Consider the following 144179-nt stretch of genomic DNA (forward strand, 5'->3'; position numbering starts at 1 on the left):
AACTGTGACAAAAGATGGGATAAAACAGATCACCTTATTAATAATTTCAACTTTCCATTTTTGACTATCAGGTGAAATTGGTCGCTGCAAAATGACTTCCTTGGTTTGTGGAAATTAAATGAAAACCAGAACGAAAAGAAAGACGCATTAAGTAGATTGAAGTCTCTAGTTATTCAGCGAAAATAAAGGTAAAAAGGAAAAAGAAAGTAACAGCATATTATTTCCTTAAGTTTTCATCAGTAAATATGAAGTGGGAGTGATGACTGTGACCGCGAGAAGCACCTCTTTATTTGTGGATATGGTTGGTTATTATGCTCTTGTACGTTACTTATGCTGAGTATAGTGATGTGTGAGGGATTTATATAACACAGAATAAGACAGTAAGGCGTAATAAGCAAAATAAATCGCTTAGGAAAAGATGTTGGGGAGCATCCTTACCCGATGAAGATACGACTTGATTTTCCTGTCGATGAGTGAGACGTGGAAGGGGTGATCGAGAAGCGGAAAAAGAGAAGCGTTACAATACTTTTAATTTTGCATGTGTGAGGATGAGCTAAAACTGGTAACTGTAACACCGAAGAAGAAGAGGAAGAAGAAGGAGACGACGACGACGATGATTGATGATGATGATGATGATGAAGATGAAGAAGAAAAAAAGAAAAAGAAGAAAAGTGCAAGAAGAACAGAAACGAGATGAAACAGAAAGAAAGATCAGCATGTCACTTTGAACTGTGCATATTTGAATGGTAGTTGGAAGAGATGACCTTTTACATGTTATGGTAGAGACAAAAATAAAATAAACAGAAATGAACGCAGCCCTCCTTCTAATGTCTCATATGTGACGCGTAGCCGGGGGTGGTGATGGCAGGGACGCATCCGGGTGTCATCTGTCACATACGCGGCAATCAAAGGACGCTTCATTAGCCTCGTCAATACCTGTTCCAGCCCGGTAATGAGCCGCACCTGCCCAATTAGTCAAGGCTTGTGTCAACGATTATGCCTTTCCCTGCCCTCTCCTGCCCTCCACTGCCCTATTTTGTGTCGTCGTTTCCTGATTTGTCTCCCTTGGTCCTCCTCTGCCTTTCCTTGTGCTGTTCTGCCCTGCCCTGCCCTGCTCTGCCTTGCCCTGCCTTGCCTTGCCCTACTCCCCCTCGTCCTGCTCTACCCTGCCTTGTCTCTTCCTGCTGTCGTGTCCTGCCTTGCAGTCTCGTCTTCTCTGATCTCTGTCTATCTGTTTACTTATTCATCCATCTATCTGTCTATTTATTTATTTCTGTCATCTGTCTACCTATCGATCTGTCTGTGTATCTGTATCTATCGACCTATCTATTTATCCATCCACTCATCAGTTCCTCTCTCTCTCTCTCTCTCTCTCTCTCTCTCTCTCTCTCTCTCTCCTCCTCCTCTTCCTCCTTCTCCGTCTTCGCCCTCCACTCCCCTCCCGTGTCCAACATCTTACACACCATGTCCTTCCCTTTACCCTTGTTTTCTATCCAGCCTTCTCTCATGTCCTCTTGCCCTGCCCTGTACCATACCTTCCCTTGTCCTACCAGGCACGGATTTGAAGGGGTGGGGGGCGTGAGGGGTGTACGCTCCCTATTTTTGGAAGACCAATGAATATCTGTAATAAAAGAAAACTGTTAGCCAAAAAAATATGCAATAGATATCTTACATGTGTATTATCTTAAATTTATTGATATAAAAAGCGGGATTCGGTAATAAATTTGAAAGATTTTGGTAATAAAACAACATGAATTCAAACCTGTGTTAATTCCATCAGGGATCATACCCCTCCCCCCCCTTTTTTTTTTTTTTCAAAGTGCTGGATCCGGCCCTGCCTACCTTGTCCTTTCTTTGTCCTGTCTCGTATCCTGCCCTTACCCGGTCATCCCCTTCTGTGTGTGTGTGTGTGTGTGTGTGTGTGTGTGTGTGTGTGTGTGTGTGTTTGTGTGTGTGCGTGTGTGTCTACCCTTCACTGTACTTGAAATTTCATTTTTCTTTCTACTTCCTTTTGTCCATCCTTCCTTTCCTTCTTTGTGTGTTTTCTTGTTCAGTCATCTCATTCGTAGTTTTAGGCTACAACTCATGGATTTGGTACATCATCATCATCAACAACAAGAAGGGCTAAAGGCAAATAATGGCGTTTGACTATTCATGGAGAGAGAGAGAGAGAGAGAGAGAGAGAGAGAGAGAGAGAGAGAGAGAGAGAGAGAGAGAGAGAGTTTATTTGATAGCTGTTGAAGTGATCTGCCGGACCTCAGCCCGTAATTAGTAAAAGTGGCAGAGAACGGGACAAGAGAATGAGCCTGAGAGAAAGAGGGAGAGAGATAGAGATAGATAGATACAGAGAGAGAGAGAGAGAGAGAGAGAGAGAGAGAGAGAGAGAGAGAGAGAGAGAGAGAGAGAGAGAGAGAGAGAGAGAGAGGGGGGGGAGCTACCTTGAGAAAAACCTCATACTGAAGGGGCTAACGAAGGCTGTATGTAACCTCTCAACCTCTCCAGTTCGAAAATTTTCTCCTAAACAGAATAAAATCGTCAGGAAATAGCAAGAAAATATAAAATGCGTCATCCAGCTGAAAGGGTAAATGCAAAGAGGAGGAGGGGAGAGGGATTGAAAGAGAATGCATGATGAAGAAAGATAATACGGTAGCTAAGAAGGATGGGAAGGTAAGAGGATAATGGATGAGAAGTAAAGAGGGAAGCAGAAGTGAGCAGGAGGAGAGGAAGAAGAGGGAAGAGGGATAAGAGAAAAGAAGAGATCGAAAAGAGAGAGAAAGGAGAAAGGAGGCGGGATGTAAAATTATGGAGAGAGAGGAAAGAGAAGGAAGAGAGGGGAGATAAACCAGAGAGGAGAGAGAAATGAGAAAAGAGAAGAGAAAAGAAAAAAAAAAGAGAAAAAAGAGCACGGAAACATGGGATCCGACATATATGTTATCTTATTCTTCCATCCCCCTGATCAGATTTCATTTTTTTTTTTTTTTCAGCAGACATTTCAGTCATGGTACAAAATTATTGGAATTCGACCATCCCTTTTGCTGTCCCAAGTTAGTGATTCTGCCGTTAACCTTTGAAAAGCTGATTTAGCAAAAGAAGTAACGTGATATTTCAAAGACTGATCATATATCGTGTTTCTTACAGAGGAAAATATACCTGGACTGTATTTTGTTCCGTTATCGAGTCATTTTTAACTCTTGTACCTCCAGTTGTACCTCCAGAAGCAAGTAATAAATCCGTGCTGTATTTGGTTTATATGATGTACCCTTTTTACCTTAGCTTGGCCCAGAATTTCGTCCTTTTGTAGTTTATTTCACGTAAGTTAGTGGCGTAAGAAGACATTACTGTGTCTCTACTTCCTTTCCATGGCACTTCTTCATGACTAGCATTGTATTGAATCCATTTTTACAACTCAGCATTTAAGATAAGAGATGGCAATTGTAGGCGTGGTTAAAATAAAGACAGTATACTATAATTTTTTTAACTCTTGTACTCCCCCTAACTAATGCAAGCAATATAGACTTGCTGTATTTCTGTTCCATTACCTGGTCATTTATCACTCTTGCACTTCCCTCACCAGTCTCCCCTCTTCCTGCTTCCTCTCTCCAACTTCCCTCTTCACGCTTTCATTCTCCTCCCCTTCTTCCCTTCGCATATTCTATTTCCTCTTCTCTCCTCTTTCCCTTTCCTTGGCTTTCCTTTCCCTTACCATGTTCTCCCACTCCCCTATTCTTACTCTCTTTGCTTCCACGCAGTTGTCAACTGCTGACTATCAACACTCCATGCCACCTTCAGAATTATACAAAGCTTCCATGCAGTGTTGAAATTTCCCTGCCAGCTTTACAATGTCCCTGCCAGATTTACAATATCCTTACCAGCTTTACAATGTCCCTGCCAGATTTACAATATCCTTACCAGCTTTACAATGTCCCTGCCAGATTTACAATATCCTTACCAGCTTTACAATGTCCCTGCCAGATTTACAATATCCTTACCAGCTTTACAATATCCCTATCAGCTTTACAATCCCTGCCAGCTTTACAATATCCCTGCTAGTGTCCAAAATTTCTATCAACTCCCATATTTATGTCTTTTTCCATATCTCCTTCTTCACTTCTACCGTCTACTTTTACTTTTTTTCCCCCCCTGATGTTTACGTACCTTTTCTCTCCCTTTACAGTATGACCTTTCCAGCATCTCTCGTCTCAAAACTCTCAAGCTGCCCACGTCTCTCAGTCTTATGTCTTTCAAGTCTGTCTAATCTCTCAAGCCTCAGTGTTCAAGTTTCACGTTTCAAGTTTCAAGTCTAAAGTCTCTCTCTCTCTCTCTCTCTCTCTCTCTCTCTTTCTAATTCCAGCCTTTTAATTCACCAGTCGTTAGTCTCACCCCTCTCTCCCTCTCTTTATTTTTCACCCTCACCTTCTCCCTCCGTTCTCCTCTCCCCCTTCACTACATCCCACAGTTTTTGCCTTCACTCTACAACACTATTGTCCATTTTAGTCTCCTTCCTCAAGTGGCCTAGTGGTTGGAAAGCCCCTGTCGGAGTGACGGCCTTGCATGTAGGTTTGATCCCCAAGAATATACCTCATTTTCGATTACATAATGCCATCAAGGGAATAAGCTGGTCATCTACCCTTAAGGTAACAAAAGTATAACTCTCTCTCTCTCTCTCTCTCTCTCTCTCTCTCTCTCTCTCTCTCTCTCTCTCTCTCTCAGGCATAATTTTTCGAGCCATGGATATACTGTCCACTCTACTCTCCTCGTGTTTCCCGCAAAACCAAGTCATGTTTACAATAAAGGATGAGTTGTAAGTTTTAGTATCTCATGGCTGGATCGTATTCCCGTAGGCATGGGAGAATTCATAACGCCGCATCCTTTGAGATTTTGGCGTACACATCTCACTTAGATCCTTATATATGCTTACACCATACCCACATTGCCACAGTGGATGATCCTACTTGACACCTCTCACATATCTTACTGTATAATCGGTTTGTTTTCATCTGACAAAGAGTCGTAACCCCTTTCAGCTCAGTTGATGGCCAAGCATTGTCAGATTGGAGGATACACTTGACTAATAATCAGGGAATTGTATTTCTTTCTCATAACTAAGATTCACCAGTTTCCTGCAACAACGACTTGACATTCAGGTTAAGGAGTGACCTAATTCTGTCATACGAAAATAAACAGACTGTAATTCTCCCACGCTTTCACTAGCCCAATCCATGTCATCCTTTCACTCATTCCTTAAGTACCTCACGTTCATTCGCACGTATCTTCACTCGACCTTGATTCACATATTCTCATCCAAGTGGGTGGCTAAAAGTGTGCCTTCCAGATTGATGAACCCAGGGTAACTGTCTCTCTTGCCCGTCGAATAAGACGGCCCTGCGACTGTTTAGTAAGAGTCTCCAAAGGAGGTGAAATGTGGGAGTGGAAGTTATGGTGCTGGTAAATGCGGATGTGATGAATTAAATTCTTGTTCACACCAGAAAAAGAGTCAAATTCTTCCAAACGCGGCTCGACAGTACATGAGCATGTTCTTGAACCAAGAATCATTTGCAAATATCAGGTGGATACAGGAGTGTTAAATTTCAAAACCAGTAAAACGATGTGATGGATAAGCAGTACTGTATTTAAAGAGGCACAAAGAACTCTCTTTTTGCCATAGTAACCCTTAGCCACATCTTTTTCCTTGTTTGCCTCAGAGAAAATTCTAATTTTCGTCGGTCTCTATAAGCTACGAGTAAAATCCTGTACATTAATCCTCGCTGGTGGCCCAAGGGTGGGGGGCGTCAACATCCCATTTATTCGAGCATTGTAACTGTTGTATAGTCTCTCTTTTCATGATTATCATGCCATCCCTCTCTCCCGTGTCTGCCCTGAAGAATTCCAGCCTCTAGAAGTAGTATGAAATCGACCGAGCCATACGTAAGGTATCAATCTCCACTGGCCCAGGTCTGCTAAAGTAAAGACAGTAGCATGGCCAGGTCTTCATAAATGGGGTCAAGGTAGGGCCAAGCTTCATTCTGGGAGGGCCCACTACTGCACAAGTCTGTACACATTAAATAATCTGGAATTTCAAATAGAGAGGCTATAGGGAATGGATCGAGGGCAAGGTTCTGACTGGAGGAGCTCCCCCCCCCCCTCCCCCGGCTATGTCGTCACTGCTCATTGAACTCGGTATGTCCCGTTGTTGATAGCATTAATATGCTCGGAATCTGCTTGACCACACATGGTCTGGCCACATTTCCGTTCCTTGCCCTATCCCTTTCGTCCCACCTCATGACTGATGATGATGCCATTCAACCTTTTCTTCCCTCTCGAGCTCTCGGGCAGTGCCAGTAATCGTGCTGACCTTGTACTTACACCCATGCACGATAACTCTGCCACCCATTTTTTTTTTTTTTTTTTTTTTTTTTTACGTGTCCGACTCTGGGCAAAGGTTTCAGGGCCTATTTCTCGGGGGCAGTGACCTATCCCAAGGCCCAGTAGTCCTCCTACACCTTCCACATGTCACCACTTCGGCGCTAACACCCACCGTCCATATTGAATACATGCTAGGGCTGTCTCATACAGGACTGGTGTATTGATAATAGCGGGGGTATTTTTACGACATGTCGGCGGGTCATCTGGTAGATCAGAAAAGTCTGCTTTTAGGAAATTCAAATCCTTAAACTGTTCCCTGCCCCAGCCGAGATTCAATTCTGGGTCCATTAGGACTGCAGGCCGCCTCTCGACCGATTCAGTCACCGCCTCCCCCAAACTCCAGCTATTCATTATACTGTACACCTATTCCCTCAATTCTCCGTTACTGAAACCCACAACTCCGTGGTCGAAGTAATTACGCTACTCGATCATTCCATTCACATTTATGCAGAAGGTTCTTTCCTTGCTAATAGCTAGGCGGGGGCTGCTTGTATTGCGTATAATACTAACTATAATACTACGTCTCTCGCATTCTCCACCTTCCACAGTCTCCCTATCTGGGCCAGCAGTTCTCAGTGTGTACTGTCAGCTTTTGTCTCTGTCCTTGAGTTCCTTCTCTTTCAAAACCTCTCAGGTTGGGGTTTTAGTAAACAAGACGGCTGTGAAAGTGACAGTGTTGTCTTAAGTAATTTATAACGTTTTGGGGAATTGATATATTATAGCGGGATGGGTGGAAAGGATGGTAAAAATGATATCACTGAATATAGGCAGTTTATTTTCAGTTGATGGAATTGTAGCCTACCACGCACAACTTGAATGTTAAGTGGTGGCTGCATGAAATTTGCTGAGCCTTAGCTTTGAAGCAGAAATGAGTTTCTTTGGTCACACGTTAAATCCACCCTCCAGTTTGACTACACTTGGCCATCAACCGAATCGAAGGGGGTCATGGAACTTTGTCAGGTTAGAACGAGTGATCAGTTGTGGGTGAGTTGAAGTGGAGGAGGCATATTAAGCCAGACTTGACATTTGCTTAGTGTGTGAGAAAATGAGGTATGGCAGTTTTTCTGTACTCAGGCTCATCTGCACGTGAATGCAGTAGACTGCAGGCTAAAGTTGCCCTTCTGCAGTCTCCCATCTTTCTTTCAAGGATAAGGAGGAAAATGGGTGGTTTGTATGGATAATCAGTAAGCGCAGTAACCTGGTTATGCTAGTCACTGATGTCACCAAATGAAGGCATCTAGCATAAGCACCAAACAAAATAGTTAAGGAAGGACCAGTCTAGCAACTGAAATGGCTGAAGGCGTGTTTGGATATTGCAGATGAAGTGCCCAATGGACTAACTCTACTGTACCCCTCAGATATCTGCAAAATGCATTTGATGGGAATAGTGCTAAGTAATATAAGCTGTGGTTTTTACTGTGTGGTGGAGTTATTTATGTTACTAAGTCTGCCTTTTTATTGAAATAATGAACAACAAGAGATGTCAAGTGAAGTGAGAGAGTACAATAGAAATGTGACTGTCCGTCATCAGCATCATTATCATCCCACTTGGAAATGGGCGAGGAAAGGTCCAGCGGCAAGGAAAAAGAAAGTACGAAACTGAATAACATTTATTCATACATCACAAGCTCCCATAACCCTGGCTCCACCCCACAAGCACGGGTGAAAATGGTTTTCCACTATTACACTTTGAATCGCGCGCGTCAAATACGTTGCTGCAGAAACGCAGCATCACTTTATCTGGAAATATTGGCTGTCGTTTTGCATGTTTGTGTTTTTACCGACTAGCGCTTTAATCGCAGTGGTATAATAGAGATTTTACAAAGCTGATATATAATAAGATCATAGGAATTATTACGATTTACTGGATGTTCTGTGTTTTGTTACTCTACATTCTAGCGAATTTTTTGGGAACAAGTTTAGCGCCTTAGGGGACTTTGCCATTTGGCGACTGGATGTGGGTGGGATGTAAACAGTCCGACAGAATTTCAGCCATCTCGTTATATGTAACGTATATGGTTATGTTCCATTTTATTGCCAGTGTAGCTTGAAAAGTAGTATGTATTTGGTTACGCAATTGTTTTGAACACATCTCGTGTGTTGTTTTCAAGTTGTCGCGTCAGCATTTTCCAACTGTGATAGCGACACGCAGAGGGGAGGGATTCTCGATTCGTTGAATAAATTTTTGCGGAGAAAACTTGGGTATGTACGGTTAGAACAACTTGTGTTGTATAACGATGTTAAGGAAGGTATTGAACCCGTATTCATGGGAACTTTCACACTGCTCTATTGTCACTGGATGAAATGTAGGTTAATGGACTACAGCTGAAAGTTGCACGTCAAGACGAGCAACCATCATTAAACTTAGCCGGTAAGGAGCATTAGGGATCTGCTTTACCCATTCTGATTATATTAATTCGCTAATATAGCCAAATTTTACATCTGAAGATAATTTGTTATTTAATACTGCCCTTTTTTGTGGTAGATGGTGGCGACCATCATCCACTCACTTGATGTAGTGCTGCCTACTTCCTTAGCTTTTATCATTCTTTTTCTGTGTCTGCCCTCCTCTCTTCCTGTTTCTCTTATCTTTCCTGTCACTTATTCCTTTTCTTTCCTCTACAGGTGGCTTTACATTGAGTGACAAGCCAAATGATTTCCTGTAAGCCAAGAAACCATTTACAACGCTGGGTGGTAACCATATAACTAAACCATACGTGCTCCCTACGTGTTAACAAGTGGGTTGGTGGAGGGTTGGTGCCCTTTCCTGTAAAACAACTAACTCAGTGTCAAATGGCCACCCTTTGCGGGATTATGGTGTCTGGCAATAGATAGATAGATAGATACTGCCCTTTTTTGTTTTCATGTGTTAAATTGGTTGTATGCCTGCCTCGGATGCCAACAGCAGAGCAGCTTAACATCAGTCTCACTGACTGGGTGTGCGAGTGCATCTTAACGTGGCTTGGACCCTCACCCCACAGACCCTCCTATAATTTTAACCACCTAGGATTGCCACTAAACCCAAACTTGAAAGTTCCCAATACTTACAGTATATCAATCTCTGTAAGACCACCTCCTAGCATCATGCCTGTTTTGCTGAGAACTGCTGTAGCCCACAATCATGAGAGATGCAGCAGTCTCTGCAAGGATCTCTCCTTGCCCTGCAGAGCCAGCCTGTATGGTCCATTGGTCCTAGCTCTAGGGATTCACACTTTTTTCAACACAGTTATGGTATGGTCTTAAAAAACCTTGTGTGCAAAATGAAGTTATTTTGAAAATGATCATTTGTAGGTACCCATAAAGGAAGAAATGTAGTAATCCCTCGATTATCCAACGTAATAGAGCCAAAGGTATGTCTGGTAAGTGGATTTGTCCGGATAATGGACTTCTCCCTGTCTTTGAAAGCCATTGCAAAAGGTCACTACAGTACAGGCATACCCCATTTTAACGATGTAATTGGTTACATAAAAACTCATTGCTGGGGGGGGAGGGTATTGTATCTCAGGGTAGATTTAACATGAAAAGAATAGGGATTTGTTTTGAGCCTGGGTTTCCTCCCCAACCTAGTCCTAAACCCACCCAAATGAGTCCAAAAACAAGTTTCTAGCCAAGCTAAACCCCCAGTATTTTTAAAAGAAACAAAACTAAGCCTAAAAGCAGTTTATTACTCACTAAACCCAAAAATAAAATCTGAAAATCATCAAAAATAAGTCTGGAAAAAATCAGACTTAGTAAATTGTACCCTTAAATGACAATGTTCACCCCACTTATGACTAAAACTCATTAAGTCTAAAAACACTTTATAAATCAACCTAAACACAAGATTTAAGCCTAAAGTATCATCAAAATCGGTTTTAAAAAGGACAAAACCTTTTTTTTTTTTTTTTTATGTGTCCGACTCTGGGCATAGGCTTCACAGCCTGCACTCAAGGCCCATGCACCTCTACATGTCACCACTTCGGCGTTAACACCCACAGTCCATATTGAATACATGCTAGGGCTGTCTCATACAGGACTGGTGTACTGGTATTAATGGGGGTATTTTTGCGACATGTCGGTGGGTCTTCTGGTAGATTGGTAAAGTCTGCTTTTGTGAAATTCAAATCCTTAAACTGTTCCCTGCCCCAGCGGGGAATTGAACCTGGGTCCGGTAGGACTGCAGGCCACCTCTCTACCGATTGAGCCACAGCCTCCCCTATTGTTATACAGTACAGTAATCACTATAATATCCGGACGCCCAATATCCGGACTATCCCAATATCCAGACATTATGATTCTGACTTTTTATCCCAAATTGCCCAAAAGACGCAAAAAATCGGAAAAATATCGGATTTTGTTTCCGCACTTTAATGGTGTGAATAGGGTCTTAAACAGGTGCTATGCATGTCCAGTTGAGAGTTCTGTACAGTTGGTAAATCATGTCCAGTTGGAGTCCATAAGTACAAGTCCATAAGGCTTGTGCCCATTATACTGACATCATCTCTGAAACCTCATGTCCGGTTAGAGTCCATAAGTACAAGTCCATAAGGCTGGTGGCCACTATACAGACCTCATCTCTGAAACCTCATTTTGTGTTTCCTTTGCATTGTATTTCACTCTTTTATGTCCCTTATTGGTGTGAATATGGTCTTAAACAGGTGCTATGCATGTGCGGTTGAGAGTTATGTACAGTAAGTCATGTCCAGTTGGAGTCCATAAGTACTAGTCCATAAGGCTGGTTCCCACTATAAAGACCTCATCTCTGAAACCTAATTTTGTGTTTCCTTTGCATTTATTTCACTCTTTTATGTCCCTTATTGGTGTGAATAGGGTCTTAAATAGGTGCTATGCATGTCCGGTAGGGAGGTATGTAGGTGTTTTTCTGATTCAGGGTAGGTTAGGGTCCATAAGTATAAGTCCATAGGCTGGGGACCAATATCCAGACAAAACCACTATCCAGACATGCCTTCGGCCCTATTACAATGGATATTGGAGGGATTACTGTATTAGAGTTCGGCCATTGTTCAGCGGGGTAGGGTGGTATTTCTACCCCCATTGCTATGCCGGGGTATCGTATCGTGGACTCTGCCTGTATAACGTACTTGTTCCTGTTGTTTAACACTACTCTGTCTGGTCAAGCTGACTTATAAACCACAGCCAAGCAATTACCATGGTCAAGCAGACACATCAACCACAGTCAAGCAATCACCACTGCAGGGCCATACCCTTTGAGATGCGGGAAGTTGACCATGCTGCATCAGTCTTACCCAGGATCTCCCACTTCTTCTCCAGAGTCAGCACTACCCACTTCCTTTTCCCTGGTGGAGGGGCCATCATCACACACCATAGGAAGAGACATGCAAGTTATAGCAAGGCCAGAAGCAGGTAGGGAACAACCACAAAAGCCACCATGCGTGTCGCCATAACTGTCCGAGAGGAACTGTTCACTATATGGTTGCCGGGCGGGAACTGGGAATGATCGAGGGGGTCTCTTGCAGACGCTGGGTGAACTACCAAGCCACAATGCCATTGGGATATTCCCACCCAGGTGGGCGACAATATTTGCACGGCCATAATTTCCACCCGGCCGCAAGCATTTTGTCTGGATGAAATAGAAAGGGATATGTTTAATGGTTTAATACAACCAGATCACAACGTCCAGGTAATGGATCATTCAGGTAATGGACGTGCGGAGAATCAAGGGATTACTGTACAGTGAAATGGTCAGCACAGAGCTGGCAAATTATTGACAATTTCCTATTTAAAAAAAAAAAAAAATGAGAACTTAATTCCCTGAGCTAGACCTTGATCAGTCATAGGCAGTAGCTTAGTCGGTACAGAGGTGGCCTGCAGTCCTACTGGACCCAGGTTCAAATCCCCATTGGGGCAGGGAACAGTTTAAGGATTTGAATTCAATTAAAGCAGACTTTACTGATCTACCAGAAGACCCACCAACACGTCGCAAAAATACCCCTGTTGATACCAATACACCAGTCCTGTATGAGACAGCCTAGCTTGTATTCAATGTGGACGGTGGGTGTTAGCGCTGAAGTGGTGACATGTAGGGGTGTATGGTATGTAGGAGGACTACTGGGCCGTGAGAGCAGGCTGTGAAGCCTATACCCAGAGTCGGACACATAAAAATACTGTATATATGTACTGTAAATACTGTACATATATATATATATATATATATATATATATATATATATACTGTATATATATATATATATATACTGTATATATATATATATATATATATATATATATAGCCTCGCTAGGTGACAGGAGAGCTCTGCCTTTCTTAGCAGGGCAGCTACCCAGGCGAGGTGTGAACTCTCGACCCTTCGGTCTTGAGTCAGGCACTTTACCACTAGCACTTGTGCTTGTAGGTTGTAACCATTGCCTCCCCTCCCTAGCAGGTTATTTTCCAGATAAAGATGGAAGTTCTGGAGTTCCAGAAGAGGATATGAAGGTCTAGGGATATCATGGGGTAAATACCTATTTTAACAACATAATTATGGTAAGCATACTGTAAGCTACGGTGAACCAAAGACATCAGTGCTATTGAAGCAGATTAGGAAACAGTGAAAAAAATTAAGTCTTTAAAATGGTTTCTTTTCCAGAGTCCAAATACTCATTTACCTCATCTTTTAACACTTACATGGCTGCTTCTTTGTCTGGTTATTACCACTGTAAATTGTATATACATTACCTCACAAGGCTTAACTCAGCCTGTGCAGACCTTCTTTGTGCCTCATACGAGGTCCGTAGCTTGGTAGAGGTTAATCTGTAACCAAATTCTTAACTTAATATTTTCATAATTGATTGAGGCGTCTGGCAATAGATAGATAGATAGATAGTTTGTAATTTTTGTGACCTAACTTTGATACTCAGTTTCACTCAAGTTATTTCACTCAGTCCAAAATGTCCCTGTTTATGATCAGTTCTTTTAAGTTGCCATGCTGTGTATAGGTAGTGATAGGCTATATAGTATTTACCAGATGCCATAACTGCTGCTCAGGTTATTTTACTATAAGTGTTCTCTGGTTATGTCTCACCATTTTCTTCCATGAAACTTGTGTTGCAAGTGGCCTCCTAGGAGATGTTTATAACCCCCCAGGTGGGATTAGTAATCCCAAAGGAGAAGAAGGAGTTAATGTGCGACAGAAGTGTTATATAAAAGTGTAAGCAGATGATAAGATAAACAGAAAACACTTCATGATACAGTACTTGAATCCAGCTGTGGCTTTTGCCAGATATGCTCTATAATATGGTTATAGTGAATAGTGCAAATGTTGCCCTTTTTTTTTTTTTTACTGTACATTGTAATGTTTACATAATGAAGAGTATTTTTTTGTTCTTTCAAACATTTGATAATCACGTCTACAATGAATGTATAGTTTCTGGGATACCCAGTGATACTGAAGTCAGCAAAAGTGGGGAGGGCCTTGAAAATCAGGGAAGAAATTCTGTCATTAAGTGACAAAATTAGGTGATTGGATAAAATTAAATGAAGGAAAAAAGATTGAAAGCCAAGCCAGTCTTACTGAAGCAGTTTAGATTTGCAAGAATTTCAAGGTAAATTACTGTTATATCAAATGTCAGAAAAAGAGAGTCAGGGGTTGAATAGAGATTTCTGCTGCCAGAGACTGTGTTGTGTGGAGAGCAAACAGTGGTGTTAGGAAGCCAGCCAGTAAAGGAATGAAGGCTTTCTGACTTAGGCTGCTCAAAGGGGTTGTCGTTGTTGTGGCCCCAGGTAGCCATTTATGAAATGAGAACTTTATAACTTAAGCCGCTCAAAAGGGTTGTCCCTGTGGTGGCTCCAGGCTTGTCTGGACATGAATCCAGCGAGCTGCAGGCTGAAGTTGGTCTCTAGCAGCACACTGTACCCCTTTTGGAGGAATGGGAGGGAGTTGAGGCATTTTTGTATTTCCACACAGCAGAGCTCCCAGGTTATATCTGAACCACCATAGGAAGACATCCCTCCTTGCTCCTTGAGGGGAATGTAGACTACAGTACAGTAGTTTTCATGACTGAAATAAACTCAGTTGTGAACACTACCCCATTCCTTGGGGGAGATGGTCAAGATAATGATTATATATGTGGATAGCGTACAGTTATGTACAGAAATGTATAAAGTGTAAATTGGGTTATCAGTTACAATAATTCTAATAATCATTCTGTAATTAGTATTTTATGTTATTAGATCATCTATGTCATCATCAGGTTGACTTTTATGTAATGTTGATACTGAACTGTACTATGGTATATGTATTTCAGTGCACAGTAAGCCAAAGGAATGTCAGGTTCTCTTGGAAAAGAGATGGCTTCAAGTAATGCCTCCACTGCAAGTGCCCAACTAACCACAGACCAGAAGAAGGTGACTGCAGTAGTTGTGGGTGCAGGTATGATAGTTGTGCTTTACTCTCAGAGGTGTGGCTAGTACCAGTAATATCAGCTAACTGTGATGTATTGTTTGTTGAGTCTTATTAAATTCTGTTTCACAGAATTACTAATAACTTTGAACTATTTATTGTATAAGTTGCTATTAGGTGACCAAGGCTGACGCATTCAAGCATGTTGGAGCCATTATAAACACTACAAAACAATTCAAAGCATCTCTCCCCAGGAAATCGAGGAAAGAATTATGCCAGATTTGCCCTTGAATGTCCCCACCTGTTCAGTGTGGTAGGAGTTGCAGAACCACGAAAATATGCTCGAGATCTTTTCCAGAAGACACACTCCATTCCCAGTGACAGGTTAGTTCCATCACTGAAGGGGTGTTTACTCTTTGCATATCACTTTTTTCTCTCATTCGTCACAATTCTTTCCTCTGCCCACTCATCCACTGTTTAATGTACAGTGCACCCACACACAATGCGAACTCACACGGTGCGAATCACCTACAATGCGATGTCAGCTCAGAATATGCTTATTTTTATTGAATGTGAAATCTGTGAATCAAACTTCCCAACATGCGTATCGGCTGTATGATTCCAAGCCAAAAATGGACTTCCCACCATTACTACGAGTGTCGGGCTGGACAGTGCGAGTCAGTCACTGAAAGGCAGGTGGCTGGCAACAAGCCAGATTCAAAATGGCGGATGGTGGCCAGCTATCTGCATGCCATCTACTGACTTTCCTGGGTAAACAGACACTTCTCCTCCACATTGCCACGAGAACACTCGTTGTCCCTCACATCCTATGGTCCAATTAGAAGTACTATTAGACAGAGTACAGTGGGCTCGCCTACTGTGTGAGCTCAGGGTGCGTGAATCTCATTGTGCACAAGTGACCAAAAATAATAAACAAAAAGCTTGATTGCGCGAGTTTATCTCACAAAACGCGAGGTAGAGGCAAGAAGTGGCTCAAAAATGCCATTTTACATGAGTGCATGACCCCCACCCCCACACAATGCACCAATAGTGACCTAGAGGCTCATGGGGAAGGTGCTCAAGAGGAGTCCACAGTAAGATCTCGCCAGTAACAACTTCAACAATAACATTTTTGGCAATAACAGTAAGTTAGAATAGATGCCCAGTTTCTATAATAATGACGGTTATTTCGTGAATACCAAGTTGTTATACTGCCAATACGTCCATAACAAGATGAGTAATGAAACAGACAAGCAAGAAGAGATGAAAGAAATTGCCGAAAATGTGAGCAGTAAGGAGAAGGAGAGGGAGGATCCTCCCCTCACCACCTCCCCTGACTCACCTGCTGCTGTCCCCTCCTCCTCCATTGCCCCACCTGACTCACCAGCCGCCTCCCCCTCCACCTCCACAGCCCCACCTGACTCACCTGCTTCACCTGGCATACCTGCAACCCCCACCATAATGACTGTTGCTGCATTCTGGAAGAAATGTAACATCGACAGGCTGTAAAATTCTTCGTCAAAACGTGGAATAATACAACATTGGCAGCCGTTAAACAAGCGTGGTGCAGCCGGGGTGGCAGCAGGGACACTCTAAGTGTGTTGCCACGCCTCAGAACCCCTGTTATTTAAGTCCATCAGGCTGTTGTCTACTGTTGTTAAGGTGACTGCCCATATTTTTGTTATTGTAGCTATATCTGTAGTACAGTGTCTGAAAAATTTGGCCTTTATTATGTCTCTAAGGGCCAAAAAATGTCCAGGTATGAGGGGGTACTGCTCATATGTTATTTTTCCCATAAGATTATGTATTCTCAGTGAGCAATTTCACACTGCACAAGGACCAGGACTGCCCAATCTCTCGTGCACTATGCAAGCCCACTATATTAGCAGGGTAAAGTAGGCTGGAAGGGGACCCAAAGACCAAGCCCTGGGTGGGCTGTTCACCACATACCATTTTTTCCGTTAGTTCTTTGGTTCACACAATGTGAAATCGTAGAATGCGAGGGTTTCTGCCGCCCATAAACTTGCATTGTGTGAGGGTGCACTGTAGCTACTGTATCTTTCCTCTCTGTCCACTTATTCCTTTCCTCTTGAACACCGTGAAATCAGTATTCCTTGTTACTGTCTTTGATTTCTTAGGCTACTGTATTCTTTTTTGCTCCTTTTCTTCCCCAGTTTTTTAAAATTCATGCTCATCCTAGTACACTCAGCCATCCTTATTTTTTTTATTTTTTTTTTTCATTCATTGCCAGATGCCATGTATCCCAAACGGGGTGGCCAAGGGCTCAGAGTTAATTGTTTTACAGGGAGGGGCACTAATCCTCCACCAACCCCACTTGATCCTTATATTTGATTTCAGTTATTCATGGGTTAAAACCATCTCAGACTACTCCTGCATAAAGTGTATTTTGAGATACACTGTTGTTAATTATTCTCAAAATAAAAGAGTTAGATATTAATATCTAATGTTTTTGGGTACACTGCAGTGTTCCTTTTTGGCAATCACATAAAGTTGCTAAATTACAACTGCATGTGCCAGCTTGTAGAAGTGCCAGTTATTTGCAGGATTTCACCATTTGTAAGCAAGTGTGTAATGTGTCCCGGTCAGTATGGAGGTCTGGCTATCATTTCATTCCACACATCCTGTTTTCCCCATTGAATCAGTTACTCTTCTCAGGCCAGTCACACTTAATTGTGATATAAATTCCTTTATTTTAGGTGGAATTTTATGTAATCATACTTGTATATCAACAGTTATGGCTTTGTTTATTGCAGGATTAGGATCACATACATTTATCTTGTATGTTTTTCTTAATACATTATGCAGTTTTTTGTTTTATCATCATCATCATCATATTTCTTACTCATACAAGTATACTAGAGTTAATTGAAGTAATTTGAAGTATGCTTACCATCCACTCAATGTAGTTCTGCTTTGGGTGTCCCCTTTCCTCTCTTCCTTCCTTCCTCTTCTTTCTTTCTTTCCTTCATTCTTTCCTCTTCCTTCTGCCTACCAGTGACTTTACATTCCCTTTTCTGTCTTTCTTTCTTTCCTCTTCCTTCTGCCTGTGGGTGACTCGACACTGAGTGACAAGCAAAATGGTTTCCTGTATACCAAGAAACCATTTACTATGCTTGGTGGTAACCATATAACCAAATTATGGTGCCTTGTAGTTTAGTGAGTAATTAAGGTGTTCCAATTGGTTTGAGCCTGTGCAGGTTTATATCCAAAAGGTGGTTGGGGTTCATTGCTCGTATAAAGCCACTCAGAGATGAGTGAGGCTGGTCACTCTCATCTTAAATGTTGGGACCAACTTGCATTGCCTTGGGCTCTCAAGCCCCTTATGGGACAACATAGGATTGGATGGTGGATGGTTGGATCACTGTACTTTGCAGCAGTAAACTGTAAGCTGAAATTTCATTTCCACAGTGTTATTCTAAATATGCTGGGTCTGTTAATATGAAGAGTATGGTTGGAAGACAAAGTTCTCCTGTAGACATGCATACAGTACTTTATTTATTTACTGTTCTAGTTGATATAGACTTGACTATTTATTACATGAATTTTTTATCATAAATACACCACTTTATAAAATATTCCATTTTCTGTGAAGCCTTTGGAATCAGCCACATTGGATTTGAAAATTTGTACTTTATTATTTACAAGGCATGGATGCCTGACCATCTGTGGTTGTTGTTTTGGCATAATCTTGTGGTGGCAGCTGCTGTTGTATTGTGTACTGTACAATGATTTCTCATCAGCTGTTAATTGAAATTTAGATTTTTGACGATATTTCACATGGATCTTGTAATTCCATTGTTGACCAGAGCTTAGTTTCATTTTGATTAAATGAATTATATTATACATAATTTTTATGTCTTTCTGGCTGGATGAGGCACCAGTAGTTTAGGTTGATGTACGAAGTTAGTATCAGTGTGGCCTGCACAGTATTTTAGGTGTTTTGTCCTGAACTGGGACAGTTTTCAAACGTATACCATACTTTGCTTTTCCATTGCCTTATCTGTGAATAAGCAAAACAGGATATTTTGTACTTTATTATGTGAACAGGTTTTAGCAAGAGACTTGTTCTAAATTATAAAAGATGTCAAATGGGATGGCCAACGTGATACTGTACTCATCCATCCGTCCATCATCCAATCCTCTGATGCCCCATGAGGAGCGTAGGAGCTCAGGGCTAGGCATGTTAGTTCTGACATTTAGGATGAGAATGACCAGCCTCACTCATCCCTGAGTGGCATTACTTTAGCAATAAACCCCAACCATCCCTTGGATATAAACCTGCACCGGCTCAATCTGATTGGAGAACTTTAATTACCCACTAAACCACCAGATGCCATAATTTGGTTAAATGGTTACCACCCAGTGTAGTAAATGGTTTCCTGGTGTATAGAAAACCATTTGGCTTGTCACTCAGTGTAGAGTCACCAACAGGCAAAAGGAAGAGGAAAGAATGAAGGAAAGAAAGGCAGAAGAGGAAGGAAGGAAGAGAGGAAAGGGCAGACACCCAAAGCAGCACAACATCGAGTGAGTGGATGGTGAATGCCCCTACCTACCACCAATACTGTACTTATAAATGTTGGAATAGGTGCTTCACTTCATGGGAGACTCTAGCAGCAGAAGAAAAATTTGCCGACTGTGCCATTGTTTCAACGCAAGACCAGCTACATCTGCAGCCTACTGTGGCTCTGGCCAAGAAAGGGTTTGTTTGTGCCAGTTTTGCTCACTATTATCTTGTCTGCTCTGCTCAGAAGGAATTATCGTTATTTAAGATAAGTGATTTATAAAACCTACAGTGTATTAATAACTTATCCTCTGGTCTCTTTCATTCTGAAAATTGTGTATTGGTAAATTTCTGTTGTACATCCCATAAAACTATGGTATTATTAGTTTGTTGTTCATTCTTTTTTTTTTTTTTTTTTTTTTTTTTTTTAATAGGTATCATATTCTTCTGGAGAAGCCAATGGCAGTAAGAGAGGAGGACTGTCGAACAATATATAAAGCATGCAAGGATGCTGGTGTTATACTGGCTGTATGTCATGTACTCAGGTAATGCCATTGTAATGTAAGATATCTCTTTGAACAGTACTGTATCGTATTCTTGATTTCTTGTTCAGTGAAATTGATGTCATGATAGCATTCAGTCCTGATTTTCTTTTGTTCTTGTAAAAATGGGCAGTCTACCTGGCTGTCTGTCTTTCTAGCCATTTAAAATCATAAACATTAATCCCAGACAGATTGGCCACAAATAATTCACCTCCCGGAGGAAATGTAAACAAAAAGTCATGATGAACTTAATGGTGATATTTGAATTCCACAAGTTTTGCCATTTACTTAATGTTATCTTCAGTGGTCTAAAATGATAAAAATGATTAAAATTACAAACTTGAAAATATTACTTTGTGTTCAAGATAAAATAATGGTATGTAAAAGAATTCAGCTGTGTTCAGGGGAATGATATATTGTTGGGACATATGCAGTTTAGTATGTAGAGGCTTTAGTGGTCTTATTCTATCACCAGAGCAGCTTTGCATACAGTAATTTTAAAATGTTCACCTTTATGATGAACATCACTGAGATCAGCATATTCACTCACAGAATAAGGTGGAGACTGCAGCACTGACTCATTCTGCCGGACTGACCCATTTGTTTTGCGGTGCGTATTTTGAAAGCACATAAAGTATTCCTAGTATGCCCTGTTTGGCAAGTAGGGCAAGTGAGTGAGTAAACAACCAGCAAGTTTTAAGTCGGCTTGCATTTGTTGGTGTTTTACTAATTTTCCTGCTCTAGTTGTCAGACAGGGTATGTTGAGAGTACCTTACATGCTTTCAAAACATGCATCACCAAACATATGGGTCAGTCTGACAGAACAGGTCATAGGCAACAGTCCCCACCTTATTCAGTCGTGAAGAACCCTGCTCATTTTTGTGATGCGCATCTTAAAGGTGGACATTTTAAAATTTTAAATATGGTAGTTGCTGTAGTGATAGTATAAGATTGTTAGAGTTTCTCAATATTAAACTGCATGAGCCCCAGCTTAACAGTAATGTACTTTATCATCCTTCCCACTGAACATGGCTTGATTCTCTTACATGCCATAATTTTTATCTTGAATGCACTCTAATGTTTTATGCTAGTAATTTTAATAATTTCTACCATTTTAGATCACTGAAGATGACATTAAGAAAATGTTGAAATGTATGGAATTAAATATCACAATTATTATGTTCATCTTAACATTGTGTTTACTTTTCCTGCTTGCAATCTGGTTCCCCAGGAATGAGCCATTATTAAATGTACTACTTCACCTTCAGTCTGTGCTATTCCTAACCTTAGGACAGTCTTCTCTATATTAAACTACTCGACATTGAGGTGGTGTGTGGGATGAAGAGAAGACGAAAGGGGGTGCAAGGAACAGCATGGTGGACTGAAGAGGTGAGACAGGCTGTGGCACAAAAGAAAGCATATAGTGAGTGGATGAGAAACAAGGGTGTGGAGGAAGGTGAGAGACTTATATGTAGAGAGGAAGAGAGAGGTGAAAAGATTAGTAAGAGAGAGTAAGAAGATAGTGGATGAGGAATTTGAGTGTAAAGTGGAGGGAATGTAAGAAAATGTTCTGGAAAGAGGTAAAGAGAGTTAGACAGGGTGTTAAAGAAGTTAGTCGGAGAATGAAAGATGAAATGGTAGATAACTGGTGGAGAAGGGAGAAAAAGTGAGCAGATGGAGAGAACACTTTAAGAAATTGTTGAACATAGAGAATGAAAGTAATGCAAGTATATGTGGCTGGGGAATGGCTGGGAGAAGGAGGGATGTGAAAAGAGAGGAAGAAATCTGCAGGATGGAAGTTGTGGAAGCAATGAAGAAAGTCAGAATGGGGAAAGCCCCAGGAATTGATGGAGTGTGGTGAAATGCTGAAGCATGGGGAATAGTAGTAGAATGGATGTCGAAGATATGCAGATTGGCCTTGGGGGAAGGTAAAGTCCCAGAGGGTTGGAAGTCAGGTATAATTATTCCCCTGTACAAAGGAAAAGGGGAAAAAGAAGTGTGTGGTAATCATAGGGGCATTTGTCTTCTTAGTGTAATAGGAAAAGTATATGGTAGGATACTTATTGACAGAGTTAGGGAAATAACAGAGGAATTAGTTGGAGAAGAACATGGAGGTTTTCGGAAGGGAAAAGGTTGTGTAGATCAAATATTCATTCTTAGATCTTTAGTGGAAAAGTTTCTAGAGAAGGGAAAGAAGGTGTATGCATCCTTCATGGATTTGGCGAAAGTATATGACAGAGTGGATAGACAAGGATTATGGAAAGTATTAAGAATATATGGAGTAGATAGGAAGTTGTTGAATGCCGTGAAGAGTATGTATGAGGATGCTAGGCTGCAGCGCATGTGGACAGTGAACTGAGTGACTTTTTCTATTTGAAGGTTGGAGTGAAACAGGGATGTGTCATGTCTCCATGGTTGTTCAATCTGTATTTGGATTGGGTTATGAAAGAGATACAAGGTAGGGCAGTGGATGTTGGAGCAGCCCTAATGAGGGAGGGCAGCATTTGGAAACTTCCTGTACTGTTATTTTCAGATGATACTAAGTGAAGATGAAGAGGAGCTGCAAGGCTTGCTGAATGAGTTCGGGAGAGTGTGTAAGAAACGGAATCTAAAGGTGAATATAGGGAAGAGTAAAGTTATGGTCTTTGAGAAAAATGAAGTTACTGAATGTACGATGAGGTTGGATGAGGAGGAAATGGAAAACGTGAGTGCGTTAAAATACTTGGGTCGTGTGATGAGTAAGGATTGTAAACTTTAGAGGTGAAGTGCTTGAAAGGTTACAGCAGGGAAGAAAGGTTGCAGGTTGTTTGGAAGCAGTGATAAGAGACAGGGAAGTGAGCATGGAAGTGAAAAAGTCACTGCATGACAGTACTGTGATAGTTACAACTCTGACTTATGGAAGTGAAGTTTGGACCTTGTTGGAGGGACATAAGGCAAGAGCGAGAGCAGTGGAAATGAATTGTTTGAGAGGAGCATGTGTAGTCACACGGAGAGACAGACTGACAAATGAGGAAGTGAAGGAGCGTTGTGGTGTGGATGTGGATGTGATATGAAGTGTTAGGAGAAACACATTGAGGTGGTTTGGCCATAGGGAGAGGATGGAGAGCGAGAGACTGATGAGGAGAATGTATGTGGGTGAGGTGGAGGTGGGGAGAGGGAGGGGGAGGCCAAGGATGAGATGGAGGGATGGAGTGGAGAGGTATATGAGAGAGGGGGATGTGACCTGGGAGCAGGGCCGTGAAATGGTGGGGGACTGGACAACATGGAGGCGATTTGTTTGTGGCCATTCCATATGGGATTAAGGTGTCTGTCAGTAGATAGATAGATAGACATTGCCCATATGTACGGATGTTGAAGGATTTAATTGATCATGGAAAAAGAAACAGTGGACTCATTATTTCATTTGCCTCGTGCAAAGAAAGAGTGAAATTCTCTCACAATCGGCATGATAGTGGGAATATTGCATTGTCTGGTGGCAGGAGAAAAGGTAAACAAACACACTGGGGTATGGTTTTGGACTGTTTTGGTATTATTATTTAGTGAAAACACCAGTGGACTCTGGCACTGAACTGTTTCAGTATTTTTCTTGAGTGGATAATGTTAGAAAAGTACTGTATTATTATTATTTTTTTCCTCTGGAAGGTAGCAGATGCCATTTCCTTCAGGGTCTAAATGCTTGAAACAATTAAACCACTTGTCTTTTCTTTGGAGGTTAAATACTTTGCAGCTGGCAAGGTGTTTACAATTGAATTTTTAAAAATTTTTATCAAGATGTATATGGTCACTGATAATTATATTAATGATATACTGTATTTGATAATGATGGTACTGTAGGTACAGTTCATTTGTCTGATGAAGTTACTGGTATAATGACAATGATATGTGAATCTATAGTGATAGTGAAACAGTATTATATATCAGCACTGTTCTACATGTCAGGTGATTTGTTAAACTGTGGTAAATGCTAAAAATCCCTTCATCACCAAACAGGGCAGTATGGGAAATATCCTACTGAAGTATTTGAAGCCTAATTGGAAATGTATTTTTACCTTTTTAACGTGACAGCATCCGGATTGACCCCATCGGATACATTTATGTGAAGCTACAGAACATGGTGAAAGTTTTTGGCATTATCAGATAGAGCCAGGATTCCGGGGGCATGAATGGTGAGCGAATGGAAGCATGGCCCATTGGATTGGACATATTTTGGCTGTCTGGACATAGCTGCTCCTCGCCCTGCCCTAAGGTGGGAAAGGAGGTCCGGATGATGATGATGATGATGATGATGATGATTTCAGTGTACTGAAATGGGTGTTGGTCATCTATTTGATAAAAATGAAATTTTACTGCAAAGACATACACATTTAATGTGAGCACTAACACCTCCATGAAGTTGTCTTTTATTCTATACTCAAACCTTTGTTTTAACCTCAGAGACCTTTTCTTCTTTCTGCTTCCTTTATATTTACTTCTGAAAGTAGAGGCAACTGTTAGGTGCGAAGCTAAGGACAAATAGGTTGGTATGGAGTATAGTTAAATGTTGCACATATGTAGGCTGAATTGTTTTGAATACGAGGAAAGCATGTGTAAAAGTAAATGGGTGAAGCATTTCCCAACCCTGAATGTGGAATGGATGTCTCTTGTGGGCAGACCAAGGATCACTGTCAAGGACCTGAGAGTAAGAGGACTGACAGAGATGCTCCAGGAGACTCTGCAGCTTTGAAATAAGAAAAGAAATGAACATGGCTGACTCATACAAGCATGAAACAGTGTTCAAAATATAATTCCTTCATTTTAGTTGCTCTAGCTGCAGTCTCGTTTATATTTTCAGATATCATCCTCCTGTGAGAAAACTGAAAGAATTGATAGATTCAGGTGTCATTGGAGAAGTTGTCAACATCAACCACACAGAACCTGTTGGATTTTGGCATTTTGCACATTCATTTGTCAGAGGTAATGATATTCTTCTAGTATGTTGAGACTTGTATTTTTTCATTAAATGTCATGATTTTTAGATTTTCATAAGGAAGCATATTGTACTATATTTTACTTGTAGAAAAAATAGCAGATGTGGTGTAAACTGTGCATTATTTAACCTATTCAGCCTCCAAAAGTATTTTGTCCTTTACTCTGGTCAATGTCAGATGGTTTATTTTGCTTTAGGAAAGATCTGTTGAATTGAATGCATCAGAAACATGCTTCAATTCCATTTTAGTCAGGGAACATCCCTTATATTTCATTCTGATGAACATTAGATACAGGGTAAGTATATTCAACTGAGGAGAAACCATTTAGGTTGAAATACAGGTACTTAAATTTTACCATCACCCCATAACTACAGTATTTTGATCGAGAAATTCACACAAGTTTGCAAACGTGATGACTCATGAAAGAGACTGCAACTCTTGGTGTGATGACCTGGTGAATGGAGAGAGATTTGAATTGGTGAGGGAGTTTAAGCTCCTCATTGCACTAAGAGAAAAGAGATAATTGTGCAAAGGAATTGGAAAGTAAGAATGTCACAGGGATGGAAGATGGCTGTTGTTAATGAAAGGATCTTAATGTGAAACAAAACTGAGTGTTGAAGGCTATGTGAAGATTGCATGGTGTGTTGGTCCCCACATTAACCCTATCAGGTTTCTGGGCAGGACAGATTATGTCAGTGCTAGAGTCAGCCGCTCACGTGCAGGCCTGCATCTTGGTGTCACAATATTATTCTTTGATTGCTCTTTGTAAATACACTTTTCATGATAGAAAGTTGGTTTTGGTGTCATTTTAAAGCTGAATAATTGTATTTTATCAATATATGTTCAAAAAAGGAAAACAAAAAAAATAAAAAGTCAAAATGATGAGTTGAAATTAAGTGAAAGCCAAAAATTTTATACCTTGCCATACGAAGATATTCGGCAAAAATAAAATAATAAAGATATATATAAATGACTGGTTTAAATCATGCAGAACTACAGTAAATTACCTTTACAGTGATACAATAGATTTTGGTTATTTCAGCATTTTATTGTGTGGTATAGCAAAAGGAAGAAGATGCACAATTTTTTATGTCGGCTGCATATTCACTTCGCAGTCCTTTTTTTTGATCGGTCATTGTAAATACAGTACACTTTTTATGATATGATGTTGATTGTGGTGTCATTTTGAAGCTGAATAGTTGTACTTTATTGCAGTATGTTCAAAAAATGAAAAGAAAGAAAAGAAGAAGTCAAAATGACGAGTTGAAGTAAGACAAAAACCAAAACTTTTATTCCTTGCCAAAGAAAAATATTCGGCAAAAAAATCTAATAAAGATAAATAAACCTGGTTTAAACCATGCTAAACTACAATAAGTTTTCATTATTTTACAGTGATATATAGATTATGGTTATTTCTGCATTTTATTGCGTGGTAAAGCGAAAGGAAAAAGATACACAATTTTTTATGAGTTTCGGCAGCATGTATGCTTTGTGATCTTTTTCTTTGATCAGTCAGAGTAAGTACATTTCTATGATAGGATGCTGGTTATGGTGTTATTTTGAAGCTGAATAGTTTTACTTTATTGCATTATTTTCAAGAAAGGAAAACAAAGAAAATAAAAAGTCAAAATGACAAGTTAAAGTTAGGCAGAAACCAAAAATTTTATACCTTGCCATAGAAGATATTCAGCAAGAAAAAAAGATACATGAATGTGGTTTAAACCATGCAAAAGTACAAAACTGCTTCCTGCCACGCACAGCACAAGCATTCCACAACATCATGTCCGAGTCTCTTTGTTATGACGCATAAACGTGATTTATAGTGGATATTATACAAAAGTATTTTAAAATGACGCATGAACAAGCCATCGGAATCTCTGAGGTTGGGTTTGAAGTGATTCTAAAATGCGTCATTGGAATCTCATAGGGTTAATATTTGGTGTGATTTTTTGGTGTGGCAAGAGAATGAAATGGGATGATTGAGGAGCACTTAGAAAAAAATTTAATGTGATTTGTGAATGACATGGAGTAAGGAAATCTGTTGATAATAGGGCTATTGAGAATTAATGTAGATTACACAGTCACATGTTGAGCATGGATGTATATAGAGTATTGTATACTGTATGTGAGTGAGTTTGATGGTGGGAGGAGACATAGTAGGCCAAGAAGAAGTGAATGGATATGGTAAATGAGTATAAGGAAGTGAGTTATGGGAGTTGATGAAGCAAGAGAACTGACAGGGGATGATTGGATGAATTTTATATAGAGGGACAACCCTTTTTTAACTTGACAGTCAGTAGATTGATTCTATCAAGCAGGTAGTTTAAAGTTCTGGTTGGATATGGTAAATGAGTGAGTATGAAAATGAGGTATGAAAGTTGGAGAGGCTAGGGAACTTGCCAAATATCGAGTTTGTTGAATGAGTTAAGCGCGCAGGAGCACTTGACGTGGTTTGGCAGCCCCTTTTAACTTGATGTTCAGTGGATTGTCTATATCTTGCAGGTAATGCAAAATGCATCTATGATGAGACATAGCCAGGAATCTTAGGAGTTTGTGTGGTGAACGAGTGAGTATGAACCATATCACTGATAATGCTGTAGGTAATTATTCCTTTCTGATGCTTTCTGGACTCAATTTCATCCCGTACTTAGATGGGAAAAGAGTTCAGAATATGGATGATGATATGTGGCATCATTTCAGTCTCAGGCTGCTCTGAGGTATTAGAATGTGAGGATGTCATGGGTCTTTTTAGATCTCCATCACAACTCCTATGTCCCCCTGAAGTACTTAGAATGTTTTATCACTTTTATGTGGACAGTAGCTAACTGTATTCTTGCCAAGAAGGAAATAAGTAAATCTCAAATTATGAAACTTATTCTCAACTATAGATTTCTTGTAGTACTACAAATAGGGAACTCTTATGTCAGTTGTGTTACAGGTAACTGGCACAACACCACACAGAGCACTTTCTCACTGCTGGCGAAGTGTTGTCATGATGTGGATCTTATTGCCTACTGGATGGGGAACAAACAGTGCACTCAGCTCTCCTCCTTTGGCTCTCTTCATCATTTTAGGTAGTATGCAAGTTTCCAGTGGCCACTATCCTAGTGATAATACACAATTGATAACTGTCCTAAAAATATTAAGAATGCACTAACTGCATCTAAGTGTTCATCTAGAATCCCATCACTTGGTGTGACACCTATATTCAGAATTAGAAGCTGTGGTGTGTTCTTTTACAAATTGTCTCCCAGAAAAGAGAGTTTCTCCATAAGTGCAGATGTGTACTGAGTGCCTCCTGGTTCATTAGCTGTGAATAAGATGGGATTTTGACCTGGCAAAACTTTGTATTACACTGGCACATCTTTGGAGGCATCATTGAGAAGAATCCCTAAGCAGTTGTTGGAGGCATCTGTACATGCAGTACTTTGAGAATGAGGGATGGCTGTGTCCATGAGACGGCCTGTTCTTTGTCCATCTCATTGGTACACCATTGGAGGAGATTTTTGATCTGAGGAGTGGGACATTGTTTATTTTGTGGTAGGTTGAAGACCACTTTGCTTCAAGAGTTAGTCATTTGCGATGGAGGCAGTTGTGCGGTTTGCAGTAAAGTTTAGGAGTCCCACAAGGTCACAAGAGCCTCCCACTGATGGTTGGAACTTGTGGGTCTTTTTGTTAATGCTGTGATCATGTCTGAGAGATTGACGGCTTGCAGGAGCTGAACTATCTATAGGTACAGGAGGTATTCTAGAGGTATTTGAGTCACTCAGAATCTTGTGACAGTTGGAGATGTAGCTTGTTTTTTTGAGTAGGGGCCTCTTGTCTTCTCAGGCACTTTGGTCAGCTGTGGGGGCAGTGATGTGATAATCCTATGAGGTAACATAAGAGTCGTACATTGGTTTGTGTTCATTCCATGTTGATCACTTTGGGTAACATTGTGAAGACTCTTAGGGTGATGCTAAATCTCAAAGGCATGAGAAGGAATTGGTATTTTTGACCTGCTGTGATTGGTGGGTATTTTTGTAAACAGCTGTGGATTGGAATTTGCCAGAAGGTTTTCATAGAAGTCAGTAGTACTGAGTTATGCACGTTAATAAAGATACATTGATATATTTTAATGTTAACACAAGTATTCTCATAGTACTTTGGGTAGATGATAAATTGATTGAGCTTGGAGAGATGAAGATTATTATTTTTTTCCTTAGTTACAGTATTTATATTGACGAGGAATACGTGAGGTGGGAAGTAGGGAAATGATGGCAGTGTTTGCCTGATAACTTGTTCTATTTGTAGGTCTTTTACATGTTCCTGAAGCTGTGGCATTAAGAGCTGGGAGGTTCTGTGAAGCATGGTTGTTGCCTACCCATATCAGTCCCACAGTTTGGAAATTCAGGCTATTTAAAGAAACTGTATTGGTAGTTTTATAGTGTAACATGTTTATTTGTTAAAATTTGTATGGTATGAGATACAGTTTTAATAGTGGTGTTGCATATACATCAGGAAGGAGAAGAAGCCTGCAGGTGGGGGCATGCGATGCATGGAGTGTGAGGTGGAGATATCTTGCCCATACTCTGCGAAGAAAATATACCTGGACCCAGCACCTGAGGCCCCACGCTGGCCAATGAGCGTTGTGTGTGACATAGAAGATGCTCCAGAAGGATACCTGTACCACTTAGCACACGCCCTCAAGACTGGTAAGTACAGTGACAAGCAAGTTTAGAGAAATTATGAGCATAATTTTGCTTAAGTTGCATGGCACAGATACTCACTGTTTTGCTCGGCTTTACTTGTAAGCATCTGGTCAGATATAGAATTGAATTGGCAGATCAGTAGAATATACTGCATTATGCAGGTCAATCAACAGCATGATTGAATGAGGAAGTAAAATTAGTTGTTAAGTAATAGTAGTAGTAGTAGTAGTAGTAATAGCACGGTAGTAGTTGAGATGTACAGTAGTAGTAGTGGTGGTGGTGATGGAATCAGCAATAATTCTTGTCTCATCTGAATGTGAACCCAGTGGACTGCTGGCCAAACTGACATTCATTGCAGTCCACCATCCTCCTTTCAGGAGATTTGGACGGAATTGAGGGACTTTTGTATAACCATACAGTTCCTTTATGCAGTCATATCAGTGCTACCATGTGAAGGCAGCCCTCTCCTGCACCACAAGTTGTCTAGGTAAAAGGCATGTAGTGACTGGATGAGAAACAGGAAATGAGTGTGTGGAGATATGAAAGAGAGAGTTGTACGTTGATAACAGGAGAGATGTGAGGAGACTAGTGGGAGCGAGTAAATAATAGAAAGGATGAGGACTGTGGAAGAAGTCTGAGTGTAAAGTTGAGGAACTGTAATAAAATGGTTTTGAAGAAGGTCAGGACAAGAAAAGAAGGTGGCAGGAGAGGTAGTAAAGGGATGAAAGATAAAAAGGTTGCAGAATATTCGTGAAGAAGAGATAGAAAGTGAGCTGATGGAGAGAGCATTTTCATGGGTTATTGAATGTTGCGAACAAAAGTGGTGCTAGTATAACTGAATGTGGAATGAATGAGAGAAGAGAGTAAGAAGAGAGGATGGTGGATGGGATTGTTAGGTTAGAAATATATAAGGCATTGAAGAAAGTAAGAATGGGAAAAGCCCCAGAGACTGATGGAGTGTGAGGCAGAGTGATAAAATATTAGGGATATTTAGCAATTAAATGGATCTGGAAAATGCAGATTGGCCCGGGAGAATGATACAGTACCAGAAGACTAGAAGTTTGGTACAATGCTTCCCTTGTACAAGGGAAAAAGAGAGAGAGAGGAGTATGTTGCGGTCACAGGGGAATTTGTCTTCTTAGCAAAATGGGCAAGAGATATTGTAGGATGATTGGCTATTGACAGAATGAGGGAGAGAACCAAGGGATTGATAGGAATGGGAGGAGTTGTGTACATCAGATTACAGTCAGATGTTCGTTCATGTCATATTTTTTTTTTTATAAAGGCTCCAACATGCTTACGTACATTGGCCTTGGTCACCTAATGACGGCCTTCCATGCTGCTCAGTATCTGGCAGCCTCCGTATTCAACCTTTATCCCTGAGGTCACACTCGTATGACCTCGTCCCAGATCTTTTTTGGTCTGCCTCTTGCAGCCCTACCCCAGGTGTTCACACTTCTCACTTTCCTCACCCAGTTTTCATCCTCCGTCCTCTCCACATGCCCAGAACATCTCAGTCTACTCCTCCTCATCACATCACTAATACACTCTACTTCCATCCTTCCTTTGAACTCTTTGGTTGTAAACCTAGCGCCCCTAGGCCTCGCATTCAAGGGCACACAGCACATCCCTCAAATCATTGTCATTTCTGTATCTTTGAGCCTACGAATGTCCTCTGCCTTTACTGCCCAGGTCTCATTACCATTACAACTTTACACTCCAACCACAGGCTGCATACAAAGATCCTTTAGCATGGAGAGAGAGCCCTTTCAGTGTCAGGAGAGGTAACAGCTTCCTTGACTTCCTCCAACCACTCCATACCCTAGCCACCTCCAGCACATAACATGTCCCCCCAAATAGCAGAACTCTTCCACACACTCAACAGACTTGGCAACAAGATCATTCCTTTCATGCCAGACAATTTCTACCTGCTGTCCCATCACACTGTATGCATGCAGTAAGCATTACCTTGCAGTCTACCTCTAATACCACTACATCTCTTATGCACACACTTATCACAACTACTGCACAAGATGGAGTTACTTCCCACACACTTGTGTCAAACTGCACATGTCCACTCTCCCTTACCTTTGACAGTACTACCACCAACCCTAGATATCATCACTTTTCTTTTATCCCAGTTTATTCTTAAACCCATGTGCCCCATTCTGTCTCTACATTTCCTCAAACTTTCCTCCATGCCCCTTTCATTGGCCACAAACAACACCAAGTCATCAGCATACATCTCAATTGGAGTCCATTTCTGAAGTCACATGAGTAAGCTTCAAGTAGCATGACAAACAATAAGGGGTTCAATACTGACCCCTGATGCACACCAACATTCATGAAAAACTCATTACTTAAATCTCCATTTACTCTCACGTGGATGCGAGCACCCCCAGATGTAGCCATAACCACTCTGACCAGCCGTTCCTTGACCCCAAGCTTTATCATTGACCCATTCACCACCTCCCTAGGGACTTTGTCAAAGGCCATCTCGAAATAAAAAAAATCAATAAATAAAGCTTCCATTTCTTTCCTATTTATTTTCCCCAAAGCTGTCAGACAGTGAATATGGCATCAGTGGTCCCTTTGCCTGGCATAAACTCAAACTGCATCTCATCAATATTCACTCTTTCCCTAATCATACCATCTAGGATTCTCTCCAATACCATCATTATCTGGTACAAAACTTTTACCTTTATCATCATCATCATGCAGACCTCCTTTCCCACCCTAGGAGCAGGGTGAGGAGTAGCAGTGTCCAGACAGCCCAAGTTTGCCCAATCCAGTGGGCCACACGTCCATTCACTCATCATTCAAGCCCCTGGAAAACTGGCTCTATCTGATACGTCAAAAACTTTTACGACATTCTGTAGTATCACATAAACGTATCCAATAGAGTCAGTCCAAACGCTGTCATGTTAACATGCTGTGTCCCGACCAATTTTTCACCAGACCCTCCCCCCCCTCCCATCCCGGCAGATTTTCAAAAAAAATTTTTTGGGCTAAAACCTCCGCTTTTTATAAGAAACATTGGAAAATGCCCCCAAAAGTGCTCACCTAAGCTTAGAGGTGGTCTAAACAGGTGACCCTTTAACCCCTAGGCTGCTGAGAGCTCTGAGCAAAGTCATGCCCTGGTGCGGCTATTTTCCGTTAACATTCGTTAAGAGAGGTTTGTAGCACTCTGTCAACCAGTCCTTCTCAGATGCTTGCAGTAGCCAAGGGGTTAAACACCTGATATTGTGTTCTCTGGGGCTGCGCTGTGGGTGTCGCGTTTTCTATGGTAGTGGTAAATTGCAAACCACTCAGAATAGGTAGATATTTGTTCATTTGGTACGAATTTATATGTAGTACAAGAATATATTGGTTTTCACACAGTAATATAGGTGATATAAGTGTTGTTTCACTCACTGAACACATCAACATACTGCACCTTCCTTGGTAACGCTACCTCCTCATCACTTCTGCTCATTTCTTCCTCTGGCGTCACGTAATCTTTGTCCTCCACATTGTCATTGATTGGGAAATCACTCTCGCCTTGAATTTCATACCGTGGCACGACTTGTCTTAACTGGCCAGGTCACTGGTAACAGGTGAGTTGCCAAGACAGTGGCTTGGGGGGGGAGGTCCCATGGGGTAAGGCAGTGTCCTCACCTGGTAGCGGTTAGAGGAAGGTCTCCTGCGTATACATACCAAAAATCACGCACAAAATTTGAAAAATGTGCAAATGACGGACCTCGCAGTTGCAAAACATATGGGTATGTTATTGGGACTGAGTGTGACAAAACGTTGCAACGTATTCATACGTTACTGTGACGCAGCGGGTTAAAAAGGGGTGCCAAATCCCTGATCATGCACTTCTTCTCACAACATTCATCCAGCCAGCTTGATCTCTTGTCAGTCCCCTAGCCTTACTGACTTCCATACCTCTCTTCCTCACCTACTCATCCACCATATCCCCCACAATCTCCTTGGCCTACCTCGCATCCTCCCTCCTTCAAATTCTCTCAGCTATACCTATTTCACCACTCTATTGTTATCCATTCTTCCCACATGACCATACCATCTCAGTACACTCTCTTCGATTCTGGTGCCCACAGACTTCCTCACTTCGCATCTTTCTCAAACCACATTATTTCGTATCCTATCCACTCTCTGTACTCCACATACATTCCTCAGCAATTCCATCTTCCCTGCTGTCACTTTTGACTTTTCATTTTCATACCACACCACAGTCTCACATCCATTTATTAAAGTTGACACTAACACTCCTTCATGTAAGCCTTGTGTAGCTGCAACACTCAAGCCTCTGTTTCTTATCAAGGCTTTCGTAGCACCAGCTACTTTCCTTCCTTGTGTCACTCTACTTTCTACTTCTGTTGCATATTTTCCTCTCTTTTCTATCACTGTACCCAGGTATTTGAACTCTCTCACCAATTCCAGTCTCTCTCCATTCACTATAACATCACACTGGGAGTCACCTTCTCTCTCGATTACCATCACTTTACTCTTTTCTGCATTTACCCTCAAGGCACGATGCTCACAGACATCAGGAAAACTCTGCACTAGTCTATCAAGCTCTTGTCCGGTATTTGCAAGTAGCACTGCATCATCAGTGTACAACAGATTTCCTGTCTCAGGGTCATCGCTCATTTCTCTGTACACATTTACATTCACACCCTTCAGCCAGTCATCTGGGACAGTACACTCATATAAAATCATATTTATAAATCAGTAACTAAACCCACTCCTGTATCTCCTGAGGCCTTCAGCATTTAAATGGTCAACTTAGACACCTGCTACCTTCCCCAGCTGTATCCTGCCTATTGTCCTGTTCACAGTTGCAGCATCAAGCAGAGACCAAGAGCCAAATGCTGGATCTGCTGACTCAGACCTTCCTTGTTAAAGTCAAACTCCTCATTCAGCAACTGGTCGTTTTGCTCTCTCCAGGTATCTTTAATATCGTCACTGTCCACCACTACCTTTCCCTTAACATTCTTCACACATTGCTCACATATAATATCCCTGTTTTCCCTTATCTGATTTGCCACCATAGGCGTCATATTCTTCCTTTCAGCACTATTAATATGATCCAGTAAAAGTCTCTGAGACTTAGATTTTGCCATACGGTTTATACCTCCTTTGTAACCCTATGAATGGCAGCCAAGTATTCCTCTCTGTTAACACTCCTTTTCCATTCCCGGAAAAGCCTCCTTTTCTCCTTAACTGTGGCTTCTACGCCCTTATCCTACCACCTTGTTACCATATATCTTGGAGGGCCTCTTGTCCATCCACATTCTGAATCAGTAACTCTCAGGAGATCGTTCTTGAGAGATCTGTACTGTTCATTAACACTTCTGTCAACAGCTCACTGTTCAGCCACCACTCTACTTATCTCGCTATGGAAGGCATCCCTTAGTGCGTGGTTTTTCAACTTCCATATTTACCTCCTAGGTGCGTAGGTCCTTTTCTTTATCACCTGCTCCTTAACAACTATGTCACACATCAGTAATTTGTATTGCTACACACACTCTTTGCTCCCAATAACTTTAACATCCCTCACCAGCCCTCTTGATCAGGAAATGTTGTTATTAAAACTTTTTTAGAGAAGGGAAGGAAGTGTATGCAGCCTTCCTCTGCTTGGAGAATGGATATGGCAGTATATGGACAGGGAATGTGGAAGGTGCTGAGAATATATGAAGTAAATGGGATATTGCTGAATGCAGTTAAGATTGTACTGTATATGAGGATGCAAGTGTGGCAGCACGTGAGGAAAATGATTTGAGTGAGATCTTTGCTTGAGATGAAAACCATATATCACCATTAACACACAGATGACTAGAGGGATAAAGGGAAGAAATCAGAAAAGCAGTAATTATAGTGATTATGAATGCAGGTGCAGGCATGATGCAAAGGCATCCACCATCAACTGAGCATGAAGAATATTACACTATAATGCCTGGAGTACCACTTGTCTTAAGTGGGCTGGGGATGAGGGTGAGGGCATTCCCTGAGATGGTGGGAAGGCATATCAGCTCTAACATTCACTTGCACATGAGAACCGAGAACCATTTCATGTACTGTACATTAGTTGCAGCACAAACTTCTCGGATTCCCCACATCTCGGTACAGTAGCTGAAATCCATCCTTGTACCTCATTGTGCTTGATGGTGGTAGCAACCATACTGGAGATACTGTGTACCTGTACTTATTATAGATGCCAACACTGCTAGGGTGTGTTAGCCTCAGTCATTAAATGTATGTAAAAGCATCATTGTTTTTTGGTAGGAAAAGAAGTTACAGAGTATCCAAAAAAAGGATGACTGGTAATTATTACAAAAAAAATGTTTATATATGAAGTCATAGATGGTATTGTATTTGATCCATGGTTGCACTTTCCAGGTCCTTATGGAAAGTGTGTGTATGACACAGACAATGATGTTTGCGACAACCAGGTAAACATACTAATTACAGTATACGGGTCCTCTTCCACTTACGAACGGTCGACTTACAAATTTTCCCACATACAAATTTTTACTTTCGGTAAAATATTCAGTAAATTACATGGAATCACATGAGATATTCAACACTTTATTATAAAATAGGCTTTGTGTTAATGATTTTGCCCAACTGTAGGTTAACGTAAGTGTTTTAAGCATATTTAAAAGGCTTTGTAGGCCTGGTTAGGCTATGATGTTGGGTTGATTAAGTGTATTAAATACATTTTCAACTTACAAAAAATTGACTTACAAGCAGTTTCTTGGAATGTAACCCATTCGTAAGTGGAAGAGGGCCTGTACTTTTTTCTGTCATAAGACTTACATTTAATGCTCTGTTTAAAAAATGATAATGAATATCATAGTTTGTTATTCATAACAGTGATAAAGGCATTTGTGTAGCTCACATCAGTTGTCTTCAACATACAGTATTTTGATAAATTGATCCTCGATATACCTAATTTAAGTTATATTAACCTCTGAGAGCCTACCAAAATCTTCAGATAAATCAAACAAAAGATTGATTTATTAGGGTGAGGTGGTCACCAGACTGAATGACCATGTGGGAAAGAATGTCACAGGGTAAATAAAAAGTAGACTTTGTTTTTTATGTTCGGTAGAGTATTATTGATTAAAATATTCAATATTTTTATATACAGTATCAAGGTGCAAAGTGTAAACCCACAGAAAATTGAATTCAGTAGTGTGAACACTATTCAGCTAGGGATCCACTGAATAAGACTTAGGTAAAGTCAAACCTGGGGTTTCTGCAGTTTCCCCTTATGAATATTGCCTTCGTAGAATTGTCAGCTATATTATCAGCCTTTCCCCAGTTAGTTAAATATGTTACGGATTTACAGTACAATATATTGCATATAATCTCACAAAATAATGTTTCACATGGTACATCACAGTGCCTTATCATGGTCATTGTCATCATCAGTTTCCTAAGATTTAAAAGTAAGAAGAGGGAGACAGATGAGGAGAGGCTGTCTGCAGAGTACCCAATAAAGTTGACCATATATCCTAGAAACAGGCTTCAAGCCACTCTCAGCACCACCCAGGTACTGTATTAGAAACAACAACACTACCCAGAATGTCTCAAAAGCATCCCATTTCCTCCACTCAGCTACAGAATTTGGATGATGATAGTGATGATTCTCTTTTCATACTGATGATTCTCTTTTCACTTAATGAATATAGATGTAAGTACTGTTAGAGTCAAATATCAGTGCAGTGTAACTTCAAACAGTTCACATGTTTGAGTCATTTATTTGAATACTGTAATTAATAATAAAACTAGTGTAAATCAGGGCCTTATGTAAATATTATGTAAAGAAGTGTGTGGTAATCATAGGGGTATTTGACTTCTTAGTGTAATAGCAATAGTGTATAGTAGGGTACTTATTGACGGAGTTAGGGAAATAACAGAGGAATTAGCTAGAGAAGAACAGGGAGGTTTTCAGAAGGGAAAAGGTTGTGTAGATCAGATATTCATTCTTAGGTCTTCTATGGAAAAGTTTCTAGTGAAGGGAAAGAAGTTGTATGCGGCCTTCATGGATTTGGAGAAAGCATATGACAGGGTAGATAGACAAGGAATGTGGAAAGTATTAAGAATATATGGAGTAAATGGGAGATTGTTAAACGCCGTGAAGAGTACGTATGAGGGTGCTAAGGCTTTTGTGCATGTGGACAGTGAACTGAATGAATGTTTCTGTTTGAAGGTTGGATTGAAATAGGAATGTGTCAACATAGTTGTTCAGTCTGTATATGGATGGGGTTATAAAAGAGATACTGTACAAGGTAGGGTAGTGGATATTGGAGTGGCCCTAATGAGAGAGGGTGGCATTTGGAAACTCCCTGTACTCTTGTTTGGAGATAATCTGTGTTGTTAAGTGAAGACGAAGGGGAGCTGCAAGGCTATCTGAAAGAGTTTGGGAGTGTGTGTAAGAAATGGAATCTAAAGGTGAATGTAGGGAAGAGTAAAGGTATGGTCTTCAAGAGAAATGAAGTCACTGAATGTACAGTGAGACTGGATGAAGAGGAAATGGAAAATGTGAGTGTGTTTAAATACCTGGGTAATGTGATGAGTAATGATGGAAGTTTAGAGGGTGAAGTGCTTGAAAGGGTGCAACAGGGAAGAGGGGTTGCTGGTTCTTTGAAAGCAGTGATAAGAAACAGGGAAGTGAGCATGGAAGTAAAAAAAGTCGCTGCATGACAGTATTGTGATACCAACTCTAACATATGGAACTGAAGCATGGACCTTGTTGGAGAGACACAAGTCAAGAGTGAGAGTAGTGGAAATGAGTTATTTGAGAGGAGCATGGGAAGTCATATGGAGAGAGACTGACAAATGAGAATACAAAGGAGCGTTGAGATGTGGATGTGGATGTGATTGAAAGCGTTAGGAGAAATACGTTGAGAGGGTTTGGCCATATGGAGAAGATGGAGAGCAAGGGACTGACGAGGTGAATGTATGTGAGTGAGGTGGAGGAGGAGAGAGGGAGGGGGAGGCCATGGATGGAGGGATGGAGTGGAGAGGTATATGAGAGGGGAGGGCATGAACTGGGAGCAGGGCAGTGGAATGGCAGGGGAGAGGGCTACAGTGTGAGGCCATCCCTTATGGGATTGAGGCATCTGGCAATACCGTAGATACATAGTCATCATCATCTGGACCCCGTTTCCCACCCTAGGGCGGGGTGAGGAGTAGCAACATCCAGACAGCCTAAGTTGCCCGATCCAGTGGGCCACGCTTCCATTCACTTATCATTCAGTCCCCTAGAATCCTTGCTTTATCTGATGCACCAAAACCTTTCGTTACATTCTGTAGCTTCACATAAACGTATCTGATAGTCAGTCTGGATGCTGTCACGTTAAAAAGGGGTGCCAAATCCTTGATCATGCACTTCTCACAACATCCAGCCAGCCAGCTCAATCTCTTGTCAGTCCCCTAGCCTTAGTGACTTCCATATCTCTCTTCCTCTCACACTAATCCACCTTATCTCTCCACCTTCTTGGCCTACCTTGCCTCATCCTTCCTTCAGATTTGCTCAGCTGTACCTTTTTCACCAATATTGTTATCCATTCTCCCCACATGACCATACCATCTCAGTACACTCTTCAATTCTGGTGTCCACAGACATCCTTACTCCGCATCTTTCACGAATTGCATTATTTTGTATCCTATCCACTCTCTCTACTCCACATACATTCCCCAGCAGTCCCATCTCCTCTGCTTTCACTTTTGACTTTTCATTTTCATACCACACCATAGTCTCACATCCATTTATTACAGATGGCACTAACACTCCTTCATGTAAGCCTCGCGCAGCTGCAACACTCAAGCCTCTGTTTCTTATCAAGGCTTTCATAACACCAGCCACTTTCCTTCCTTGTGTCACTCTACTTTCCACTTCTTTTGCATATTTTCCTCTCTTTTCTGTCACTGTACCCAGGTATTTGAACTCTCCAATTTGTCTCTCTCCATTCACTGTAACATCACGGTGGAAGTCACCTTCTCTCTCGATTACCATAACTTTACTCTTTTCTGCATTTACTCTCATGGCACAATGCTCAAAGACATCAGCAAAACTTTGCACTAGTCTACGAAGTTCTTGTCCGATATTTGCAAGTAGTACAGGGTCATCAGCATACAACAAATTTGAGATATTCCATCCATCACCATTTATTACGAATGCCATCCCACTTTCCATTACTCATGTTTTTACATTTGTCATCGTCCCATGTTTATACCGTATATATTGAACAACCATGGGGACATCACACAAGCTTGTCGCACGCCCACATTGATCGTGAATCATTCACTTAGATGCCCATTTACCCTTGCACATACCATCATAAAAACTCTTGATGGCACCTAGCAGCTTACCATCTACTCCGTACTTACACAAAACCTTCCACAATCCTTCTCTGTCTACTTTGTCATATGCTATTTCCAGATCCATTAATGCTTATAATCACTTCGATTCTAGCCCTTCTCACAAGCCTTCTTCACTATCCATCACACTGCAAATATTTGATCCACAAATCCTTTGCTATTCCTAAAGCCACTTTGTTCATCACTCACTAGGACTTCTGGTATCTCTCTTACTTTCTCTATAAAAATTCTTCTACTTACTTACCTTACAACTTAATAAACTTATGCCACGATATTTCTAGCATTCACTTCACTCACCATTATTTTTGTACAGGGGTACAGTCACAACCTTTTTCCACTCTGCTGGCACAGTTTTACTCATCCATGCCTTCTTACAGATCTCCAACAAGCACTTCATTTCGCCCTCTCCATAGATAGATGTAAATATTGAAGGGTACAGCATTGAATTATAGCGTGTACAGTAACTAGACATTCATGTATGTATGAAATATTCCATATGGCTTTGTAAGGTTACTCAATTTTTATTGTAGGTTGTCAACTTTGAGTTTAGTGATGGCTCGACAGCAACCCTAACCATGATTGCCTTCAGTGAGCATATATGTGCAAGAAAGACAGAAGTGTATGGCACACTTGGCCAGCTCATCTGGGATGAAGCCAAGGGGCATATAATTCACCACTACGATTTCTTAACAAAGACAGCCACAGTGAAGACATGTGATGAAGTAAGTTTATATTTTCTTAGTTCGTAATAATTCTGATTTCAACATGACTGATCTTGATCTCAGTATTACTACTGTACTGTAGTATTGTGCACTTAAGAGTACGACAGTATTATTAGTTACTGTATATTTAAATGTGAGTGTGTTCTTTTTAATGTATGTATTAGTTGTTTCTTACAATAAACATGCTTCATTATGCAGCACTGACTAGATTCTTTTCATCCCAAGGACAGTTTGTGCTGGGAAATGGTTTAATTAATTTACTGATAAGGAGTAGTTATTAACACAGTAACTGCATCTCAGTATTTGATAATTACAATTTGTGAGGTACTGACAGATATATGGCATCATCATACATTTTACCTTGATCCTTGAATGGTGTTTAGATTTATTGGTGGTTTAATGTTTTGTGTCAGATGGAGACAGCCTTACCTGGTTGGGGTCATGGAGGAGCTGACTACTTTACAATTAAGTCTTTCGTTAAGGCAGTTGCTGTTGAAGATAAGGAATACATCTTCTCAGGTGCGTTTGTTTTGAATGTTCAAGTACAGCATATTAAAGCTAAAGCAGTTGATATTCCTTTTCCTTGTCATCTGTGCATTTCCTAACTTCTTAATGCTTTTGTACCTTGCCCATGAAGTTTACTTACCTGGTATATAATGTATGCTTTTTGTAGCAGTGAGTATTTGCATTGCAATTATCTTCATTCATGTTGCAAACATGTTCAAAAGATTTGAAGGAATATCTAGGGACTTGACATTTTTTGAAGGAATATCTAAGGACTTGACATTTTGATGTTCAGCTTACTGCATTGCTATAAACAGTATTTTTTGCTGGCAGTTTTAGAAAGAAAAGATTGAGCCTCTGCATGTTGATTATGCAGAAACCAAGGAAGTGAAGAATTTATCTATGAAGCAGCCAAGAAGAAGTGTGCTTGTAACACAGCTGGAATGAAACAGTGCCAATTGCCCTGAGCCTGGTTTACATTATTCTAAGTGAAGCAGTTTCCCTAGAAACACTTATGATCAGGTTACACACCATCTCCATTTTATGTTGTGTTTCCTTCCATGCATTTCCCTTTTTGTACATTGGTAATCTACCTGAAAAATGGTGAGGGCAACCTTGGATCAGGATCCTATACCTTCCCATGGTTTGTTGCTGGGTAAGGTTGAAAATCTTGAAGGATAGTGAGGAAAAAAGGTATGACTTGCTGGTATTATCAGTTGAAACCGAGAATGAGGTTTACAGATGGTGAGGAGTGACATATGTAAAGTGAGGTAGGAGCTTCGAGGATGGAAGAATGAGGGAGTTGTTTTGTCGAAGAATGGCAGAGGCATTAGGGATTATAAATGTATTAACACAAGGTTTGTGTTGTCAGGTTTTAAGAGTAAAAATGGTTCTTATTATTGCATTTGCATAATGTTATACTGTTAATTATATTATGTGATAAGAGCACATGTCAAAGATTTACAGTCCGTGTGGTGAGTGATGGTAATAGTTCCTGTAAATGGTTAATATGTACTGGGTTGTTTTTCTGGTGCAGAACAAAATTATACAAGATGTAAACTGTCTGGACATTGCTACTCCTTACCCTACCCTAGGGTGGGAAAGGAGGTCCAGATGATGGTGGTGGTGATGATGTAAACTGCAGGACATATGTCAAGAATGAATGTACTGCTATATTCACAATTCAGACATCACCTTCATCTACTCCCGTGTTGCCCCATGAGGAGTGTAGGAGCCTGGGGCTAGGCAAGTTAGTCCTGACATTTAAGATGAGAGTGACCAGCCTCACTCATCCCTGAGTGGCATTACGTGAGCAATAAACCCCAACCATCCCTTGGATATAGGCCTGCACCAGCTCAGTCTGATTCGAGCGCCTTAATTACCCACTAAACAAGTGTATACAGTAAATTGCATGAGACTATAACAAATATTGACAGACTTGATTGTATGTGGGTAGAGAGAAGAACGATGGAGTATCATTGACATGATAGTCGGGAGAGGACCATGCAGAGAATTGAGTGATCATGTGGTTGTGGTATGCAAGGGGAAATTGAAGCATTGGCAGATAAAATATGAGCAAAAGATGAATAGTCAAGTCAGTGAATAGGTGGGTGATGGATTTAGAATATTTGTTGAGAATTTGTAAAGCCGAAATCCCCATTTCACAGGCTCTGGGTGTCCTATCCAGGAGGTTTTAATTCTCTTTTCTTCTCTACATTTCATTCCCTGTGAGAATACGTTATTGTTGTTGAGCAGCCCCAGTCTGTCTGGCTGAACATACATATCATCCACAGGAAACAACTGTCCTTGTAGTGAACTGAGAATATAAGTAAGTTGCATAAGGCATTCATGCACAAGGAGCTTGATGAGAGCTGGGTTGAATTAGCTAGCTGATGCATACGAGTTGTCTCGGGCTGAATCTAGGTCTTGTGAAATGTACTGGAAATTTCAAAATTTTAGAGGGGTATTCTGAAGATAACCACCTTTCTTCTAGATTTTTTGGCAATGCAAAAACATCTTTCTCATTTCTGTGTGCTTGTGCATGATAGGAGTGCCTATTTTCTAAAATGTCTTTCAACCACCATACTGGCAAAAGACAGGTTGTTGCATAACTTACTTGTTTTATTCTGGCCATCACTTTTATGTTACCAAGAGACCCCTGGTTAAATCTGATACACACTGATAGACATAGATTAGCAATGCATGTACAATACTCTACAGTGCAGTATACTGTAAAGTGGGGTGACCGGACAATTTTTACCTATTCTAAGTTGTAACTCAGCATGTTAAGCTTTAACAAGATTATATCTTGCATGAATGTGTGGCTTAAGAATGTAGCTTTATGGTGAAACATGTGAAAAAAATTCAGGTCTCTGCTTGTATTTTTAAAAAATATTTATAATGCTGTCCGAAGTCATAACCGATGTGGGGTGACTTCAGACAGTCAATGCTTTTGCCCTTTAAATGGGTGCACGTGTAATTGGCGATGGCTTCGGACACTGCTGAGGTGACTTCGGATACTAACAGAGGTTTTTAAAAAAAGAAACTGTGAAAAACATATTTGTGTAGCTCCTATAGGACTAAATAAAGATTATAATTTATTTTGTACTCCTTTTCTCACATTGAACACATACACATACCGGTATGTGTGTTTGAAATAAAGCCACGCAAGTGTTTATCACAATTGAATTCTGGTACACAGAATGTGTAGGAACTTTTCTAACTTAAAAAAATATATGATTTTCTTTGTGAAATACATGTAATGATGCTTTGAAAATGTAAGGCACACCTGTGACACAACTTCTTATAAAAATAAAAGTAATGTTCTTGAGATAAAGCAAATAAATCTTAATTAGGTAAATATAAGTATCACAAGCAGCACCAGACTTAATACATTACAGCCTGAGTAATTTATGGCTCATTGTGCCATTTTGCTATAGTAATGATACGCAAAATTAAAGCCTGTAAATTAAATATTTGTATCACTTGATTATCACTTTTCTTATTCATCCCCTTCTTCTACACCTATTAATCTAAACTTACTGATCATGTTGAGCCTCATTACCCAATAATTCTCCTTATCTCTCTCTCTACAGGCCAGCTATTGACATCGACATTGAATATCATACGACATGTTTTGTCAAGTGTTGGCTCTGGCAATATTTTAACAATGTCACAGGTATTTCTCTTCTACTGATGACAACACAGTCTGTCCACCAGCTGCATTGGTGTGCTTTCCCTTTAGATCAGGGGTTCCCAACCTGGGGTAAATTACCCCAAGTGGGGTAATTTGGTCTTTTGTGAAGGGTAATGGGGGAGGTAACAAAAAAAAAATAAAAAAAAAATCTAAAAATCATACCAGTTATGATAGACTTCGGACCTATACTAAAATTCAGAGATGAATGTTTAAAGTCATGTTTATTTGGTATCAGTGTTAATAATAAAAATAAATTACTCCTTGCAATAACCCTCTTGGTTTTAGCCTAACCTTTAATTAAGTCCTACATTCAAACTAAAATCTAGGCATCAAAATGTTAAGCAGCTAAAATGCAATTGTGGAAACATAAGCAATGAGGGGTAATGAGTGAAGAGAGGTGTGGAAAATGGGGTAATGGGTAAATAAAGGTTGGGAACCCCTGCTTTAGATAGTCATATAAGGTACTTTTACTTAAGTTCCATTTTGTAGCTGCCTTATGCACACTCAGGTGTTCTTTTTTTCAATGTCATCTTTGGCTTTTTTTATTGCGATCTTTATTACTTTGCTAGTATAGTTCCTCTTTTCACTGTGCACTTTTGGGATGTATTTCCTTGGCATTTTGCCTCCTGTAAAAGAAAGACAACTTTAATATACAGTATTTTCACCAAGTAATGCACAGCAAGCATCCCCCAAATCATTTCAACACATGTAGCCTTACATAGTTAAGGTTTCTTAAGAAGAGAGCAAATGACAGATGTTGTCATGATTGAATGGGTGCTTGCTATGTATAGTTAGGTAGAAATACTGTCTGTGTGTCTGCGTATGCATGCACACAGGTTGGAGGCTATATTTTTTTCCTTTCCCTGTCCAAAGTCACCACGTGTCCAAAATAACCCCATTAAATCTGGGGAAAAAAATTTGCTGTTAGGCCTGTGGACCTAGAACTACGGACACTGAGGCCAAAGTAACTGTACGTATGGTATTGCAAATGTTTTTGCGACATTTTGGTGATGGTCACATGTCTTCACACCTCCCCATCCTTTACACTCAGTAGAAGTTTGACCGATACAAAAAAGCATGCCTTTTTTTTATGACGTATTCAATGAATATTTACACGTGGAGAGGATGGAGGGTGAGAGACTGACGAAGAGAGTGTACAGTATGTGAGTGAGGTGAAGGGAGGAAGAGGGAGGGGGAGGCCGAGGATGAGATGGAGGGATGGGGTGGAGAGGTATATGAGAGAGGGGGGTGTGAGTTGGGAGCAGGGCAGTGAAATGGCGGGGGACAGGGTGACGTGGAGGCGATTTGTTTGTGGCCACCCCAAACAGGATTGAGGCGTCTGGCAATAGATTGATAGATAGTGTAAATGGGATTACATTATTATTTTATCTAAGTTATAGCTACAACATTCCTCTGTAATAATACTCGTATTTTTTTCACAACAAGATTTTCATTTCTCTGTATTTTAATTGGTTTACATTTTTTCCCGAAATGTCTGAAGTCATCCCCAAGTCTGAAGTCACCCCACTTTACGGGTATAAGTTAAGTGAGAGAGCTTAAAAAAAAAATGAGTACCAGCAACAAAAGGCAGTTTTACCAAAATCAAAACTCACCATAATTCCCCCTGTCACAACAGGTCCCCAGGTATCCCTGGAAACACATTTGCTGACCTTTGCTGCAGAGGAAGCACGGCGTAGCGGACAAATTGTACGACCGAGCCAAGATCCACGTTGGATCGTGTGAAACATCTTCACCTTGGACTGGTTTGTTTGCAAAATTTTGCAATGTATTATTTACTTATGTTCATTAATTTAACAATGTAACTGACATATTAATGTTGACTGCAGCTTCTTAGTTGCAGAGCATAACTTTACCACAAAAAATCATCATACTTGGTACTGGGTATATGGCAGTTTAATCTTTGTCTTATACGTAGGGAATACTATTGAACTATCTAAGCAGTTTAGTATTGAATTGTTTTCCCTGTGCAGTGGTGTCATTTCAGGTTTCTTAAGTGATCTTTAATATTTAGGCAGTCATATAGTGCCATCTGCTTTGTACTGCCACCCCCATATTATGTGTTCCAGAATGTTAAAATGCTTTACCTACTTTTGTAATGCCATCTCCCTAACTGCAGCCTTTAAAAAAAAAAAATTAAAAAAAAAATAATAATAATAATAATAATAGTAATAATAATAAAACTTGACCTAAATCTTGTTTAATAACTTTGTTTTTCCTTCTGAGTATATTTGCTTTCATTGAAAGCTAATTATTGAAGTAATATTTGTAATGCTAACCTCTTTTGAAGTAAAAGGGACCAAGTTTAAGTAACAAAGCAGTAAAAATTAAGAATTTTTGCTGTAGAAGCTGGTAAACTTGGATGAGAATGTAGAATATTTCTGATACAGTACTAATGAATATCCAGAGCTTAACCCCAAGGTATACAGTGCACTCACTAGTTTCGCGATGCAAAGGAATGTTCCTCTGCAAGGAGTTTTGCAATATTACGGCGAGTTTCACGAGCCCTGGCGGCGAGTGATCACACACACACACATCTCCGTCACTTGTTCACGACACTGGTGAGCATGAGCTCCCACTGGATTTGAGGGCTTTGATGTTGCAGCATTGGGAAGTGGTGGTGTAGGGGACTCAACAGTGGTGGCGGGGAGCAGTGAGGAGGCAGGTGGTAACTAACCACGGCTCCAAGTCTCGGAGCCTCATCTTCAAGCCTCATCAAGCAGTTTAGCCTATATGGCAGTGTTAGTAAAGCCTTTAGTATTACATTTCAGTAATATAACATATGTCTAATTAACAGTATTTATAGTATGGGTAATGTGTCATTAATGGGTAACTGAGGGGGAAATACGTGGCTGACTCCAGAACCAGCTACCACTTATTACCTGTAAAGTATATGCACGAGTTTCGCGAGTTTTTGTTTCCCGACGCGATTGTGGTATCAATTAGACGTGAAACTAGTGAGTGCACTTTAAGTGTATTCCATTTCACTTAATACTGTATTCCCATTTTTCCTTCTGGAAGAAAAAAAAAGTAAAAGTAAATAAATAAATATATCCTTCTCCCCCCCCCCCCATTTACTGTTGTTTGCCTGATTTGTAGTGACAAAACAACAGAAAGTAGTGAAGGAAATGTAGATCCAGATACAGGTTGTCTCTGGCTTAAGGGCCAGGTTTGTCTTGATAGTATGTAAAATAGAACTTAGTGTAAACAATATTCATTCATTCATCATCTAATCCACTGTTGCCCCATGGGGCACACAGGAGCCCAGGGCTAGGCAAGTTGGTCCTGACAATTAGGATGAGAGTGACCAGTCTCACTTATCCCTGAGTGACATTATGTAAGCAATAAATCCCAACCATACCTTGGATATAAACCTGCACCAGCTCATACATATTGGCGTAATAAGACAGGTATATGTGAAGCTGCAGAACATGGTGAAATTTTTTTTGGTCTATCAGATGAACCCAGGATTCCATGGGCTTGAATGATGAGTGCATGGAAGTGTGGCCCACTGAATTGGGCAAATTTTGTCTGTCTGGACACTGCTACTCCTCTCCCTGCCCTAGGGTGGAAAGGAGGTCCGGATGATAATGATGAAGGGAACCTAATCTACAAAATGATATGGATGTATAGTTTTACAGGAATTAATTCATTTGAGTTAAGAAATAGATAATTATTTCTAAACCCTGCAAATATTATTTGTCATTTCACTTTTTATGCTGGCAGACAAGTATCTGTTACCATGCCAAATAAAGTCTGAGGACTGACAATATGTATAAACAATGTACATATTTTTGATAAGAATGCACAGATTCTGATATTCAGTTCATACTAAGTTTATTACTGCATTTTGCATTCACTTGCTTCACTGCTGCTGACGGTCACAATTGGGGCTTCTACTTTCTTCAGCACTTTTCGTTTTCTTTCAGCTTTCGTGAGTCCATCCTCTGTCTTCACTTCAGCTTTCTGAACCTAGAATATAAATAATGTTTAGGAAAAGATACTGCGCTCCCTTGCTTTCATATGGTCTTAGTTGTGTGATCATGCTTTAGTTTACACTCCCTAATCTTGGATATGAGGTCAAAAACATCAGCAGTTAAGTCTAAAAAAAAAAAAAAAAAGGGGGGGGGGGGGCATGATGAGCCACACGGCTTCCAGCAAGCTCAGCTGACCCACAATGCCTTGCACTGCCCTTCTCCTTGTCTTCTTTAGTCTTGTGACAGTACACACCACTATCAGCTTGGCAAGTATACTTCACTGCTTACTGAAGCATTCTGTCTTACACAGAATGTCTGAGACAGTGATGACTATATGCTGGGATAAACTGAAGGTTGCTTAGCATGTTACTGATATTGCTCACTGTGTTGGTGTAAATCAGTTGACTGTGTTCACAGTTTGAAAGTCAGAACATCAAACAGGTACCGCAGCTTACTCCCTGGTGCAGGTTGGCTTACAAACTGGTTGAGACCCCTTAACACCGGATATTGCACTGGACTGCTGGTTAAGTCCTGTTTCAGCACTGGATGTTGCATAAAATTATATACATACATACATACATATATATATATATATATATATATAGACAGATAGATAAATAGATGTAGATACAGATATATATATAGATATGAAAGCTCTAGTGAATGGGCCACATATTTTCATTCACTCACCAGAATTCTGACTTCACCTCACAGGCATACGTATCCACACTAAGACACTTCATACTATCTATACAATGAGTATCGCTTCACAGGATCGAACAGGGATGCCAAACCCTTATCATTCACCCATCAGTACAAAATCCTTCCAATTGGCTCAATCCACTGTGGGTTCCCTAGACTCATCATTCCATACCTCACTTTCACATGCTCATTTACCATACCAGTTTGATGAACCACGCCTCTTCCCACCTTCAAACTTGCTCAAATATGTCACTTCCATCATATATGCATATCCATTCTCTCCACATGACCATACCATCTAATCACACTGTCTGATTCTAGTGTCCATAGACTTCCTTACATCTTTCACAAATCACAGTAGTCAGGTTTCATGGTACGACTTCACTGTGCAATAAACTGCTGTAACGATGAACAAACAGTAAGACCCATTTTCAGAATAACGATGGCGAAATGATCATGAATTCACCAGAATGATGCCTCCGAGTCAGCTGAGCCAATGTTTACATTTGCTGTGATCATCTGCCTTTCATTCCATTTCATGCATGAAAGGTCACTGAAACACCACTGTTATTGCCAAATCACAGTGCAAGTGCTTAACAAATAGTGCAGTGTGCAAACTTAAGTGAAGCAATAACCCCCCCCTCCTTTTTTTGCATGAAAAACTGAAACTTGCAACTTCGAAATTGAGTCTAGTGTGTCTCCTGTGTGACACAGCCTCCCAGTCATTTGTTGAAGCCCACGATGGCTATTCAGTGTTTACATCTGCCATGATCATCTGCCTTTTGTTCCATTTTGTGTATGAACGGCCACTGAAACACCACTGCTATCACCAGATAACAGGGCAAAAATATAACAAACAGTGCAGTGTGCAGTTCTAAGTGAAGTGAATTTTTTTTTGTATTAAATAGCTTACAGCTACTGCAGATTGACTTAGGACCTCCCCCCACAAGGTATTACAAAACACAGAAGTCATAGTATATCACAATGTTTGTTCATGAAATGCCATTCACTAATATGAAATCATGTTTCCCTTGTTTTTCAGGACCAGTTGGATGCGTTTTGGCATGGAATCACTTAGATCTCTAAAGTAATCTAAGGGCATTTCTTTGCACCAAACATTTGTCAGTTCAGTCTTGAGGTTGTCCAGATTGGGTGTCTTCTTCTCTGCCATGATTTTCTTCATCTTTGCCCAACAGTTTTCCATCGGATTCAGATCCGGACTGTTGCCAGGCCAGTCAAGGACCTCAATCCGATTATCTTGAAGCCATTTTGTCACCATTCTCGACTTGTGACATGGAGCTTACTCGTGCATGAAAAAGTCGCACCCATGAATAGCAAAAGAGTTTAACAAATGATCTTTCAGAACTTGAATGTACCTGCCACCATTCATCATCAAGTTTTTAGGAGAAAGTAGAGGCCTCCTCTTCCCATTTCACCTGAGAAACACCCCCATACCATTACTGATTGTGGGTGCTTAACAGTCGGCACCGTGTAAGCAGGGTCATATCAACTACAGAAGGCAGGGCAACGAACCTTGGCAGAATGCACCTGGAACACTTGAAATGTGCTTTCATCGGAAAACATAACTTTTCTCCACTCATCCGATGTCCAGTGTGCATACTTCTTGGCAAACTGAACGCGCTGCTTCTTCATGCAGTCAGTGAGAAGTGGTTTCTTGGCTGCGGTGCGGCTTGGCAAACCCAGCTCCTTCTGCAAGTGGTGTTGGATAGTTTAAATTGAGACGTCTTGTAACAGCTGGGGAGGCATTCTCTTCAATTCTGCTGCTGTCAGTCGAGGATTCTTGATTGCTTCCTTCTTCAGAAGCGTATCTGTACCTCTGGATGTCATCTTCTTCTTTCCACCGCCATGCTTGTACTCTGGTACGACATAAGGTGGCAGGCCGTGCGCTGCAGCAAGAATCTTCATGACGGTTGACTTTGCGCGTCCAGTACGTTCACAAATCTTGTTGATAGGCACATTATCCTGCCTCCATGCAATAATACAGATCCTCTCATCCCTTGAGCTGTACATTCCAGGCATGAAAACTTGACTCTAGGAAAATAACGGGAAACAGTAATGCATACGAAAAAAGAGGGAGGTGCAAGCTCGGAGCAACGGGAAAATACACTCCCACTCTTGCTTCTGGGCAAGCACTGACGTGCTGAGCGTTTCGCCACCTCCCGCCAACACCAGAGTTGTTGCCAGTTACTTCTTGCCCCCAAAATTCACTTGGTAGAGGTGGAAACACAAAGCAAAGACAGACAACTCACCCATAGCAATTCTGTGTGTGTAGGTCCTAAGTCAATTTGCGGTGGGTGTAAATTTTTTTTTTTTTTTTTTTTTTTTTTGGTCAAGGATCCCCTCCCTATTCCCACTGGACCCATGTTGTATTGACCTCGTAATGCGATGGACTTTCACTTGATGTAACCCTATCATGTAGTGAGTCCTGACTGTATTCCTTATCCTGTCCACTCTGCACACTCCATACACACTGCTTAACAGACCCATTTCCACTGCTCATATTCCTGATTTTTCATTTTCACGCCACACCACAGTATCACACTTGTACATTACAGTAAGTGCCAAAACTCATGCAAGCCTCTTGCAGTCACCATTAAAAGTAAAGTAGATTCACAAAGTATTGTAACAGTATGTAAATGCAGTGGGAAGCTAATATGCTTGAGAGAGAGAGTGAAGGAGGCATGTATGTGTATTTGTATGTGCATGATTTTGGATGACTGACTAATTGATGAAGGAAAGGGTTATATTTTTCTGACTGACTGATGATGAGGGAATGCATTGTATTTTTCTATTCTTATCCAATGTGGCCAATCCCACTGGTGTCGAGTTTTTTAAGACTGCCAAAAAATGTCCCCCCCTCCCCCCAAGTTCTGATGGCTGAGCTGGTAAGAAGATGGTACACATACCAAAGTACTGTAGCATATCATCCTTGATTAGTCAATGTTACTGTACCTTATTCTCAAGTGAAAAAAAAGTCTAACTGAACTTCACTTACCTGACCATCAGATTCCTGCACTGTCACCACCTCCCCCAACTGCACACATCTCTTCCCCTTCTTCTTTACCTCCAACATAGTTGGATCCTTGTTTTCTACATCGTCCTCAGTGCCACCTCTACTTCTGTCTTCTTTTGTGCTTGCCTTGGTAGTAGCTTTGGTTACATTGGCTGTATCTGTGTATGAAATTATGAAGATATTAATTCTGAATTAACCAGTAGCATGAAGTTGCCTTAGCCTGTATGAGGTAATGTAATGTACAATTCCACTAAAATCACTATATATGCATTAATGCAAATAAGATCAGTAGGCTTGGCAACAGTTTGGGAGTGCCAATCAGCCCACCACGCAATGTGTGTTTACTTCTTGCAAGTCTCGGTGGGGGGTAAGGTTTTTGTTTTCTTTCCCCATGAAGTAATTTTTCGTCTAAATTTCGGCCAAACAGAATTAGGTTACTCAACAACAACAATTCACCATTATCTTCTGTCTCACACAATGCTATTACACCACACATTCCTTCCATAAACACTTTTACAATCTTTTAGTTATTCATTCACACCTCTAGCATTCTGAATAGCCACACGAGCATACCTAGCATTTCTGGACGTGCACATGATCCAGATCTGAGACTCTGCAACCTTTTTAGGATGAGGTTTAAGTGCCACCGTTCCTCCCCCTTAATATGAATGATGCCACAATTCTTGTAATTGTGTACAGAGCACTAGTGAATTCCTTAGGAAGAAATGATGCTTTTAAGAAACAAAAAATCAGATCATTATTATAGTATTATTATTGGCTGCTTATAAGGCAGTGGGATTCCCAGTCCACTTCACAAAGCTAAATTTAAAATAATGACAAGGATATTAACCCTTTGACGCCAGGCTTATTTTGGCTCAGCCTCCCTCTCGCCACGGGCATATTTCCCTACACAGTCTTTTTCAAACCTTCATATCTAAGAAAGTATAGAGGTTAGGGAAACAAATCAAAAACCATATTACTCATCAACTCCTCTTCTTGCGAATGAAAGCATCCCCAGGTCTGCAGGCGGTCACGTCAATAAGTGTGGACGTAATGAAGAACATTTGGCACTTGAAGCAGGATGTTTCCATGCGTGTGCGCAGGACCCCGACTTTGGGTGGGGAACCGAGAGGATTGGTGCGGCTGCAGTGTTTATGACCTACGTGACTTCCGTGCTCACCACTGTCTTCTTCGCTTTCCACAGCTCAGGGATTGTCCACCTCTTCCTCTGATGGGAATGCGTCATTATCATAGGCCATTCCCACCTGAAGCAGTGTGAGGGCATGACCAGATGTTTCAGAGCAGGCAAGGGTGGGCACATGTGACATGTCACTCTCAATGTGACAACTTCCATTATTTTCTGAGGAAGTAGCAGCCGTGGCTCAGTGGGTTAGAGCGCTCCGCTCTGACCGAAGGGTCAGAGGATAGAATCCACCCAAGGGTCATTGATAGACATCAGGAAGGGCATCTGGTCATAAAATGCTACATGCTTCAGTCCAAAAGTCCTCTACCCACGGGCAACGCCTTAGCCCTTCGGGGATACCTGGCGTAAAACCAAATTATTTCTCCACTACTAGATGAAACAGACACAGTGGCATCCAAGGCATGCCCTATGTCACTAACACTGAGCCCTTTTGTAGTATCCTTGGGGAGAGGCTTGGCAGGGGTGGACGAGGCAAGGGGTCCAGGTGAGGTGGGAATGGAACTGGACGAGGAGGATTCAGAAAACATTGCTCTACACCTGGCTAAGTCACTGAGAAGACTGATGGGCACTTGCATTGGGTGGTGGGACTCTCTCTCTACCCTTTGGTGACAAGATCAATTGGCAAGCAATTCAAACTGTGGCAGGATTGCATCTGCAATTCCCTCTGACATCCAGTGGTAAGCATCCACCCCTTTGGCGTCGGTCAGGACCAATGCCCGACACACTGGGACTAAGCTGTACCATGACCAACCTCAATAAGTATGCAGAACTCTTAAATCTTGCCTGTCAATGTCTACATTATCACCATGCTTGTATTCTGTCTGGACCAAAGTGTGAAATTTAGACTAAGGGTAGTGCTGGTAGAGGTAGACTTTAAGTGTTATGGAAGAAGAGAGCAGAACAGTGTATTGGTGAAATAAAAGGAAGAGGAGCGTTATATTACAGTGCTGTACTAGTTCATCAGTGACTGTCAGGGATACTGTCTATTAAAACTGTTATTAAGCTTGTAATCAAAATGATTTAAAACAGGAACTAACCATTATCTGCATGAGAGTTGATGATCTGTAGTGTATTGACATCAACAAGTTTCTCTTTCAGTGGCTGAGGAGACTCCAGAGATGCTCTGTTTGGCACTGTTTCTTCTGGTGAACTTTTCTCAAACCCAGGAATTTTTTCGACAACTACCTTCACTTCTTTTAGGTCTGATTCTGAAAATCACAAAGAGAATATAATTGTATTAAGTTACAACTATCATCAGCATTAATTCAGAGATTCCAGTAAGACTTCCCTGTAACTCTTTCTTGGCTCAACTCCAGTATTTTTACTCAAATTCACAGTCCAGTCTAATCCTAATCCAGTTAAATACCTTTTTGTACAGCTCACCAATTTAGTCAGTCTCACCTGGTAGTCATATTCTTCAGTGTACACAACTGTACATACATACATTCATACACACACACACACACATATATATATATATATATATATATTAAGTAAGAGAACATAAAAATGTCTTTGCATGACCACCTATTTTTACATTTACAGTGAGTGAATCTGCAAATGTCCCAAGCAAGAGGTTTTGTCCATTTTACAATGTCACCCAGATGTATTAAATTGAGATGGGAAGAATCATCCCAGATTCAGTATGCTGAGTGTCTTATGAATGTGCTTCAGCACTTCCTTGTGAGACAGCCTGAGCACCCCAAACATGCATGGGAGATTTGTCACTGCTACATTTACATCAGCATTATATGCAGCCTCAATTAGTGCAATGTGGGGTGGAAATTGCCTGAAAGCCTGAAGTTTTGATGTTGTACTAGTGGAATGGAAGACTGACTTGACCCAATATCATGAAAACTATTTGGTCTGTTAAGGTACTCAGTATAATCACAGTACTTAAAGACAGCACTGCAACAGTGTACTTAAGTGAGTGGATGATGGGTTCACACACGTACCACTGTTATAAAAGACATGAAGTGCTGGAGAGGGATGCAATCATGCACTGGCACCTAAATTTGTAGTTCTACTGTCCGGTTATAAATACATCCCCTAGCTCACTCCCTATCCCACAAAAGGGGGGACTGCAGAAGGGCAACTTAAGCTTGCAGGTAACAGGGTTCATTTTCAGATGAGCCTGGGGCTACAACAGCAACATAAAACAAAGTATACTAACCCAGCTTTTCACCCTTCTTGGTTGCTAAATCTTCCAGTTTAACTCGGAGTCTGATAACCTCAGCACTCATGGAATCTCGAGCCATTTCTGTCTGACGTAACTTCCTCTGCAGCTGGAGTATGCGATCACTGAGGACAACTTTGTCAAACTGGGCAGTTTGTAATTCTTGATCAAGAGCAGCAACCTTTTTTCTTTGAAAGAAAAATTACTGGTCAGTGACACTACCTGCTTTAATCTGTCTTATCAGTGGAGGAACCATTTAGGAAGCAACTCAAAAGGATTTCCTGCCACCTTAAGAGCAGTGGAGATGGAAGGGTATATCTCAGTCAGCCACTGGACTACTCAGAAATTGTTTGCACACTCCACCAGGACAATGAACTTAAAAAAAAAAAAAAAAAAAAAAAAAAAAAAAAAAAAAAAAAAAATAATAATAATGCTTTACCCCAATGATTGCGGCTGTATCATATATGATATCTGAGTCCAAATAGCTCTGACTGTGGCTGTATCATATGTGATTTCCTGCTTTCAAAAATTTCGCCATCAGACATGGTACAAAATAAATCAGCTAGCAACTCGTGGCACCCTATAGAAAACTGCAATACATAGATTATGCATTTTTATGAGGAAAAGAGCTCAGTTGCCTACAACATGCTGAAGGTACTGGTATGATATCTTCAAGATGCCACTGCTAGCGGTAGCATTCTTTTGTTTACAACATATTACTACTACACTGAAAATATGCAAATATTGTAATTTCCATGTTTGTGAGTGAGAAAATGCTTGTCCGTCAAGAAAAAAATCAAATATAGTGACACCTTATCTGATCGCAAGATTGACACTGATGACACTGTGCAACCATAACACATCGTTCGCCTGGCACCAACACACACGGAATATTTATTACTTCACGGACCTGTTTCAGAGTTTTTTTTTTTTTTTTTCTATATTGTGTTATATATCATTGAACTCGGGATTTTTTTCTCTATCTTTTGACAATACTATATTTTTTAAATACAGTACTTTTTTCTGAATATTTGAAAACTCCCACACACGGGATGTACATGTAAACAAACACTGACGCAATGAATAGGTTAAAAATTCATTACCATCATGACCTTTTCCCCACTTAAAGACCATATGAAAATCCACCATGAAAGTAGCCATGGTTTCATTCTCTAGGATAGGTCCTGTGGAAATTCATTCAGAAATCCAATCTGGAAAGCTAATTTTGTCAGTAATGCATTGATGATTCAGCTTTGTTGAAGGAAGATGGGTTAGAAAATGCAAATACTGTTATAACTTAAACAGTAAATATGGAATTGGCATCCCATTCCTGTTAGTCTTGACAAGCTAATTCCAGCAGACTGTATTTTGCGACCTGGCTTGGTTTCAGTTCTGTGCTGATGTTTCAGGTTCTTACACAGAGGTAGGGGAATGTGCTGCAGCTTACCGCCTGGGAGAAATGCAGGGGGCCGGCTAGGCAGCGAGAATTCCTAGGGACGTTAGGAAGATGTGAGAGCTTTCTATCTCTATGTGAAGTCTGAGGGTGGTATTGTGTTGGCACAGACACAATTCATGGAAACATTATACCCCAGTTCTGTGGTTCAGTTGTGGCTAACTAAGAAGTGGCCTACATCCACTGCACTTGTAATGATGGAAAGTACTTATGAGTTGCTTTCTTCAGCATGTCATCTCCACCTCCATAAGAAAGTACAATTAGTTCAGGCAACAGAAATATATATATAGGTATGTTTTTTTCAGTCCTCAACTTATACAAACATCAACATGCTGAACTGTCATGTTCATTTCAATGCAGGACATGTTTTCTTGATATTATCATGACCATTTTTCACATCCCCCAGAATCTTTGTTCTGCCTCGTCTAATAATCTGCACATATTCACAAACCCTACCACTATCATCATGCTTTCATGCATTGGCCTTGATCACCTAATGGTGGCTATCATGCTGCTTGATCTCTGGCAGCCTCCCTAATCCGTCAGTTTACATCATCCAATACTTCTCCACCTACAACATACTATAATTATATCCTTCCATAATCACTGTATTAATTTGTCACATGTTTTTTCCAGATCATTAAATTCCTCCTCTCATACATTCTTCACGATCTGTCTTACTAAAAACATGTGATCCACAAATTCTCTGCCATTTAAACCACCCTGTTCATCAGTTACCAGATATTCTGACATATTCTTTATCTTCTCTGCAATCATTCTTCCACATACCTTTCCTACAACACTAAGCAGACTTATCCCATAATAATAACAAAGTTATTCTACCTGTACTTGAACATTTCAAGCTGAAAGTTTACTTACTGACTCTCTGTATACAAACTTTTGAAAAGTTGATTGCCAGTACCCTCTCGATCTTCATCTTCTGTTTTCACCTGAAATAAGTGTAGAAATACGCTAGCTACACTGTCACATCTCATGAAATACTAATATAAAAGCTACAGTTTGATTCCATTATACTGCTAACATGAAAATTCCTATGAACCACTTGCTATTTTATATACATTATATATATATATATACACACACAGTATAATTCTCATTCATTCATTCATTCATCATCTCATCCAGTGTTGCCCCATGAGAAGCGTAGGAGCCAGAGGCTAGGTAAGTTGGTCCTGACATTTAAGATGAGTGACCAGCCTCACTCATCCCTGAGTGCCAATGCATGAGAAATAAACCCCAACCACCCCTTAGATATAAACCTGCACCAGCTCAATCTGACTGGAGCACCTTAATTAACCATTAAACCACCAGGCACCAAAATTTGGTTATATGGTTACCACCCAGCATGGTAAGTGGTTTCCTGGTATACAGGAAACCATTTGGCTTGTAACTCAGTGTAGAGTCACCCAAAAACAGAAGGAACAAGAAAGAACAAAGGAAAGAAAGACAGAAGAGGAAGGAAGGAAAGAAGAGAGGGAAAGGCAGGTACCAAAGAGCAGCACTACATCGAGTGAGTGGATGGTGAGTGCCCCTACCTACCACTATTTTTTATATATATATATATTATACAGGGAGGTCCCGAAGATACGAGCAGTTAGGTTCCATTTGGCAAAGTTGTATAATGAATTCTAGTATAACGAAACATGTAACTAATGGTAAAATATTGGTTGGGTTCAAGGACCCCATCAAAGGTAAGTTTTCAAGCCAAAATATACAATACCAAACGCAACAAATATATCTATTTTACTGAACTGTAGAGTAAGCAATCTGAAAGAGCAAACAGTATGCAAATAACACTGCTGCACATTAATTAAACATATATATCACGCATAACACTCATCTGTAGGTGGTGATGTGTTGGAAGTTCAAAGCTGGCGGTCGCCAGCTGAGCAGTCCCGCTATTTCTCTCCGAGGTTTGAGAGAAAACAGCGGTGACTGCATTTGCTGGGATGACTGAGTTAGAATCCTCCCACCTCTCCCCAGACTGAATGTCGTATCATTGGATTTTCAAGATCACATATTGAAAATGGTCCCTAATTTACTCTGGTTGTATCATCGGTTTCTCGTACATCAAATGGTCGTATAATGGGATCTACCTGTATATACAGTATGTACTGTATATATATATATGATTTTCACTAAGTGGGCGCTCACCATCCACTCACTCGATGTAGCGCTGCTCTCGGGTGCCTGCCCTTTCCTCTCTTCCTTCTTTCCATCCTTCTCCATCTGTTTTTCTTCCCTTCATCCTTTCCTCTTCCTTCTGTCTATGGGTGACTCTACACTGAATGACAAGGCAAATGGTTTCCTGTACACTAGGAAAACATTTACTATGCTGGGTGGTAGCTGTATAACCAAACTGTGGCACCTGGTGGTTTAGTGGGTAATTAAGGCGCTCCAATCAGATTGAGCTGGTGCAGATTTATATCCAAGGGGTGGTTAGGGTTTATTGCTCACGTTATGCCACTCAGGGATGAGTGAGGCTCGTCACTCTTATCTTAAATGTCAGGACTAACTTGCCTAGCCCCACGCTCTTCATGGGCCAACATTGGATTAGAAGATGAATGAAAACTAAGGTGTTCATTCTTATCATCTTTACCCATTCTTACACCTAAAGATGATGCACAGTATAAATAAAAGGCAAAGAAAGAGAGGTTTAAAAAATGGAAGACGTTTCAACACTATGCCTGATCAGATGGGCCACAGAATATTTATGCAGCAATCAACCACTAGCTGAATAAAATCATCATGTAGTATCATATCAGAAAAATAAATAAAACTCTTAATGTATTGACAGGTTAGTGGAGTTTTTTTCCTTATCATTTGTGTCTGGAGGATCCTTCTCGAACTGAATAAAATTGTCCAGAGGTACCGTAAACTGGGGTGAATTCGGACAATTTTTTGTTTTTTTTTGTTTTTTTTTGTGCCATGTAATCTAGTTTTTAATTCAGTCCAAGATCTTAAGTACTGTATGTGGAGCTGGTCCACTAGGGTATCGAATCATAGCAGTAAAAAATTTAAAATGTTTCATATATAATCATAGCAAATATAGTAATGGGTGTCCGAATTTGTACTCAAACTTTGGTGAATTCGGACATGCTGTATAAATTCGTACATAAATAGAAAATGAATGCATATGACTACCCTGGGTTCCCAGTTTAGTCTCGACCGTATGCAGGGCCATTTCGGACGTTCTGGGGCTTTAAAAAAAATGTTCTTCCAGTACAAAAATAATGCCACTCCCTCACAAAATAAGCTAATGACTATAATGAGATATGAACACAACAGCAATTTTGTTTTTTTCCTTGGTTTAAATAAAACATATTAGAACACATGTAGATAATATAAATCTAGCTACAAACTTTAGTACAGTACTGTATATGGAACAATCATTTCTTGACTAATAATTTCATTTTTGGAAGACTAATGGAAAATAAGTTACAGGTGATATTTAACATGATTATTTGGCTTTACCAGATTTTTGCTTGCCTTTTTCACTACGATAAGGACCTTGATCTCCACCAGTTCTTTTCTTAAATGTTCGAGTCATTGGGTTACCTTGTTTAAAAAAGTAGTACCATAAAAGCTCAAGAATATACCTGTAAATGATACATATGAACCCAATTACACACAATATCCACATCTGGCAAATTATAAGCAATTGTACATTGTAAAAAGTGTCATTTTTTTGTTCATACTCCCCGTCCGAATTCACCCCATGTCCGAACTGACTCCAAATTGCATTAAAATTTTAAAAATTTCATTAAATGCCCAGTTAAGAGATTAATTGAGAATATAACGACAATTATTTACTTTGCACTTTCACACTTCACATGAAAGTACATCTGGGCACTGAAGATTTTCTTGCATATATTCATTAACATTTCTGCCAAAGAAAGTTTGCCAATGTTACAAATTTTATTCTTTTTACATATGTTTGCTTTTTAGTATATATTTGGTATGTGTCACGTGATATATTAAGTATCTTTATACACGAAAGTACAGTAAAGAATTACAAACAATTGGGAGCAAACAGATTTCTAATATGTTTATTCATTAATTATTAATTAATTTAAACAACTTTTTATTGCAATAATATCCGAATTCGCCCCGAGTCCGAATTCACCCCAGTTTACAGTAGCCAGAAACAAGAACAAAAAGGTTTCATCATAATGAAGAGGAAGACTACAAATAATATGCACATACAGTACCTGTATATTAGAGTTGCTGGGTAAAGGAAGACTACAAATAATATGCAGATACAGTACCTGTATATTACAGTTACTGGGTGGCTTGGACAGGTATCATTTAGTCTTATTTTCGTTTATAAAGGCTCCACCATGCTTGCATGCGTCAGCCTTGGTCATATAATGGCGGCTCTCCATGCTGCTCAATCTCTGGCAGCCTCCCAATTCAGTCCCTTATCCCTGAGGTCACACTCTATGACCTCGTCCCAGGTCTTTTTCGGTCCGCCTTTCATAACCCTACCCCCAACGTTAACACTTCTCACTTTCTGCACCCAACTGTCATCCCCCGTCCTCTCCACATGCCCAAACCATCTCAATCTACCTCTCCTCATCACAACACCAATACACTCCAGTCCCATCTTTCCTCTTAACTCTTCTATCATAAACCTAGCCCCCTTAAGCCTCTCATTCAAGGATGCACTGCCATCCACCTAATCATACTATACAAATCAAATGCCTGTACTAGATAACATGCAAGGTTCTGTCAATTCTCCTCTCAACTAGAGTATATGAAAATGATTTTGAATCAGGCAAAAAACAACTACAGTATTTCCATCAGTTGCCAGGTGTTAACCATGCAATTCATTTTTTTCCTGTTAGTTTAAATGCCATACTGCTGAATATACCGTACGCCTACCCCTTTAAATTTTATGGTTTTGTCTTCACAGGTTTACAGTTCCCACTTCACCCTCTTCACTTTACCATCCCCTTCCTCTTGAGTCTGCAGGCATGGTAGTACAGTAGTAACAACATTAAAACAGAAACACTAACTTTTACCGTAGATGTCGCGGAAGTGTGAGAGTTTTCGAGCTCCTGACATCGCTTAGTGAATATCTCCAGCTGAGCTCTGGCTGAACTCAGTGAATCTTCTAGGTGCTTCAGATACTCCCCATCTGCTCGGGTGTTGCTCAGACTTAAAAGTGATGCCACTTGGAGCTGCAATCAGAGTTAAATCAGTGAATTGGAATGAAATTGATCTGGATAGCCTGTGGAATGCATATACAGGTTGCTTAGTTAAGAATGCTAAAGTGGTGTGTGGTGTGGCAAGAGTAAAATAAAGGAGAAATTTATGGAATGGTGGGATGAAGAGGTTAAGAGAGCACTGGAGAAAAAGAGGAAGAAGTGACTAAAGTGGTTTCAGGACAGGGGCTCAATTCAAATAAGAACTGAACATACTGAGGGCAAGATGCACGTAAAGAGACTAGTGCAGTGGAAAAAGGAGGTAAATGATGATCCAGGAAGAAAAATGAAAGCAAATTACTCTGAAAATAGGAAGTTATTCTGGAAAGAGGTGCGGAAAATGTAGAAGGGACAGCGGAAAGAAATGTGAAAGTGTGCAGGATGTAAGTAGTAGTATATTAACCCATGGGGATGGAGTAAGGACCAGATGGAAAGAATGTTTAGAAAGCCTGATGAACTGGAATAGAAAGAGGAAAGCCACTGTAAACATGATTGGTTTTGGGGGTGTGCAGAGAAGGAATGCAGTGCCAGGAAATGTGACACTCGCACAGGTGAGGAACGCTGTGAAGCTGCTAAAAAATGGGAAAGCAGCTGGGGTTGATAAGATGATTGCAGAGATGATTAAGTGTAGTGGAGAAACCGGAATGAAGTGCATGATGAAGATATGTATGAAGGCATGGATATGTGAAACTGTGACAGCAGAGTGGAAAACCGCTGTGATTGTACCCCTGTACAAAAATAATGGTGGGCAAAGTGAGTAAAAGAATTATCGTGGCATAAGTTTACTGAGTATTGTAGGGAAGGTATATGGAAGAATTATTACACAGAGTGTAAGAATGATATCAGAAGTCTTAGTGAGTGATGAACAGGGTGGCTTTAGGAGTGGCTGAGGATGTGTGGATCAAACATTTGCAGTGAGACAGATAGTGGAAAAGGCTTGTGAGGACTATAAGGTGTTTATGGCATGAATGGATCTGGAAAAATCATTTGACAAAGTAGACTGAGAAGGACTGTGGAAGGTTTTGTGCATGTGTGGTGTTGATGGTAAGCTGCTGGGTGCCATCAAGAGTTTTTATGATGGTAGTGAGGCATGTGTAAAGGTAAATGGGCATCTAAGTGAATGGTTCACAATCAATGTAGGCATAAGTCAAGGTTGTGTGATGTCCCCATGGTTGTTCAATATATATATATGGATGGGGTGATGAAAGAAGTAAAAACACGAGTAATGGAGAGAGGGATGGCATTTGTAATGAATGGTGATGGATGGAATATCTCAAAAATGTTGTAATGGATGATGCAGTACTACTTGCAAATACTGGAGAAGAACTTGGAAGACTAATGCAGAGTTTTGGTGACGTCTGTGAGCGTCGTGCATTGAGAGTACACATAGAAAAGAATAAAGTGATGGTAATCGAGAGAGAAGGTGACTTCCACTGTGATGTTAGAGTGAATGGAGAGTGACTGGAAGGGTACAGTAATAGAAATGAGAGGAAAATGTGCAGAAGACATGGAAAGTTGAGTGACACAAGGAAGGAAAGTAGCTGGTGCTATGAAGGCCTTGATAAGGAACAGAGGCCTGAGTGCTGCAGCTGCACGAGGCTTACATTAAGGAGTGTTGGTGCCAACTTTAACATATGTAAGTGAGACTATGATGTGGCATGAAAATGAAAAGTCAAGAGTGAGAGCAGTGGCAATGGGACTGCTGAGGAATGTACAGTATGTGGAGTGAGGAAGTCTGTGGACACCAGAATTGAAGGAAGTGTACTGAGATGGCATGGTCATATGGGGAGAATGGATAACCAAGTGGTGAAAAAGGTATATCTGAGCGAATCTGAAGGAGGAAGGAGATGAGGTAGGCCAACAAGAAGGCGGAGGGATATGGTGGACGAGTGTGTGAGGAAGAGAGGTACAGAAGTTGGTGAGGCTAAGGGACTGTCAAGAGATCGAGCTGGGTGAATGAATGTTGTGAGAAGAAGTACATGATTGCATCCCTTTTTAATGTGAAAGCGTCCAGATTTGCTCTATCATATACATTTATGTGAAGCTACAGAATGTGGTGAAAGTTTTTGGCATATCAGATAGAGCCAGGATTCCGGGGGCTTGAATGATGAGTGAATGGAAGTGTGGCCCATTGGAATGGGCAAACTTGGGCTGTCTGGATGTTGCTACTCCTCACCCTGCCCCAGGGTGGGAAAGGAGGTCCAGATGATGATGTTGATGATGATATATATTTATTTTTCAATCATCATCTAATCCTGTGTTGTCCCATAAGGATCATAGGTGCCTGCGGCTAGGGAAGTTGGTCCTGACATTTAAGATGAGAGTGACCAGCCTCAATCATCCCTGAGTGGTATTACGTGAGCAACAAACCCCAACTGTCCCTTGGATATAAAACTGCACCAGCTTAATCCAACTGGAGCACCTTAATTACTCACTAAACCACTAAGCGTCATAGTTTGGTTATATGGCTACCTCCCAGTGGAGAAAAATATTTCCTGGTGTACAGGAAACCATTTGGCTTGTCACTCAGTGTAGAGTTACCCATAGACAGAAGGAAGAGGGAAGAATGAAGAAAAGAAAGACAGGAGGGAAAAGAAGGAAAGAAGGAAGGAAAAGGGGAAAGAGCGGGCACCCAAGAGCAGCACTACGCTGAGTAAGTCGATGGTTAAGCATCCCCATCTACCACTAAAATAAAATCTTGATACTACTGTAGTGAACAATGATATCCCTACAAAGACTAAATGACAGCAAGCCAGTTCCTGTTGACCAGTAGGAGAATATGAAAGGCAACCCATTCACACATAGAGTAAAACTGATAAATTTAAATTTTCACAGCTGGCCGCTCACCTAACCTTTGTAGTTAAGTTGTGGATTTCTCCCCCCAATATCCAGCCTTAAAGAGAGAGAGAGAGAGATACAGCACCAGCTTTGTAACAAAAGATGAAACTATCTGCAGCTTAAAAGAAAGTATAGTATGTGAAAAACATCCCAAACTCATATGTTACCATAGCAGGTTAGCATCCTTACTTCATGAGTATAGTTCAGTGCACAATTATTGTACCTAGAAGCATAATTAACTTTCTAGTAGTTGTTTCGAACCTTTGATAATACCAACAGTCCTCAAGTAAACAAATGGTAAAACAAATACTGCCCCATCAAGGGCAGTGGGGCCTGGGTCTAGGCAATTCAGTCCAGACATATAAGGTGAGAAACCAGTTGCTTTCCTCTCAGTGGTAAATTATTATACTGGAAGCGACACATTCCAGCCATCCCTTGATTGTAAACCCTCATGGTCCTTATCCAATTAGAGTGCAATAATCCACTGGACCACCGTGATTATTATGCAAGAATAACAGTATGGTAACTAATAAAAACAACCTTCAGTTTAGTCAGCTGCTGAGTTTTAAGGTCACACTGCTTCTTGAGGATATTGTAATTTGTCTTGTACTTGGTGAGTTGTTTCTCCATGGCTTGACGTTGATCTTCCACCTCTGCAAAAAGAGAGTTGCCCTTCCTGTTTGGGTCTGTCTCTGCCAGTCTCAGACTATCGACCTCTAGCCGAAGCTCCACAATCTCTTCCTTGTTTTTCTGAAATAATGAGGGAAAGGCAAACATGTAACACAATATGATGGTGACTGCTATTAGTAATATATGCCACATTTTTTATGAGGATATACATCAACAGTAAGCACTTTCTAAATTATTTCACTGTTTGAGACATATTTGTGAATACTGTAATATTCTAAGTCAAGCCCAATGACTTCATTCAGGTTAGAGAAATTTCTTCCAGTGAATGACTTAATACTTGTCCTGATTAAACCTTTTGGTGACTGAAGCACAACCATCAAAATTATATTGGCTAATGCCAAATAATTTTTGCTAGTCAAGGGATTGCTCCCCCCAGTGAATGGGTTCAAATCAACTCATTATAATGCCATACTTCTTCTTATGGAATCCTCAGAATGGAGCTGGCCATAGTACAGTTGATGTTCTGTATGAACTGGAAGCTCTAAAAAGAATATCCAAAGCCAGCTAGCCTATTGTAATTTCTTCCTCAAAAGTTGCTAAAAATATCCATTCAGTATCCAATTCTGTGCTATTCCATTAGGGATGTGAGGAACCAGGACTAGGCTGCTTAGTCCAGACATGCAAGGTCAGATTGACCAGCTTTTTTATCTCTTTGCAGTATTATATGAAGAATAAACCTCAGACACCCTTCAGAGTGAGATCTTTACAAATCACATCTGTTTGCAGCACACTAACTCAGTAGACTACTGGGTGATTAAAAAGTGTATGAGGGCAACGATGCCAATGCACCACAATATATAGCATGACGGCCCATCCTTGACTTCCCTGTGTGCAAGATAACATTTCAGTAAAGTGGGAAGTACTTCAAAAGTAACAGTTGGAGCCATGGCTGCCAAACCTCAAGGAAGAGCATGGGACTTTGATTTATTGACTAAATTATAACTTCTTACCTCCAGCGCATTATAGTAAGCAGTACACTGACACTCCTTCTCTTCCAGCTCATTTTCAAGATTAATCAGCTTTTCCTCCACCTGTGCGAGTCTATGCTTACTTAATTTGGCCTCAGATTTCAGGGATGAGATCTGCAACTCTAATTCTTGTTTTTCAGATGTCAGACACATAACCTGACTCTGAAAAGAAAGTATAATCAGGACAGCAACTGGGGAAATCAGAAGACAAAGAAACTGATGGAATACTTGGGCATGGTCAAGAAACAGCTGTAGTTACTTATCTTACAGACTTTTTATTACTGTAATCTAGACAGCTTTCTCAGGGAGCTGAATGAGTGAGCAGTGATCGAGGAGTAAACCTGGATAAATGGGTGTGGGAGTCAAGATGGATATCAGCATCAGATGAATGAGTGGCCCTAATTAATAAATGCTAACCTGTGTGAATGCATTCCATACCCATTTTTGTGCCTTGCCGTATTAAAAAAAAACAATCCCCCACTCCCAGAGAAGCTCATATTCACTCCTTTTCCAAAAATTTAATTCATTCCCTTTTTCCTCTTATCTATCAACCACTTCACACATTTCTTATTCAGTATAGTCCCTGATTCTATTCAAAATTCATTCTTATATCAACCCCCAGTCATGTTCTTTTTTCTTCCATATTCCTTTAAACTTCCACATCCCACTAACCTATTCCTTTCTTATCAAGTTATACTGCTGCATCATCAGATGGCTTTAGCATTCTTGACCAAACACTACATGTATACACTCCACAAACTTTCCAGATCCATTTGTTACCAGATCTTTGACTCTAACTCCTCCATTACCTTTCATTTATAGTCACCTATGGTGGCTGAGCTGGTAATACGTGGTGCCACTGATTCTCCTGCCCTGGGGTTCAATCCTACCTGAGGGTGGACATTCAAGATGGTGCAGTCGTATGTTCTTTGGTGTGATTTCACTTGTTCATATCTTGTCAAGGATCCTCCAGTTATACGCAGACATTTATTCACTAACACAGCCACAAGAACACAATTTCCACACATACTACTCACCCTACACTCCAAAAGCCTTTCAACTTATACCTACAGTATGTGAAGCATTAGGCAAAGGTGGGTCACTTCTCAAGGACAGAAAGTGATGTTTCTCGGCCCTATGGATCAGCTGCCCTTCAGAACCCATAATACATGGCTTGAATATGTATAGTAGGGCTGCATGTTCATGCCAGGTGCATGCAAGCCAGTCAATACGATAAAACATTGCATATGCACCCACCGTTCTGAAGAGCGTAATTTCTGCAGCCTGTAATCTAGAAATTTCTCCATCACTCACTGCTCAAGCTTCATCCATACATGACTGCCAATAGCAGAAAAAGCTTGTAAATGTTTTGGAATGGAAGGGACAATAATAGGTGTAACGTAAGGAATAACTAAAAGAATGCACAGAAATACACTTAGACAGTATGGGTAATTTCAAAGAATGAATGTAGACAGGATGCCAGTCTCTGAAAGTGAGGCTACGGGTAATGTTTGATAAGGAAAACTTTATGTGGTGCAGAAAGAGTGAAGCAGTACATTAAAGAGCGAAGGGTGGGGGTGAGTAGTCAGAGTAAGAGATGCCATAGTGAGGACAGAGCAGGCTGGAGGTGGTTCTTTCATGGCCATCCCATCAAGAGGGTCTCAGGATGGAGCACATCAGATATGACGATGATGATGACTAATGCAGTACAGCGGGGTCTCCCAATATGCGAGAATATGGTCAACAAAATGCACCGCATACTGAAAATTTTGCATATTAGAAACCATTGAATCGATGGAAATAAATGTACAGTATATTATCGTTAACACCTCACCCTATCTTTGTCATTTACAGAACTTCCCCCATTACTGACTATCATTTTAAGAAAGACTTCTGCTCAAAGAAAGATAACAGAATTGTGGAGTGTGCTTGGTTGTGCTCCATTAGTATAATTGCAGGAGTAGCAGCATTACTTTTTTTTTTTTTTTTTAAATGTGTTCGACTCTGGGTATAGGCTTCACAGCCTGCTATCAAGGCCCAGCAGTCCTCCTACATACCATACACCTCTACATGTCACCACTTCGGCGCTAACACCCACCGTCCATATTGAATACATGCTAGGGCTGTCTCATACAGGACTGGTGTATTGGTATTAGCGGGGGTATTTTTACGACATGTCAGCGGGTCTTCTGGTAGATCAGTAAAGCCTGATTTAATGAAATTCAAATCCTTAAACTGTTCCCTGCCCTAGCCGGGATTTGAACCTGGGTCCGTTAGGATCGCACGCCACCTCTCTACCGGTTGAGCCACCGCCTCCCCCACTTACTGGCCTCCATAAGTCTTGATGGTTTGTAAAATCTGCTCCTTGTTCTTAAGAATGTTCCTCACTGTCAGTTCAATTAAGCCAAGCTCATGTCCAATGTTTGAGTTCCTTATACTTTGCTTATTCAGCTCCGGTGATTCTCTTATTCTTGGAATGAAACGGTGGGGCCATGGTGTTTTTAGCATTCCGGGTCTTCTGCAATGCTAAAAACACCACAATATGCGTGCTTAGCATGGGGAAACAGACTGAGCCTTGAGACTTGACTTGAGAGACCCCTTCAGGGAGGGTAAAGGCAGGAAACCAATCAGCCATCTGGTGGTGGCTTCGGATACTACCATTTCGAGCAGGAACATCATTTTCCCCTTGCTTTCAGATGATGGATTAACATTTTAGAACCCCATTTCCCATATTAACAAATTTATTTTTTTTCCTGAGTTGCGTTTGCATACTGAGATCCCGTATAGTGGGAGACCCCACTGTACTGTATATAAACACGTACACATTAGAGGTGAATGTGAGAAAAGTGATCATGATACAGTACCTGCATTGAGGCAACTGCTTCATCTGTGGTCTGATCATGAATTGAAATATTGTATACATCCAACTGCTCCTGTGATTCCTTTAGCTGACTCTCCAGCAATTCACATTTGTCTCCACTCTGATGCAGCTCTAGTCGTAAACTCCCTATAATACCCTCCAACTCTAGTACCTGAAAGATACGTTATGAATAATAAGGATGCACTGAACAGGGAAGTTTATTATCTAGCCTGATGAATTTGACGGACAGTTACAAAGCCTGATCACACAGTATTTTTACATACCAGTATATGTATATACTGTATATATATATATATATATATATATATATATATATATACTGCATATACACACACACAGTACAAGAGGTGGGAAAAATATGTACCGTAATACGGTGTTGTTACAATAAGCAAACTGTTTTTCCTTTCCTAGTTTTGCAACTTTGAGCTTCTATAGGCTGATCATATTCTTTGCAACAAACTGTGATTCTCAGCAGACATTCTCACTGTAAATATGTGATCTATGCACCTCATATCCTTCCTGAATCCACACTATTACTCATTATTTTATCTTCTATAATGCTTTACATCTTCTCACTTATGTTCAACAGACTGTCTCTGTATGATTCTGAAACTATCTACTGCACACAGGAACTTTTTAGAGTACCTTTTTGGTATACTTCTGCAATTCTTGTTCTTTGCTATGAGTTGCAAGAGCTGTAAGGGCTTCCACCTGTTTCTTTTGTTGCTCACGCAGTTGTTCTAACTCCACAGCCAAGGAGCTTTCTGTCTTCAACTTAGCCTCCAATTTGAGAGTGATGCAATGCTTCTCTTGTTCAAGTGCCTGTAGAAGGAACATCAAATAAGTTACCATACTACACCAGTAACATGATAACAACAACAGACTGCTTTGAATACTGATAAAACTTTGCAGCCTAACAATAACCCATATGGTTTATAGGCAGCTATTTAAGAAACACATACAGTAATACCAGTTCACAAAATACTGTACTATACATTCAAAGGACTTTCGTTGACCAGAAAATGACAGGCAATCAATTCTCTCAAATGATGGGTTGGGGGGGGGGGAAAGCACTGTATGCTTGAGTGTCCCTTGTAAGAGAGAGAGCAGGATTTGGAAACCACTATATACACCTGTGTTGTCTGCTGCTGATATGGTTCTGGGAAATGAGGATGAATGGGAGTTACAAGGCTTGGTGAATAAGGTTCTAAGTTTGTACGAAACAAAATCTGCAAGCGAATGTTACAAAGGGTAAAGTTATAAATGGTCTGTGAGGGGAATGAAGTAATGGTGCTCATAGTGAGAATAAATGGTCTAGAAATGGGGAATGGAAATGCCTTCAAAAGTTTAGGTTGTGTGACAAGCAAGGACCATAGTTTGGAGGATGAAGTGAAAGAAAGGATACAGCAGGGATGGATGGCAACAGGTAGTAACTCTGAATATGGAACACGGAGGTAAGCAAGGAAGTAGCTAAAGAAGTCACTGCATAACAATACCAACAATGTAATCCCCACTCTAAGGTATAGAAATGAAGCTTGGATTTTGTTTGCGGGACATAAGTCAAGAGGTGTAGAAATGAGCTACATGTACAGTAGCTATTTAAGAAAAGCATGTGGAGTTAAGAGGAGATACAGATAGACAAATAAAGAGTCTGGGAGCATTGTGGTGATGATGTGGATGTGCTATGCAGCATAATAAGTATCCTGAGATGGTCTGGCTATGTGGAGTATGGAGAATGAGAGTGGCCAGAATAATGTACGTAACTGAGGTATAAGGGGAGAGGGGGAGAGGAAAACCATGAATAAGATGGAGAAATGGGTTACAGGCCATTATTTTTTCTTTTCCTCCCACAAGATATCCCAGAGATATTGATGGATTTCATTGAAATTTTGTGGATATGTGGATCATGGGTCAAGGATGAGTTGGTTAAATTTTGGTGGTGATCTGAGTTGTCTGGTATAGGCATTGGCAGAAGTATGTGCTCTCTGAGTAGTGTCTTGTTCTGAGTTACACTCCTTTCTTACACATGGGCATGTAATGTACATATTAAACCCATGGGCAGCATGATGATTGGGTGTTTGTGTTTGACATACAGTAAACCCTCTATAATTCAGATTAATCGGAGGGAACCCTATGTTGAATTGTCCAAAAGTCCGTATTACTGGAGCTCATGCTTGCTCCTATCCCCAAATCACACCCATGCTCACTAAAACATGGCTTTTTCACAAAAATATTGAACAGATCAGTACAGCATATTATTACTTTACACTCAAAGACTGCACAATACAATAAATAAAATAGTGTCAAATCTTGATAATAAAGTCTTGCAACACAGTAGTAGAGAACAGTACACATACCTGTACCGAAGGTACTGTACAGTTCTTAAAAATTACATTTATTATTACACATCACTACAAAAACTGTTCACATCCACTTATCACTGGAATCCTTTTTGGACTTGTCTCGCTTAATTCGAATTTCAATCCAAATTAAAATTATTTGTCTGGTGGTCAAAAAAGATTCAAAATAACCTACTTTCGAATTATTCAGGTTCGAATTAGAGAGGGTTTACTGTAAACATTAACAGATATGCATGACTGTTAATTACATGCCAACCTCCACTTTCTTGCTGAGTTCCGTATTCTCATGTAGAAGCTGCTTTCCATACGTGGCAGCCAAGATGGTGTTCTGCTCTGCCTCCTCTAGCCGCTTCTGCAGCTTCTGGACCTCATCACATCCTCCCTCATTCATCGTTCAGGCTGAAGGGATGTAATTTAAAATAGGAAAAATTACTGACTGTTTACTTATAATGATTACCTATGAACCTGAATGCAGAAGATAAATTCAATCATGCAAGTTCCTCAATGGTACTCGACCTCTAGTGAAATGACTAAGGTCGGTACAGTTGGTGTAGTTTCCGGTGAACTATTAATAATGTACAATAATTATTATTATTAGTTACAACAATCGGGTTCATCAAAACTCTAGATGGACATAGTTCTCAGTTTACCGTTGGTTACATATATTGGCAATGACTATGTCGGTAAGGACTAAAGCATACCCAATGAGAGCCGTTAAGAATCCAAGAAGCCAGATATAGGCCGACCTCACAAATCGTTGACGCCACCAGAAGCTGACATAAAAGAGTAGCCAATAACACACCCTGTTATTGTAGGAGTCATTAGCCACTCCACCACTCTACTTTCAAATCAACAGCCACTCCTCAGGGCACAGTGTTACCAAATGTACTTCTATTATCACGCAAGACAGGCAAGGCTCCATTAAAACCAAAAGACACTAGATTTATTCTGTCGATTATTTTAAAAATAGGAACGCACACTCAGAACTGAAAACAATACATTTCCACGAAATCAACATCCTGAATGATGCAATGAATTTCTTGATCTTTCGTGCCTAAAAGCAAACAAGACTACGTTGGCATCACTGCATGGACATTCACTATTGATTTATTTTATCAAAGGTCAATAAAAAGAAAAAAAACAATAATTTTATTTCGGATATACATCAATAAAAATACTGAAAGCCTGTCGTCATACTTACAGGTCGTCGCTTTTTTCTATAATAATTACCGAGAAAATTGTACTGCATCCCAATATATTCGATTCAGAATGTGATATCACGTATATTCATATAACTTACTTTGCTGACATTTCGATTGTCAGTTGCTGAAAAGAAATTTTTGTTTCTATAAAGTTTATGGATTCATTTTCGCTTTTAAGTAGCTGATTCGGACGCAGCTGAATCGTTGATTGAATTGTTTGTAAACAGGCCACGGGAAGTAGCGAGATATTAGGAGGTATATAAAACAATTTCGACTTTCCTGCCCTACGGTGACAGCAACATAAGAATAATATTGTGACCAAACCCTATACATTTAGAATAGTTAAAAAGGAATTTTAATTATGTATGTAGTGTTGTGGGCTAGTTAGAAGCGAAAACAAGCTGCCAGCCCATGAAACGAGGAAGGGGAGCTGACTTTAAAGTAACTCCTGTCATCATATAATCGTATGTTAAAAGTATATATAAGCAGTATAGTCAGCACTATTTGGAGTGGGTGACCTGTCAAGGCTGATGAATTAACACACTGACCTGAGTCAAGGAGACGAAGTATCAAGGCCACAAATACATAAACATGACGTGGGTTCCCAGAAAGTTTCCATATACAGTATACTGTATGTATTCCAAAGTTTTTATACATCTTTGTTCGCAGAACTAATTTAGGTAAATTTACCTTTTTGAACAGTCATTGTTATTCTGATTTTTAACATAATCTAACCTTACCCAACTAAGTTAACCTAATTATCAACTGATCAAACCTAACAACCTATCAACTGATCAACTGATCAAACCTAACAAACCCCATCCAATAACTCAACCTAACTTAACTAGACTAACCTAATTAGCCTAAGTGAAGGGTGTGACTGTCCAAAACTTCAGTAATGCCCTATTTTAATTATAATTGCATATACATGAGTTCTTCAAAAATTCTCAGCCTCTCCCAAAACAAGTCACGGGAAAGATTGTTCTTATGTTATATAGTTTCGCCTTAAATTCAGTGCCCTTGGTCCACTGACATTCAAGCACTGCTATCCTGTTACGGAAGAAGGTTACAACTTTACTTCCAGATATGCCTCAGCAGCATGGATGACTTCATCATCACTCCGAAAATGGTGACCAGTTGGGGAATGTCAGTTTGAGAAACAGGTAGAAGTTAGATAGAGTCAGGCCAGGTGAGTAAGGAGCATGAGGCAACAGCTCAAAGCCACAATGGTTTGCTTCAGTCACTGCCACCTGTACTGTGTGGACAGGGGCATTGTCTTGGGGCAACAGCAGAATGTGATGAAATACCGAATCGGTACTTTTAATCGGAAATATTATAATGTTCATCACCATATAGGTTCATACACTGAAATCTGGCAAAAATTTTGTGTTCACTTGAACTGTTAATAAAAAGTCAGGTTTAAGAGCAAAAATTTGCTAACATTAGTGGAAGTGTTTTGCCTTCCTGATGGTTGACAATGTTTATGAAGGTATTGCCTTTGCAATGGCACCTCCTTTTTACTCTTCCCAGAGCCGCATTCCTTCTTCTGTTAGTTCTTTTTTCCTTTTATTCCACATCTGGTGCAGTATCTCCTTTTTCTCCTTCAATCTTGTGTCTTCAGATAAAAAGCTCCCAATTATTTCCTCCTTCTCTTCCAGGTACGGTTGTTGTAGCTCTGCTGCTGTCTGACTTTCGTTTTGTAAACTCAGGTACCACAGTACAAAATGTTTCAAATCTTCCATATCCGCTCCACACGGCTATCACTGTTTGTCTGTTCATGTGTCTGTTTCTATCATTTAGTTGCAGTGTATTTGACCTTGCCATGAACAGAGTTATTGATGCTGGGTAATTGTCATATATTTCCTCTTCCTGTATTTTTTCTTTGCACTGCCTGTATATGTTCAGACTCGTTTTGTTTAACATTTCCTCACACCATTTATCACAATCCCAGTTTCTTGCCAACTCTTTTACTTGATCTCTTGTCACATTCTCTATTCCATTTCTTATTTTTAGTTCCGACATATATTTTTGTACTATTATTATCCAGTTATACTGTAGTTCCTTTCTCCTGCATATCTCTCAAGATCATTTTCTGCAGATCATAGTTTCCGTCATTTGGGTGTTTTAAATACGGTAATTCAGCTTGTCTTTCATCATTCTTATTTTCATCAGCAATGTTCCTATCTCCCCTTTGAATGCACATACGTGTGTATATTTCTGTGCTCCTAGGATCTGCTGGTATACTTTGTTCTTTATCCTCTGTAGTTTTCCTTTATTGGTGTCTGTGTAATTTACTATTTCCACACAGAACAGATGGTAAGACGACACTTTACCAGAATGTTTTACCAATGAGCAATTTGTTCTATCTGTCCGTCTGTTGCCAGACGCCTTAATCTCATACGCGATGGCCAGAAACAAATCGCCTCCACATCGCCCTGTCCCCCGCCATTTGACTGCCGTGCTCCTAGCTGACACCCCCCTCCCTCATATACCTCTCCTCCCCATCCCTCCATCTCATCCTTGGCCTCCCCCTCCACCTCACTTGCATACACACTCCTCATCAGCCTCTCACTCTCCATCCTCTCCACATGGCCAAACCACCTCAATGTGTTTCTCCTAACGCTTCATATCACATCCACATCCACGCCACAATGCTCCTTCACATCCTCATTTGTCAGTCTGTCTCTCCGTGTGACTCCACAGGCTCCTCTCAGATAACTCATTTCCACTGCTCTCACTCTTGACATGTGTCCCTCCAACAAGGTCCAAGCTTCACTTCCATACATTAGAGTTGGTATCACAATATTGTCATGTAGTAACTTTTTCACTTCCATGCTCACTGCCCTGTTTCTTATCACTGCTTTCAAGGAACCAGCAACCTTTCTTCCTTGTTGTACCCTGTCAAGCACTTTACCCTCCAAACTTCCATCCTTACTCAGCACACTACCCAAGTACTTAAATGTACCGGTACTCACATTTTCCATTTTCCATTTGTTACAACTCTTTAATATTACTGAGTATGTTCAATTTGGCATTTCTTTTACCTTATTTATATTTGTCAGTTTCTGTCTTTCAAACATATTTCTTTTATTTTCTATGGTTATTCCCAGATATTTAATATCCTTTGCTACCTTTATTCCTTCCACTTCTTCTGGTTGTTCTTTCATATTCCATATCATTACATTACTTTTGTTCTTATTTATTGTTAGCCCATACTCTTTACTTATTTCATTTACTATCCTTATGTTTGTTTTTGCATCTTCTAGTTTTTTTTTGCCGCCAGGAATCCATCATTTGCATGGAACAGCACTCTTATTTTCAATATCTCATTACTGAAACCCTTTCCTCTGTTTTCAGTGTCCTTAGTTATCATATATCTTATCAGCTTGAATTAAAGTGTTGATGCTCTGCACCCTTGTTTTATCCCACCATTCACTTCTGTCTCCTCTTTCATTGTTTTAGATAGCTCTATCCTTGTTTTATCTCCTATCGTATATTCTGCTGATGGGATCTGTCACAAAAATATGGATTTGATAATGCTTCATTGCCTTGATCAAACTTTCTCTTTTTATAGAATCATATACGTTTTTGAAGTCTATTGCAGTCACTGTTAAACGGTTTTTCTTTTTAAAGCTTTCTTCCACCATATATTGTAATATAAATATGTTGTCCTCTATCCCTCCTCCTTTTGTGAAACCAGCCTGGGTCTCCTGCAGTTCTTCATTTCTTTTCAGATGTAACTCCACTTCATCCCTCAGTAGAGCCATAAACATTCTGTACAATATATTAGTCATTGCTAGGGGTTTGTAAGACTGATGTATTGGTATTAGTGGGGATATTTTTATGACATGTCAGCGGGTCTTCTGGTAGATCAGTAAAGTCTGATTTTATGAAATTCAAATCCACAAACTGTTCCCTGCCCCAGCGGGGATTTGAACCTGGGTCCGGTAGGACCTATAAATCAATATTGATGCAAAATAGAAGTCTGTCAAGGCATGTTGGTGATCTAAAGGGGAAATACCTGCTAACTCTTTGACATTTTTGCTCAGAATCCTAATTTTTTATTAACAGTTAAATTAAGCACAATTTTTTTTACCAGATTTCACATTAGCCCTCCTTCTCTTACTGGCTCCCTTCAACCTGTCTCTTCGCAGCACTGTTGCATTTTTATCTCCTTTCTATCGCTACTTCAATGGTCACTGCTCCTCTGAACAGTCTGCTTGCACCCCTCCACCACTACGATGGGCGCAAAGCACTCTTCTAGCAACAAACTCTCATTCCTTTTCTGTCCAACTCTCTAATGCAGGAGTTAACTGTTACTCCTGGTCCTTCATTTATGCAGCAGGTCAACTGTGAAACTGTCTCCTACTGTCTGTATTTCCCATTTCCTATGATCTCCAGTCTTTCAAATGTAGTGTATCCAGGCGTCTCAAAATGAACAGATCTTGAATTTGGCTCTCTGTTGTACTGGGTATTGTTTTTGTTTTCTCTTGAAAGGAACAGTTTGTGGGCTCCTGGCCTTTGGTTCCTTCTTTATTGGATTAAAAAATAATAATAATAATAATAGAGCCAAGGCCTAATGTCCGTATGTGAAGCATGACTGGATTCAGAGCATCTGGATAATGGAGGGATTACTTTTCTTATTAAAAGTACTGATTCGGTATTTTGTCGCTCCAGCAACAGCATGCCTGCTTGCAGCTTTCCTCTCCATTTCTATTTGATTGTTCCTTTCATCTGTAATAATTCTGGTGCATAGTAGGCTCCATTAATGGTTTGGCACTTTTGCAAGTGGTCAGTCATGAGAACTCCTTCAGTGTCCCAAAACTTTGAGGCCATCGCCTTGCTGACAGATACCACTTGGCTGAATATTGGGGGGAGGTGGAGAACTGTGGTATTTCCACTGCTTGCTTTCATTCTTTGATTCAGGTTCAGAGTGGCAAACCCATATCTTATCCTGGATCACAGATCTTTAGAAGATATTGGCTGGATTGGCTTGGAAACAAACCAAAAATTTCTTTGAAGTTTGCAGTCCCAGTCTGGTCACATTCTGGCCAACGTTCTGGGCACCCATCGAGCAGGCAGTTTGCTCATACCCAAGATGTCAGTCAGAACAATATGCACAGAGTCAACACTGATGCCCATGGTATTGCTATCAGTTGCACAAACAAATGGGTCATTTAAGACCATGCTGTGAATGTCCTTCACTTGATCATCTGTGGTTGATGATTTTGGGTGTCCCGACTGTGGGTCATTTTTGATGCTTTCCCTGCCTTACTTGAAATCAGCAGCCCACTTCTTTATGGTGGAATAACAAGGAGACACCTCACCAGTTGCGTTGACCATGTCATCATGGATTTTTTATGGGGGCATACCCATTTTTTTGAATAGCTACCAGTAACTATACTTGATCACAGCACTGGCTTCTTTCATGTCCATTTTGGGGTTTTGCTCGAACCTACCAATTTTCAAAAGGCCTCACCTGCAAACAAATAAAAACAAAGATTTGCATTCTTATGTATAGTCATACAAGGCTTTATAGTATACAGTCATACCCAAAAGTTGTGGTTATTCCCCTTGTTTCTGGGAAAGGCCAAGAACACTTTGAAGGACCCACATACTACAGTAGAACCTCCATTATCTAGAATTCTATTAACCAGAATGATTTATTGGTAGCTGCTAACTAGAATATTTCATGAGTCATCAATATTGAAAAAAAGGTCAGGATGAGGACATCATTTTTTCTGTTTGTGTCAGACTGATTCATTCATCTTAAGGGAAACTGATTATTGTAATAGGGTTAAAGAGGCATATAGCTACTCTTTTCAGTTCTCAGAAGTCTTGCCAAAGTAAATAAAGTCATCACATAGCTGTCCACCACTTTCCATATTGCTTCATTATTCTCATCTTAGCTCCTTAGGAAGATAATAGCTATATATGAATGAGTTTGATGGTTGGAAGAGGCATGGAAGGCCAAAAAGTGGGTGAATGGATGTGGTTAATGAGTAGCTTTGTGAGAAAAAAAGTTTGGAAACCAGGATACTGACAAGTGATCAAGGTAGTTGGATGATGTATATATGTATAGAACATCACATGACAAGGGATTGTCACCCCTCTTTAACTTAAGTCAACAGACTGACTTTGACAGGTGTACCAGTACCATAAGTAAAATGATTTTGTAAAGAAAAATGTAAAAAAAAAAAAAAAAAAAAATCAAGATGGGTAGACTTGTGGGATGGAGCTAGGATTTTAGGCACTTGACTAAGATGTGGATGATTGTGTGGCCCATTTCACTGGGTATGTGATTGCTAGTTCTCTCATTTTGTACTTTTTCTTTCCTTATTTCTGGATCCAACATTACCCCATCTTTAGGTGGATGAGAGGAATATTTTGATATAAAATATATGTATATTATTTGCTTCTGTGTGTTGTAAATCAGATACAGGTACTTTTCTTTCTGAAAGGATGGAAGGGAAGACAGATGAGGAAGATGGTCTGCCAGACATCTACCTGAGTCCATCCCACAACATGAAGAATTTTGGATCTGCCCAGCTCTCCAGTGAAACTGAATCAGGTGCCTGGGATGACACTGACACTGAACAATGGATCCCACTGCCTGCTGAGGTGACCAACACCCAAAACCTTACTATTACCACAGAACCAAGCACAACTTGCCTAGGCCAGAGAGAAGAAATAGAGGGTGGATCATCTCAGGAATCCCAGAATACTTCATTAGTGTTGGGTGATATTCATGAGGCAAGTTTAGATGGGAGCACTCCCTCTATAGAGATTGTGAAAGAAGGAACGAATGTTGTACATTCATATGACCTCAAGAACCAAAGTGCTGTACAGCAGGGAGACAGAAGGTTGACTGGGAAGAGAGGCAAAACACCTGGGTCAGACTCCCCTCACACAGCCAGTCTTGGAGCCTTTGCAAAGGCTTTGCGACGGCCATTGGTTCTGAACACGCAGGTTGGTGTGACCGACAGCACAGAGCTAATTTTCTCACCTGGGGGAGATCAAGGCTTTATGGTTGTGCCATCTCCTCTTACAAACTTTGATGATAGTTGTTCTGATACAGAAGCACCAGAATGGATGTCAGCATATGGAGCTGTTGGGGCAGTGCCAGCCCTTGTGCCAGTCAGAGATGCTGTGGAGGGAGCTGACAGTGCTACCATTCCTGCCCGAAATTATCTTGGAGTCGGAAGTGGAGGGGTGTCCGGTTTAGGGATGCAAGATTTACAGCGAAACTCACCTGCTGGGCTTAGCACTCCAGATGGTGATTTGGATGTGCTGGTCGGTTCCAGCAGTTCTGGGGTAAACAAGAAAATGGAGGCAGCCACAGTGCGGCCTCCAGTGGTGGGCCAGAGTGAAGAGCTGGAGGTTGTAGAACGCAAGGACCTTGGTTCAACAGATGGAGAGGAATCTAGCGATGATGGACAAATTCGTCCACCCCCTAGGACCCCAGGTCCATTCTGCCCCATAGAGGCTCAACCAGGCTCCTTGGGTAGCCAGTCTGAGAATACAGATAGTGTGAAGACTGTTGTGGATCTGAGTCGGGGTGAGATTCATGGATGTGAGACAGACCTTGCAATGGATACTGGTATACAACCAAATGCAGCTCAAATGTGTCTAAAGCCAACGTTTGTTGTGGGTGGCCCTATCAGCCCACGAGGCAAGTTCAGGCAGTTCCAGAACACTGTTCGGGACAGGATGCAGGATATGAAGGCCTCTCTAGAGACACAAGAGGAGGTACTGGAGTTGGATCGTGAACGTTATCTGGCTCAGCCACCATTATTCCCCCCCATTACCTTGGTGAGTGAACAAGAGGTATCCCTTGCCTCAATGGTTTCCGTAGAATCTACCAACCCTCCCGAGTCATCAGAATGTGTTACTTCCCCATCTGTTCTCTCAGTATCCAGTGCTGCCTCTAGCAAAAGAATGGAGTGGGATTCAGGGGCAGATGTGGGCTACAGTGGTGGGGCTACTGTTGGAACTCCTGAGGCAACTCTTACCTCTCTCAGTACACTGGAAAGGATTGCCATTGGTAGTTATGCCTCAGTGCTTAGGACTGAGCCGGAGGGTACTACACAAGTGAGAGAGAGACAGAGGACAGGTAAACGAGGTGGGCGAGTTGGAACAGGGCGAATGGGAGGCCAGTCAGGAGGTGGAAGACAGAACCCAGTCTTGGAGGGGACCACAAGCTCTTCTACCCACTCCTCACCTAGTCACAGGGTCCAGAGAGTGTGTCTCTCATCAAGTGAAGAAGACTTAAGTCACAAAACAGCTAGTCCAGGCCAGAGTCCACGCCGAAAGCCAAGGAGAAGGTCACTAGCACCTGGTAGTCATGAAGGAGACTCTCATAAAAGATCAGCTAGAGCCTATACAGGATTAGACAGAAGGCTTAGGGAACTAAAACAAGAACACAATGAAGGCAAAAGTAGCAGTTTGGTGGAGTTAGGCAAAGTCGGAATGAATTATGCCAAGCATTGCCGAAGCAGCAGCCAGTACTCACTTTCACTTCCTCACCACCTATCAGATAATTTCAGTGCTGAATCTAGCAGAAGTGGCAGTAGAGGGATGACTGGTACTATTAACACCTCCACCTCTACCAGCACACTCATTCCAAGTATGTCCCCACGACCAGCATCAACCAGTACCAGTAGCACTCAGATGGCTGACCCTCTACCAAATGCACACTCATCCCCATCTACTAATTCAAAACACAGCTCCCTTTCTTCCATAGCTGTATCTGAATCCCACCATACTAATGTTCACACCTCAAGCAGTAATAACCCTAGCCCGAGATCCCAAGAAAGCACTGATATTGAGGTTTGGGAGGGTAGGGAGACAGATAATGACAGTATTACCTCACACTCAATCCCCCGACATCATACTAATAATCTCAAAGCTCGGAAAAATAGTGAAAATGCCCGTAATCATGAGAGTATGACAAGGCAGAGTTGTGAGGCAGAAGCATGGAAGGATAAGGAACATCATCAGATGGATTCAACTCTTTCCTCTACACCCTCAAGCAGTGCTCTTCCACACCAGAATGTAGTACATGGGTTGGAAGAAGAGAGTACTGGCGAGTCACTACAAGATTCAAATGCAGCTCTGCAGTCCCTTTCAATCAGAATCCTGGCCCGCATCCAAGCCTTAGGTGAAGCTGGATGCCTTGGTCAAGGTCGTGACTACCATAAGCTTCGGGACTATGCCACCTTCATCGGGATACCAGCTGCCACTGAGGAAGAGCGGCGACTAAGACAGGGCGTTGCCAATGTCATAATGCGCATGTTTGGAGAAATTGGAGGCCTTGATCAAACATCAGAGTCTTCTCATGCTTCTGATACCCTAGCCTCAGAAACCTTCCCTTTGGATACCTTCCCTTCTGCCACTTCCAGCACCCTCCCCTCAGATGTTGCACCTGCTGCTGCATCAGACATATCTGATGCCCAGTCAGGCAAACAGTGGCCAGCTCAGGGCTACAGCGATACCGTCCTCTCTACTGGTCATTCTCTAGATATCCGTCACAGCCCAGGTGAGTTTGTGTGTGTGTGTGCATACATGTGCATACATGCATTCATGCTTTCAGTGACTCCTAAAGTTATCAGTATACTTTGTTGTATGAGTTACTTATGTAACAAGGTAGGCTAATACTTTTTTTTTTTTTTTTTGAGGAGAGGAAAGTTTTGGTCACTATTCATTGTGCAGAAAGCAATTATAGCTGTCACAGCACAGATCAGGAAGTGGAAACACGAAATTGAGATGTCTGTATACTCAGACTCTAATGATGAATGTGATCTTGAAGCATACCTTCTAGATCCTACCATCCCTCAAGAAATTAGTAGGAAAACAGTGTTAGGATGATCATGCTTAGACTTTCACTGTAATCACCAGACTTAACCATCAACAGTGGTGAAAAAAGGTGAGGACATCCAAGAGGAAGAGAAATGTGCCACCTCCAAAAAAGAAGTATCAGAAGAGAAGAGTCAATTATCAAGCGAGTTGGATGTTCCAAGCAGACTGGTGTCAAGAGATGATCGTTGTGTCACACCTGGAGGCACTGTACTTGTGGTGCCATACCATCCCCCCTCAGCTACCCGCACCTACTACATGGCTGTGTCACAAGGTATGCATCCTTATTACAAAATGATTAGTTGGGTTGCCATAGTAGCTGCCATATTCATAAAGCTGAAGTTTGCGTTGTAGTGTTGCTGCTTTGTCAAAAATTGTGGGCAGAAAAGAGTGGCCATCTATAGGGTTTCTCAGCTTTGAGTCAGCTTCCTCTTACTTAGGCTGTTATATTTAGTTAGTGCATTGTAGTAATGTTTTCCCAACGTGTAGCATTTGGAGGGGCAATGGTGCTACAATACAACTACAGTGAAGGAGCATTGTGGTGTGGATGTGGATGTGATAGAAAGTGTTAGGAGAAATACGCTGAAGTGGTTTGACCTTGTGAAGAGGATGGAGAGTAAGAGACTAATGAGGAGAGTGTATGAGAGTGAGATGGAAAGGGGGAGAGGGAGGGGGAGACTGAGGATGAGATGGAGGGATGGGGTAGGAGAGGTATATGAGAGAGGAGGATGTGAAGTGGGGGTAGGGTGGCAGTGAAATGGCAGGTGATAGGATGACATGGAGGCGATTTGTTTGTGGCCACCCCTTACGTACGGGATTAAGGCATCTGACAATATACAGTATACAGTATACTGTTTATATGTAGGTGGGCAGTAACATGTGCTACTAGCCGTGCTACAGCTTTTGTAGCGGCAGTCATAGTGCCATCTCCTTTTCTAACGTGTTGTGATTTCGGTAGCGTCGCTAACAATTTTTGGAAATTTTAGCCGCCTCAATGCTACTGCAACTTTTTAAAACAGAAAATGGTAAATGAAAAAAGTTGGCATATTTGGCATTTTTTATGAATATTTCGCTGAATTTGGCTTTTCTGGACCCCCAAATCTGGCAACCCTGCTTGTGACTGCAAGTGTGAAGTGCGCGCCATGACTCATATTTTTTTGTTAACGTATTACCTAATACAACTTCCAAGATGGACAGATTCCTTAAAGCTGGTTCCAGCCATGCCGACAATAATGTAGACAGTCATGAGGAACCACAGTCCAGCCAGCGAGTTGTGGAGTTGATCTCATCATCTTCCACATTGACTGTGACAGCCAGCTCATCGACACTGCCCACAGCTACTAACTGTGGCACTACTAACCCTTGGCCTTTCATGCATAAGTAATTTTGTTTTATTGATGTCAAGGAAAACAAGTTTGAGTTTAAGTACCTGATATATGCTCCCCAAATGACGTTCCTGTCCGTCAACAAAAAGTCTATGTATAATCTTAAGGTGCATGTTGGCTGTGTGCATCCAAGTACAGTATTTACAATGAGGTCATCAAATGTATTGCCATGGGCACCAAGGAGTGAAAGAGGGAGAAAAGTACCACTGAAGAAGACAACACTCCAAAGAGACAGCAAACCATCGAGCAGGCAGTGGCTAGCCCCTCCAGTCTAGGTGTCACACAGCCTTGCATTGCCACAAAAGTAGTTCATGTACTTATGGAGAATATGCTGCCCCTGGAGGTATGTACTGTAATTTTTCGTGCTAATTTGAATGCTGGTGTTCTTGAATTAGAAACTAGTGCTACTTAGAGCCTGTAGGCTGTGATAGTTTCATAAAAAATAATAATATCCTGGTCACAGATTCATCTTATGTGATTTGTCACAAGGGTATGAGAAGTAATTCCATCTTGTGCAATGTTTGTGATAAGTGGGTGCACAAGGAATGTAGTGGTATTAGAAGTTGTCTGTGAGATAATGCTGATTTCATGTGTGCGGTGTGTCGGGGAGAGCATGTGGAGTGTGTCAGGCATGAAAGGATTGATGAATGAAAATGAAAAAAAAAAAAATGAAATGATTGGTCTTTCTGGTGAGTCTCTCGAGTGTGTGGAAGAGTTTTGTTATCAGGGAGACATGTTAAGTGCTGGAGGTGGGGCTGGAGCTAGCTCTGTTGCTAGAATGAGGAGTGGATGGAAAAAGTTCAGGGAGCTGTTGCCTCTGCTGACACTGAGGGGGCTTTCCGTCTGTGCTAAAGGATCTTTCTATGCAGCATGTATTAGGAGTGTAATGCTGTATGGTAGTGAGACCTGGACAGTAAAGGAAGAGGAAATTCGCAGGCTCAGACATACAGAAACGACAGTGATTAGGTGGATGTGCAGTGCATCCATGAGTGCAAGGCCTGGGGGGGCTTTATTTACATTGGAAGAGCTAAGAGGTAGGATGGGACTGGAGTGTATTGGTGTTGTGATGGGGAGGGGTAGATTGAGGTGGTTTGGGCATGTGGAGAGGATGGGGGATGGCCATTGGGTGCTGAAAATGAGAAGTGTTATATTATGTCAGGAGTAAGGTTGCAAGAGGTAGACCAAAAAAGGCCTGGGATGAGGTAATTGAGTGTGACCTCAAGGATAAGGGACCAAATAGGGAGGCTGCTAGAGATCGAGCAGCATGGAGAGCTGCCATTAGGTGACCAAGGTCGACGCATGCAAGCATGTTGGAGCCTTTAAAAACAAAAATTATTCCTGGAGAGAAGAGAGAGGGTAATTTTAAAATTTGTTAACTATAAATAGCCAAGTGGTTGAATGTAAATAGCCAAGTAGGAGAGGATACACCATTAATATGTACTTACAAATGTTTTTGTTATGTTTTTTGTAGCGGTAGCGACTGCTGCCTTCTGTTTGTAGCGGTAGTGATTGTGGCGTTATATTTATCAGCATTTAACGGTAACGTTAGTGACGCTACACCTTGAAGTAGCAGCTCCCATCTCTGTATATATATATATATATATAAAGTCATCCCTTAACATCCACGGTTTTAACATACACGATTTAGAATATCTGCACATGGCTACAAAAAAAAAAAAAAAATCTTGTTGAACTCTGCTGACACTGTAACATTATCTCAGGCACAGTTCCTGGCTGTTTTAGTACAGTAATGGCATATTCCAGTGAATGAAATATACTGTAACACTCTTCCTTTTGGAGGGAACTTGGATGAGCACAGTACTGTAGTCAGAAGCAGCCATGCAGGAGTATACTATTCATTATTTTTAACATTTAGTGTTCTTGTATTAAATAAAGTGATTGTAAACATGCACATAGGGTTTTTCATTAATTATATAAGGAAATGGGGGGACCAGAGATGTTTTTAAGGGGGGGCAGCAGATATCCACAGATTTTTAACATTCACGGGTGTCTCTGTTACCTAATCCCTGTGGATGTTAAGGGATGACTGTATATATATACCTGTTTATATATATATATATTCATATATATAAATAGAGAGAGAGAGAGAGAGTAAAAGTCCATTAATCTGAACACGGACAATATGAAAATCCCAATAATCTAAATTTTTGAAGAAGGTTGACAAAGACTCCAAAAGTAAAAAAAATCAGTATTAAAAACTTCAAACTGGATGCCAAATGCACCGAAGTGCCGAGCAGTGTGGTCTTGGATCAGGTAATGCATGGATCGGCAACTCCTCATAAACAACCAACCAATTTTGGATCTGTACTGTAGGTTTAAGGAATTTTTCACAGTAATACATGTTAAGTTTTTGTGCTTTTGCAATACTTGCATATTATTATTACCTAACCCTGGAGTTACTCTCTCTAATTGCATTTACCTGCCTACAACTGTTGCTTTCAACATTACCTATTACTGGTGAGTTAAACAACCCAGAACATCTCTTAATTTACCAATTACAGTTCTTGTCTTCAATAATACATTATTAAGTAAAAAGTTTGTGTAATACGTAATGTTAATGTGTGCCATATTGTGTTATGAATGAATGAAAGTGATCCATTTGGTAAAACTGGCTTAAATATGAAATTGCGTGTCTTAGGGTTCCCACCCAAAAGTCCGAAAAATCTGATAATCCAAATGATTCTCAGTCCACTGCCATTCGGATTAACTGACTTTTATTGTATATATATATATATATATATATATATATATATATATATACATGTGTGTATATCATCACCATCATCATCATCAGCTGTTGAGTGTCCACTGCAGGACCAGCTTATCCCGACCGAAGTGGGGACGATACAGCCTATATATCTCTACAAAGTGGCTTAGGCTGTCCGGTAGAGATTGTATGTAGGGTGAGAAGTGTTTGTAACTGTGATTGTAATATTGGAGTGACTTTGGACGTGTGTGTAGTCTGTGAACCAAGTGTAATTGGCCCGCTCAAGCCGTCTGGGTGCAAGCATACTTTATAGTACTGTGTGTGACACTGGTTCAACCACAGCACCCCTTATGTCAGCCAAAGCAGTACAGTACATGTCAGGGTGAACACTCCCAAAGTTTATAACCCTGGCAGGGCACAAACCCTCATTCTCTCATGTATGAAAACTCACACTCTACCACTGTACCACAGAGGCTCCATATATATATATATATATATATATCTTTATATTTTTTGTAGTATATACCATACAGTAAGAAAGTTTTTATTCATTTTATTTATTTATTTATTTATTTATTTTTTCAATAATTTTCCTTCTTGTCAGAACATGAAGAAGGACTGGTGGAGGGAGAGCGAGCCCATGACACTTGCCCTCCCCTCTCCCCAATCCCTTCGCTTTCCTCTCCTGCACCCAACAGAGAGTCTGTGGTGTCCCGAGGTCAGGCAGAGGGCTCGAGGGAGGAGGGCAGTTCAGCCCCTCCTCCTCCTGCTCCATCTATCTCCACGCAAAAGGAAGATGCTGAGAGTGAGAGTATGTGTATAGGACAGTACTGGTGTGTTTTCTTTTGCCTATATACAAGTACCTATACTTTTTAAATTGAATGTTTGGCTGTACTAACAGCATAATATTGATTTTGTTCAGGTGTTACCGTTGCAGTGGAAAAATTACATGGATGTCCATGTCTGTAATTTGGCAAAAATCATTTATGAAGCAAAGTCAGTGGATGCTTTCTTATCCAGGCATTAGAGGTAATCCCTATGGGTACCATATGCAAGTGAGTTAATGTACCACAGTAAGTTTGTGATGCAGAAATAACAGAAATTTATTTTGCTACTTTGTTTTACAGAATGGGTAGGCTTTGGCAGAGAAGTATGGGGAGAGGACAATGAAGCACTGTCTGCAGCCCATGACTGGTGGCAGCAAAGACCACCTGCCCACTCTCCAAGCACATCTGATGATTTATCTCCCACCCTCCACCGTCCTTCTTGGCATCTGCTGAGGCCAACTCGTTGGAAGGAAGGAGAGGATGAGGATGAGGAGAGAGAGGAGGAAGAAGGACAAGAGAGGGCAGCAGCAGAGTGGTGGGCAGGGCAAGGTGGGACTGGGCGTCTTTATCAAGATCGGAGAGGTACCCTTCACCTTGCACAACAACCTCCAGGTTACCAAGAGGATCGTGACAGTCACCCTTCAGAGTCACCTTCTGACCAAGATCCCCGCCGTCCAGCCCCATCCCGGCTACCATGGACCAGCTCAGGTTCGGAGTCAGCATATGAAACCATTAGAGAGCGACACAGAAGAGTGGATGAGGCTTTGGCATCTTCCTTCGAGTTCTACTCCACTTCTCCTCGCCCTGCTCGTTTGATGTCCTGCACTCCTCCATCTGGCCAGGTTTGTCCATGCAGAAGCTGCTGTACACTGTTTTTAAGCACAACATCATCATCATCGTTGTTATCATCGCTGTCACCGTCGTTGATCATCAGTCATCATCATCATCATCATCATCATCATCGTTGTTGTTGTTGTCATCGTCATTGCTGTTGTCAGTCATCATCATCATCATCGTTGTTGTTGTTGTTGTCATCGTCATCGCTGTTGTCAGTCATCATCATCATCATCATCATCATCATCATCATCATCATCATCATCCATCCTCATCATCATCATCAACAACACAACTATAATAACAGCAGCAACAGCTAGAACAACAACAATAACAACAACAACAGCAGCAGCAAAAACCTGTATTAGTCTTCAACTTAATACCCCCCCAAAAGAAAAACTATTACGTTGAGAGCCCAGTAATTTAGTGGATGGCTACCATTAACGTGGAATGTACTATCGTGGGATTGAGACTGAAGTGTGGCTGCAAATTGTGTAACTAGTCTCATAGGCATTCACTCATAGGTTGGGACCTCAGCCACAAATACAGTACATGGAATCAGAGCTCAGCCTGATACTCTCACAGTTACCATCATGCAGACTTCTGACCTCACCATGTGATATATCCAGAGTTAGGGAAGAAAACATTCTGGCCACATTCAAAGTGCCAAGACTACTAAGAGGGAGGGGATAGTGTAAATCAGGGATCTCCTTCTGTGTTTTAAATTTACCCCCAAACTAATCATATATTTATGCCAATCAGACCATGTTAAGAAACTACTGTACCCATGGAAAACAGTTTCAAATGAAATCTGGTTTCAAGAATTTTGTCTTTGTTAGTGCAGTTTTAGAATTAAACTTGATGAACTCTCAGAATATTTTCAGTGAGAGCCTAGCTACTACTCTTTGTTAGTGCAGTTTTAGAATTAAGCTTGATGATGAACTCTCAGGATATTTTCAGTGTGAGCCTAGCTATTACTCTTCTAACACTGTACTTTCCCACATTTATATGAATATAATGGTGAACAGAATGATGATGATGATGATGGTGAGGAAGACGAGAACTTGGGACAGCAGGAAAGCCCATCTGCCCACATTGCAAGTCCCCCTGGCATTCCAAGTCCACAGGAGAGTGACCGTCTGCTTACCAATAAAACCAGAAGCTACTCATTGAACCCATCATCTTATATAGATAGCCACCAGACCTCACCCTCTAGTCACACAGGTAAGTTGGCATTATTTTGGTGGAATGGTTGTTTTTGTGACCCCAATTTCATCTGAAAGTGAAGCTGGTGGACTGCAGACTGAAGTTGCTCTTCTGCTATCCACCATCCTCCATTCAGGGACAGGGAAGGAGATGAGGAATGTTTGTATAACCAGGAAGTAGGTCAGTCCAATTACATTAGTGCCTCCACATGATGGCACCTCTGAAAAGGCCATGTCATTATCACTGTGATTTTAAAGCCATTGAATAAAGCTAATACAGTGCTTTCATGGGTCAAGATACACCATGGATAGGTTATCCAGGGTAGATGGGTAACTGAGTACCTGTACTTCTCACTGTATAGTCATATTCCATCCATCCATCCATCCATCCATCCATCATCCAATCCTACATTTCCCCATGAGGAGCGTAGGACCCCGGGGCTAGGCAGTTGGTCCCGACATTAAAGATGAGAGTGACCAGCCTCACTCATCCCTCAGTGGCAATACATGAGCCATCAATCCCAACCACCCCATGGATGTAAACCTTCATGGGCTTAATCCAATTGGAGTGCGAAAATTACCCACTAAACCACCAGGTGCCAAAATTTGGTTTTATGGTTACCACCCAGCATAGTAAATGGTTTCCTGGTGTACAGGAAACCATTTGGCTTGTCACTCAGTGTAGAGTCACCCACAGGCAGAAGGAAGAGGAAAGAATTAAGGAAAGAAAGACAGCAGAGGGAGTGTAAAGTCACTTGTAGGCAGAAGGACAAGGAAAGAATGAAGGAAAGAAAGACAGAAGAGGATGGAAGGAAAGAATGATGGAGGAGAGGAACAGGCAGACACTCGACAGCAGCACTACATCGAGTGAGTGGATGGTGAGCTAGTCATAGTAACATATACAATATATATCTGAGTGGTTTGATTAGCCCCTTCTCTGTGGCTAAGTTGGCAAAAGTGAGGCCCCTGTTGAGGCCATCCACCCAAAAGTTTCCCATTTTCTATTCAATAATTTTCGTATTAATGCACGATAAAAAAAAAAAAAAAAAAAAAAAAAAAAAAATGCATGCACAAGAAAGCTAAACCTTTCTGTTTACTCATGAGCACTTCAGTGAATGTCTAAATGCTCCTGCATTGTTGTAGAGATAAGTGGGAGCAGTGTCATTTTTGGTGTTCTTGTGCATCGCTGTAGCTGTCCTTCGTTCTCAATGACCCTCAGTTTCGCCCACCACCCTTCACTTCACCACCATGCGCCACTCTACACATCACTTAGGTTTGCACTATAGTGTATGTGTCACTTAGCTTTTGAATATCGTTATTACAGACATTGTAAAATAAAACAGTGTTCTGTTGAACGACTAGTCAGTAATAGTAAATAATGCTAAACCCAATTATATATATACTGTGTATATATATATATATATATATATATACACAGTAATCCCTCTACTAGCCGATGTAATAGAGCCAAAGGCATGTCCGGAAAGTGGTCCCATCCGGAAAGTGGGCCCCTAGCACCTGGTCTGGTACATAAGGACTCTAACCCAGCCTAACTTTGAAAGCCACCTAAAGAACTCCCTACCAGACATGCATAGCACCTATTTAAACCTATTTAAGACCCTATTCACACCAATAATGGACATAAAGCTTGAAATAAATGAAAAGGAACCAAAGAATGAGGAATTAGAGTGACTGTACCTCAGCAAGGGTACTTACAGCATGTTTGTGGCTGGCTTTTCTAAGGCTTTGGCAGTGGTGAAAATGCTCTTGAAGCACATACAGTAATCCAGTGTTGTGCTGCACTTAGCTTTTTGCACTGTGAGTTATAATTGTTTAACACTGCACTTTGTTCTTAACTGCACCATGCCAGTTTCAACCGCCAATTTGCACTCCACAGTTAATCCTTTGCACTCTAAACTCTAATTTCTTAACACTGCACAACACTGTAAATTCCTGTGTGGTTTAGTGGTGAGGTATTTCAGTTTATTCACTGTTTATTCACAAAAAATGAGCACATGTGGCTTCCATTGCGATAGGCATCTACTCGCCATCGAAGTTAGGCAGTAACTGTTGGAGTGTTGGTGATGGGGAAACAGAGTTGCCAGATCGCAACGGCCACATTACCAAACTCCTCAGTTTTCATTACCAAATTTAGCTTTTCATTACCAAATTTGTAAAGCTAGCATTTATTCTTTGCTAATTATATATACAAGTGGAAATACATGTAATCACTCTTCTCATAATTAACAGCATGTTGATTATTTTCACGCTATGTTGGCTAGCAGATTAATCAGAGAGAGCAAACAATCCACCATCTCCATCCTTTGTATCCTCATACATGTGAAAAATCCGTTTGGTAATGCATTATTCTGATTCATTACCAAACAAATTTTTCATTACTAAAATGGCCCACATTTGGTAATGAAAAATACCAAATGGCAACCCTGACAGGGGAGGAGGGAGGAAGGAAGGGGTGAAGGGGTCGTGGTGTAAGCCAGCTGTTCGGTGCTGCCTGGCAGTTTCAAATTACTGGTGGGAAAAAATTCTGATTTTGGGGGTATTTTGTTCTTTTTGGGGCCATTTTTGGGTTCCGAAGGTCCAGGCCCACAATGTCCGGTAAGTGGGGTGACTGGAAATTGGGTGTCCAGAAAGTACGGGGATTACTGTATACAGTATATATATATATATATATATATATATATATATATATATATATATATATATATATATATATATATATATATATATATATATATATATATATATATATATATATATATATATATATATATATATATATATATATATAAAACTTGTACCAGACACTTTCATTTTCCAAATATTTTATTCTCTTTCACTTCTGTCTCAGATATATACATTTTATGAGTCACTTTTCTAGAAGTTGACAAGTGTGTGAAAGTCATGGCAGCACTCTCCCAGACATAAGCCAACCTTTCTGTCAGGGTGCTATGTTGTCACTTAGCTTGGTACTTGTTCATGCCTGCTAGTGTTCATGCACACATAGCAGGAAGCTAAAATGATGAACTAGCAACTCCAAGCGTGAGTGGATGAATACACAAAGTTCCCGGGGCAGAATACAGGACACAACTTTTAAAACAGAAATGTGGATTTTAATATGAACTCCACAGTCTGTCGATAAGTCCACAGAAGATGGTAGCAGTTAAGAGGTTAAGTTACAGCACTTAAGTAAGTCCCACTACCAGTATATCTTGTATATTGGAAATAACTATTATTTTTTACAGGTAATCAATAAGAGAGATAGACTAGTTTGTTTTTTCTTACTCATGAAAAATAACAGGATTGTGCAACAAATTCGTTCTTTCTCACTGACAGAAGGTAATGATTTGAGCAGCCAGATTTCGCTCATCCAGCTGCAGAAGCAGCGTCATGTCCGCAAGATCCAACGACACATACTTACTTTAGAAAAACTAGAAAAGTGAGTGATAATTTATATATCATTGCATCACAGCGTTGATATGAAAGACGGTTACTTTCTTTATTCTGTTACTAAAAAATATTATAACATTTTCTCCATCTCAAAATAACATCATCTTGTTATAGCATAGCACACTTCTACCCAGGCTTTCAATAATCCTCCCACTTCTCTCCCCACGTTCATTTTTTTTTGCATCCCTCACTTTCTCCACAACACTTCCTTGTTTATGTTTACATTTCCATCACTCTTAATGCCTTTTTAGTTTCTAGCTTTTGCCTGATCTTTTTTAACTTTTGCTGCTGATATAGTCTTTGGAATTTTACTTGCACCATTGAGCTTATTTGAATACCGTATGTAAATTTTTTTTGTTCTCTCTCGTATATCAGCTCTCGAGTATAGTGTTAATAGCTATTCTCTTTTACCTTAATGATGTTTGGTAAGAAAAATAATATGACTGGACACTAACGTATTGGAATGTTTTTGCATTGATACCAGAGCTCTTTTGGAGCAGCTTGGAGACAGTTTCGGATCTGAGGGTAGTTTCTGTCGACGGGTGACAGAAGGACGCTCTCACACGGAGTCTGACAACAACGGCAGGACTCATCGAGCCATCTTTGGACAGTCTGGTATGACAAGTTCATGACTCTGAAATGTCCTAAGTTGCAACACCTTTAGTTTTAAGAGAAAGGGAGGAGGCTGTAGCGCCAGCTATCAGGGTGGTACTCCTGAGGGGAATGGGAGTGCTGGTGATAGGGAGAGCTGGAGCTCCTGTTTCACTAGCTACTTAACCATCCCCCTTTGCTTACCTTTTCAATGTGAACTAACATGGAGAGTAGACCAGCATGCTCTCCCAAACACATCCTCAGACTATCTCACACACTACACCACATGTGCTTTACATATCACACAACATATTCCATTACGTTACAGAGGTTGACGCCAGCAAGGGCATGCGGCCAGAAAACTTTGCCCCCACTGCCTAGTGGTGGGCCTTTTGAGGAGAGGTGTGATGAGGGCTCCGGCAGCATAGATCGTGGGGCTGGAGTGAGATGGTGCTCAAACCTGTGCTAGAGGGTACAGGGCATTTCAGTTACCAGGCTGCCACTTCCGCCCAATAGAGATGGGTCCAAACCCGGGAGTAGCACCCCAGGAGGCTGCCCTATCACTGAGTGTATAATGGTGGGGCAGTTACCGTGCCAAGGTGTGCTTGGAGGGTGTCGCTGTAGCAGTCCTGGCAGGGTGTCCCGAGGCCACTACCACAGCCATGGTCAAGGCTGGTGGGCTAGGGGTCCCAGATCCATTGCCTGGACCTGGGACTGTGCAGTGGGTGGGGCCTGTGGCATGTCTGTCTCCTTTATTTTTTTTACTGATTATGACCAAGTTAAAGAATGAAATTCAAAGCAAGCATGAGGACACTAAATCACCCAGGGGGATCAGAGTGGCACTGTGGAATATAGGAAGTTTGAGGGGTAGAGTGGGAGAGGTGGTTGAGACATTGAGTAGGAGGTGGGTGGATGTGGGATGTGTGTAAGAAGTCTGGTATAGGGGTGGATCAGCCAGAAAGATTGGTGGGAGGGATTATTTTTTACAAGTTCTTTTTGCAGGTTAGGACAGATGGATATGGTGATGTGGGCGTGTTGGTTGGGGAGAAATGGGTGAAATTTATCATGAAAGTTATGAGAGTAAGTGATAGGATAATAGTAGTGAAGATTTTGTTCGGTAGGGAAATGGTTGCATTTATTTCGGTGTATGCTTCATAGGCAGGCTTGGATGAGGTAGAGAAGGATAGATTTTGGGATGACTTAATATGTGTAGTAAGTGGTATGGGGGATGATGAGATTTTAGTTCTGGGTGGGGAGTACATGGGGGATGTGCATAATCAAGAAATGAGGAAGAGGAAAGGATACTCAAGTTTGGGGAGGCAATGAACATGATTGTGTGCAACACACATTTTAGGAAAGGAGAGAGCAGGTTGATTATATACGAGCCAGGGGGAAATAGCAGCCAGATAGACAATTTCCTGGTCAGGAGGGCCGATAGGAAGCTAGTGAGGGATGTTAAAGTTACAGGGAGCAAGAAATGTGTGCAGCAACACAAGTTATTGATTTGTGACTTGGTGCTTAAGGAGCATGTGATGAAAAAGAGGACCTATGGTCCTAAGAGGAAAATATGGAAATTAAAAAACCAAGGAGTAAAGGATGCCATCTAGAGGGAGATGAGGAGAGGAGTGGCTGAACAGGGAGACGTTGACAGAAGTGTTAGTGAACAAAACAGAGTCCCCAAGAGCAACCACTTTGAAAGTTGCTGATTCAGTATGTGGATGGACAAGAGGCCCACCAAGACATAAAGTAACCTGGTGGTAGGATGAGGATATAGAAGCTGCAGTAAAGGAGAAAAGAAGGCTTTTCTGAGAATGGAAGATGGTAACAGAGATGACTACTTGGCTGCCTAGCATAGGACTAGAAAAGAGTTTTACAGGGCGAAGTCTGGGCCACAGAGACTTTTACTTGATAACCTAAATTGTGTAGCAAGGAAGAATATGATATTTAAAGTGGCAAATCAGATGAAGAGGGAGAATAGGGATATCATAGGTGAGCATTGTGTGAAGAATGATGAAGGAAGGATAATGGTGAACAGTGGGGATATTAAAGGTGCATGGAGAGAGCATTACAGCTGGTTCTTGAATGAGGAGTCTGACTGGGACAGAAAGCTTGGAGCCTGTAGATCCAGTGTTTGGCCCATGGTCTTGATTGATGCTGCTACTGTGCGTGGGGCAGTATGTGGGATGTAGGTGAGGAAGGCAGCAGGTGTGTCTAGGTTGACTGCTGAAATGTTGAAAGCCCCAGGAGATATAAGAATGAGGTTAGTCACTGACCTGATAAATACGATTATATATGAGTATGTGTCCCAGATGATTGGCTGAAGAATGTAATCGTAAATGTGTACAAAGGGAAGGGTGATGCCCCGGAATGAGGGAGTTATGGGGGCATAAAACTTTTAGACCAGATAATGAAAGTAATGGAGAGAGTTCTAGAAGGTATGATTAGAGAAAGAGTGAATATTGATGAGATGCAGTTTGGGTTTATCCCAGGCAAAGGGACCACAGATGCCATATTCTTTGTTCAACAGCTTCTGGAAAAATATATAGGAAATAAAAGGGAACTGTGCTTTGTTTTTGTTGATTTGGAGAAGGCCTTTGACAGAGTCCCTAGAGAGATGGTGAAGTGGGCAATGAGAAAGCTTGGGATCAAGGAATGGCTGGTTAGGGTGGTTATGGCCGTGTATGTGGGTGCTTGCACCGAGGTAAGGGTGAATGGAGATTTAAGTGATGAGTTTTTTGTGAATGTTGGTGTGCACCAGTGGTCAGTTTTGAACCCCTTGTTGTGTATCATGGTACTTGAAGCCCTCTCACTTGACTTCAGAAACGGACTCCGGTGGGAGATGTTGTATGCTGATAATTTGGTGTTGATTGCATAGAATGACAGGGAGATGGAGGAGAAATATAGGAAGTGAAAAGATGGTATGGGGCACAGGGGCTTAAGAGTAAATGCAGATACAACAAAAGTGATAGTGTCTAGGGCTAGTGGCGGTACTGTCAAGGAAGAGGGAGAGTGGTCATGTGTAATTTGCCACAATGGCGTGGGAAGTAATTCCATCTTGTGTAGTGTCTGTGACAAGTGAGTGCATTAGAGATGTAGTGGTATTAGAGGTATACTGCAAGATAATGTTGATCTCGTGTGTGGTGTGTCGGGGAGACCATGTGAAGGTTGTCAGGCATGAAAGGATTGAACTTGCTGGTAAGTCTCTTGAGTGTGGAAGAGTTTTGTTATTTGGGAGACATGTTATGCGCTGGAGGTGGGACTGGAGCTAGCTGTATGGCTACAGTGAGGAGTGGTTGGAAGAAGTTCAGGGAGCTGTTGCCTATCCTGTCATTGAGAGGGCTTTCCCACAGTGCTAAGGGATCTTTGTATGCAGCATGTGTTGGGAGTACAGTATAATGCTGTATGGTAGTGAGACCTGGGCAGTAAAAGAAGAGGATATTCGCAGGCTTAGATGTACAGAAACGACAATGATTAGGTGGATGTGTAGTGCGTCCCTGAGTGTGAGGCCTGGGAGAGCTAGGTTTTCGATGGAAGAGTTGAGGGGTAGGATGGGACTGGAGTGTAGTGGTGCTGTGATGAGGAGAGGCACGGTAGATTGAGGCGATTTGGGCATGTGGAGAGGATGGGGGATGATGGGTGCAGAAAGTGAGAAGTGTTAATGTTGGGAATTGGGTTGCAAGAGGTAGACCGAAAAAGACCTGGAACAAGGTCATTGAGTGTGATTATCAGGGATAAGGGACGAAATAGGGAAGCTGCCAGAGATTGAGCAGCCTGGAGAGCTGCTATTAGGTGACTAAGGCCAATGCATGCAAGCATGTTGGAGCCTTCAAAAATGAAACGAAACAAAATGAAAGCTCTAGAGCTGTAAATTTCTGCCGGTAAGTGCAAATAACAGTACAGTACAGCACAGGTAATGATGATGGTTATGCATTATAATGAATCATTTATTTAGTGAATAATGATATAATTTTTTATTTCTTTCATGTTCTGGAATGGTATACAGAATACAGTTTTGGATACATTAATAATAAACAGCAATTTTTATGTTGTCTTTAAACAATATCATTATTTAGGTGAACTGCTGCATGAAAAGATACTGTAATTAATTACAGTACTAGACACACTGTACTTTGTCTATTACAGGGACTGGGATGAGCAGCTTAGCATCCAGTGACTACAGTGAACAAACGAGTCACCACCACTCAGATAAAGCACTTCATGGTCAGAGGCGAGCAAGTCGACCAGTTGGTCAGGCCACTGGCTCAGATACCAGAGAGCCACATGGGTCAAGAGTTACATCAAGTCGAGCCACAGGTGAATCGCATACTTCTTCTCCTCGGGCCACTACAAGTCTGGTCAGCTCTGACCTAACAAATTCTCGAGCATCCACTATTGGGCAGATGGAAGAGGAGGTATGGAAGCTGGCATCCGTGGAAGAAAAATCACGCCAGTTTCTGCGAAGATCCAAGGAGACTAAGCACAAGTCCAGGAATGGTAAGCAGATATCAGTATCTTCAGAAATAAAGAGTCTTAAACGAGAAGAACCCAGAGGAGAGGAAGGTCCAGGTCAACAGGCACGCACCTTTCAAGTACCAGATGCACACTCCTCTCAGAAAAGCAGCACAGAAGTTTCCCCAGTTGCAAGGCAGAAGCTCCATAGTGCAGGCAGAAACAGTAATGATTTAGGAATAATGGGAATGCCTGACAGTAGCAGGCAATCCCATTCTGCATGGACAGTATCAGAGGATGAGGTAAGAGCATCTGATACCCATATATCAAGGAGGGGAGATGGAAGGGAGTCGAGAGATAAAAGTCAAGTAGGAAAAAGGACAGGCAAGAAGGGTGATAGGAGTACTGTTCCACATTCCCTTCAGAAGAAGGATACCATTACCACCTCCAGTTCCTCCTCTTCAGCTCAGAGAAGCCCCTTAGTTGATAAACATGATTTTGGGCAGATGTTCCCCAGTACTGAGAATATCCGTTTATTTGGTTCAGAAGTGGGGATACAGACCGGTGACTCATTATTATATCCATCGAGGAAAATGAGAATTGTGAGTAGTGCTGGTAGTGGCAGTAGCAGTAGTTCTCCAACACATTCCACCACCACCACAACCACTACAAGCTGTAGAGGAAAAAATACAGAGCAGCTTGAAAATCAGGCAAGTTTAAAGCCTGATATTACCAGAGAAAAAAGCACAAGTGTTAGTAGCCATAACCAGGCTTGTGCAACCTCAGCCAAGAATGACCTGATTACAGACAGCAATGACAACAATGTTAACAGTTCATCCAAGGGCAGATCAAGTAGGGTGACAAAGAAAATTACAGAGGAACGGGAAAACTTCTGTGCACAGAGGCAGCAAGATGAAAAAAAAAAGAAAAGTAAATCAGGGATCAAAGATGCTTCAAGAGAAGTATCCCATACCAAACCTTATAAAAAATCAGTCATCTCAGACAACAGAAGTGCAAAGGAGGAGACTGTTGACCAAAGGAGAAAAGCTGATGCTGGCTATTCAAAAGAGAAGAAACACATTTTAGACCACAGGAGACCACGGTCAGGGACAAGGAGAGACAGAGTTCAACCTAATCTAAACCATAAAGCCTCAGCATGTACTCAAGGGTTTGAGAGAGAGAAGATTAGTGGAATGAAGTATGGAAATATTAAAAATGTGGTTAACAGAAGAAGAGGTGGAGAACCAGAAACTGAGAGTGAAGACAGACCTGAAGGTACAAGCAGAAGTGAATATTCTTCTTTGCCTGACACTGGTAGGGACAAAAGCCTTTCCTCAAGGTACAGTGTGAGTTCTGAATCCACAAGCACAGGGGAGGTTGGAGAGGCTGAAATTGAGAATGAGGTCGAAAACAAAATCAGACGAGACAGTAGAGGAGAGCATGATGGTACACAGCTCAGTGAAGATCAGGTTAATCAGCTACAGCACCCAGCATATCAAGGAACAGAATCTGCACATGTTAATGCAGTTCAAGTTGAAGAGTCGTTGCAGGTCAAGAGAGCAGAGTATCCAGTATTCATTGTCCCACCTCCTCCCGGTCAAAGATCGAGGAAAAATGAAGGACATATAGATAGTTATAGCAAGTTCCATTTTGAGAAGAAAGGACATGAACTGCCGGCCACTTCAGAGCTGAATGAGGATTCAGATGCAATGAGGAGACCCAGGAATCAGATGATGTATACAAGTGGCAATCAAGTAAAGTTCACATCTATCACAAATACATACGCATCTGACTCACTGACAGCTGTGCATCATAGAGCAGTTGCTGGCCAAACAGATGTGAGAACATGTGTCATCAAATGCAAAAAGCCTGTTAAGTTTGATATTCCCCTAGAAAATAAAGAGAATTTCCATCCACATCATACAACCATTACTATGAGTGTGGGACTGCCACCAAAGAAGACGACTGAGGACAATCTTTCACTCCAGGTATGACATGTTAATTACAGTTAATGAAGTAGCTGTTAGTGATTTCTGTCTGTGAGTGTTTTGTTATACCACCCTATGCCATAAAAAAAGACAGAAAGAGAGACATCAGAGATTGATGTGATGATGGCATCCCATATACTGTATTGTATATCCTCATATTTGGATTATGGAAATGAAGACAAACTTTTCACAAATTTGATGTATGGGCAGTTTTTAGCAGTCTGAAATAATACTGAATTTCGTGATATTTGAGGTAATTTTGCTTACTTGTTTGGGATAGTCATCATCATTATCAATACTTATTTTCATTAAGAAAACATGGTTTGTAGGACAGACAAAGAGGAATAAATAAGCACAAAAGTTGGCAACAGGAGAATTCTCTAAACACTATTTGCACAAGGTATCTGGTTAACAGATATATAAAGGACTTGTGTACATGAACAAGTGTTTTCATTAACTTTGTTTTTGCATCATGTCATCGTAGCTTTCGGCCAGCAGTAATGTCATCTAGCATAACAGAAAAATGGCTGTGGACTTGGCATTTAGTTTTCCTTGTGTATATCCATTGGTCAGTTCAGGTCACTGCAAGTACTGTTGTATCTGTCTATTTACTGTGTTTATTTATTTATTTATTTATTTTTATTATGTATATATTTTATCAGCCATGTTCAGATGTAATAAGAACAATCAAGGTCTATTTTGTTTATTCTGGTCCAGTCAGGTCATTTCTAGTCCACCAAGACCAGTTTAGGATGAGTTATAGCTAGCAATTCCAGTTTATTAGGGCCACGTCAGGTTCAGTCAGACTCATCACTTCCATCTACAGTAGTCAGGTCATTTTAGGGCAGTTCAGATCTCATGAGGCCCATTTAGATGCATTTAGCTCCATTCACATCCTACACATTTATCCAAGTTTGGCTACTTCGTTCAACTCAAGTATGTTTGAACATTCAGCCCAGTTTGATTTGTACAAGGTCTTCACATCCAGCCAGGACCAGTCACCAGTTCGCTCACATCCATTCTAGATATTCTAGTACATTTCAGCCATGTTCAGACTTAAGTAAATCAGTTCAGGACTATATTAGTCAGCAGGTCCTTTCAGGTTGCTTCATATTTGTCAGCTTAGTTCAGAATAGAACTACTTTAGTAGTTCTCAGGGAGGTCCAGTCAGGCCTGTCACATTTGTTTTTGCTTAGTCCGGGCGGTTCATGGGTAGTTAGGTCATTCAAGGTCAGATAGGCCCATTTAGGATACATGGTCCATTCATTTTAGTCATTTCACTTCACGGCCATTCATATCTAGTTAAATCGGTCCAGGTCCAACCATGCACATGCATATTAGGATTAATTTATATTGACTGTGGTTCATTATATCCATATTTAGGCATAAGTAGATCAGTTCTGGACTGTTTCAGTGCTTTTAGGTTCTTTCAGGTCACTGAAAATATCAGGGTTATATGTTTCTAGCTATCAGAGCCTAGTATACCTGCCTTATCTTATTTACCCCTTCCTCACACCTCCCATATTTATCAGAGACCTCCCATGTAATTACCTGTACATTTTTACACCATGCCTTTCTCGTATATTTGACAAGCACTATGGTCACTAACAGCTGCTTAGTATACACACTGCTGGTCACTTTACATTGATCCACTGTAACAGACTGTCAGATGTGCATGTGACATGTGGATTCCATGGTTAAGGACCAGAGGGTTGGTGGCCCTCATCCCCTTCTTAGGTCTTCAGAATGTTTCCTAGGATTTCCCTATTGTTTCTTTGGTTCCCTGTTTGGATCACGTAGCCTGTGAGGTCGGACCAAGAACTTTGAGGGCTTGAATGAGAAGTGAACAGATGCATGATCCATTTTACAAACAGTCAGTTAATGGTCCTCCTATATTTGTGCATTATTTATGGATCCCTCCCATTCCATCTTAGAGGGAAATAGGATTAGGAATATATTGATGATTTTTTAATTCATAGAAATATATTGTACCTGCACATTTGTGTACTCATTTTCAGTGTTGTTACAGGGTGTTTTTCTTTATCATCATTATCATCTGGACCTCCTTTCCCACCCTAGGGCAGTGTGAGGAGTAGCAGTGTCCAGACAGCCTAAATTTGCCCACACCAATGGGCCACACTTCCATTCTCTCATCATTCAAGCCCCCAGAAGCTTGGCTCTATCTGATACGCCAGAAACATTCACCACGTTCTGTAGCTTCACATAAACATATCTGATAGAGTTGCACAATTTATATACATTGCTACTATGTGTATAAACTACTACTATGCCTTTTGGGAGGTGTAATTGTTAAAGTATTTGTAGCATGCTGAAAGCTGTGGTAGTGAATTCTAAATGACATTGTGGCAGATACCAGTAAATAAGATGCAATCTTAATCTTATCAGAGTAAGTACTGTACCAGCATTATCTGTTAATCTGTACATTCAGTAATTTCATCAATTGTTTCCCTCACTTTACACTTTACAAACTTACTTGTATTCCTCCTCCCTTTAGTACTGTAGTTACTGTTGTATATAAAGATATCTTGCATGTCATTCCTATCCTTTTGTGTTTTTAAAGGCTTTTGATTTCATTGTGCAGGAGGCCCTGGCACGTGCAAGGCCTGGTTATATACGAGAAGCAGGAGACAGGCGTGCTTTGATCCGACTGAAGAAGGAGATGCGTCAGTCAAACCAAAGCCGTAACCATGAGCTAGTGGCACAGATTCCACCCAACCTCCAAACCCCATCCACCCTTCAACGCTTCCTCTACAAACCCGGTCAGTGTTGATATGAGATTAGCCATTAAAATCACCAGACTTGCTCTACAGAAGGTTGTCTTTTACTCTGCAGTTTTGTTTGAATAAGAGCATCCAGCATGATTATGACAGATGAAAAAGAGTACAGTTAAACCAGTATAGTCATGTTCCTATTGTTGAGACTTTTCAGAATTTACCGCTGTACCTTTATTGAGAGGTTGTTGGGGGGGCCCATCATCCACCCACTCTGTTTCGGGGTAGCTCTGCATTGAGTGGCGAGCCAAATGATTTCCTGTAAACCAAGAAATCAGTTCATACGCTGGATGGTAACCATATGACCAGCAACCATATGTTCCCTGTGTGTCAGCAAGTGGGTTGGTTGAGGGTTAGTGCCCCTCCCTGGAAAACAACTACTGTAATTAAAAATACAAAAACGACGCCTCAGACCAGGACGAACAAACAGGTGATGACCAAGGACCGGACTAAGGAGTTGGTTCGGATTGCAACACGGAATGTAAGGGGTGTGAATGATGAGATGAAAGAAAGAGATTGTCCAGGTGCTTGAGGATGCAGTGGATATACTGTATGTCGATTAACTGAGACTAAATGGAGAGGCGAGAGTGTGAGAGAGTGGAAGTATGGATGGGGTATATGCATGGGAGTAGGTGAGAATGAGAGGACAAAGAAGATGTACGTATTGTTGTGTGCAAGGGATGGAAGGAGAATATAAGAGAGTATGGATCAGTTGGTTCAGGGATTGTGTGGGCAAGATTGAGAGTAGGATTACAAACCTGGGCAATCGTGTGTGTGTGTATGTGCCAACGCAAGATTATGCAAGCAGAATGAAAGAAGAGTTCTGGGCAAATGTGGAGGATGCATGGAAAAGTTTGAGGGGAATGAGAGAGTGTTTTTGGTTGGGGATATGAATGGAAACTTAGGGAATTTGAAGGTGGATGGAGTAGTTGGTGAGTGGGGTGTGCCTGCAGAAGTGGATGAGAATGGCAATGCCCTAGTGGACATTTATGTGGGGAGGAGGTTGGTAATAGCCAGTATCATCGTTAGGCACAAATTGGTCCACAGGTATGCATGGCGAGTGATGAGAAGGGTGCATGGTGAATTGAATGAACGGAAGGCAATGATTGATTATGTGTGCTTGTGGATAAGAGAATGAGAAGGTATGTAATGGATGTAGAGCATGCAGAGATTGGAGGAGTGGATTTTTTTAACCAGCACTTGGTGGTGGTGAAAGTCAAGGTTCAAATGCAGTGGAGGAATAGAAGGAGGGCAGGACAGGAGGAAGTAGTTCATACAACAAGGGTAGAAAGATTGCAAGAGGGTGAAAAAAAAAAAGGCTGAATAGAAGAGAGAAGTGGAGGAGCGATTGGGTAAATATGATTTGGAGCAGATGGGGGAGGTGGAAAGTGTGTGCAAGATATTCACAGAAAATAATCTGTGCAGCATGTGATGTACAGTAGTGTGTGGGATGAAGAGAAGGTGTAAGGGGATGCAAGGCACAGCATGGTGGAATGAAGAGGTGATACAAGCTGTGGCACAAAAGAAGAAAACATTTAGTGAGTGAATGGGAAGTAGATGCATGGAGGAAGTAGAGAGATGGAAGAGAGAGTTATATGTTGAGAGGAAGAGAGAGGTGAAAAGATTAGAAAGAGAGGGTAAGGAGAGAGTGGATGAGGAATTTGGAAGGAATTTGAATGTAAAGTGGAGGGAATGTAAGAGAATGTTCTGGAAGGAGATAAAGAGAGTTAGACAAGGTAATAAAGAAGTTAGTAGGGGAGTGAACGATAAAAATGGTAGATTGATAGTGGAGAAGGAAGAAGAAGTGAGCAGATGGAGAGAACACTTTAAGGAACCGTTAAACACAAAGAATGAAAGTAATGCAAGTATAAGTGGCTGGGGAAAGGCTGGTAGAAGGAGGGAGGTGAGAAGGGTGGAAGAGATCAGTAGGATGGAAGTAGTGGAAGCAGTGAAGATTATCATCATGGGGAAAGCCCCAGGAATTGAAGGAGTGTGTGGTGAAATGCAGAAGCACAGGGGAGAGATAGTAGTATATGGATATGGAAGATGTGCAGATTGGCCTGGGAGGAAGGTAGAGTCTCCAAGGATTGGAAGTCAGGTATAATTATTCCTCTGTACAAAGGAAAAGGGGAAAAAGATGTGTGTGGTAATTGTAGGGGCATTTGTCTTCATAGTGTAATAGGAAAAGTATATGGCAGGATACTTATTGACAGAGTTAAGGAAATAACAGAGGAATTAATTAGGGGAGAACAGGGAGGTTTCAGGAAGGGTAGAGGTTGTTTAGGTCAGATATTCATCCTTAGGTCTTTAGTGGGAAAGTTTCTAAAGAAGGGAAAGAAGTTGTAAGTGGCTTAAATGGATTTGGAGAAAGCATATGGCAGAGTGGATAGACAAACAATGTGGAAAATATTAAGAATATATGGAGTAAATGGGAAGTTGTTGAATGCTGTGAAGAGTATGTACTCATATAGTATGGAAACTATGGTACAAGAGATATCCCTTGGAAATGGGGGAAATCTCTGCCTAGCATAAAGTAACTTAACCTCTTGAGTACCACCAACATCCATGGGTGCCAACAAGTGCCAGTGCCAGCACCATACATTTAGAATTTGATAACTTAGAACATTAATTTTGCCAGTGTACCAGTAATAGGCTAAGCTTTTTATTTTTTACTGCTGAATCTTATGAGACAAACTTTCTTGTACCTTATAGATCTACTTTCTTCTGCCTTATAGATTTGTCACCACTGTTTACATATCGGGACATTCGAGAGCAGAATCGGCGCTTGTACAGCCTACTGCCTGAATCTGGATGTCCAGTTGTACGGCAGCAACGATGTGCTGAGAGACACACCAACAGACTGATGGCAAAACTCTACAGCCAGGTGAACTTGATATCTGCTTCCATATCTGTATAATTCTGTATTAAGTTCACTGATGGACTGGATCTCCCCAGTGGGAGAGCAATAACCACAATGAACTCTTCACTATAATGGTGACCTACAAATGGGGCATGGCCATTTATTGGAAGCCATGCATGGATAATTTGAACTGCTGGGATGACTGTTTGTGTCAGAGTTTTATGTCATTGGTACTGTGGCATCAGCAGGGTGAAAACATGCACAAGCATATGAAAAGACATAACATCAGCACACACTTTAAATGTCCACACATTTAGGGTAGAGTTGTGAGAGGCAGACTGAAAAAGACCTGGGACAGGGTCATTGAGTGTGACCTCAGGGATAAAGGACTGAATAGAAAGGCTGCCAGAGATTGGGCCTCATGGAGAGCTGCCGTTAGTTTACCAAGCCTGATGCATTCAAGCATGTTGGAACCTTTATAAATGAAATGAAAATGAACGAACCTTAGCATGGGTTCAAACCCTAGACTTAGGGCACATACATTGCAAGATGAATTCCAGTCCACCACAGCTCTTAGCATAGTATCGCAGTCTGGGCATAGTACCGTGGAATAGAAATTGGATGGATGTTGGAAAGTTTATATATATATATATATATATATATATATATATTATTGAGAGAGAAGGTGACTCCCAGTGTGATGTTACAGTGAATGGAGAGACTGGAATTGGTTTGGGAGTTCAAATACCTGGGTACAGTGATAGAAAAGAGAGGAAAATGTGCAAAAGAAGCTGAAAGTAGAGTGACACAAGGAAGAAAAGTAGCTGGTGCAATGAAGGCCTTGATAAGAAACAGAGGCTTTGACTGTTGCAGCTGCATGAGGCTTATATGAAGGAGTGTTAGTGCTAACTTTAACATATGGATTAGAGACTGTGGTGTGGCATGAAAATGAAAAGTCAAGAGTAAGACCAATGGAGATGGGATTGCTGAGGAATGTATGTGGAATACAGAGGGTGGATAGGATATGAAATAATGTGATTCATGAAAGATGTGAAGTGAGGAAGTCAGTGGACACCAGAATCGAAGAGAGTGTACCGAGATGGTATGGTCATGTGGTGAGAATGGATAACAATAGAGTGGTGAAAATGGTATATCTGAGCGAATTTGAAGGAGGGAGGAGGTGAGGTAGGCCAAGGAGAAGGTGGAGAAATATGGTAGATGAGCGTGTGAGGAAGAGAGGTTTGGAAGTCTGTGAGGCTAGGGAACTGACAAGAGATTGAGCTGGCTGGATGTTGTGAGGAAAAGTGCATGGTCAGGGATTTGGCACCCCTTTTTAATGTGGCAGCGTCGGATTGACTCTATCGGATACGTTTATGTGAAGGTACAAAATGTGGTGAATGTTTGTGGTGCATCCGATAGAGCCAGGATTCTGGGCGCTTGAATGTTGAGTGAATGGAAGTGTGGCCCTGTGGATTGGGCAAATTTGGGCTGTCTGGACATTGCTGCTCCTCACCGTGCCCTAGGGTGGGAAAGGAGGTCCAGATGATGATGATGTTGATGATGATATATACTGTATATATCATCATCATCATCATCATCAGCTGTTGCATGTCCACTGCAGGACCGGCCTATCCCTACCAAAGCAGGGACAATACAGCCAATGTATATCTACCCAGTGGCTTAGGCTGTCTGGTAAAGACAGTATGTAGGGTGAGAAGTGCTTGTGAGTATGATTGTAATGTTGGAGTGGATTTGGATGTGCGTGTAGTGAACCAAGTGTAATCGGCCCGCCTTAAGCCGACAGGGTGCAGGCATACTAGTATGCGACACTGGTTCAACCACAGCACTCCTTATGTCCCCCAAAGCAGTAAGTGACTTGGTGAACGCTTCCCAAAGTTTTTACAACTCTGGCGGGAGGTGAACCCGCATCCACCAGCGTGCGAGAAGCACACTCTGCCACTGTACCACAGAGGCTCTGATATACATACAGTGTGTGTATATATATATATATATATATATATCAGCAGCAGCAGCAGCAGTTTGAGTATCTACAGCAGGACCGGCCTATCCCAACCAAAGTGGAGACGATACAGCCAACATATCTCTACCAAGTGGCTTAGGCTGTCTGATAGAGATTGTGTGTAGGGTGTGAAGTGCTTATAAGTGTAATTGTAGTGTTGGATTGGCTTTGGATGTGTGTGTAGTCTGTGAACCAAGTGTAATCGGTCCGCGCAAGCCGACTGGGTGCAAACATACTTTTTGTAGTATGCGACACTGGTTCAACTACAGCGCCCCTGATGTCTGCCAAGCAGTACATGGCCAGAAGAACGCTCCCAAAGTTTTTTACCCTGGCGGGGCACGAACCCTCGCTCTCCAGTGTGCGAAAATGCACACTTTACCACTGTACCACAGAGGCTCCATATATATATATATATATAAACATGACAGCATTTGGATTGACTCTATCAGATAAGTATATTTGAAGTTACAGATTCCCCCCCCCCCCCTGTCTGATGGGGCCAGGATTCTGTGGGCTAGAATGATGAATGAATGGAAGCATGGCCCATTGAATTGGGCAAACTTAGGCTGTCTGGACATTATTACTCCTCACCCTGCCATATATATATATATATATATATATATATATATATATATATATATATATATATATATATTAGATAGATAGATAGATACCAGTATATTTATATTGCTATGGCCTTAAGTAGCAGAATTGTATAATTGGAAGGGTATCCTTGATTGCAATGGTTTATTTTATTGCTATTTTTTACTTATTTTGGGAAGAGGTTTGAAAGTAAAAGAATTTTCTTATGTCATCAGTAATCCAATCCTTATTGCTGCATCAGAAGCATAGGGGCTGGGACTACACTGCAATAATCTAATCTTTATTGCTGCATCAGAAGCATAGGGGCTGGGGCTACACTGCAATAATCTGATCTTTATTGCTGCATCAGAAGCATAGGGGCTGGGGCTACACTGCAATAATCTAATCTTTATTGCTGCATCAGAAGCATTGGGCCTGGGGCTACACTGCAATAGTCTAATCTTTATTGCTGCATCAGAAGCATAGGGGCCTGGGGCTACACTACATTATTCTAATCTTTATTGTTGCATCAGCAGCATAGGGGCTTGGGGCTACACTACTGAGGTAGTATGACCAACCATGCTCTCCTCTGAATTGCAATATATGAACAATGAACCCCAGAACCCAGCCACCCTTTGGATGTAAATACTCTCCTGTCCCAACTGTTTGGAGTGCCTTAACCCACTGGACCACCAGGCATCCATTTTGTATGGTTACCACCCAGCACAGTAAATGGGTTTCTTGAGACACCATTTGTCTTGTTACTTAGAGTAGATTCAAATGAAGATAGCACCACATTGAGTAGATGGTGGATGTCCCGTATTTGTCACTTGTACTTTCTCATTCCTTGATTTTGGATCTTGCCTTACCTTATCTTTACATGAGAATAGGTTCAGGATAAGGATAATGATCACCAGAATAATATAATTTCATTAATACCTTTAATTATATCTTGCAGCGATTGAGGAAGAAGGTCATGAAGGGTCAAGTGTCACATGCCCACAAGGAGATCATCACACCCGTTTCTACCCGTACCCACCATTACCAGCCTCCACCTACAGGTTACTAGGAGCCATGTTGCATTAGCATCTTCCCACAAGTAGTAAACTTCTTACTCTCCCATACTTGCCATCTTTTAAAGCTGCTTTATTTTACACAGCTGGGAAAAAATGATGTAAGCTTAGGCATTAGGCTGAAGAAGTTTCAGAAACTATCAGGTCAGTAACAGGAGAGTGTTAAGGACAAAGAAATGTATGGTAGGAGAGATAGTAGAAACTGTAGAGTTTGGTGCTGAAGTAATTTTTACATGACTGCGTGAATGACAGTATAGGTAAGAGGGCGCTGAATTTCAAGCACAGTACATGAAACTCTCTGTCTATCTATTGCCAGATGCCATAATCCTGTAAGGGGTGGCCATTTGACTTTGAGTTATTTGTTTTATGGGGAGGGGCATTAACCCTCCACCAACCCACTCGTTGACACGTAGGGAGCACGTATGGTTTGGTTATATGGTTACCACCCAGCATTGTAAATGGTTTCTTGGCTTACAGGAAACCATTTGGCTCGTCACTCAATGTAAAGCCACCTGTAAAGGAAAGAAAAGCAATAAGAAGTGACAGGAAAGATGGGAGAAAAGAGAAGAGAGGAGGGCAGGAACAGAAAAAGAACGATAAAGACTAAGGAAGAAGTAGGCAGCACTACATCAAGTGAATGGATGTTAGTTGCCACCACCTACCACTACAACTTGGTTATCACTTGATGTAGTGGTGCTCTCAGGTGATTGCCCTTTCCTCTTTTCCTTCCATCTTTCCTTCCTTCCTCTTCTGTCTTTCCTTCTTTCTTTCCTCTTCTTTCTGTCTGTGGGTGACTACACTGAGTGACAAGCCAAATGGTTTCCAGGACACCAGGAAACCATTTACTACGCCTGATGGTAACCACATAACCCAACTATGACGCCTGATGGTTTAGTGTGTAATTAAGGCTCTCCAACTGGATTGAGCATGTGTAGGTTTATATCCAAGGGATGGTTGGGGTTTACTGCTCACATAATGCACTCAGGGACGTGTGAGGCTGGTCACTCTCATCTTAAATGTCAGAACCAACTTGCCTAGCCCTGGGCTCCTATGCTTCTTATAGGGCAACACAGGATTAGATGATGTATGTATGTACTGAATTATGTCTCTAATAAAGTCTTTGACCAAGTCAGACAATCTAATATACCGAGAAAGATTCATTGTATATGGTGATATATATAGAGGCACTGTACAGTATATGAGTGAATGGGGTGTACACTGGAGAAGGGGCAGCCTAATGGCAGAGGTCAGGGTGACATGGAAGTGATTCATTTTTGGCTACACCTTCTGGGATCATGGTATATGACTATAGATAGACATAAATATAGTGGATGCACCCAGTCAACGGACAGACCATGTGACAGATTGGCTTGAGTTGTTCAATACCATATTAAACCCACAGAAAATTAAAACAGTACATGAACAGCTCAAGATACCACAGTGTAGCTAATGAACTCAATTAAGTCTATAATGAACCAGGGTTCATAAATTATGACAACTATCAAATATTGGATATGAGACTGAATAGAGAAATGGTTCAAGATCATGACACATGGAGAGCTGCCAACAAATAGAAAAACCTACAGATGCTAGCATGAGGCACAGGCTCTAAATTTATATATAAGCTCTTCACCCAAATTAGTTCATTATGTACAGGGTTTACTGTAGTGTACAGAGTACCTGTACAGTTTTTTTTTATGACATTAAAGTTTTAGAATGTCAGTTCTGTATTCCTTAAGCCATCTTACCACTGTATACAGTATGGCTGCCAGTCATGAAGGAATTGATATAGATTAACTGACAAAAGTGAAACTGAGGCCCAGTCAGTTTTCTGTTTCATAATTCAGCCCAGATAATATGAAAATGGAGCACGAAAGTGTCAGATCCTTAGTGTCGTAAACTAAAAATTTTAAGTGATTTAAATCATGTCATATTACTTTTTTTTTTTTTTTTTTTTTTTTTTTTTTTTTTTTTTAATAATCATTTCCAGCAGTGTAGGGGAGTAATTAGGTGGTTTTGATGTTGGTTAAATGTTGGCACCTTAGAGAACTCCAGTACAGTAGAGATGTCTGTTAAAAGCAAACATGAAGCATTGTGATCATTGCTTTTCTGTTTAGTTTTTATAACTCCAGTACTTTCAATATAGTATTCAATATCATCAGTGGATATGAATGCAGTTACCATTAAAGATTTTCATTTGCAGTATATGATGTACCTACATTGCCACCTCGCACACACTGTATGTAGCTCTTTACCTGTAAAAAAAATATATATATCATCAGATATGGTGCGAGTATTTGTCCAAAAACATGCCTTAAAAAAATGATATGCGGCTTATCATTTGCATAAATAAGATCAGAATTCCATGCTTCAACCAAATAGTTCTTCACATTCAGCCTTATTTGTTATTGCTTATTATCTGTCTATAGCCTGACGCCCTAATCCTGCAAAGGGTGGCCGCAGACAAAATGCCTCCAAGTCGCTCTGTCACCCACCATTTGACTACCCTCCCCCCAACTCACCCTCCCCTCCCTCATATACCTCTCAACTCCATCCCTTCACCTCATCCTCGGTCTACCCCTCCCTCTACCTCACCTACATACACCCTCTTAGTCAGTCTTTCATTCTCCATTCTCTCCACATGTCCGAACCACTTCAGTGTATTTCTCCTAATCTTCTCAACCACATCCACATCCACCCCACAACGTTCCTTCACTTCTTCATTCGTCAGCCTGTCCCTCCATGTCACTCCACATGCTCCTCTCAAGTAACTCATTTCTTCTGCTCTCTTGACTTGTTCCCCTCTTGCAGGGTCCACTTATTAAAAGCACTATATTTTTATACTGACTGTACAGTAATGTTAGGAAATGTCAGTAAGCTTATTATATTTATTATATACATTTATTTATTTACAGCAACCTCTTGAGAGTTACTGATTCAGTATGGGGATGGACAAGAGGCCCACCAAGACAAAAAGTAACTTCATGGTGGGATGAGGGTGTAGAAGTTGCAGTTAAGGAGAAAAGAAGGCTTTTCTGGGAATGGAAGAAGGGTGGCAACAAAGAGGAAAACAGTACTTTGCTGTCAAGCGTAGGGGTAGAAAAGAGGACAAAGTCTGAGTCACAGAGGCTTTTACTTGAGGGAGCATAAGGATATTACAGGTGAGCAGTGTGTGAAGAATGATGAAGAAAGGGTAGTGGTGAACAGTGGGGATATTAAAGACGCATAGAGAGATCATTACAGCAGGTTTTTGAATGAGGAGTTTGACTGAGACAGGGAAGATTTGGAGCCAGCAGATTCAGTGTTCGGCCCTTGGTATTTGATTGATGCTGCTACTGTATTGTGAGTGGGGGAATAGACAGGATGCAGATGGGGAAGGCAGCAGGTGTGTCTGGGTCAACTGCTGAAATGCTGAAAGCCTCAGGAGATGTAGGAGTGAGGTTAGTCACTGACCTGATATATATGATTATATGCGAGTGTGTTGCCCCAGATGATTGCTGAAGAGTGTAATTGTAAATGTGAGCAAGGGGAAGGGTGTTGCCCTGGAAAAAGGAAATTATAGAGGCATAAAGCTTTTAGACCAGATAATGAAGGTAATGGAGAGAGTTCTAGAAAATATGATTAGAGGAAGAGTGAATATTGGTAAGATACAGTTTGGGTTTATCCCAGGCAAAGGGACCACTGATGCCATGGTCATTGTTTGATAGCTTCAAGAAAAATATATAGGAGATAAAAGGGAACTGTACTTTGTTTTTGTTATTTGGAGAAGGCCTTTGACAGAGTCCCTAGAGAGGTGGTGAAGTCGGCAATGAGGAAGCGTGGGATTAAGGAGTAGCTGGTTAGGGTGGTTATGGCCATGTATGTGGGTGCTTGCACCCAAGTAAGGGTGAATGGAGATTTGAGTGATGAGTTTTCTGTGAATGTTGGTGTGCACCAGTGGTCAATTTTGAGCCCCTTGTTGTTTATCATGGTACTTGAAGCCCTCTCACATAATTTCACAAATGGACTCCCATGGGATATGTATGTTGATGATTTGGTGTTGACTACAGAGAATGAAACGGAGGCAAAGGAAAGACTTAGGAATTGGAGAGATGGTATGGGGCACAATGGTATAAGAATAAATGCAGATAAAACAAAAGTGATGGTATCTAGGGTTGGTAGCAGTACTCTCAAAGATGAGGGAGAGTTTCCATGTGCAGTTTGCCACAAGGACATGGGAAGTAATTCCATCTTGTGCAGCATCTGTGATAAGTGGGTGCATAAGAGATATAGTGGTATTAAAGGTAGACTGCGAGATAATGTTGGTTTCATGTGTGTGGTGTGTGGGGGTAGAGCAGGTGGAAATTGTCAGATGTGAAAGGATTGAACATGCAGGTGAGTCTCTCGAGTGTGTGGAAGAGTTTTGTTATTTGGGAGACATGTTATGTGCTGGAGGAGGGGCAGGAGCTAGCTCTGTGGCTAGAGTGAGGAGTGGATGGAAGAAGTTTGGGGAGCTGTTGCCTCTCCTGACATTGAGAGGGCTTTCTCTCTGTGCTAAGGGATCTTTGTATGCAGCATGTGTATGAAGTGTAATGCGTATGGTAGTGAGACTTGGGCAGTAAAGGATGAGGATATTGGCAGACTCAAATGTATAGATATGACAATGATTAGGCGGATGTGCAGTGTGTCCTTGAGCTTGAGGCCTGGGGGGGCTAGGTTTACAGTGGAGGAGTTGAGGAGTAGGATAGGACCAGAGTGTATTGGTGTTGTGATGAGAGGTAGATTGAGGTGGTTTGGGCACGTGGAGAGGATGGAGGATGATAATTGGGTGCAAATGATGTGTTAATGTTAGGGGTAGGGTTGCGAGAGGTAGACTGAAAAAGACCTGGGTCGAGGTAATTGAATGTGACCTCAGGGATAAGGGACTTAATAGGGAAGCCGCCGGAGATCAAGCTGCATGGAGAGCCGCCATTAGGTGACCAAGGCCGATGCATGCAAGCATGTTGGAGCCTTCAAAACTGAATGAGCAAATGATTCATGTACAGTTGTCAGATTGACTGTCAGATAAGTGAATGTGAAGCTATATGTGGAAGAAGTTTGTGCTTGCCTGGTGGAACCTGGTTCCATGGACTTGATTGGTGAGTGAATGGGGATGTGGCCCATTCAGTTGAGCAAACTATGATTAGTGCTGTATCTCATTCTGTCAAGTTTTTCAGTGTCTTTGGACCCCACCTCACCCCAACTGCTGAGATGGGAGGTCTGGATGCTGATGCTGCTGTTGATGATTATGATTTATGACATTTCAGTTGCGGATTTTATTTTAATTTTTTTTTTTTCTTGCTGGCAATCCTTAGGCTGTGAAAAAAAATGGCTTCACAGTTCTTTGTGTTTTGATGGTTGGATATCCAATGTCAGTAAAACACAGATTTTCCATAGCAAAATACAAGATCTATTCAGAAAGTATCCGACCTTAGCCTCTAGAAAATTAAATAGCTAAGACACTAATCCTCCTCAAAGTAAGCCCCTTCTGACTTGACACGTAGCCCAGTGTTCTTTCCACTGCTTGAAACGGTTTTTAAAGTCGGTTTTCGGTATCTCCTGCAGGTGCTTAGTTGCAGTCACCATGATCTCTTCTCTCGCCTCAAATTAGAAACCCTTCAGTGAAGTTTTGAGTTTGGCAAATGATCAAAAGTCCCACAGAGCCATGTCTTGTGAGCAGGGAGCCTGCCGGAACTGCAGGATGTCGTGCATGGCCAAATATTTCTGAATCAGTTGAGAAGAATGGGCAGGGGTGTTGTCATGTTGCAGCTTCCAACTTGTCACGTTCCAAAGGTCTGGTCTCTTTCGCCAAACTGTGTCACAAAAACGATGAATAAAGTCGAGATAGTAATGTTTGTTGATAGGCCAACCTTCTGGTGCATATTCATGATGTAGAGCACCACAGGAAAAAAAATATCAACATGCGAGTGCATTTCACCTTACTGCGGACCTCCTGTGCTTCTTTTGGTTGAGATGACCCTGCATACTTTCACTGGGATGATTGTGCTTTGGTTTCTGGGCCATACCCATACTCCCAAGTCTCATTTCCAGTTATAACAGTGTTCAGAAAGTCTGGATCGCGATTTGCACACTCCAACATGAGCAATGTTTATCAAGGAGAACAGATCACGGTGAATGCAATGAAGCACCTACAGGAGATAATGAAAACAGACTTTGAAAAATGTTTCAGGCTGTTGAAAGAACACTGGGTGACTTGTGTCAAGTCAGAAGGGGCCTACTTTGAGGGAGATTAATGTCCTTGCTAAACAGGTTAGCTATTTATTTTTTTAGAGCCTAAGATCGGATGCTTTCTGAACAGACCAAAATCATCTGGCAGTAGTTAAAAATGACGATTTTACTGAAGGGATTAATAAATGCATTGATTGGTGTGCATTCAGATTTTTGAGTTCAGTTCTGAGGTTGCAAATAGATCTGCTTATAGGTGTGTTAGTACCCACATAAAGAGATGGAGATGAGACTGTATGGTATGAATTTGAAGCTCAAGTGTATGAGCACTGATAATGTAATTGTTGAGGAGTACAGTATGGGTTGCATATATTTGGCAGGGAAAAAAAATATAGATTCATTAACAATGGGGAGTACAGAATGTTACAATGCATAGGATATTATCACCTCATGGATACAAAGCAATTTTAAATTTATTGCATTTAAATGAATATCACAGCAGATATGTACAGTTGGCAACATATGAACCTGGGACAGTATGAACATATAGCAGAGGTCTGGCATTTGGTACACTCGATAACATTGACATAATCACATATTTGTTGGTGGCTCTGACATGAACATATATGTCAAGTATTGGTTGAAATGACCATGTAATTGTGATGCATGAAAAACTGAAATTGTAGGTAGACCTCCAGTGCACAAAGACACTGTCTCAAGTTCATGAATGGCCAACTGGACATACTGTAAACACCCACACCTTTGAACTGTAGTAACTGTGGAAGCAAAAATAACAAACTGTCAAACACTTAAAACATATGTGCATAATCTGTTTTCTTTCACCTTTCAGGCTAAACTATTAGAATAGAAGTTTTTTACCTAGAATCTTCTATAATACAGCATAATTGCTCATCTGAAAGTACACACCACAAACAATCATCCTGTAGTTTCAGATTCCATAGACTTACAGCTAACTGAATTACTGTACTGTACTCTTTTGTTGAACTTGAAATCATGACATGATCAAAGAAAGTACATTACCTATTTTTTTTCTCTAAGAAATGTATTGAGAAATCAGTGAAACTGGCTTAAAAGGTGGATGCAGTAAAGTTGATATTTAGAACCAATGAAAAGATTTGAAAATGTGTTGACTTGCTGATGTGTTGGTTGTTAATATGAAGCTTGGCAAGATTAACAGACAAATAACCAGGTCCCCTCTATGCCACCCTTTGGATCTCTTCAATTTTGTCCATTGCCAAGATTAGAGCATTGAAGATCTGGGACACGTAGGACTCAAGGCCCACTCGTGAGGCTCCTCTCCGCTGGCGCTGTGATCCCAGCAGGGAGTCAAGGATATGGATGACTGGCAGCCGAAATGTGTCACTGAGGCTGAAGAAAATCAGTGCACCACCCAGCAGCGACCCCCACACACTGCTCCACACCTCAGTCAAGATTGTTAGAAAACACAGTTGAAAACATTGTCAGTAATATTTGTGAAGGCAACATAATATGATGAAAGTAAAATGTAATGCAGTTGTGATGTAAAATGCCAAGCAAGGTACACAGTTAAGATTCACACACACCTCTTTACTGCAGTACATACTTCCAGTGACTAATTTTTTACCTTGTTAAAATGTTTAGTGTGAATGGTAGATGAAGAATGCATGAGGCAAAGTCAAAGTTTAAGTTTATTCCCGACTAATTTCGCTGTAAAGCTTCATGATGAAGCTTTACAGAGAAACCAGTTAGGAATAAACTTCGACTGTATCTCGTGTATTCTTCATCTACCATTCACCAATCTGTCACAATGTCACATGAAAGCATTTAGCAAACTCTGAATTAAACTAGACAAAGATATGGCTACATACTCTACTCAGTTTATTGTCATCAGCTTTGCCTCTTTTTTTTCCCACCTAAGAAAGAAGTGAGGTAAGGTAGAGAAGATAAAAATAAAGCAAAAGAGGGACCCTTGTCAACAGCATGCCTAATGAAATGAGTTTGATACTCATTCATTTGCCAATTAAGTCCCAGAATTACACTCAGAAACCCAAACTCCATAGACTCTCTCTCAAATCCATTCCAGACAGTTTGGTGCTTTAGTGATCTTGATGTTTCCATTTTAGAACAATTCAACAGGAATATCAGTACTTTGCTCATAATAAAAGGTTCTCAGAATGATGAAAGTATGGTTCAAAAGAGAAAAGGGACCAGAGATCATTAGTCCAAGCTTTTAGGGCTGAGAGGTGATTTCATATGCGAGTCAAGTAGGAATCCAATATAGCAAAAGTATCAGCTCATTGCTCAGGAAAATGTCATTCTCTTATCAGCCACACACTGAGCCAGATTAGCCATATATTTAAGATTCTGTTACATTACTTTACAGCATACATGTTTTAACCTAACCAAGATCCCTAATCCCCTTCAGTTTAATTGATGGCCAAATGTAATCAGATTGGAGGGTTGATAGGACAAATAACCAACGAGACTCATTCCAACCTCATAACTACATTTCATCAAATTTCATGCAAACATGACTTTTATTATAGTTGTGGGAGTCGTCAAATTCCACCAGGCAAGACAAACCAACCATCATAGTGTTCAATACATGGTTTTCTTCAGAAAGAAAATGAATGCAGTCTGATGTAAACATCCCTTGTCTGTATTATACAATTTGTGAATGGCCCCGTAAAACAAATAACTCAAAGTCAAATGGCCACCCCTTACGGGATTATGGTATCTGGCAATAGATAGATAGATAGATAGAGATCTTGACAGGAATATTTCTATGGATCTCTGTTCCTGCTGTCTAACAACCATTCTTTCTATGAAACATTCTTTTCCTCTTACACAGGTGACTAGTACCATTGCTGTTTTTTTTTTTTTTTTTTTTTTTTTAAATGAAACAAATATTTCTGAATGGACAGTGTAAATCACAGTGTTGTCTATAGTTCTTTTTTATGCTTCACTGAAAATACTGTAGTAGCAGGCAAGAAATTAAGTGGAGGATATTTTCAAATATTATCAGTTTCATAATTTAGATAAAAAGTATTGGTAAAGATACTTTTTGGAGTGACAGCACTTCCCCACAATGTCCTTCAATCCATTAATGGTGGTCTCCCTCTTTCCCATTCATTTACCCCAGTCATACTTGCTCTTTGTGAATCTTTCCTTCTACATTTGTGTTATAACACCTTCAGGTTAGCATTTTGGTCAGTATTCAGTACTCGCCCATTAAAATGATTAGCACCAATAATTTCAGACATACAGTACTTTACTGCATTAAATACAGTATACCCTGTTTTAAAAGTGTCATCTTGCCACATGTAGGTGTTATTAGCAAAGTATGAACTGAACATTAAAGTCACAAATTATACTGTACCTGTAAACAATGTTGCCAATGGAGAATTTAGGAGAACTTTTTTTGTTGCTACTGATTTTGGAGAGGCCTGTTGTTGTGGTTGTATTGGTGCCATTTTTCAAATTCTGGGTGTCATGTATGGCATGCAGGTAGCTGTGAAGAGCAGCAAGGGCATGAAATGTGTTACCCATTAGAGGTGTCTGTCCTCCAGGTTTTCCGTACTCATCCAGCTGCTCCTCGGCAATATCATTCTTTTCATCAGTTGTCTTTTTGACAGTGTTTTCCTCACCATGTCCTCCATTGGATGTGTTATTGTTGGGTGTGTTGTTCCAGTGATGGCTCATATCAACAGTACTTACAATTCCTTTTTGTCTTACCTGAGTGTCAGTACCATTCTTTTTATCAGGTGAAATTTTGATAGTGTTTTTCTCCCTGTGGTCTGAGTTGGATGTGTTGTGGCTGGCGTCATCACTTGCAGCTCCAGCATTCTGTCTGATCTGTAAGTCAGTACCGTTCTTTTTGTCCACTACCATATCTTTAGTGCTTTTCTCCCAGTGCTGTAAGTTGGGTGTGTTGTAGCTCGCATCAACGTCGCTTACATTTCCAGCATCCTGTCTTCTCTCCATGTCATCTCCAGAGGTGGTAGTGCTATCATTCCCCTGCATCTCTGTTGTAGAATTTTGTGTCCCAATACTGACCACAAAGGCACCATAGGAAGGCCTCATCAGGGTTACCACAACGAAAACAACCCCTGCTGCTGCTGACAGCACCAGTTTTGTGGACCTTTTAAAGAAATATTAAAACATTAGTAAGGAATTACATTTGGAGCTCTTTTAGTTTTAAAAAGTAAGTATATGATAATAGAATACCCACACACAGGTCTATCTGGAGAATGGGTTGCTGATTTTTTAAATCATATTTAATATAGAGAGAGGTAAGGATTCACTTATTTTAAAGCCGAGTTTGTGATGAGTTAGATGAATTTTGATCTAACAATCATACCTTTTTATATAAGTCTGGTAAAATACTGTATAAGCACTGTTATAGAAGTTCTGCTGAAATTCATGTTTACATAAATAGTTATTAATCCTCCACACTCAGGAATACATTAATACTTTTGAGGTAACTGACAGCATGCTGGGGTACATGTATGTACCGTACGTTACGGGATTTCATGCCATTCTTTACATCTGGTTGGTTCCACCTTTGGTGCAAGGGCTTTGCTTACTCTTCATCCCAAGTTTCCATGTCTCAGTGCTCGGCAGGAATCCTCGCATTCTTTCAGAAACAACCTATGTGACTGCTGGCTATGCTACATTGCTGTTTTGCTGACTTTGCTACATCACTATTTGTGTACTTTTGGGCCAAAAAGGTCAGAGATCAAGATTAAGGCCATGATTAACTTGAAAGAGGGATGGCGCTGACTTGGCGGAGGAATATTCTGAGAGTTTTTGTTCTCTGTTGAATTGGCCGTTCAGAGGGTGTTGGGGTGGTTATCTTAGGCAGTACAGTATTAATGGCATCACCATCACCAGCAGCAGGACAGTAGTAGTAGTAGTAGTAGTAGTAGGTTAATATTAGTAGAAGCAGCAGTACATTGTTGTAGTAGTAACGTTTGTAGGAATTGGTGGTGGTTCATCTGAACTTGAACTCAGGGGACTGCAGGCATAAGTTGCCCTTCAGCAGTCCACCACCTCAGCTTCAGGGTCATATTCATAAAATAGTACTTATAGTGTGGTGTTAGGCTATCACTGTGGGTGGGGGGTTGTAAGATCTGGTCTTGAAAGATGTGTGGTGTGGTGCGGCAGTGTGAGGTGTGGTTGTGTAGTGTGAGGTGATGTGGCATTTAATGGTGTGATGGTGTGGATGTGTGAGGTGTGGTGTGTAACCTATAGGGTGATATCGTGTGGCACTGATTGGTATATGGTTGTGTGAGGTGGTATAGAGTTGCACTGATTGGTGTGGTAGTATGATGTGCGTCAATGAATGATGTACCAACGTGAGTGTGCCAATGTCTAGTACAGCAGCGAGTGGTATGATATGGGTATGATGTAGCAATGTGTTGTGTGAGACGTGGCAGGGAAAAAGAGAGGAGGGGGAAGGACTATTTGCTAAGTTTAAGTTGAAAGAAAGAGGAGTGGAGGTTGAAGGAGGAGAGGGGAGGCGAGGAGGAGAGAAGGGTTGAGATGGATGATAATGAAATTTTTGAGACGAACACTTAACAATTATCTATAGGAAGCACATTCAGCAGCTTCCCAGTGTACTTTCGTTGACTATTTCATCATTATACATTTAAATGCATTTAAATACATGCTATATTTAAATCCATAGCCTCATAACAGTGGTTGCTGCGGAGGGCTGCTCTGGGGTGGAAGGAAGATGGAGATGGGGGACGAGCAGGGGCAGAGACATTGAGGAAGGTGGGGAGAGGCTAGTTTGGGGGGTTGGGGGGTTGAGTTGGATGCGCACAGAGATGTTCGAGCAAAATTCATAGCCTAATCATATTATCTTAACGAATGTAAATACTGCCTATTCTATCGGTTCCCCCGTTATCTGCAGGATTAATGAATCAAAAGATGCTCTTGTATGTCTTATAGCTGCTGTGGAGGTGTCACTTCAGGCTTGTAGTTAGCTAGCGGAAAAACAGACTTGGCAACTTAACTATACGTGGAGGGGAGACGGGGGTTCATGAGCTGCTATTAAGACCGTATTTGGTGATGAAATAACTTGTTCTCAGGTACCCCTGTTAAAATTTTTTCATTAACTAAGACTAGGTTTCTAGACAAAATTAAGGTTGACAGTAATTAGGATGAAATTGAGTAGGCTACATAGAGGCAAAGCGACGATATATATATATATATATATATATATATATATATATATATATATATATATATATATATATATGTAGTTTGTGTTTTATCAGTTGAACTATATGGTAAACACGTCCGGAGAGGCACGCCGACCACGAGGTGCTTGGAAGTTCGGGCAGAGCAATCTTGGTTCGTGTCGTGTGAAGGTGTAAGTGATTTTTGTCCACATTTTTTTCTGTGTTTTTGTGCATGTGAAGAGAACAAGAATATTAGGGAGTCGGATCAAGAACAGTGAGTGACAATGAAGGAGCTGACGTGACGTAGAAGCGATATAAATACGGTAAGTAAAGAATCCACGATTATGTTCCGGGGGTGATTTTATCAGTAGGTATAGTACATGAAGGTTGGAATTTGATATATATATATATATATATATATATATATATATATATATATATATATATATATATATATATATATATATATAATTATTGCTGAGCTAGGTAATGTGAATGAAAAATACATCTAGGTAGGTAGGTACCCGGTACGGTAACGGTGAAGTAAGGACAGATTTTTATGATACCCTGAATAGAATAGGATTAGGAAGCGGCAAGTATGAAGCATCCTTATTGAAGGAAGTAAGTCCCACTAATAGTGATGAAAGAAACTTACCTTGCACGAGTCATGGTGAAGGATAATTTTTAGTTAACTGAAAACTGATATCACAGATCCCCGACACTGATAATTTTAAGTACGATATTGGAGTTCGTCCGTCCTTTTACTGAGAAGTTGCTTAGTATTTTTCCTTGTTTACGGCTAAATCGAAGCATTCGGCACGTATTTAGTATGTAACAGCAACTTTCACACGATACTAATGTTTTGAAACGCGATTTATGTTAATACTACGAAACTTATTGTATCCCCAAACTCGCTAGTACTCAAATACGGTACCAGTCAGGCTAGCTCTTCTCACTGCCTTTTCACAATCACTGACTGGACGTGTCGGTCAGCTTTGGCCGGAATGTTCCCAGGCCAGGCACAATTTCAGACTTCATAGGGTTCGAGTTGGAAACTTACGACGGGTGTCGTATTTTAGGTGGCATAGAAAGCTTTCCAGCCCCTCTTCCTTAACGATTAATTGTGCACAGCACACTTCAATATCCTCTTTTATGTTACTGAAGTACGGTAGCCTAAACCTGCAATTCCGATACTAGCACGAGATGAATAATATACAAGAGAATGCGAACGTGTGATTTGCAAAGTAAATCGCTTTAATGTTGTGAAGCCAACATTGCCACCTAATACGGTTCATGGGTTCAGACTTCACAAACTGGAAGCTCGAGTCTGGGATTCGTGATCTCAAAAGTGTGTGTGCAGCAGGGAAGGTCGCCAAGAAAAAATATACTTGGGTAGCATGAGTGGCATAGAAGCCATCGTAGCGCATCAGGCTGTGCGATTTATTTAGTATCTTACACCTTCACAATTAATTGTATGCCGCCATGATTACCAGCCGCGATAGCGAAACTGGTATTGTTTTCATTGTGTGTGTGTGTGTGTAATTCACCGGGTCGGTCAGGATCACATGATGGTCGTGATCGTCAGCTTTTACCCTCCCGGAAGGGAGCTGAGAGCTCATATAGTCCGATCTAAGGGCAAGGCTGTGACCTTCACACACGCACACACCCGTCCCCTTGCTCAAGGGGGACAGTAACCACCCACTTCGTCAGTGAAACTTATTCGCAACCTGAGCGAGGCGCGAACTCCGGTCAACCAGTTGGCAAGCGAGAGCGTTACCACTGCACCAGCGAGCGGTGTGTGTGTGTGTGCTTAATTGTTCTTACCGGTACCTGTTTGTATTTTAACATGAATGACTCAGGCTCGTACTGTCCCTTGTATTAAATCACTTTTATCATATGTATCCTTAAATTTATGAATTGTTTTGGCACACACTATTTCATTCGGTAGTGCATTCCACTGATCAATTGCCCTATTTGGGAAACTGAATTTCCGTACGTGTTTATCACCTCTTTTTATGTAGTTTTTTGCAGTGCCCTGTTGCTGATCATTCCCCATAGGTTATATACTCATTTATGTCTATTTCCTCTTCCCTGAGACGCATTTATATAGCATAATTATGTCTCCTCTTTTCCTTCTTTCGTGTAGTGTTGGTAGATCAAGTTTTCTTGTCCTTTTTCGTAGCTTAGATCCTATTAGCATGGTACTCATCTAGTAGCGGCCTTTTGTACTTTTTTCAGTCTTGTCGATGCGTTTTTTGAGATGATTCCAGACTACTGTTGCATACTCCAGGGTTGGTGTGATGAATGAAGTTGTTTTTCACAGCATGTCTTCATTTATGTATTTGAATGCTATTCTCAGTTTAGCGAGCAGCATGTAGGCCTACATGTTCCGTACCTTCTCACTGATGTGGTCAGCCGGAGATAGTTTGTTACTGATAATCACTCGTAGGTCTTTCTCTGATATATGTAGGGTTGAACTTCCTGACTTATAATCCCAATCTGGTCTTTTTCCACTTATCAGACTTAATTACTTGACACTAGTCCACACTGAATTCCATTCGCCATTTATCGCTCCATTTCATGAAGTTTATTTAATTTTTCTTGTAGCTCCCAGCAAGAGTCTGTTAGTAATTCGTCTTTGTATTTTTGCATCATCAGCAAACATATTAAGATAGCTTCCATTCCCAGTGTTACTATGTCATTTATATATATTAAAAACAGTTGGTTCCAACACTATAAACCCTGTGGAACGCCGCTTGTCACTTCCCTCTATGATGAGTAATTACCCCTTAGTACTGTTCTCACTTCCCGTTTTCTGAGAAAATCTTGTATCCTACAGTATAGGTTGCCTTGGATTCCTCCTTGATGGTACAGTTTCCATAAAAGTCTTTGGTGCGGTACTTTTTTAGATGCTTTCTTGAAATCTAGATAGATACTCTCCACACATCCTTCTCTTTCCTGTAATGTTTCTGCATCTCTGTCATAGTAGCTTAATAGATTAGTAACACATGATTTTCCGTTTCTAAAGCCAAACTGCCTTTCTGTTATCTTCTTGTGTTCTAGATGGCGTACCCAAGCTTTTCTTATCAGCTTTTTTAGTATCTTACAACACTGGTCAGTGATACTGGTTGGTAGTTGAGTGGATTCTGTCTGTTCCCTTTCTTGAATAGGGGAACACTGTTTGCTTTCTTCCAAATATCAGGTAGTTTACCTTGACCTAAGGATTCCTTGAATATTAAATACATTGGTCTACTTTTGCGCGTTCATGTCGCACCCAACCTGAAATTTCGTCAGGACCATTTGCTTTTCCTTTGTCTAATTTACTTAGTTCTTCCTGTACTTCTTCTGATATTTGTACCGTATAAATATGTGATAACTATGTGATAAATGTGTGGGCATGCATGTTCCATATCATTTCTCTCAAAATTATTTTCTTCAGTAAAAACTGGAAATTTTTATTTAGTACTTTATAGATACCGGTATCTTTTTCTTATGTATAGATGATCCCCTTGTCCTTATTGGACTGTATTTTATCTTGAACTTTGGTTTTACGTCGGATGTAGCAGTAAAATAGCTTCGGTTGATCACTACCGTACGTTTATTTATAATGTCTTCCTCACACTGTCTTTGAGCTTCTCTTCTTACCCTTGTGTAATCGTTTCTTACCTGATTATAGTTGTTATGTGCCCTCTCACTATTGTGTCCTCTGTATCTATTCCACGGCAAGTCTCTTTTTTCTTTTGATTTTTTACATTCTGTATTAAACCATTTATTTTCAATTCTGTTTCTTTATGCTGTGGGATGTAATTTTGGACTCCTGTTTCATAAAATTCACAGCATTTTCTATATATAACATTTAAATCATGTCCTCTAAACTTCATTTTCCAATCTGTTTCAGAGAAGTACTTCTTTAGGTCATGGTAGTTGCCCTTTTTGTAGTTTAGGCTTTTTTTTGTAACTTCGGTAGTCATATGCAGTCCTGACGTTGCAATTTAATACTGCATGGTTGCTTTTGCCGAATGGAGGGTGATACATTATATTGTCAGTATCATTTCCTTGCCTAGTAAATGTAAGATCCAGTGCTGATGGATCATCAAGTCCTCATTTTCTGGTGTTTTCCTTTACATGTTGTGTTGGGAAAAACTGCACAAGATCCGGGAGCTTTTGGTCCCAGCAGATTTCATGGCTTCTTACATCTAAAGTATTCCATTTAATATTTGTATCGAAATCTCTAGTTAATATGATTCATTCAGATTTCTCTTCCATTCTGTGTAGTAATGCTCTTAGACTTTGAATTGTACTCTCTGCCAGGTCTTCATATTCCCCTCTTTACGAAGTGTTTGTATTGGGTGGCATGTGTGAAGTAGCCACAATTATTTTCACATCAGATGTGTTAATCTACTGTAATAAGTTCTGCTTGTGAGGGTATATCTGCTTCTATTTCTTTGACGTGTAGATTTTTCTTTGTTAATATTATAGTTCCTCCTCCTTTTTAAAAATTCCTATCTCTTTTCCATATATTGTTTTCCTCTAAACTTAGGGTATCGTTTGATATCCTTGGGGTTAATTTTGTTTCAGTTAGGCAGATAATATCTGGTTCCTTTTCTTTGGAATAATCTTTCATTTCAAATAACTTTACGTGTCATTCCATCTACATTTGAGTACATCAACTTAATCATCTTGTTTACATACTTGTCATAGCTTGAGTCTACTACCTTCCTTCTTCTTATACCCTGCTGGTTATGTACTACCACTTTCATACCTGCAGCCCATTTACTGTACTTTGTAAAAAAAAATTACTCTTCCTCTGATCGTTCCTCATTCCATGTTTTTGCTTCCTCCCTCTTCTCCTTTAATGTTCCCAATTCCTATTGAGCTAGGCATCTTTTTATCCATACTTTTTAAAATTCCTCTTTTTCCATGAGTTTGGTGGCGTTTTTTTTTTATTTCCTCTACAGTGTTTGCACTAGGTTACTTTCATGGGGCTTAACTTACTTCTCTTATATTTCCCTAGCCTTATATGTTTTCTATATATTTGTCACAGATATCCTTTGATACTTGCTTCAGTATGTTCATTATATTTTCCATCTCATTTTTGCCCATTGAGATTCTGTTTTTTTATTTCTTCACATACCGGTATGCCACTGATGACTGTAGATTTGTTAATTTCTACAGCTTCCCTGACTTTTTTTTTTTTTTTTTTTTAATGATTTCTTTCACTTTCGTACGCTTTTCTCTTCCACCATTGTACCGTATCTAAATCATTCTTTACTTTCACCATTTCAGCATAAATATGTGTGTGTGTGTGTGTGTGTGTGTGTGTGTGTGTGTGTGTGTGTGTGTGTGTGTTAGCACGATAACTTCGTAACCGCTCAAGATATCATCACAAAACTTTACACGTCTGCAGTAGGGAAAAAAAGCGATAACGAGTTCGAAATTGGTGAAAGTAGGTCAAGGTCTGTCTATCTTTTACCACGATAACATCGCAGCCGCTCAAGATATAACAAAATTTTACAGGTATGTAGGAGGGATGAAAATCTCCCATGAGTATTGTGTTCAGTTTATCTGTATGTCTGTGTCTGGTAGCATGATAACTTTGCAACCGCTCAAGATATCATCACAAAATTTTGTTGGTATGCAGTGGGGATGAAAATCTACAAATCCGAAATTGGTGAAAGTAGGTCAAGGTTTGTGTGTCTGTTACCACGATAACTTCGCAACCGCTCAAGATAAAATCAAAATTTTACTGGTGTATAGCAAGGATGAAAATCTACGAGTACGAAATTGGTAAAAGTTGGTCAAGGTCAAGGTCATAATCCGAGCCGCGCTAGATATGTATCGGCTCGCGACTGGTGTGATTTCCTCCATAGGGGGCCTCTTTTTTTTTTCTTTTTTTTTTTTTATGTGCGTGGCATAGGAGGCTTCGTATCACCTCTAACCCAGCGACTTATCTAGCATATTATGCTTTCACATCATCTTGTATATTATGTATATCGTTTTAATATCGACGTAGTTTACAACAGTAATATATAAGAGAATGTTAAGGTGTTGTGTGCAGAGTAAATTGCCGAAGAAGAGACGTAACGATATTGAAGCAGGATCGAATGCCGCTCGAGAGTCAGTATGCCCGCCAGCAAGATCAGGGTTTAAATTTATAAACTCACCTAAGCATAAATTATTATAAGATTGTTTGTATATAAAATTTTGTCTTTATACATGCAGGTATCAAACACTTCCCTTTCCTAAGCTTGTTTATAAGATTGCATGTGTGGGCGTATCATTTTCTCTTCAGTTTGTTCGGCTATCAAAGACCTCATAATCAAAATCAGTTAATATCCGTGGGAGTAGACTAAAAAAATTCAATAACAGATGACTTATGTAAACGTAATTAAAAATGTTGATTCTTTTTTAATATGAATACAGTTTTCGAGAGAGATACTCCATCATTGTGCTCTGAAACTGATCGTGTCAATCAGCCGTTATCGAAACTCTAACCACGTGCCTTATTTGGCCGAGAGCAGGGATGAACGGAAAATGCAACGTCAAAAACTCATTACGTGGGAGTGTTGGGTGGAGATGAAAGTTTAATTGGAAGTTAATGCCTGATGGACAGCGTTGCATCGGAAATTAAGCGCGCCATGGATCTGAAGCCTCATATTCGCCGTGTCTGAACGTAATAGCCTACTGTATTTTCCGTACTATATTTTTTAGGTTTTCTAAATTAGTTTAAGTCGCAGGTGCATCTGCTCACTTGTGAAGAATGGCTTTTTACGTCACTGTCTATTATTATTATTATTATTATTATTATTATTATTATTTACATGCTTAGGATTGACGGCGTATTGCATATAATATCAGCAACAACGACAGTAATGATAATAATAATAATAATAGTAATAATAACAATAACTGCAGCAAAATGATTGAAAACAGAAAATCTCTTACCAGAGCTCATTATTAACCTTTTAGCTGACCGTAGCAGTTACATACGTGACAAACTGCCAGTGTTGCCAGAAAAAAATGCCTCTGTGTGAGTCGAGAGTGATTAACAGGAGTATTATCTGAATCAAAGTTTAGACAATACTCAATGTATGATTTATGATAACTGGATCACTAGGTAAGAAAGAAAAAGTTGGGATGAAAAGTGTTTCGTTGCTCGGCCTGTGCTTCAGTCCGCCCTTGCAGCTCTGACGTCACGAAGCGCCATACTTTAAAAATTACAAGGTGCGTATTCTCGTCGGTGAGGGAGTCTCCTTTGTACCATTTCCTTGTCCATTTTTCTCTTGTATATGGCAGGTCGATATTATTTTGTATGATATTATGTATGATATGCACACAACGTATAGCAAAGTGTCGCTCAGGAAGAGGTGTTAGAAAACCTTCTAAAATGACGTTTACTAGGGTAATCTCAGCCCCTATATTGCGAGGACCTTCGAAAACTGTAATCGACGTTACCACAACAGGAGTTTGGGAATAGCTTCTAACATTCCCTACGTCGTTGCTAAGCTTATATAAACAACATAAAGACATCATAGGGGTAAAATGGGTGACAGTCAGAAAAAGAGAGTAGTAAAGGCTCAAATAAGCATAATAAGATCAGAAAGTAGTGGACTGATGAGTCAAACGTAAACATGGATTAAAAAAAAGAAAAAAAAAAAAGTACGTATAAAGCGATAAAAAAAGTAATGCAGATTTAAACATGATAAACTAAGAAAGTAGTGGATTGTTGAAAAAGCCATGTAAATGCTTACTAAAATTAGTAAAACGAGAAAATAATTGATAAAAGCCACGTAAATGCTTAATGAAATTTGTAAAATGAGAAAATAAATGATTGATGAAATACTCACACATAAGATAAAATTGATGAAATAATAAAACAGTGGACTGGTAAAATACTCACACATAAATATTGAGAAAAATTTGCACAAGAAGAAACTTTGATTAAATATTCGTAAAAAAAAAAAAAAAACTGGTAAAATAATAAAGTAGTTGATTTATGAAACAGTTGTACGTAATAGTTGAGTAAAATGTATATGAAAAATTAGAAAGTATTGGATTAATGGAAGTTACACGTAAATATAGAGCAAAATTTGTGGCGGGTGTTGTTGTGTCCGGGTGACCGTTGGGCCTTTGAAATGGCGACCTTCAAAACAAATAAATCCAGGACGGCCGTAAACAGAGATAGAGTTGGCAGGGTGGAGATGTTGTGATAGTGCCCCCAACCCCTTATTCTCTCTCTCTCTCTCTCTCTCTCTCTCTCTCTCTCTCTCATTCTTCTTCCCCTCCTCCCTTCGCTACTCTCCCTCTTCTCTCCTGTCATCGTTAATCTCGCCTTGTCTAATTGCTGATCCGTTCCTAAAAATGCATTAATGCTCATATAATATCAAACAACAAAGTCGTATGGATAGTTGCAGTCGTCCTCAAAACTAATTCTATTCCCAGTACACACACACACACACACACACACACACACACACACACACACACACACACACACACACAACACACACACACACACACACACACACACACACACATCACACACACACACACACACACACACACACACACACACACACACACACACACACACACACACACACACACACACACACACACACACACAAATTCAGGTCATAGTTATATCTGAATGTGCTACTTTTTTTCTGATTTTTTTTCACCTTTTTTGTTTTGTTTTCACTTCTCTTGAGGTCGGTGGCTGGATCGCAGAATCAATAACAAAGTTGGGAAAAGTTGGGTCTCTGGGGGGAGATATCAGCCAGAGTAGTTTTCCTTTCTGCCCGAAGCTGCGTTGAGCGGAGAGGAGCAGTGTTTTCGCGTTGCATTTATTTAGGTCATAGTTTTTCCTGCTGTGACTCTCCCCTCCCCGCCATTTTTACGGATGAATAACGCGAATATCAAGTAGGCTATGTCTTAAACACACCTGCAAAACTTCGGAAGAGACGTAGTAAACACTGATGTCACGTCCTGAAGCTAATAAAACTTAGTACATACCCATATTATGAGATACCTTTCGTGTGCTATCTTTCGTCATTAAATTTGTTCGTGATAAAATGAGTATAACAAAAATGAGGTTTATGGAACACAAATCGGCATCTCAGGGGATATGTTAGCATGATATTCCCCTTCTTTCAACTCTGAAGAACAAACTCACTTTCTTTGTGCCTTCAAAATGTACTAGTTTGGTGTTTGCTGTTTTTAATTTAGACATTTTAAAACACTGGGGAGCCACTTGGTCGTTTTAAAATGTCGGACACAGGCGTAATCAAGGTTTTCTGCCTCCAAGTCTGCTCTTTCTTTTCGTCCCAGTCATTTATCTTTCGCCTTCCTTTCTAAATGTGTTTTCTTGCTTCGCCTTTCTCTTCGCTTCTTCCTCTTCCTCTTCCATTGTCTTCCTCCATTATCCTCCATTTAGCCCTTCCCCTCCTTTTTTAATATTTTCTACCACATGTTGGAGAAATTATCTCATTTCTGTATTATGATTCTTTGTTTTTTTGCCTTCCGATCTTTGCATCTTCCATATATGTTTCCTGTTTTAATATTCCAGTTATTTTTGTTGTATTGCACAGGAGAGCTTCAACTTGAAACACTTTTTCTAGTCTATACGTTATTAACGATACATTTATAGGGGTACAATGCCAATTAGAACACAATGTGGCAAGAAGTAACTCTTGGAGATGTCCCTAGAGTGGCTTCTGTAACTAGAATGCAGCAGCAGTAACCAGTGTGCTGTGAGGTACACTGTTCTTTCTGGTGCAGTTCAGCAGAGTGGCTATGACTCTGTCTGTGGGTCCTGCCGTGGTAGGGTGGCTGTTGGGCACTGCCTGATACATAACAGTTGGCCAGACATCATCACTCTCGGGTTCGTGCCGTGGCAAGGTTGGCGTAGGATGCCTCCAGTTCAGTACAGTAGTTAGAGGCGAGGTGGTCATTCTGGGGCTCCTGTAGGGACGAAACAGATGTGGCAAACTTGTTATTTATTCCTGTACATTAGTTGGCTCTATAGCAACATCAGATAATCGTGCTTACTACTGTATTATTTTGGATAACGTTTTTCCGGCCAGACCTGATTTCTTGTCTTTTGGGATTTAATTGGCCATCTGTCCTTCAGTTCCTGGATGATCTATTTGCCTTTCAGATTCCTTATTACTCTACCAGTCATCTCTCAGACTGTTCCCTTCATGAACGCTTCGGTATATATCCTTGTATTTCAGTCTTAGAACTCACCTGACGTGCAGCACCTGTCTACATGTAAATAACTGTCCTCTTTCAAAACCAACGTCAGACTTTGATAATTCCATATGATACTTAGTTTAGGTCAATTAATACTCAAATATATATAGTTATACCTATCAGTGTCAGTGAACCTCCAAATCTGTTACCTTAATACAACAGCTATTGAAGTTTGGGTGAGGGTAAACAGCGTGAGTGTGTTGAGGGCACAGGGGTGCTGTTGGTGAGATTTAGTATCCAGGCGGGAGTGGGCGGCTTCAATATCGAGGAGGAGTCTGGCAGGGGAGCCATTGATAGTGGTCTGTACTGTGAATAGGTGGTAAGCATCGCGTTAGCCTCCTAGAGCGTAGGCGGCACCCTGGTGCATGATTTACAGTTCTGCTATACTGTTTCTGCTGTAAATTGGCATAAAATTTCCATCTCCTCATCTGAATTGTAACAGTAGATTAACACTAGAATATGGTGTTAATCACGAAAAAATGTTGTTTGAAGGATGTAGAACCATTTTTTTTTTTTTTTTTTGCCAATGAGTTGCTTGAACTATGAATGCAGCAACAGGACGAAGATCTGAGCCAAGGTAAATTGAGTGAACTATCGTGTGCAGTTGTCGGCAGCTACCTATCTCTGTCAGGGTATTAACGCAGTAGCAGTCAGTTCTGTTGTTGAAGATGCTGCGGTGGGTTCAGTGGAACTCAGAGGGCAGCATTTAGAGGTTATGGCTGACTTGACAGAAACCTGCTGCTAAGAGGGCACTGCTGTTGTGGATGGCAGGCTATGATTCATATGGTTACTCTCACAGCCTCCTTCATGAAGTACCCGTACTGGGGCGTCACTTGGGGCACCACTGAGGTATTCAGTATGGTGAGGCAGGAAGCAGAGGGACTTTTGCTGTATTTGTAGAATCTGCATGTGGCCATGACAAAGTATCTCCTGGTTTAGGAGTGTTTGCTGAGGCTTCTTCTTCTGCTGGATTGTTTGTAGTAGGTTTTGACTGTTTGAGAGGAAAGCAGGAGGGCCGTCTCTCTAAACTATGATGGAGAGTCAAGTGTCAGCAGGTGGTATGAATGGACGCTCCTGCGGTAGGGGTCTGAGTCAGAAGTCTTTGGGAGTAGGCGAGAGGGACGTGCGTTTGTTGCTTTTGCTCCATCCTGTAAGAGGAATGAAGCGGCTGGCTGCCTAATTAGATCATTGTTTTCTCAGCTACATGACCTGATTTGAACAGGCAAGTTGTTAAATCCGTTAATTAGTGACTATGTGCAGCCTTCTTTCTCTTCATTTTACCTCGTCTCCTTTCAGTTCTCTCCATTTAATTTCCTCATATTTTACTTATTTTATGATGCACTGTAATTTTTCTCCATATGTAGCAATTTTTCATCTCACTCTACTTTCCTTCCATTCTCGTCAGCTTCTTTGCCACCTGCTCCTTTCTATGTCCGTTCTTCCCCCCCCTTTCTCTCTCTCTCTCTCTCTCTCTCTCTCTCTCTCTCTCATTAAGGGCACATTCAGTCCTTTTTCTTAACAGTTTTACTTAGTCTTGTCCTATTAACCCCTCATTATTCTTTGCCATAATTCTTTCATTTTCATATACACCTTTCTTGTTTCCTGTCTTCATGCTCCCCCCTTCTCTCTTTCGATTTACTTCCATCCTCTCTCTCTCTCTCTCTCTCTCTCTCTCCGCCTAGTCTTCCATCATTTATCATTCCACTCTTTATATAATGTCCCTTGCTCAGTTCGCCTGGATTTCGATTCTTTATTACTAGTTTTTCTTTCCTCTTCAATCTTTTCCTTTCTCCTTCCTCCTTTTCCCTACTATCTTTTTTGCCTTATGTAATTGTCTTTCCTTCCTTCCTTCCTTCCTTCCTCTCTCCCTTCCTCCCTTCCTTCTTTCTTTCTTTCTTTCTTTCTCCTCCTCCTCCTCCTCCTCCTCCTCTTCCTATGCTTGTTTTCTCCTTCATTTTCCTAGTTAACGTCTGTTTCCTCAGTCCTCATTCTTCCTCAATTCCTTCTTCATCCCTTTGTACCCGCCTTATCCCTTCATACTGTCCTCCAGTTCTCAATCTTCTCCTCTTTCTCTCATCTTCTATATTTGCCTTTCCTGTTTGTATGCTGTTCTTCCTCCTCCTATCCAAAGCTTTTCCCTCCCTCCCTCCCTCCCCCTTTGTCTCTCCTCCCTCTCCTTTCCTGCTCCTCTTTTCCCGATTCTGCTTCTCCCCCTGTTTGTGCACCATTTTCTTGCTCTGCTTTATCTCGTATTCCTTCTTATTTTAGGCCTTTTCCGACCTCCCCATCACTTCTTTCCTCTTGCCCGGTTTCCTGTTCTGTTTATCTTTTCCCTTCTCTACTCTCTTGTTTCGCCTCGTGTCTCCCACTCTTTTCTTCGTTTTCTAATTTCTTCCCTCCTCTTCTTGCTGCTCCCCTCCTCATACATCTTACCCCTTCCCTCCCTCCCCTCCTTCTTTTTCCATTTTCCTTTCACTCTTCCTTCTTTCCCCCTACCATCCCTCGCTTCTCTCCTCTCTTCCTCCTGTTCCCCTACCATCCCTGTCTTCTCTCCTATCCTCCTCCTGTCCTCCTACCATCCCTGTCTTCTCTCCTATCCTCCTCCTGTCCTCCTACCATCCCTGTGTTCTCTCCTCCCTTCTTCCTCTCTTCCTCCTCTCCCCCTACCATCCCTCTCTTCTCTCCTCTCTGCCTCCTCTACCCCTACCATCCCTCTCTTCTTTCCTCTCTTCCTTCTCTCCCCCTACCATCCCTCTGCTCTCTCCTCCCTTCTTCCTATCCTGCTCCTCCCTTTCCCTCCCTGTCTCACTCCTTTTCCCAGACTCATAATAAACGGGCTCTGCTAATTCCATGCATTATTTTGCCCGAGAACCACCACACGCTTTTACTGCCTTGTTAACTTATACGAGGCGCGCTGTCTCGGGTGGGAGTGGGAAGTGGGGAGGAGAAAGGGGAGGGGTCCGGGGAGGGAATGGGGAGTAAACCTGGGAGGGTACTGGAGAGGTGAGTGAGGAGGAGAATTGGAGAGGAGTGGGAAAGGGAATGAGGAGGGGGCTGAGGCGGGGAAAATGGGGAGGGGGAGGGGGAGTAAACTGGAAGGAGGATGGGGAGGGAAATGGGGAGGAGATTGGAGAGGAGAATGAATGTGGGAGACGGAGAGATTTTGAAGGTGAAGAGAGTTTGGAGAGCATTATCAGGAGGTGGGGAAGAGTCAGGCCTACACTGACACATGTCTATTACGGTCTCAGCGTGGCGGTTCAGCCCTAGTACTGACTATAACAAAGTACTTAATAGTCACGGAAATGGAAGAACAGAAAATTAAAAGAGAAGACTCTCCCCTCTATCCCCTCTGACCTTCTGGATTTAAGTCATTCCGGAAAATTAGGAGAAACAGTCCCTCATGAAACAGTTAAATACAAACTGTAGGATATAGTATGGCTACCAGGAATTAACATACACTCCGTAAAATCACTCTTCATTATCATGGGCTAAAGGATGAAAGCGGTTTACTCAAGATCCCTACACCTCCAATATACGTATATGAAAAAAGGTTTACATAAGTAACCATTCTTACTAGAGACTAAGCTGCATATTTCCTTACAATTTGGAAGTTATTTACATGCACTAACTAAGTTCTCCACCCGCCGGTATCGCTATTGTTGTGTTGGCGATGGAGTTTCTGCGTGCGAGTGTGAGCAGTGTTTTCGCTTTGTGTTCAGTTGTGAGATTACGCTGTTAGGGAAACTTTAAACTTTGTGGCATTATTACCCTTGATCTTTGAGCCTGTCAGCCAATAACACACCCAGATTACTTTCTGAGAGGGGGGGAGTTATTTAGAAAAGGGAGCACGGGAATAAGGTAAAGGAAAGAAGAGGAATGGAATAAAAAGGACAAATGCCCACAGGCACAGAGTAAGTAAGAAAATGTTAATTGAAATGAGATGAAAACCGGAATGGGGAAACTAAGAACTTAAGTAGATGAAGCAGAACGGAAGGGCGAAAGCTTACACCAGCCAAAGAGGGAAAACTTAATGAAAAAATAGTCTTCAAGAGTAAAATGGAAATGACAAGATACTGAATGTGTTTTGATTTCTTTTAGACTGTGACTAAGAAAAAAACATGTCTGTATTTGCGATGAAAAGATGTTAAAATGAGGACCAAAAATTGGGTCAACAACACGAGCTGGCCGTGCAAGAGAATAAAATAGGACTTCCGGAAAGTCGTTTGTCTAAATTGGCAGAGAGACAGAGGAGTGAGAGTCAGAGGAAAAAGATGAATTGGGTGGAAGACTAATGGCGGCGGCTTGCAAACATCAGACAATTAAAAACACGTACGGAGGTGGGAGTGAGAAACAAGTAGGAGAGAGAGAGAGAGAGAGAGAGAGAGAGAGAGAGAGCATGGAAGATGGAAAGTCTTCAGCAGCGCCCGGGTTTGCAAATGGCTCTCTCCCTCTCCCTGCCACGCTCCTTGCTCGTCTTTTGTTTCCTCGCCCAGTTTCCCGCGCGATTACCCACTTATTCTTCTCGTTGCCGAAGACTTCCATTTCCCTGCGACCCAGGACACTACAGAGACTTTAAGACTTATGCTGTTGCGTGCTTGAGCCGGTCAGACTGTGGGATAAAGTTTGTTATTATTGTCCTTGTTTACCCAACATTACAGTTGGGAACCTGGATGCGAATATGGTTGCTGTGTGTATTTTTCTAGGGGAAGCTTGTGGCTTGGTAACAACTGTGTGTCTGCTTTAAATGACCGTTTATATATATATATATATATATATATATATATATATATATATATATATATATATATATATATATATATATATATATATTATCTGTGTCTAGCTCGTGCCAAAAAAGAAAATAATAAAAGATAGGAGTTTTTGCCGCTTTTCTGAACGCGAGCTGTATTGTTGTGTGAAGGAAACATTGGCATTAAAGTGACAAATACAATCGAGGAGGGTGGGAGGCAGGGAAGAGGGAAAAGTAAAGAAAGAAAAAGAAAAATACAAACTCGCAAAGAAAATGTAAACAATCCGAGACGTAAACGAACCGAGTGTGTATGCATAGTAGCCCCTTCAGCCTGAGGACGTAATGCACACTTAAATTTCGTTCTTGCCATCTAGACGATTTTATTCACCTTAGCTGATATTTTCCCAACTGAAGGGGTTAGCTATAGCCTTCTTTAACCCCTTGAGACCTACGACATTTTTTTTTTATTGCATTACCTCCCAATGCTTTTAGTCGCCTTTTTTTGGATTTTTTGAACTGGAGGGGTTAGATATAGTCTTCGTTAACCCCCTTCACAAGAGAGAGAGAGAGAGAGAGAGAGAGAGAGACGCCTATTAATCGTCATACAACCCTTTCGAGAAAAAGGCAAAAAATAAAGACCCCATAATCGGTCTCACGGGGTAAATTTTTTCTTCCCACAAAACAGTAAAAAGGTGCTCCATTAGGTGTATCCCTTGTTTCCCGCCCAGAACCGAATTATTTTCGCATTGTGTGGCATAGTCTCAGGCGCATAATACTTTGTTTTTGTTTTTGTTTTTTTGGAACCGTTTTTTGTGGAGGTGATTTGGGGAGGCGGAATGTTGTGTGTGTGTGTGTGTGACAAATGAAGGAGGATGGTGGTGGTTGAGGAAGATGAGGTGGATTAGTGAAGTGGATTAGTGAGGTGGATCAGTAATATTAGGAGGTGGATTAATGTGGAGGTGGGTTAGTGTCGTGGATTTACTGGGAGCTGTATGTAAGGATTTGTTAGGAAGGTGATAAGCCTATTGAGGTGGATTAGTGGGGAAGTGGATAAATGAAATGGGTTGGTGGGAAGGTGGATTACCGGTAGTGAGACTGGTTGGTGGAAAGGTGGATTAAAGGAAATGGATTAGGTAAATTGGTGAAGATGTGACCTTGTGAGGGAGGTGGATTCATAAGACAGTGAATTAGTGAGGAAGTGGAACAGTAAAGTGGTGGATTAGTAAGAAGGTAAATCTGTGACAAGGTGGATATGCAAGGAGGTGGTTTGACGAGGTGGATTAGTGAGAATTGAACTTAAATGGCGATGGCAGAGGGGAAGGTAGGAGAAATTTAACGGACAGGCGTGCACAGAAAATGGAAGGGTGCTGCAGAAGGCGGCTTCTCCAATGCAGCCGCACCTCACCTCATATCTCAAGAGCAGCAAAAAAAGCCATGACCCTCTTTTACTCCTTTCGTACCAGCCACCTCACCCTTTAACCTTTTCAATCCCATGACGTATTTTATATTTCTTGCTGCCTCCAGACGGTTTGGTTAAAGTAGAGGTATAATGAAGTAGATGTGAGTGTTAGGAGACAATAAGTAGGAAACGGAGGGTGAACTGAAGAGGAAGGAAGGTTAAGATACATTAGGAGGAAGAGGAGTGGGTCGGAAAGGAAGAAGATAGATTTAGGTACAGTAAGCTGAGAAGGAAAGAATATGAAAGTAAAGAGATATTTGGGTGATGAAAATAAGGAAGATAACTGGAAACTCAGGAGAAGTGAAAAATTAGAGTAATTAGAGGAAGAATTTAAATACAAACGAAATGAAAGATGAGGGTGAAAAGAGGAAGACGGATGACTATATGAAGTTGATAGAGATGAATATATTAAATACGGTGGCCATTTATATAGCGCTCCACTTCCACTCCGCCGAGCAGTGTCTTGTGTTTTGTGGGGACGGCTCATTGTGTTGTCAGTAGCTAGCCTGCATCGTTTACTAATTTCTTATTCCCACTGCCACAACCACATGCACACTATTTACCCTGCATCATTTATCCATTTCCTACTCGCACTGCCACAATCACACCTACACTATCTACTCTGCACCATCTACTTATTTCCTACTCCCACTACCACAATCACCTCCACACTATCTACTCTGCATCTTTTACCTATTTCCTACTCCCTCTGCCACAACCACACCCACATCAGCCGACTGAGCCGTCCCAGCAACACACAAGGTAGTGCCAGGTGAGTGTCTAGTGGAGCGCTGTTTACGGACCACCTTGAGAGAGAGAGAGAGAGAGAGAGAGAGAGAGAGAGAGAGAGAGAGAGAGAGAGAGAGAGAGAGAGAGAACAGCAAGATGGAGGGAGGAAAAAAAAGTGACATTGTAAGAAAGAGGGAGTTAGTGGAAGGCATGATAAAAGTTGTGTGAGAGAGAGAGGAAAGGAGGACCAGCATACGTAAAGAGGTCAAGGAGAGAGAGAGAGAGAGAGAGAGAGAGAGAGAGGTGAAGATAGGAGAGATAATTTAGCTAAATAAAAGAAGAAGGACGAGGTAATCCTTTCAATCCGACACCCTATTTTTTTTAGCTTATTCTCACCATCTTCAGACGATTTTATTCAGCTTAGGTGGATTTGTCCGAAATGGAGGGCTGAGGGGTTAGATACAGCCTTCATTAGCTCCTTGCAAGACATTCTACCTTGAGCTGTGTAAAATCGTCCGGAGGTAGCAAGAATAAGGAGAAAATGTGGCCTCGGAGGGAAGGGGTAAACACTCTCAGCCTTCCATGACTCTCAGCTGAACAAAATAGTCTGGCTGTAGCTGGTGTGAAATTCTTGAGTGTAATCCCCTGGCGTTAGTTGGAATAAAAATACTTGAGCTTCCTCGATCATTAGAGGGTTAACGACTCACTCTTTGCTCATTAAAATCGTCTGGCGTGAGCTGGAAGGAAATGATGGAGAAGGCGCGACCAAGAAAGAGTTGAGATTGATTAGGCTGGTGAGAGAGAGAGAGAGAGAGAGAGAGAGAGAGAGAGAGAGAGTATGAATGAGAAAACGAGGAAGGAAGAATGGGGAACACAAGGAGAGGGAGAAATGTGACGGAGACGAGGGGAGGAAAGAGAGGAAAGCGGAAGTGAGAAGATTGGGAAAAAAGTGTGATGGAGAGAAGGAAAGAGGTGAGAAAATGAAGGCACTGGATAAAGTGAGAAGAAAAGAAAATGGAAGTGGGGATATGAAAAGAAGTGTAATGGAGAACAGAATGAAGAAAAATGAACAGCAGTAAAAAAACAAGTGTGATGGAGAGAAGACAGGGAAAGAAAGTGTACTGATGAGTAGAAAAATTAGAAACTATATTGGAAGTAAGAAAAAGGAAGGGAGTAAAGGAGGTAGTAAGGAGGGAAGAAGTGGCCTAGAAATAAGAGAGAAAATCTGGCTTGACAAAGAGGTCAGGAGGCAGGAGAGGAAATGGAGGTAACAGCGGTGAAAGAGAGAGGTAAAAAGAGAGAGGGAGTGAGAGACGAGTGAGACAGGGAAGACGAAAAAGAAAGAGACAGGAAAAATAGAGGATGATACTTTACAAATGAAATCAGACAAAAACAAGAGAAGAAGAGGCGAAGGAAGGAAATAGGATTAGAAACTCTGAAAAAGAAGAAGTTGAAGGATAAAGGGAATACGAAAGCGAAAGGAACGGAGAAAACTGAGGGTGTCAATTTACAAACGGAATCAGACGAAAGTAAAAGGAAAGGAGGATAGGAATGAGAGACAGGATGAGAAACCTTGAAAAAGAAAGAGAAAAAGGTGAAAGAATGAGGAGAAGAAAGAGCAACGGACGAAGCAAATTGAGAAGGAAACTTTGCAGACAGACTAAGGCAAAGCTAAAGGAAAAGTAGGCCAGGGACGAGAGACAGAATGAGAGACCTTGAAGGAAAATATAGCTTAATATAAAAGGGTGATAAAAATTTAGGGACGGAAAAGGTAAGAGAAATCGGATGTAAATAATGACTAAGTGTAAAACTGGGGGAAAAAAAAAAAAAGAAAAGGGAAGGAAAAAGACCGGAAAATACTGAAAACAAGCGAGTCAAGGTACCGTGAGAGAGGGAGGGAGAGAGAGAGAGAGAGAGAGAGAGAGAGGGGAAAACTGAAGAATAAGAGAGAAAAATGATAAAGGATGAAATAGGATGATCAAGAGGAAGTCACCAACCGATCATCTTTTAAGGCAAGCAGGAAGCAGAGATATAAAATGATGGAGGGAGGAAAAGGTGGATGAAATAGGAGGGAAGGGGGAAACAGGAGAAATGAGGCAATAAAAATGGATGATGGATGAAGGGAGAGGCGGAAGGGAAGGGTAGCGATGGCATGTGTTCATCTGTAAAAGGTGGAGGAAGTGTGGTGGTGGAGAGAGAGAGAGAGAGAGAGAGAGAGAGAGAGAGAGAGAGAGGCGCCAAGCTGCTGATTAATATTGTGAGAATGGAAAATCCGATGAAAGGGAAGTGAGGGTTGGAGGGAAGGAGGGCAAAGCTATGGTAAGGGAGGAGATTAGGAGGGAAGGGAAGGACAAGAGAAAGGTGAGAGAGAGGAGAGGGAGGAAAAGGCTGGCAGAGCGAGAGAGAAGATAAATGCCAGGTTAAAAAGCTTGAAGGTGAGTAAAGGAAACGAAGTGAGACGAGAAAAGAGAGAGAGGAGGAAAAGAAGAGGAAAGAATTATAAGAAGATGTTAAGGAAGGAGAGAGCTTTAAGGTAAGAATGTTGAGAGAGAGAGAGAGAGAGAGAGAGAGAGAGAGAGAGAGAGAGAGAGAGAGAGAGAGAGAGAGAGAGAGAGAGAGAGAATGGTTATTGAGGTAGAGGAAGACAAAACATACACTATATATATATATAATGTGTGTGTGTGTGTGTAAAAAGCCAAAACAACAACGAAAGCAGCGAACAGAACAATAAGTCTCAATCACAACAACGAGCACATCAGTAATCCACAATAAAAATAAGGACCGAATCATTAAACCGCAATTAAAACAGCTAAAACGACAACTATAATTCAAAATACTTCCCAAATCAACAACCAGCTATCAAAATAACGACCAAAACAATGATCCAGAACCAAAACAAAGAAGAACCCCAATCAAAACAAAGGATAAGACAAGAAGACAGTATCCCTCCCACCTCTGATTAATGCATTGGGAGAGAAGACGGGCATACTAATTGCTTCATTAGGGTGGGGCATAATAATAGGTGATCTTACTACCTGTTGTATTGGTTCTCTCTCTCTCTCCACTTACACAGCTAAAATTTCCCGCCTCCCTCTCACGTTCTGTCATCCCTATCCTTCCTTCCGTCCGTCTGTTCGTCAATCCTCCCATCCGTTTGTCCATCCGTCCGTTCGTCCCTCCTTCCTTTCTCCTCCCTTCCTCCCCTTCCCTCCCCTCCTGTCCTCTCTTCTCCCCTCCCCTCCCCTCCCCTCCCCTCCCCTCCCCCCGCCTGATTTTTTTCTTCCTTTCTCCAGTCCTTCTCTGTCTACGTCTCTTTTCCCCTCTTTCAACATTTCTCTTTACCTCCCGGGTTCTCCCTTCTTCTCTCTCCTTTTCTCCCATTGTCACTCTTTTTCTCCCTTCCTCCCTCCCTCCCTCTCTGTCCTTTCCTCCTTTCCTCCCTCCCTTCTTCTCTCCCTCTCTTCCATTGTCTCCCTCCCTCTCCCTCCTTTCCTCCCATAAGAGTGATCAAGCGACCCATAATTTCCTTTACGGCTCCAGTGTCCAGCCATCACGCTCAGGTCAGGGAGAGAGAGAGAGAGAGAGAGAGAGAGAGAGAGAGAGAGAGAGAGAGAGAGGAAGCATGAAAGAAGAAGAAGGAGGGAAAGCTGAGAAGACACAAAATGAAGAACAAAGGTAAGAGTGAAAGAATGGAAGGAAGGAGGGAATACTAAAGACAAAATATAATTAGGCGTAGAGAAAAATAGCTGGTTAAGAGGTAGAGAGGAATAAAGGAGGGAATAAAGAAGGAAGGAAGGAAACAAGAAGGGAAGGTAGGAGAGAGAGAGAAAGAAAGATAGGATCATTAATGCGTGAGAGAGGGTAAAATATGACAGATGTGGAGGAAGGGGAAAGAAAAATATGAGGGAGAGAGAAACAAGAGTATGGGAGAAAAGGACGGAAAGAGAACTAGAAAAATATCAGAGAAATGAAGAGAGAAGCAGAATGTAGAGGATAGGGAAGGGACTAAAAGGGTAAGCTGATATGATATGAAAATGATTAGATGAAAAATATGCTATCTAGCAATCTCTTGTTTATATATATATATATATATATATATATATATATATATATATATATATATATATATATATATGTGTGTGTGTGTGTGTGTGTGTGTGTGTGTGTGTGTAATATGAGGGGTGGACAAAACTGAAGAGTATAGAAGAGGGGAGGAAATTTGAACTGGAGAGAGAGAGAGAGAGAGAGAGAGAGAGAGAGAGAGAGAGAGAGAGAGAGAGAGATGAGTTAAATGAATGGAGGGAATATAACAAGAGGAGAGATGGGTAGAAGAAATAGGTGATTGCGTATTGAGGGAAGAAGGAAGGATGAGATGGGAAGAGTTTGAAGGAATCAAGAAGGAAGACAGGTAATGAAAATATGGAGGAGAGAAGGACAGAGGAAGGAAGGAAGGAAGTGGGAGAACAGAGATGCAAGGAGGGAACAAAAGGGTTAATGGGAAAGAAACAGAGAATTAGGAGAGAGAGAGAGAGAGAGAGAGAGAGAGAGAGAGAGAGAGAGAGAGAGAGAGAGAGAGAGAGAGAGAGAGAGAGATTAGAGAATGTAACAATATAAAAGAGAGATAATGAGAGGGGGGGGGGAATGAGCATATTGGAGAAAAACACATTGAAGAAAATTAGGAAAACGAGAAAAAAGGCGATAATCTGACAAACCGGGGAGGTACCAGTGAAAGGAGACAATGATAAAGGCAGAGAAAAAGAGACTAATGAAAAGAATACATACCCAGAAAAATTGAGAGAGACAGAAATAAGGAAAGAGAAAGAGGGGAGTTAAAAGTCAAGAATATGAGAGAGACAGAGTAAAATAATATAACAAGAGAGGGAGA

At 41.0% G+C, this 144179-nt stretch overlaps 3 protein-coding genes across 4 annotated transcripts; 2 read left to right on the plus strand and 1 right to left on the minus strand.

Moving 5' to 3' along the window:
- The first annotated feature begins 8393 nt into the window (after positions 1-8393).
- LOC145406605 (putative oxidoreductase YteT) lies at positions 8394-46480 on the plus strand. Of its 2 annotated transcripts, XM_080277679.1 has the most exons (12): positions 8394-8429; positions 14686-14810; positions 15035-15164; positions 19387-19500; positions 19737-19847; positions 24676-24797; positions 27750-27885; positions 29312-29505; positions 35908-35960; positions 40431-40622; positions 41036-41141; positions 45959-46480. In XM_080277679.1, the coding sequence occupies exons 2-12, from the start codon at positions 14705-14707 to the stop codon at positions 46063-46065; spliced, it is 1371 nt and encodes a 456-aa protein (XP_080133805.1). In that variant the 5' UTR covers positions 8394-8429; positions 14686-14704; the 3' UTR covers positions 46066-46480. The 2 variants fall into 2 exon arrangements, with proteins under 2 accessions (XP_080133805.1, XP_080133806.1); XM_080277680.1 differs by lacking the exon at positions 19387-19500.
- A 1700-nt stretch (positions 46481-48180) lies between these two features.
- On the minus strand, positions 48181-72242 carry LOC145406782 (protein Spindly-like). The gene is made up of 11 exons (XM_080277879.1): positions 72108-72242; positions 70137-70313; positions 69475-69642; positions 66593-66772; positions 65493-65702; positions 61932-62090; positions 57766-57836; positions 55431-55621; positions 54295-54465; positions 52036-52190; positions 48181-48312 (listed from the first exon to the last, which is right to left on the minus strand). Exons 1-11 carry the CDS (start codon positions 72240-72242, stop codon positions 48181-48183), a joined length of 1749 nt encoding a protein of 582 aa, XP_080134005.1.
- A 7273-nt stretch (positions 72243-79515) lies between these two features.
- LOC145406783 (uncharacterized) lies at positions 79516-109816 on the plus strand. The gene is made up of 11 exons (XM_080277880.1): positions 79516-82591; positions 82967-83182; positions 87626-87739; positions 88347-88690; positions 89711-89906; positions 93242-93344; positions 93840-93970; positions 98090-100383; positions 102986-103163; positions 105911-106059; positions 109596-109816. Exons 1-11 carry the CDS (start codon positions 79516-79518, stop codon positions 109704-109706), a joined length of 6912 nt encoding a protein of 2303 aa, XP_080134006.1. The 3' UTR covers positions 109707-109816.
- The last annotated feature ends 34363 nt before the right edge of the window (positions 109817-144179 follow it).

The sequence above is a fragment of the Coenobita brevimanus genome, chromosome 71 (genome assembly GCF_032717465.1).
Source record: "Coenobita brevimanus isolate Jiangsu-jjx chromosome 71, ASM3271746v2, whole genome shotgun sequence".
NCBI lineage: Eukaryota > Metazoa > Arthropoda > Malacostraca > Decapoda > Coenobitidae > Coenobita > Coenobita brevimanus.

Coding starts and splice junctions, on each gene's coding strand:
- LOC145406605 (XM_080277679.1), top strand. CDS start 14,705: ATGTCAGGTTCTCTTGGAAAAGAGATGGCTTCAAGTAATGCCTCCACT. Junction 29,506..35,907: donor AGCACACGCCCTCAAGACTG/GTAAGTACAGTG, acceptor TGCACTTTCCAG/GTCCTTATGGAAAGTGTGTG. Junction 35,961..40,430: donor ATGATGTTTGCGACAACCAG/GTAAACATACTA, acceptor TTTTTATTGTAG/GTTGTCAACTTTGAGTTTAG.
- LOC145406782 (XM_080277879.1), bottom strand. CDS start 72,242: ATGAATGAGGGAGGATGTGATGAGGTCCAGAAGCTGCAGAAGCGGCTA. Junction 65,703..66,592: donor CTTACTATAATGCGCTGGAG/GTAAGAAGTTAT, acceptor TCATTATTTCAG/AAAAACAAGGAAGAGATTGT. Junction 54,466..55,430: donor CAAGAAGGGTGAAAAGCTGG/GTTAGTATACTT, acceptor TGTGATTTTCAG/AATCAGACCTAAAAGAAGTG.
- LOC145406783 (XM_080277880.1), top strand. CDS start 79,516: ATGGAAGGGAAGACAGATGAGGAAGATGGTCTGCCAGACATCTACCTG. Junction 87,740..88,346: donor AGAGTCTGTGGTGTCCCGAG/GTCAGGCAGAGG, acceptor ATGAGGAGAGAG/AGGAGGAAGAAGGACAAGAG. Junction 89,907..93,241: donor CTCACCCTCTAGTCACACAG/GTAAGTTGGCAT, acceptor TCTCACTGACAG/AAGGTAATGATTTGAGCAGC.